Raw genomic sequence first — 135,399 nt, forward strand, 5'->3', positions numbered from 1 at the left:
ATTGCTAATAAAATAGGAATCCCCTTGATTAATTCTTGAGATGCTCAGAACAGGGTTAAGCTTCATGCCCCTTTTCTTATAAATCAATTTCTTCCTTTGATTTACTTCAGTGTCTGATGATCTCTGGATACAGAGGCTCAATGAATGGCCGAGTGGGTTGGTAGAGTCTCTCTTAGAGTCCGCACCAACTGGTTTCAACCTGGAAATGAAAACATCCAAAAAGCAAGCTAGTTTGCTTGGTAATAGAAGAAAAATTGGTGCTAGATTTTTTGGAGCAGAACAATGTCCTCATTTTCGGTATATATATCAATTAGCATAATCGATCCATTTCATAAAACACCCACGTCCTCACAGCACAAACGCTCAACTATTAGTAATTAGCGAAATGCAAGCATTTTCCAATAAAACTTGTTCTCTGTGCAAGCTTGACAGAATAGGGAGGTAGAATGGTAGAAACGACAGTTTCATGGTAACAAGCCAGAACCTTGACATAGCAGGTAGAAGAAGAAGAAGAAGAAGAAGAAGATGAAGAAGCAAAAACAAGAAAAAGCTCAAGTGAACAGAGGAGGAAGACTGACTATGGTCTCTCTGCCGCTAATCAAGCGCTTCCACATCTTCATGAATTGTCTCAGAACTTGCCTGTACAAGCTAGCTCTAGCCGTAGAAATGGTGAGCAACATAGTCTTCCTCAGCCTCTTGAACCTCTTCCCAATCTTTACCTTTAACCGGCATATTCTCACTCTTAGAGACGATTGTCTTCTCCGGGTATCAGCTTGTTCCAGTATTTTGTTGATCAAGAACTGTGCCCGTCGATGCTTTCTCTCTTCTGGGTCTTCAATCTCCAGCTTTGAGTAAGCATAAGGTTTCTTTGCAAGAGAACTCATTTCTTAATTTGGGGAGAGAAAGAGAGAGAGATAAAATGAGTGAAATCTCGATAGCAGAGAAGGATAGATGTGATGAACAATGTTGGCATATACATATATAAACTGATGCAGGACTGGTCTACTGATGGTGGGTCATATCGTGATGAAGCAATCTATTGTTTAGTGGAAAATAATAGAAGAAAGAAAAATAATTAACATAAGGCTATGCTTGGTTTGAAGGAAAAGGAAAGGAAAGGTAAGGGAAATCTATTCAGTTATACTAGGTTTTTAAAAGTTTTCCTATCTTTTCCTTCCTATTCTTATTTTTTTTCTTTCAAACCAAACACAACCTAAATTCTGTAGTGAGAGCATGTCTTTTTTGTGATGAAGGGAATAAATTACAGTTGCTCCCCAAGATGTGAATGCATGACTGGAGAAGGCCGTAGCTAGGGGTAGCTAAACCTGATCAGAATCCGACCCGACTCAGCAAAATTGAGATTTCGTCTTCATCAATCCAACCACTCAGCATTATTCCCATAATAAGTTAATATACTCCATTGTGAACCCTTACCCAACAAGAATCGGTTGTCATGAAACCCAAATGCCCTACGGTGAACGAGTTGCTTAAAGAATGGACCCATTTTGGGTTGGACCCCATTCAAATCAAAATCAAGTTGGGCAGATTGGATAGATTAATAAGACATATTGAATTGAACTAATCCAGACTTAATGGTCTAAAATATTTATTTGATTGGATTCGGCCTAGTCTGTTTGTAATGGATTTATAAAAGATAAGAATGCAGGTGTTAATGGACCAGGTTTGAATAACCAATCTAAATTAAAATCAATATGAATAGATTGGACAATCCACACATTGAATTATACTGGTCCAAAATGATTCGAAGTATGCATCAAATTGGATTGAACTGGCCTATCTGTAATGGATTCATATTGGACCAAATCCGATTCAGTTGACCACCATGTGCCATTTGACAGGAGTGGCCTTTTTTTATTTTATGGAAAAAGAAGTTTATATCAAGAGAAAGAAACAAAATGACTTGCCAAAAGATGATCAAACAATCAAAAGATTCCAGCTTGCCTTTCAAGTTTCAATTTATAATAATTGAGATTTGAGGAGAGAACATCCACCATCCACCATCCACCATACCAGCCACTAATAAAATTCAAAAGAAAAGGCCAAAAGCGTCAACATAATGATAATGGAAGCAAGGGAGCAGAAATGATCGAACTTTGTTAAAGTGGGTGGGACTCGGGGAAATGCACTCCTCAAGAGTCAACCATTTGATGGCCGCCTTTGTTAATATTTTCATCTCTCACTCTTTTTGAGTAGTATGCAGGTGTCTGTCTGCCTGTCTCTCCATAATCCTTATAGAGTAGTGTTTACAATCAAAAAGCATGCCAATTAATGCCCGAAGAACCTAACCCGGAACCATTGGCATCTGGGTTAATTGGGCTAAGTTTTGGAGTGATTATTTGAAAAATAAGTATTTATCCTAATAAGCATGATTTTTGATCCCTCATTGACCCAGATGGTTAGATTGTTCGGCTTAGAAATCGTTTAGACAACCCGGTTTTGTTTTACCCCTGATTCAGTCATTTACCAAAAATTGTTGATTTGATCAATAAATTCACTGACCCGGACGATTGATTCATTGATGGTTTTTGGCCATTTTTTTTGTTTAATTATTTTTTATTTTTTAAATTACAATAGGCCATTCGTTCAAAATAGATGATTAAAACGTTGACCCAAAAAACCAATGGCTAAAGGAATTTCAATTCCGGATCAATTTTTAAAACATTACTCTTCGAGCATTTGGTGAAAAAACACTTATCAGGAATGATATATGTATTTTCAAAATGACATTGGGCAGGTCAAGTCTAAAAAGAAATAAACACTTAAAAATAAGTAATTATCATTTTTGGGCTTATTTGCAAAAGGCAAATAAACACTTATTTTTAATCACTTCCAAATTTGCATCAAGAAATGGTGCCCTCGTGGCAACTGACTCAATTATATAAGCAGACAAGGGACGCCAGTGCTTAGCAGACCACACCGGCCGTATACATGGTCCACTGTCATCGACTCACGTTGTCCAATCACGAGTCAAAAGAATCAATCAGAAATCAGGCAAGCAAAGGCAAGACAGGACAGAGTAGGGCAGAGTCTAAGTCGGCCCCGCTCAACCAAGGCATTCACACCGAGGAGAAGTAGAGATTAGATACTTAGATCTGCTTCCTTCCTCACTCTGTCCCACCGAACAATGAACCAACGACGGTGGGCGGTGGCCAAACTTACTGGGTGGTTTGAAGTTTGAACCGATGCTTTGAGGTGACCGATCGACCATTAAATGTATCAGGCACAGTAGTTCATTTCCTCCGGCCTTTTCTTTTTTAAATTGTAGTTGAAGCGAATCAATGAACTGAACTCTACGTCTCTATACATGCCGGACCGGAAAATTAATTAGAAAAATGCATTATATCACATTATACAGAATTCTGAATTCCAATTCCACTGTAATCTTATATAATTCAAAATGATAAATACCTTCATCTTAAAACATCAATACTCATTCAAATATTAATATTAATTTTAAACTAGCATATATCTCAATTGTACGCTGAACAGTCATTTTCCTTTAATCTTTTTTATTTTTTTCGTTTGACAGTGGAAATTATTTACGGGAAAAAAAAATTGAAAGGGGCGATGATGTTTGTTGCTGAAAGCGAACACTGCACGTAATCGAAAGTTTCCATCAACTAAAGCAAATAGTACTATATAATAATTCAATAATTGATGCATATAATCACTGAATGTAGTGGTGTTCGATCACCAAGATAATACTCTTCCACCCAATAACAACTGCCCGAGCTCTCCATAGTCCATACATGATACATCCTTGGTTAATACAACGAACCCAAATTGAATCAAACTGAAACCGAAAGAGTGAAGACGCAAAAGGCTAAAATATATAATATTACATCAACTTGTTGAGCGTGGCAATTTGGCGAGTTTGGTGAGTTATCCTTTCATTGGAAGAAAGGATATCTAAACATAAGTTAATTAGAGCATATTAAATACGTAAGTAATTTAATCACACTTTGAAAACTATCGGCACAGATGGATGCATGTAATGAGTTCAAATCTCTGCCCCACAAGGGGCGACGGGAAGACAGCACATCTCCGCCGTGTATTAGTAACATCTTCCGATGATAATACCACTTCCGATGAAATTATTATTGAGGATGTTTTCAATGCACAGCAGGGATGTGCTGTGGAACGTTGTAGGATGGTCCCTTGTGGGGCCGAAATGTGAACTCGAATATAATGACATGCAATAAATGGACCCGCCAACTCCTTTTTAAAAAGTCATGCGTGATACTAGTAAATATGTATGTGTTTTGTATGCAGTAATTTTAGATAAATAATAATTTTAAAATTTTTATTAGAACTCATTAATTAATTAAAAAAGATAAATAATCAAAGTATAGTGTGATTGGATTTAAATTTTATATTTCATCTTCGTTGTTAATAAAAATACTTCTTATATGTCATATTTATTTTTTTAATATGATAAATATATTAAAAATGTGTACAAATTTTATAGACGCACATCGCTGCTTTCGATTTACAAATGGCCAAACCGAAATGTTAATTAAACTCATTTTTGGTCAATTTTAATTATCAGATTGTTGTTGACCTATTTCACATGAAAGAAAATTTGAACTCATTTTTGGTCAAACCGAAATGTAAATAGGTCAACAACGCACATTTAATTATCAGATTTAAAGAAAAATTGAACTCATTTAATTAAATAGGTCAACAACACACATTGTTGTTGACCTATTTCACATGAAAGAAAATTTGAACTCATTTTTGGTCAACTTTAAATTTTCTATTATAATTAATTTTAAAAAGATTTCTTATTTATCACACTTATTTTTGTTTAATACGATAAATTTATAATATCTTAGATATGTCAAAATTTTTTACAATTTTTATGTATTTTGTATTTTATTTTTTATCTATTTGTATTTTTTATTATTTAATTATGACATAGTTGGTTGGCTCATTTTACTTAAATGATTAGACCATCATGGTGCAAGTCAAGTAGGTCACTCAAAGTTTAAACTCAAGCCTGGCACAACCCTATACATTAGGCCTAAGGCTTAAAACCACAACTAGGTTCAACATTGGGTTTGTCATTAAGCCCAGAGACAAATTAATTTGACATAAAGATATGTGTAGAATTGTATGCATGTATGTAATGAGGCCTAACTTCGGCTACCTAAGGCCTAGGCCCAGCTTGAGAACCAAAATCCGAGCCAATCTGTCTAAAATTGCAAGCTAGGTCAGTATGGGTTTGAGTTAAGCCCGCCCAATTGGATTCCCTACCATTAACCACTAATGCAAAACAGTTTTCTTTTCAAGTTAGTTTACTTTTTTATTCTATTTCTATAATTAATAAAAATAACTCTTATTTTTTATTCTATTTTTTGTGTCTCTATCTTTTTTTTTTTAATTTTGTATTACTTAATTATGACATCATGGGTTGACCCATTTCACCTAGAAGGTTGAACCATTAGCCCACCACTTGAATAGGAAAATGGTTTTCTTTTATGGGCCAGTTTTAAATCTTGTATTTCATTTCCATCATTTATAAAAATACTTATTATTTATCATTTTTATTATTGTTTAATATGATAAATATATAATATTAGATATGTAATATTTATATTTTGATTTTTTTAAATATTATTATTTAACTATGAAACCATTGGTTGACCCATTTAACACATATGCCTAAACTACTTATACACCACCCTAAGGAAAGGGTGGTTTATTTTTCATGTTGGTTTATTAAAAATATTGGATATAGATTTAAGTAGTTAAATTTATTGTGTTTTAAATTACAGTTTCTGCCCGAGAGGAACCAAATTCATGAGAAGGGATCTTGTAGTAAAAAAAAATGTACACAAAGCTCATTTATTTAATGTACCTTAATACCTTAAATAGATGACTTAATGAGAGGAAATATAATTAATTTAATAAAATTAGTAGTTCAAGTTATGTTTTTGCCCCCTAATAAAGAAGTACCAAATTCAAAAGTAAAGGTCTTTGAGTAAAAAAATGTCTAGAATCTAGATTTTCTTCACACTTCTAATAGTATTATAGATATAGATATAGATATGAAACAGATGTAGAACTAGTAAGTGTTAGGGGTGCTCAGTGTTCGGTTAACCATAGGCAAATATTTGAAATTGATCTAGTCCCTTCGATTAACCAGTTGACCGGTTTGGTTTTATGTTTTTTATATTAATAATATATATTACAAATATATAAGTACAATATAAACCAAAATTCTAAACGTATATAATGCATAATTACGTTCTATAAGTGATATATGTATATTTCATGTCTAATTCAAATTTTATATTTTAGTTTGTAATTTTTTATTTATAAAAAATGCTAAAAATTGGAATTTAAGGCCAAAAAAGGGGGTTTTGGCAAAAACAAAAGGGCTACAGATCTCAAAAAGTTACTCAAAATCAACATAAAGATCATCCCAATCGTATAATTGAATACAAAGTTATGGACTTTAGAAGTTTGCATATACCTAATGCATGTAGGTGTATAACCCATGATTGGGTCTAATATATATTTACATATCTATATCTATACTACTTTAAAAAGCATGAATAGCCTCAAGAATACTTCTAGAATTTTCTAAGGACAAAAAATTATCCCTCTATATTTAAATTTATTGATAAAAAAAATGAGGGCAAATAGGGTAATCGGTTATTGATATTAAATGAGTTTAAAAGAGGTAATTTAAAGATATTCAATGCATTCAATTCTCTCTCATTAAATCCAACATTTAAGTTATTAACTTGCATTCATGTTTATTGAATCATATATTTAAGTCATTTTTGTTTCTTCTCATTATTAAGTTCTATTAATTAAATCCATACTTAATAAATTAATAATTCCAATAACATAAAAGCTTATACTTTAAAAATCTACCTATCAAAAATAGTGTTTTCATCTAGGTAGTGGTAAGAAATTAAATCATTTTGGGTCAAATGGGTTAATCCATGTTACCACGATTAAATAATAAAATTAAAAAATAGATAAAATGAAAATAATAGAAATAAAAAAATTGGAAACATTTTTAACACACATATTAAACAATAATAAGTAAGTACATATTAAACAATAATAAGTATGATAAATAAGAAATATTTTTATTAATGATGGAAATGGAATGTAAAATTTAAAATCAATTGGAAATAAAAATATTTCCCTATTCTCTCTCATTAAATCTTATATTTAAGATATATTTTTGTCATCATTAAATTCTTGTAATTAAATCCACAATATTAATTTTAATAGTATAAAAATAAATATTTTGAAAAGTAATTTGAAAACAAAACCATTTTCTTCCCTCCTAGTGGTACGTAAGCAACTCGACCATTTGGGAGGTCAAATGGATTAATAAATAATGCCATAATTAAATAATAAAAAATTAAAATAAATAACTATGAAATGTAAGAAGTATTTTTATTAATAATGAAAATGGAATGCCAAATTCAAAATCTACTTATAAATGAAATGATGTCATAGTCAAATAATAAAGTTTGTAATAATAGAAAATACAAAGAATCACAAAAAAAAAAGATAGAGAAAATTTTGGGCACATATCTAATATTATATATTTATAAAAATAAAATATTGGGTACATCTCTAATATTGTGCATTCATTATATTTAACAAAAATAAGTTTTATACATAAGAAATAATTTTATCAATGATGGAAATGTAATACAAAATTTAATGTCAACCTAGAAATCAAACAATTTTTATTTTTAGATGGTTGGTTAGTGGTTTGAGTCAAATGATACCATAGACAAACAAAAAATCAAGTGTAATAAGGAAAAAATATTTTATATAATGCAAATGAAATATATAATTTAAAGGGAAAATTATAGTCAAAGTCGGTTGTACAATTAAAATTATGATGCAGGTTGGTCCAGAAACCAACAAAACTTTGACAACCAGCTCTACATTTCAAATTATAAACCCTCCATATCATCGAAAGCTTATGTGGTTGTTGCCAACATGGGACTCTCAGTTCATGTTGGACACAGCAAAAATCCTATACTGGAAATAGGTTTTCAGTTTCTCTCACACTCCCTCTGTCTCTCGATCTCCCTCCCTCTCTCCCACTCTCATAGTCATCTCTTGATATTCCGCTCCCTCTGTCTTTCCCACTCTCTCAGCTTCAGTATGTAGCCAAATAAAAAACCTCTCTCTCTTTCTCTCTCTCTCTCTCTCTCTCTATTGTTCTCCCTCAATCTTTCTCATTCTTTTCCACACTCTCCATCTCAATCAATATCTCATTTTCCCTCAATCTCTATTGTTCTGTTGGTGTAAAGATCTCATTATTACTTGAAAAAAAGAGAAGAAAAAATGTATTATATACGTTTTTTATTATATAAAATATATTTTTTATTATATAACACATTATCAAGCCAGGCTCGGGATTAGGCCAGGCTTTTTTAAGAAAGCTCGAGTCTGGCTCGAAAAAAAGTCGGGCCTAATATTTTCAGCCCGAGCCTGTGAGCTTGAAATATTGTCCAAGCCCGATTTAAATCGGGTCGAGCCGGGCTAGCCCGTTAGGCTACCCGGCCCATGAACAAGTCTAATTAAGAGTCCCATGTTGGCAACAATCACATAGGCCTCCGATAACATGGCGAGGGTTTTTATAATTTGAAATGTAGAGCCAGTTATCAGAGTTTTGTTAGTTTATGGACCAACTTGTAGCCTAATTTTAAATATACAACCGACTTTGACTATAATTTTCCTTAATTTAAAACTAATCCAAAAGCAAAACTATTTTATTATCTAAATGGTGGGTCAATGATCCAACTTTTCAAAGAAATTAAATCCATGATGTCATTAATTGAATAATAAATATTTAAGTTTATTTTTAATCATATTGTTACTTTTGTTAATTTTCAATTTCTATCTTAAATATGATATATCAAAAATTCAAGTAATTAATATGAAGAAAAATTTCTCATGTGCAACGCATGTGCTTAATTACTATGAATATATATTAAATATATATACCAGTCAGTTTGGTTAACCACCAGTTTTTCTTCCCAAACCAGTTGATTCAATTAACTTCATTTTTTTGTTCAATTTCTCAAATTTGGTCGGTCTTGATTTTCTGATTTTTTTTAGCACCCCTGGAGGTGTGACCTATCATCTCATGAAACAGAATGGAAAATAAACAGGATTCATGAGGCCAACCCCATATAATTTGAACATGACGTCTGTCGAGCTAAAAATGTTGGTATATCTTATCGAAAATCCAGTATATAGATGAAGAGGTTAATGGGGTTAGTGACATGGTGCATAGGACTGTTCAAATAGGGAGAGCATGCTTGGATGCCTTAACAATCAATTGACTTAGTGATTTGGTAGCATGAAACAGGTTGAGATCCGAGTATATATCAGCCCTTAATCTAACAGATGAGATATGAATTGGATCTAGCATGGATCATCGATCTTTAGTGATATGCACCCATGGAGGAAGGCAGATCCTAGATCTAACATGCCCTAGACCTAGAGTAAAAACTAAGCAAATGCAGCAGCCATTGGGACTATCCTCCAATTCCGAGATGGTACTAAAAGCTATGTTTGGGAGTGCTTAAGTTAAAAATAAATATTTATTGAATAAGTGCTTAAAAACAAGTGCTTATTTGAATAAGTACTTATTTGCATTTGGCACCCAATTTTTTCAATTGGTAATTTTTTTTTCTCTAATAAGCATTTGTGACTATTTTGTCCTTCATTTTTTTTCAAATTTTCAAAATACACCCTTTGAAAGCACTTTTATAAAAAACGCTTTTATAAAAGTATTTTTATAAAAACACTTTTATAAAAGTACTTTTATAAAAATATTTTTATGAAAGTACTTTTGTGAAAGCACTTTTATAAAAATACTTTTACGAAAGCACTTTTAAGAAAGTACCCTTACAAAAATACTTTCGTAAAAGTGCTTTAATAAAAGTACTTTTATAAAATTCAACTAGAGATAATTTTATAAGTGGTATTTTAAAATTCAATAGGGATAATTTTGGAAGAAAAAAATTGAATAAGTGTTTATTGTATAAGCACTTTAAAAAAAACTGAAAATTTGGACTTACAAAATAAACTCTTATTTTTAAAATAAGCACCTATTTTAAGCTTATTTCCCAAATGCCAATAAATATTTAATAACCCAAATAAACACTTATTTTGAATAAATATTATTTTTAAACACTCCCAAACATAACCTAATTTGTATGCTGGCTGAATATCTGATATATCATTTGTTTGCCAATATGACACAATGTATACGAAAAAACAGGCGCGGCGCCTGCAAAGAACAAGAGACAAAATCAGTCACTGACACAGCCCTGCTTGCTACTGTGGGCTCATATCATATGTCGACCTAAGCAGACAGAATGGCTCACCAAACAAACCTAAGTGGGCTCATATCATATGTGCCATGTTATTATTAAGACTATTATCTTAATTTGCTCATCAATCCAACATTATATTGATTTCATAGGGTGTTACATAATCCTAATTGATTCCCCCAGTAACGTTTTCTTTATCTTTGGAAGAGTGCTATTATCAAAATCTCTTGTTGCAAAGCTCGTAATTAAGAACTATGATTTACCAGCTCAGCTGTGTAGCATCTACAGCTAATGTCTTAGGCCACGTTTGGGAGAGTTTTTTTTTAAATGTGCTGTTGAAAAAACCATTTTTTGAAATGGGCTAAGTCTCTGCTGCAACCCTCCTGGTGCAGGGGGATTTGGCCCCAAGTAACAACCAGCAAGAGATCTTACCAACCAATCAATTGATATCTTGGGGAAAATAACTTTTTGAAAGAATACCTTTTTAGTATTTAATAGTTCATCATCTTTTTTGTTCAAAATAGCTTCTCTTCCTAATGTAAAAAAAGTTAAATGGTAGACCTGCAAAATGTTGACCCAACCCGCGAACCCGACCCGACCCAACCCAACCTGAAAAAACAGGATTAAGGTCTCATATTTAGCTATCTGAATGTGAGAATGACCCGACACGATCCAACCCAGAAAAGACTGGGTTGGGTTGGGTTGGGTCATGGGTCAACCTGCTGACCCGATCGTCAAATCTAATTGGGACTATTTATGCATTGTTAAAAGTTTCCACTCTTTAATTTTTTTTCTATTTACTCTTTACTCTTAATTATTTACTCTTCAAATAGTTAAAAGTTCAATTTTTTTTATTTTATGTTTGGAATTTTTTTAATTTTGGCATTTTTTATGTAGTTTTTCTTTCTTTTTTTAATTTCAGTTTTTTTTTTTCAAAATGATCCGAATTGACCCATGAGTCAACCCCAACCTGAACATTTAGAGTTAGGGTCTAACATTTGATAACCCAACCCAATCCGAAGTGTCTTGACCCAACCCGAACCTGACCCACCCAACCCAATTGCCAGGTCTACCAAATAGAGTTATTTTTCTGCTTTATCAAATGAGATTTTTTAATGCAAAAGAAGAAACATTTTGAGCCTTTTGTCAAACAATTTTTTGACCGACTTTTGGTTTCTCCAACGTGAAAGGCACAGAAATCCCAGAAATACTCCCAAACACGGTCTTAACCGGTTTAGATCCGCAAGTATCCAAACACAATCTGATAATTCAAATTCAATTTGGATTATTATAAATGATCACTTCGTCAAAATACAATCCGATTATGATTATTTGAATATTCCAATCTGCCTTAAGAATTGCCGAAATGGATTCGAATTGAAACCGATTAAATTCCATCTACCCGTAGCCTAGATTTTTTAGGGTAAAATATAAAAATTTCTCCTAAGATTTCTGACAATTATAAAAACCTCTTCTAGAGTTTCATTTTAACAAAAACCTCTTCTGTAATTATGAAAAATCCTGCAATTACTTTCTGATGGAGGGTGATTTGGCTTGACCTTGTAGCTCAGGTATACGTGGGCGTGACCTTGCTCAAACAGTGACTCAGCATGACAGCACAATGGATGTGACCACAACTCGGTGGGGAAGTCCCACCGAGTTCAGCACGGCAACTCGATAGGTAAATTATTCGCCGAAAGCCGCCTCGCCCGCACCTCTTCCCCGGGGTTAAGGCACTTTGGGGGGTCCCGAGTTCGGGCCACCCTGACCCCTTTTGAGACCCGAGCTCCACCCAATAGACCTCGGGCCACTCCCAAGCAAGAACGCACCAATTCTTCTTTGGACGCCCCAAGGCACAAAGACCTTGGGTCGGCTAGCTCGGCATAACTGGTTGTAGGCAGCCCGTCACTCAGATGACAGCCCAGCTCAGGGCAATTCGCAGAAGAACAGCTCGGTATACCATAGGAGGGCTTCCTGCCCGACCGCCGTACCCGACAAACCTGCGAACAGCAGGCATGTCCCTTCGCCTGCCACCTTTAGAAAGGCGTCCCACACCTGACAGACACGTACCCTGCACGATGGCCCCGCGCGTGCCACCTCAGCCCTGCCTGTAACAGCTGTGGCAGACTGACAGTGACGGTTATACCTGCCCTGTCAGAAGTCAGAGGGCCTGGAGCAACGGAATTCAGTTATAAGGACCTTATCCTCAAGGAACAAGGTATCTTGAATGATTACCGTGACCTGCACTCTTAGTTTTCATTCTCTTTTAGCTTCTTGCACACAATACTAACTTAAGCATCGGAGCGTTCCTGCCGGGAAACCCCCCGAGAGTTCTTCCTCTTTCCTCTCGTTTCAGGTACCTCTCAGGAGCCACGCGAGCGCCAGATAGGAGTGACCGGATTGTGCTACATCATTTGGCGTTGTCAGTGGGAAACGCTTCAAAAAGCCTTTCTCTCTAAACTCTTTCAGTTCTTTCCCTCTTCGAAACAATCCAACGCTCATGGCTTCCTCTAGCAACGTCGGATGAAGCGTGAAAATGGATAACTCCAGGGAACAACCCCAGCTTCCTACTGTCTGTATCGGACAGTTCACCGTCCCCCTCTCAGTGGACGGAATCCCCAGCTTGAACGTGCCCCTCACAATGGCACCCGTCATCACCCCACTCCCTGCTACAGTCGAAACGACGTGTTAGACAATTTTGTATGCCCTTAGCTTCAATCAGAATGATGTACTTTATGAGTTTATTGTAAATGAATAAAAGTGCATATTTGATTCAAGTTCCCTTGGTATGTTTCAGTGAAATACCCTTAAACTGGAACTTAATGAGACTTGTGTTAGTTTAGAATGTTCACAGCCAGTGGGTCGGTCTGGGAGACCTATCCTGACAAGGCTGACACTGTGGTGCCACCAATTCGGTTGAGGTGGCCTGTCTCAGCTGCCAGGGTGAGACCCTAGGCACATATAGTGTAGGATTAATTGAATCTATGAACTGGACCAGATTTCCAGTATTGCCCTAGACCTTGGAGATTGATGGGCAAAACTGGAAAATTACACCCGACCCCTAGACTCGATTATGATACTGCGCTAGGTGTTGGATTGGGATGTCTTTGATGTACCAATCAGTGAGATCCTTAGCGGGGGTCAAAACCTGGGTATGTTGGGACAGTCCAAGAATTCATCTGAGTGGGTGATCATAGTGACAGGATCAGCCCCTTTGTCAGACAAAGGTAATGATCGGGGATGCACTCTCACTGATGGAAACCAAGACTGCCGGCAGCTGATTTCAACCGTTGAGATTTGTTTTGCAAAGTATATTTTATATGAGATATAAAAGTATATATATCATAGTTTCTCAAATGTTTGCAAAAAGGTTTTAATTCCCGGGATCCATATAAGTAGAGAGTGCAACACTGTTCCTTGCAACCGAGGGAGAGATCCTCTCTTGTCGGGCAGTGTATGATCATTATGGGCTGAGAGGTTAAATGTAATACCATTGAGGATAATACCTGATGGGCTAATCTTGCATCTGCGCACAGTCCCTGGGTGTTACAAAGTGGCTTGGCCCAGGGACCACTTAGGGTAAGTGTTGGGCCCATATAGCCCATTTGATGGGTTTCAGGGGGTGCACTGTCCATAACAGTGTATTCGGCCAGGTTTTGTAATAAAGGCTGAGCCGAACCCATGTGGCTGATGTGTAGATTAATGCTTGGGTCCCACGCCATACAAGGAAGCCCAACCGGGCAGTAGTTAGGAAGGTTAAGTGAGTACATAAGCTTAATGGGCCTAAAGCCCATTTCGAACTAGGCTATTTATTTAGTTAATAATGGGGCGAATTCTGAGATGGATTAGCAGATAGGATAGGGTCTTGACCCTATCCACTCAGAGAGTCCAGATCTGAATGTGATTCAGATCTAGAAACCTACTAATGAGATTAGGAGAAAGCTAATCTAATCTGCAGATAAGATAAGGGTTTATCCTTATCACCTGAAGAGAAGGCTGATCCAAATATGATTTGGATAAGCAGCTCCTAATGAGATTAGGAGCTAATATTTTTAGGTTAACCAAAAAAAAAGAAGGGGGCGGCAGCCTTTAGGAGACACACATCAGATTTTCTTCAGTGCTGAAATCAAGGAGAGAGAATTCTGCACCATGCGAATACTCTCTTGCCGCCTCCCTATTCTTGCCACCCTGTTTGCCAGTTCGATCTCCAGTTGTGGGAGAAGTCAAGATTGGATCTTGACATCAGTTCTTTGAGAAAGGATTGAAAGGAAGTTGTGCTCACGTACCATCCTGCTGATTCTTGCGAAGGACAGAGTTCTTAGAGAAGAACACTGTTGATTCTGCTCCATCCTGCACTGCGCCATCTTCAGTGGGAGCAGTCTTTGGATCCTTCCTTGGGCGTGAACACCTTTGTTGGGAGATACTATTTCTCTGGATCAGGTACAATCCTCTCCTACTCCTTTTGGTTCAGATCTGGTTCTGTTTATGGTTCAAGAATGATCCTTGAAAATATGATTTTCTAAATAGGGAATGCGATTCCCAGTTGAAGGGAGAGAAATTTTTTTTTGAAATTCGCCCCCTTATTCCGCAATCTTTGGGCGTCCATGGGATGGATCTCTCATCCCTTTAGTGGTATCAGAGCCATGGTTCAAATCTTGAACCAGTTTGTTTCAGATCTGAACCTGCGCAAATAGGCAGAAGGTGTTCTACCCGATTTGCGCAGATATGGGTTTTGGGAAATTTGTTCCCAAAATTAATGGGCGAATAATCTGAAATTAATTTTACATAAATCTGATTATTATTTAGAATTGTTCTTTATGATTTTCATGATTTATGGGATGTTCGTACAAGAGGAGATCGAATTCTTGGTTTGCACAGGGAACCTGCGATTTTGCAGTTCTTGAATTATTTTTGGTCTGTAAATAATTTTTTTTTTATTTTCTAGACTCAATGTATAGGTATTCAATCTGATGTAATTATTAATAGAAATAGGATTTCTATTTATTTTATTTTGGATCGAAGATGGCGGCGCAGAAAAGGAGATTTCGCAGATGGGAGAATCGCTATCTGCGATTTGCAGTTTGTGAAACTGCATTATGTGATCTAACCTCTGTTTTGCAGGATGGATTGTGCGAACAGCCCTGTTTGACTGATTCTTGTTTTTCTTTTATCAGTATTTAATTTCAGATTATTTTCTTGAATTAAAGATTTAATTAAAGATCAAACCCTAGACCCATTCGAACCAAGATTGGTTCAAATAGTTTGAACCAAACTAAGGTTTGATCAAGGCTGAAAGTCAGCCCTAATTTTCCCACTAATGGGCCTAAGGATTGGTGTTTAATTAAATGGTTAATTCGGCCCAACCTGTAAAGGCCCAGTTTTAAAAGGTTAAAACTGCTAAAAGCCCACTAGACATTTAAAGCTATATGGGTTGAACCATCGGCCCATATACCTAGATAATATTAATGGTTAATATTATGGATTTAAAATGGGCTTCAAATGGGCTTTACAGATGGTTAATTGATTTGATCAATTTATCCCTACATGTGATGTATGAATGTGTGATGTGCTACGTACATGGGCCACAAGTACTTGGCTCACGCTCAATCGACAGTGGCTCTTGCGCACACCATGGCTGAATGCACATCATTGCCATGGTGCCCCTTTTGGTCATTGGATGACCTCCCTCAGTGGTGGGCCCACACCTCATCAAGAGGTTACGTGCGGAACCCTAGCCGTTTTAGGCCCACCAAAAACTGGCTTTATGAAAGTCAGTGGGAGCCACTTTGGTTTGACCTAAAATAAGAACTAGGGCGTAATTAACTGTTCCCTCCAGCTAATATGAGTGCATGTGATAGGGAGATTCATATGATGAACTCTCTAAAGGCCTTCCATCATTAGCATGAGGATGGTCCTTCAGTAATGAGGAAACGCACCAGAAAATGGGCTATCCATTTACTGTTGGGCTTGTCTGAGTGTTTCATAAGATGATAGGGGCGTCATAGACCGATGTGGGAGAGGCTTCACCAGAAAATGGGAACTCTCTCACGGTACCTTGGTGTTCACGAATATGATGGGTAAGCACTCACTGGACAGAAAGGTTTACCTGAAAATGGCTCTGAACCTTGTCTAACAGAGGCCAAAGGGAAAACTCATATGATGAGTGGATATGATCCTTCATAGAAAGGTGGTGGGGTTATGCAGCTGAAACAGTTGGCTCCATGTACCCTATGTGATTTCCCACATTTCTAGAGACAACCCGTAGTCTCCGTCACTGAGAAAGGAGGGAAATCTCAGAGATGAATAAATGGAAATGGAACGTAGATTAAAATCCATATCTATGAATTGAACATGAATCAAATTAGGTTGTGGACTGATGTTTACTCTTTTATCAGAAAATGGCAAACGGATCATTTGCAAAATTGCTTAATGACAACAAGTTGAAGGGCTCAAACTATGCCGACTGGTACAGGAACCTTATGCTGGTCCTAGCTTCTGAAAAGCTAGACAAAGTGGCAAAGAATCCTGCCCCGGAGCGTCCAGGAGATAGGGCTTCTGAAGCCCGAATGAGAGACTTTCAGGAATGGGAGGAGAAAAACTCCCTTGCCCGGTGTTACATCATTGCCTCCTTGGACAACCCAATACAGAGGAAATTCGATCAGATCAAACTTGCCAAGGACATATTGGACAGTCTCAGGATGATGTATGAAGAGCAGAATCGTTCTACTCGACAAAAGGTCTTGAAACAGTTCATGACCGCACAAATGACCAAGGGCCAACAAGTTCACGATCATTGTCTTCGGATGATGGGATATATCAACGAACTGGAGGCTCTTGGGTCCGGGCTGGACCTTGCGACCCAAATAGATGCTATCCTTAATTCTTTGCCTCCTTCCTTCAATCCGTTCATCATGAACTATAACATGAACAAGCTGAATGTCAGCTTGCAAGAGCTCAGCAATATGTTGTTGCAAAGAGCTGAAGAACTGATTAGAAAGGATGAGCCCGTAGCTATGCTTGTTGAAGCTAGCAAGACAAGCAAGAGAAAGAGGAAGGCAAAGAAGCCTCAGAAAAAAGCCACTAATGGCAAGAAGCAGAAGAAAGACAAAGCATCGGATGCCTGTCACTTCTGCAAGAAGACTGGCCACTAGAAAAGGAACTGTCCTACCTACCTGGAATCCAAGAAAGGTAATTTCGAAACTTGTGTTATAGAAACCAATTTATTGGTAGCTTCTGCATCCTGGTGTATTGACTCTGGGGCTTCAACTCATGCATGTAACTCACTGCGGGGTTCAAGGTAAGCAGAAGGCTGAGTGAAGGAGAAGTCACCATCTACTTGGGGACTACTGCAACTGTTGCAGCCGCGACCATAGGAACCGTGGAGTTACTTTTTAGAGAATGAATAATTGTACTGAAAGATTGTCTTTATGTACAAAATTTAAGGAGAAATTTGATTTCTGTCTCAAAACTGTGTGCAGATGATTATTCTGTCTTTTTTAGTAATACGATTACTATTAAAAGAAACAACAGATTCATAGCATACGGGGAACTGGAGAATGGTCTCTATGTTCTACATCCTTCTCTAGAAACTAACATAACCGAAACTACGTTGGCTGAAATCCCCAAGAAGAGAGCCCGTGATACAGTTAATCCCACGTGTCTGTGGCATAACCGACTTGGCCACATCAGTGTTGACCGAATCACAAGGTTGGTAAAGGATGGTCCTTTGGATTTTCTAACTGTAGAAGATCTTCCCACTTGTGAGCTTAGCCTACAAGGCAAGATGACGAAACAACCATTTAACGGTAAGCCTGAAAGATGTATAGGCACACTTGACCTAATACATACTGATGTATGTGGTCCCCTGAGTGTTAGGACACGAAATCAACACGTGTATTTCATCACCTTCACAGATGATTTTTCACGATATGGTTACGTGTACCTAATGAGACACAAGTCTGAATCCTTTGAAAAGTTCAAGGAGTTTAGACAAGATGTCGAGAAACAGTTAGGGAGAGAAGTTAAAGCCCTTCGATCAGATCGAGGTGGCGAGTATCTCTCTGACGAATTTAGGGACTACTTAAAGGACAATGGGATAGTATCACAATTACCTCCTACTACACCACAACTTAACGGTGTTTCAGAGAGGAGGAATAGGACCTTATTGGATATGGTCCGGTCGCTTCTCATACACTCAGAGTTACCCACATCCTTTTGGGGTCACGCATTAGAGACTGCGATTTACGTGCTGAATCGGGTTCCAACTAAATCGGTTCTGAATACTCCATATGAACTTTGGACTGGAAAGAATCCAAGTGTCAGACACTTGAAGATTTGGGGTTGTCCAGCACACGTTAAAAGAACGAATGCAAACAAGTTGGAATCCAAGACCAGCCGTTGCATATTTGTAGGCTACCCAAAAGGCTCTGTAGGTTATCTATTCTATGACCCAAGTGAGCAGAAAGTGTTCTGCAGTCGAAATGCACAATTCTTGGAAACCGATTACATCCTAGACACCCATCGTCAGGAAATTGTTCTTGATGAGGAGAGCTCAGGAGCAGTGGGAGATGTCCCACAAGTTCCAAGTAGTGACCAACCTAGAAGATCCATTCGGGTATCCAGGTCACCAGTCCGTTATGGTTATGACTAGGATAGTTACCTGGTGGAAACCTTGACTAGTGAGGAGGATCCCGTGACTTACACGGAAGCTATGTTGAGCATAGATTCCCAGAAGTGGGTGGAGGCCATAAGGGCAGAGATGGACTCAATGGAGACCAATGGAGTCTGGACTCTAGTAGATACGCCCTCCGGGGTAAAAGCAATCGGTTTCAAATGGATTTACAAGAGGAAGAAGGGCCCCGATGGTAGGGTTGAGACCTTCAAAGCTCGTCCGGTGGCGAAAGGGTATACTTAGAAAGAGGGCATCGATTATGAGAAAACCTTTTCGCCTGTGGCCATGCTTAAATCCATTAGGATCCTGCTAACTGTAGCAGCATACCATGATTATGAGATTTGGCAGATGGATGTCAAAATTGTATTCCTGAATGGAGATCTTACTGAAGATATCTATATGCAGCAACCGCAAGGCTTCATTGCTGCAGGTCAGGAAAACAAGGTATGTAAACTTAATAGATCCATTTATGGACTGAAGCAAGTTTCTAGAAGTTGGAACATCCGTTTTGACTCTGCTGTCAAATCGTTTGACTTCGAGCAGAATCCAGATGAACCCTATGTCTACAGGAAGTACAGTGGGGATAAGGTTACCTTCTTGGTTCTGTATGTAGATGACATTCTACTCATTGGAAATGATGTAGGAATGTTAACTATGGTGAAAGTATGACTATCACAGCAATTCTCCATGAAAGATCTTGGAGAAGCCTCCTATATACTGGGTCTTCGACTCTATAGAGATAGATCGAAGCGGATAATAGGATTATCCCAATCTGCTTACATTGACAAAATAGTCAAAAGATACAGCATGGAAAACTCCAAGAAATGAAATGTTCCTTTCAGGCACGGAGTCACTCTCTCCAAGAAGATGTCTCCCAAGACCTCTGAGGAGATTGATGGCATGAAAGACGTTCCCTATGCCTCTGCCGTAGGGAGCATCATGTATGCCATGAGATGGATCTCTCATCCCTTCACGACGTTCACCGAACCTTCGGTCGTGCCCCAAGCGGCTAGCCCGAACCAGTTGGAGGACCTGATGCAGTGCATGAGGGCCATGCAGGCCCAAATGCAACAGTTCCAACAACTTCAGCTCCATCAACAACACGTACTGCTCCAGGTCTCTCAGTATTAGTATCAGCAGCGGTTCCCCCAGCTGCCCCAACCTTAGCTTCAGCAACCTCAGCTTCAGCAGCCTCAGCTCCCACCTCAGTGCCCAACCTCGCAGCAAGCCAAATCTCGCCGCCAGAGCGAGCACTCTGGCCGAGGAGAGGCCCCCCAAAATCTCCCAAAAGACTAGGCCTCCCCCCATTACAGACGGAAGAGACCGACTACCCCGATCTCGCCGCGGGCGGACAGGTTTGGAGGGCCCCAGCTCGGCAGGTCTACATCACCTCGACAATCAAAGTTTGGAACCCCGACCCTTGAAAACGGTTCGAGATCCTGGCAGCAGACTCCAAGCAGGACCCCTCTGTTCATAGCCATCACCAGCAGACCGGGCTATTCCCTGCGCAAACCATTCTGGACAGTGCAGAGGTGAGCAGCACGAACACCGAGCCCATCAAGAAGCAGAGACGCCGCCGCCAAGCTCGCCGATCTGTCACCCACGATTTGCCCGAGCTCATGGGCAAAGAAGAGGTAAGCTCTGCCGAAGCCAAAGCTCCCCTCCTCTCGGTTCCATCCCCCTATCTTCCGAACTCCTGGCAGTCCCGATGCCCAAGGATTTCAAGCTCCCCCCTCTTGACAAGTATGACGGGTCGTTCGACTCGAATGATCATGTAGATGCCTTTCAGTCACAGATGCACCTGGCGCGAGCCAACGAGTCGTGCATGTGTGTGGCCTTCTCCACTACTTTCAGGGGAGCAGCCCGCACGTGGTACCGGAACTTGGCACCCGGGTCGATAAGAAGTTGGGCGCAGTTCGCACAAGCCTTCACGTCCCACTTTGTCACTAGCAAACGGTGCCCGCGAACTGAAGAAAGCATCTTCAACATAGCACAAAGAGAGGGAGAGTCCATCCGGAGCTATATCAAGCGGTTCAACGACGCTTGTATGCAGATACCGCGCCTGGACCCTGCCGTACGCCTTGCAGCAGCCAAGAAGGGCATGACACACAAAGAGTTCAAGTGACACATGCTCGTCAACCAACCCGCGACCATAACCGAGTTTCTAAAGCTTGCAGATAAGTTCATAGCCACCGAAAAGGAGATCAACCAGAAGGGTGAGGGCGCACCCGAAAAAAGAAAGAAAGAAGGAGAGCCCTCTTGTCAAGGGGACACCCAAAGGAAAAAGGGAACAGTTCGGGGGGCAAAGCCGGGTCAATTATTCTGAGCTCCTGCACCGGACCGAGCTGATTACACCCTACTGAACGCGAAGCGGACCGAAATCCTGATTGCGATCAAGGACACCCCGTACGTGAAGTGGCCACCCCGTCTGAGGGGGAATCCCAATGAAAGAAATAAGAGTCTGTATTGCAGTTCCAAGAGTTGAGAAACTTTGTACAAAGACCACGGTCACAGTTCCGAGAGTTGTAAGAACCTCCGCGACGAGATAGAGGAGATCATCCGTCGCGGATATTTGAGAAACTTTGTACAAAATAATAATAATAACAATAGTAATAGAACAGGTCGGAAAGAGGAGCACGGTAAAGATGCCCCTGAGTCCAACAGCAAGTCGGCCGAACAACCACAGAGGCAGCCTCCAGAAGAGAGGCTAGTCCGGGGGACCATCCCCATGATAGTGGGAGGTTCGATCGTTGCAGGTTGCACTTTAGCAGCAGCTCGAACGTCAGTTAGTGAGGCCACCTGGGAAGAGCAGAACCCCCCAAAGCGGCCAAAGACGAGAGACCCAATTTTCTTCACAGAAGACGATGCACGAGGGGTCCACTACCCCCATGATGATGCACTCGTAATAAAGCTAAGAATCAACGACTTTGAGGTCATGCGCGTACTTGTGGACTCAGGCAACTCAGCCGACATCCTTTTCAAAGCTGCGTTCGACTAGCTTCAGTTGTAGAGAAGCGACCGGAAGCCTACGGACACCCCTTTAGTGGGCTTCAGCAGAGAGGATGTCCGCCCCCTTGGGAAAATAATAGTACCTGTAGAGATCGACACATGGCCATGTGTGGTCAGATTCGAACACAACTTCCTGGTGGTAGCGACCCCCTCCCCCTACAATGCCATAATAGGTCGACCGATCACCCATGTCCGACGGAAGGTGGTCTCCACTTACCACTTGGCTATGAAGTTCCCAACAGACTTCGATGTGGGAGTAGCGCGGGGCGACCAGCTTAAGTCCCGCAAGTGCTACATTGCCGCCCTGAAGGGGAAAACCAAGGTGGCCGATGACCTCGAACTGGAACGACCCACGGAGCAAGGTGAAGAGCGAGCCACGCCCATGGAAGAAACAGTTGCGGTCCCGACCTCAACAGCAGACCCAGCTTGAACACTTCAGATCGGCGCTTCCGTCCAGGAGCCCCTACGATCCGAACTGGTAAGCTTTTTACTTCAAAATTTAGATATCTTTGCATGGTCCGCGGCAGAGATGTTCGGTATAGACCCCGAACTCATAACTCACAAGCTGAACACTGATCCTGTAGTTAGGCCCGTTAGACAGAAGAAATGCAACCTAGCCCCGGAACGGTGCAAAGCGGTCAACGAGGAAGTCGAGAAGCTCCTCGCAACGAACTTCATAAGAGAAGTCCACTACCCGAGCTGGGTAGCCAACCCCATCCTGGTAAAGAAGGCCAACGGCAAGTGGCGCATGTGCGTCGACTACACCGACCTGAACTGGGCTTGCCCGAAAGACTACTTCCCGCTCCCCAGAATCGACCGTTTGGTGGACGCGACCTCAGGGCATGAGTTGCTAAGTTTCTTGGACGCCTATTTGGGCTATAACCAAATCAAGATGGACCCGGCGGATGAAGAAAAGACTGCCTTCATCACAGAATTCGGCATGTACTATTACAAGGTTATGCCCTTCGGTTTGAAAAACGCAGGGGCAACCTATCAAAGGCTCGTAAATAAATTGTTTGCGTCATTAATCGGCAGAAAAGTAGAATGCTATGTAGACGACATGGTCGTCAAAACTCAATTCTCACATGAATTAATACAAGACTTGCATTCTGTTTTTGAAATTTTGCGTAAGTTTAATATGAGATTGAACCCAAACAAGTGTGTGTTCGGTGTGACTTCGGGTAAGTTCCTAGGATACATCGTTAACCGGTGCGGCATTGAAGCCAACCCGGATAAGGTTAAGGCCATCTTAGACATGAGACCACCCCGTAAGTTGAAGGAGGTTCAGAGGTTGAATGGCGGACCGCTGTCTACCATTCTTTAAGGCGATCAAGAGCAAAGGGTTCAAGTGGACCCAAGACTGTCAGCTCGCGTTTGATGATCTCAAGAAATACCTCGCTAGTGTGCCGATATTAACTCGGCCCAAGGAGGGCGATGTTTTAGAACTGTACCTCTCGGCGAGCGACGAAGTGGTCAGTTCGGTACTAATAAAGGAAGTAGATGGGGTCCAACGACTCATCTATTATGTTAGTAAAGTATTGCAGGGAGCAGAGACGAGATACCCGGAGATAGAAAAGCTAGCGTACGCACTGGTAATTGCAGCTCGGAAGCTCCGCCCGTACTTCCAGGCTCACACTATTATCGTTCTCACTGACAAACCTCTGAGGAAAGTCTTACTTAAGCACGAAGTTTCTGGTCGGTTGACGAAGTGGGCCGTTGAGCTCAGCGAGTATGATCTCTAGTACAAACCGCGAACTGCCATTAAAACCCAAGCCTTAGTAGATTTCATCGCCGAGTGCACATTCAGCTCTGAAGCCCCCAGGCCGGTTGAGCACGAGTTTCCCAAGTCGGGTGAGCCCGAAGCTCCCAGGCCGCTCGAGTCCGAGCCCCATGAGGTAGCAACCAGTGCGGCATCCCTCCTAGTTCGGCCAAGCCCAAGCTGGGATGAGGAGCCCTGGATCTTTCACGTAGATGGCTCATCGAACCAGCAGGGCAGCGGAGCCGGAATAGTCCTGCACGGCCCAAGTGGCATGAAACTGGAGTACGCGCTACGCTTTGAGTTCGCGGCATCTAACAATGAAGCGGAGTACGAGGCGTTGATAGCTGGACTAGCTCTAGCCAGAGAAGTAAAAGCCAAGCACATCGTTATCTGCAACAACTCCCAGCTTGTGGTCAACCAGGTCACCGACGAGTATGAAGCTCGCGAGCCAACCATGATCGCCTACTTAGCCAAAGTCAGAGAGACCCTGCTCAAATTCCAGTCACACTTTATCAAACAAATCCCTAGGTCAGAGAACGCTGAGGCCGACGCCCTGTCCAGGTTAGCCAGCACCAACGACATCACCATGAGAACCATGTACATAGAGGACTTGTCTCGGCCTAGCATTCTCGGTCTTGGAATTTGATGTACTCGAACTGCTTGCCGTTGTCAGAAATCAGTACATGAGGTAAACCGAAGCGGCACACGATGTTCTTCCAAAAGAAGTTTTGGACGTTCCGGGCTGTGATCGTTACAAGGGGTTCAGCCTCTACTCACTTGGTGAAGTAATCCACTGCTACTACTAAGAACTTCCTCCCACCCGTTGCTGGCGGGAATGGCCCAAGTAGATCGATGCCCCATTGTGCGAAGGGCCACGAGCTGGTGAGATCCTTGATGTCGGTAGCAGGTTGGTGGTGAATATTGGCATGCTTCTGGCATTTGTCACATTTTCTAATGAGCTCAATGGCATCTGCCTTCATCGTTGGCCAATAATACCCCTGTCGAAGTGCCTTTTGGGTTAGGGCCCTGCCCCCCAAGTGTCCGCCGCACAGACCCTCATGAGTGTCGCGGAGTATGAGTTCAGCTTCGGTAGGTCGCAAGCAGCGTAGGTAGGGGAGTGTGTAAGATCTCCGGTATAGTCGTTCGTCTATCATGACGTATTTGGCTGCCTGGTGCTACACCCTTCTGGCTGTGTTGCGATCTGCAGGGAGGGTCCCGTGTAGCAAGAAGCTTGCGAGCGGTTCAATCCAGCTCGGCTCTGTTTGAACGATGGAAGCGACCTCCTCTGCCCCCCCGAGATTGCTAGGCCGAGGCAGGTCCTCTATGTACACGGTTCTCATGGTGATGTCGCTGGTGCTGGCTAACCTAGATAGGGTGTCGGTCTCAGCGTTCTTCGACCTAGGGATTTGTCTGATGAAGTGTGACTAGAAGTTGAGCAGGGCCTCTCTGACTTTGGCTAAGTAGGCGACCATGGTAGGCTCGCGAGCTTCGTACTCGCTAGTGACCTGGTTGACCACGAGCTGGGAGTCGCTGCAGATAACGATGTGCTTGGCTTTTACTTCTCTAACTAAGGCTAGTCCGGCTATCAACGTCTCGCACTTCTCTTCATTGTTAGATGCCGTGAACTCGAAGCGTACCGCATACTCCAGTTTCGTGCCACTTGGGCCGTGCAAGACTATTCCGACTCCGTTGCCCTATTGGTTCGAGGAGCCATCTACGTGAAGGATCCAGGGCTCCTCATCCCAGCTCGTGCTTGGCCGAACTAGGAGAGATGCCACACTGGCTGCTACCTCATGGGGCTCGGACTCAACCGGCCTGGGAGCTTCGGAACTGAATGTGCATTCAGCGATGAAATCTGCTAAGGCTTGAGCCTTAATGGCAGTTCACGGCTTGTACTGGAGGTCGTACTCGCTGAACTCAACGGCCCACTTCGTCAACCGACCAGAGACCTCGGGCTTAAGTAAGACTTGCCTCAGAGGTTTGTCGGTGAGGACGATAATAGTGTGAGTCTGAAAGTACGGGCGGAGCTTTCGAGCTACAATTACCAATGCATATGCTAGCTTCTCTATCTCTGGATATCTGGTCTCTGCTCCCTACAATACTTTACTAACATAATAGATGGGTCGCTGGACCCGATCTACTTCCTTTATTAGTACCGAACCGACCACTCCGTCGCTCGCCGAGAGATACAGTTCTAAAACATCGCCCTCCTCGGGCCAGGTTAAGATTGGCATACTAGCGAGGTATTTCTTGAGCTTGTCAAATGCGAGCTGGCAGTCTTGGGTCCACTCGAACCCTTTGCCCTTAATTGCCTTAAAGAATGGCAGACAGCGGTCCGCCGATTTGGACATGAAGCGGCTCAGGGCGGCTATGCAGCCATTCAACTTTTGAACCTCCTTCAACTTCCGGGGTGGTTTCATATCTAAGATAGCCTTAATCTTATCCGGGTTGGCTTCAATGTTGCGCTGGTTAACGATGTATCCTTCGAATTTACCCGAGGTCACACCGAATACACACTTGTTTGGGTTCAATCTCATATTAAACATACACAAAATTTCAAAAACAGAATGCAAGTCTTGTATTAATTCATGCAAAATTTGAGTTTTAACGACCATGTCGTCTACATCGCATTCTACTTTTCTACCAATTAGTGGCACAAACAACTTATTTACAAGCCTTTGAAAGGTTGCCCCTACGTTTTTCAACCCGAGGGGCATAACCTTGTAACAGTATAGACCGAACTCCATGATGAAGGTAGTCTTTTCTTCGTCCACCGGGTCCATCTTGATTTGGTTATAGCCCGAATAGGCGTCTAAGAAACTCAGCAACTCGTGCCCTGAGGTCGCATCCACCAAACGGTCAATTCTGGGGAGCGGGAAGCAGTCTTTCGGGCAGGCTCGGTTTAGGTCGGTGTAGTCGACGCACATGCGCCACTTGCCGTTAGCCTTCTTTACCAGAACGGGGTTGGCAACCCAGCTCGGGTAGTGGACTTCTCTTATGAAGTTAGCTGCAAGGAGCTTCTCGACCGCTTTCCACTGCTCCAGGGCTAGGTTGCGTTTCTTCTGTCTAACGGGCCTAACTACAGGATCAGTATTCAGTTTGTGAGTTATAAGGTTAGGGTCTATACCGGGCATCTCTGTCGCGGACCATGCAAAAACATCTAAATTTTGAAGTAAGAAACTTACCAGTTTGGATCGTAGAGGTTCTTGGACGGAAGCACCGATCTGAAGCGTCCGAGCTGGGTCTGCGACTAAGGTCGGAACACCGACTGTTTCTTCCGTGGGTGCAGATAATTCTTCGCCTTGCTCTGTAGGCCACCTTGGTCTTTCCCTTGAGGAAGGTGACATAGCATTTGCGGGACTTGAGTTGGTCGCCCCGCGCTACCCCCACATCAAAGTCTATAAGGAACTTCATTGCCAAATGATAAGTGGAGACCACCGCTCGTAGGACATGGGTGATCGGCCGACCTATTATGGCATTGTATGGGGAGGGGGTCGCGACCACCAGGAAGTCGTGGTTGAGTCTGACTACGCAGGGCCATGTGCCGACTTCCACAGGTACTGTCACTTTCCCAAGGGGCCTGACTTCTTCTCCGCTGAAGCCCACCAAAGGAGTGTTCGCGGGCTTCAAGTCACTTCCCTGCAACTGAAGTTGGTCGAATGCGGCTTTGAAGAGAATATCTGTCGAGCTGCCCGAGTCAACGAGTACGCGCCTGACCTCGAAGTCGTTGATCCTCAGCTTTATCACAAGCGCGTCGTCATGAGGGTAATGGACCCCTCGCGCATCATCTTCTGTGAAGAAAATTGGCTCTTATGTCTTTGGCCACTTCGGAGGATTCTGTTCTTACCGAGCAGCTTCACGAACTGACGTCCGAGCTGCCGCTGAAGTACAACCCGCGACGATCGAGCCTCCCACTATCACGTGGATGGTGCCCTGAACTGCCTCTCTTCCGGAGGCTGCTTCTGCGACTGTTCGGCCGGCCTGCTACTGGACTCGGGAGCGTCCTTACCGTGCTCCCCTCGCCGACCTGTTTTATTACTATCATTATTATTATTTTGTACAAAGTTCCTTAGATATCCGCGACGGATGAGCTCCTCTATCTCGTCGCGGAGGTTCTTACAATTTACGGTACTATGACCGTGATCTCTGTGAAAACTATAGTACAAGTTCTTATTTCTTTCATTGGGATTCCCCCTCAAACGGGGTGGCCACTTCACATACGGGGCATCCTTGATCGTCATCAATTTCGGCCCGCTTCGCGTTCAGTGGGGTGTAATCAGTTCGGTCCGCTACAGGAGCTCGGAACGACTGACCCGGCTTTGCCCCCCGAGCTGCATCTTTTTTCTTTCGGTTGTCCCCTTGACTGGAAGGGTCCCCTTCCCTTTTTCTCTTCTCAGGCGCGCCTTCGCCCTTTTGGTTGATCTCTTCCTCCGTGGCTATAAACCTGTCCACAAGCTTAAGGAATTCGGTTATGGTCGTCGGTTGGTTGACGACCATGTGCCATTTGAACTCTTTATGCGTCACGCCTTTCTTGGCTGTTGCGAGGCGCATGACGGGGTCCAGGCGTGGTATCTGCATGCACACATCGTTGAACCGCTTGATATAGCCTCGGATGGACTCTCCATCTCTCTACACTATGTTAAGGAGGCTTTCTTCAGTTTGCGGGCACCGCTTGCTGGTGACGAAGTGGGACGTGAAGGCTTGCGCGAACTGCGCCCAACTTCTTACTAATCCGGGTGCCAGGTTCTGGTACCATGTGCGGGCTACTCCTCTGAAAGTGGTGGAGAATGCCACACACATGCACGACTCACTGGCTCTCGCCAGGTGCATCTGCGACTGGAAGGCATCTACGTGGTCATTTGGGTCAAACGACCCGTCATACTTGTCAAGAGGGGGGAGCTTGAAGTCTTTAGGCATTGTGACTGCTAGGAGTTCGGAAGACAGGGGGATGGAACTGAAAGGAGGGGAGCCTTAGCTTCGCCTTAGCTTACTTCTTCTCTGCCTCCGAGCTCGGGCAGGTTGTGGGTGGTAGATCGGCGAGCTCGGCGGTGGTGTCTCTGCTTCTTGGTGGGCTCGGCATTCGTGCTGCTCACCTCTATGCTGTCAGGAATGGTGTATGCAAGAAGTAGCTCAGGCCGCTGGTGAAGGCTTGCGCGAACTGCGCCCAACTTCTTACTGATCCGGGTGCCAGGTTCTGGTACCATGTGCGGGCTACTCCTCTGAAAGTGGTGGAGAATGCCACACACATGCACGACTCACTGGCTCTCGCCAGGTACATCTGCGACTGGAAGGCATCTACGTGGTCATTTGGGTCAAACGACCCGTCATACTTGTCAAGAGGGGGGAGCTTGAAGTCTTTAGGCATTGTGACTGCTAGGAGTTCGGAAGACAGGGGGATGGAACTGAAAGGAGGGGAGCCTTAGCTTCGCCTTAGCTTACTTCTTCTCTGCCTCCGAGCTCGGGCAGGTTGTGGGTGGTAGATCGGCGAGCTCGGCGGTGGTGTCTCTGCTTCTTGGTGGGCTCGGCGTTCGTGCTGCTCACCTCTATGCTGTCAGGAATGGTGTATGCAAGAAGTAGCTCAGGCCGCTGGTGATGGCTGCGGACAGAGGGATCCTGCTTGGAGCCTGCGGCCAGGATCTCAAACCGGTTCTCTAGGAACGGGGTATCGGGCTTTGAGGGTTGAGGTGATGTGGACCTGGCGAGCTGAGGTCCTCTCGACCTGACTGCCCGTGGTGAAATCGGAGTTGCCGGTCTTTCTTGTCTGCCGCGGGAGGAGGCCTGGCTCTTAAGAGGGTTCTAGGGGGGCCTCCCCCTGGCGAGAAAGGTGCTCCTCCTGGCAGTGAGACCTAGCCCGCAGTGAGACTGGGTGCCGAGGAGGGAGTTGCGGCTGCTGAAGCTGAGGTTGAGGCAACTGAGGGAATTGCTACTGATACTGGTACTGGGAGACGTGGTGCAGCACTTGCTGCTGATAAAGATGGTGTTGCTGGAGCTGCTGCACTTGGGCTTGCATGGCCCACATGCACTGCATCAAATCGTCGAGCTGGCTCTGGCTGGTCGCCAAAGGGATGATAGTTGGTTCAGCAAAGGTCGTTTCGACTGAGGTAGGCAGGGGAACACCCACAGGCGTCGTTGCTCGTGGCATGCTCCGGCTGGGGACTCCGTCCACTGAGAGGGGAATGGTGAACTACCCAATGCAGACCGTGGGAACCTGGGGTTGTTCCCTAGAGTTACCCATCTCCATGCTTCGTCCAACGTTGCTTGAGGAAGCCATGAGTGCTGAGTTTTTCAGAGAAGGAAGAACTGTGAAGGTTTAGAGGATGGTTTTAGAAGCGTATTCCCACAGACGGCGCCAAATGATGGAGCGCAATCCGGTCACTCCTAGCAGGCACTTATGTGGCTCCTGGAAGGTACCTGAGATGGAGAAGAAGAATAATCCCCGAGGGCTTGCCCGGTGGGAACACTCCGATGCTTAAGTTAGTATTCTGTAGGAGAAGCAAGGAGAAGATGAAGGCTAAGACTTGCAGATAGCGCGAGAGTAGAAGATGATACCTCCGTCCCTTGATATTAGCTCCTTATAACAGAAATCCGTTGTATCAGGTCCACCGGCCTCTGACAGGGCAGGTATAACCGCCACTGTCAGTCTACCGCAGCCGTTATTGGCTGGGCTGAGGTGGCACGCGCGGGGCCGTAACCGCAGGGTACGTGCCTGTTAGGTGTAAGGCACCCTCTAAAGGTGGCAGGCACGACGCTGTCTGATGAGGGATATGGCTGATGCCCCCAGATTTGTTGGGTATGGTGGTCGGGCAGGAGATCCTCCTGCGATATGTCGAGCTACCCTTCTGCAAGTTACCCTATACCGTGCTATCTTGTAAGCGACGAACTGCCTGTGGCAAGCTAAGTCGAGCTGTCTAGCCCAAGGTGTCTTCACCTCGGAGTATCTTTAAGCGGATCGGTGTGTTCCTGTCTGGGAGTGGCCTGAGGTCCACTAGGAGGAACTCGGATATTAGGAGAGGTCAGGGGGCTCCGAGCTCGGAGGCAGCTTGGGGTACCTTAGCCCCGGGGAGGAGGTGCGGGCTAGGCGGCTCTCGGTGAGTAGTCTATCCCGCCAATTCGCCGGACTGAACTCGGTGTGACTTTCCCACCGAGTTGCGGCTGTGCCTGCTGTGCTGTCACTCTGAGTCATCGCTTGAGCAAGGTCACGCCCACGTGTACCCATTCTACGAGGTCGGGCCAAATCGTCCTCCATCAAAAATATTAATTGATAGTTTTAATAATATTATTAGATAACTTATGAGTTAAGACCTTTATTGTGCATAATGATCTCGTAAAAATTATAAAAATTAATGAAAATTTAAACTGTAAAACCCATTTTATTAACAATATTTTATTGCAAAAATTACTAAATAATAATGAAAAATACCAACAATTAATTAAAAATAAGAAGTTTAAATATAAAAATATTAATTGATAATTTTAAAAATATTATTAGATAACTTTGTATTAATGCATTTTTAATTAATTAATAATTTTTATGAGTTGAAACCTTTATTGTTCATAATGAACTCATTAAAAATGATAAAAATTAATGAAAAATTAAAATGTAGAACCTATTTTATTAATAGTATTTTATTGCAAAAATATTAAAAAACTACTAAATAATAATGAAAAAATACCAAAAATAAATTAAAAATATTGAAAATTAACAATAATTTATATTAATAAGGGTATTTACTGAAAATAATTAGTTGTATTTTTTATTAACTATGGTATTTATTTAGTTATTTAATTTATTTTTATTGAAAGAGAATGCAAATTAATTTTGTAGTGACTAATATGCAAAAATAAATGTTGAAAATACTGAAAATTATTAAGAAAAATACTTATAAGCAAAATTTACTGAATAATAATAAAATCACCAAAAATTAATTAAAATCCAAAAATTCTGAAAAACCTAAAGCTTAATTAAATACTATAAATAATTAAAAATTAAATTAATTGTATTTTATTGAAAAAATGTATTTTAATTATTAATAGTAATATAATTAGCAATAATTATTTTTAAATTGTAATTAATAGTAATTATAATTTAAACTATAAATAGTAGAAAATTACATTTAATTACCAAAAGTTATATTTAATTACCAGAAATTTACATTTAATTAGTTTGAGCCAAGAATTTTGCAATATTTTTGAAAATATGATAATTTCCAGAAATTACTATATTTTAAATAAATACAGTAATTTAATAATTACAATATTTTAATAATTAATAATAAAAGGGAGAAAATCATTTATAACTTAACCTAACCTGATTAGATCTATAAATTTGCAGGCTCAAGCAATTATTTTTTTTTTGAATTAGGTGTAGGTGAGATATGCAATATGCCTATACATTATCAGGGATAATCAAATTCAAAGTCTAATTGGGTGTCAAACTTTTGGAGTCCAATGATGGCTTTAGTGAATAGGGCCCAAGTTAAACAACCCCTAATAGACTCAACTTGGAAGTTATATGCATATATGGTAAATATTATTATATAATATTTAAATAACAATTTTTATATTAATATATATATATATAAATGTTATATATTTTTTATATTAGACTAGAATTAGTTTGTAAAAAGTCATAGTTCTATAGAAATGTGCGAGCCCGAGCCTGAGCCCGACCATCGGCACGGGCCCGTGTGGGCTCGGGTCGTGGTTTATGTCGAACCAACCCCCAAATTATCCTAGGGGAGGGAGGCATGGCCCCAGATGCCCCATGGGCCAACATGGCACAGCCCGCACTTTGTGCGGGCCATATGCGAGTTGTGTCGTGCCACCCCAACACAACCCGATTTACACCTCTACTTGAACCCACCCAATACTAGGGATGGAGTAGGGAAATTCGAGGATTCCCCATTAATGAGGAATGGGGTGCCTTGCCCCTGAACTCGCCCAACATTGAGGAGTGGTTGCCTTGCCCGGAACCCACCTGACATTGGAGATGGGGCAAGGATAGGGTAGAGTGTCTTGACTATGGAATAGGGGCAGGGATGGGGTGCCCCGCCCTGAACCCACCCCGTTGTCATTCCTATATAATTGCTAATTATTAGTAGAATTAATAAAAATATTAGCTTTTATAATTATTTTTATTTATTTAAAGTTATTCAAAATTTCATTTAAAAATAATAACAATTATTAAAATTACTACAAATTATTAATAAAATAAATTTATTAAAAAATATATATTCATATTAAATTAACAATAATTATTTTCTATAAATCCACATTAAATAAAAAATATAATTATTAAAATTTTAGATATTAATAATAATAACTTTAAATACTTTTAATTAACTAACAAAAAATTGATTATTAATTTAATATTAATTAATAATAAATAAAATTATTAAATCTTCAGATTTTTTCGTGCATCGTACGGATCCCCCTGATAATAATAATAAAAAAAGTTGAGCAAGTGAGAAATTGGTCTAACATCATGTCTGGCCTCCATTTTGTGTTTGGAATTTTTGGTAGCTTTTATACTTTTTCAAGTGTAATGTGTTAAATCATGATCCATGTTTTAATGGCTAACAGACACGTGTCTTACCAAAAAAATTAAAAAAGAAAAAAGAACAATCAAAAGAAACAAGTCAATAACTACGTCTCACTAAAATAATAAGATATCAGGTGGAGGTGGAACTAACTAACAGATGAGACCGGATCGCACACCTGGCGCTTCACACGCACATCCTATCTTGCATTTGGAACATCTTCCGTATTTATTTATTATTGTTCACGGGAGATATTCCCAATGCACGGTGGATGTGCATGTGAGCGGCCATTCGTGAGGAGCAGATCCCGTCACCTAACAGATGGGCTTCGTTCATCCACCAAATTCCTCCTACGTAATAAATGCACTTCCTCCTCTTTCTCTCAGCAGATTTCCCTTGTACAGTCGGATCTGCTTGACAAGGCCTTACTACATCCGGTCCACAATCCAGGAGCAAATGTCACGGACTAGAAATTTTTGTGACGATGATAAAATATTCCAGTTTCATGGTGCATCTGGACTCTAAAACTCCAGCCCCATATGAACACGGTGACGGTGGCTGTGCTGTCTCTTCTCATTGTCGTCGGTCTTCCTTCCACAAATGCTTTCTTGTTCGTTTCTGCATTCGTATCCAACACGCGACGACTCCACTGCCCCCCCCCCCCCCCCCCCCCCCCCCCACCACGGTCCACGGACCACCGTTTTTGTTCGACAATTAAACTCTTCAAAACTTAACAAAAAATCATCACTCAATATTCACCATGGCCAGGGTCTGTGGTAGTTTGGTGGTGCCGGCTACGCACCGTTCGATATTCGTGGGGACACCACGGTCCACACCGTGGACAAAACAAGCAGACAAAAGTGGCAACATCGATGTTCGTGCTATAAACGAAGGGTAAAACGGACAACTAACCTATTACTGGTAGAGATATGCTGGTCGTAGCGGTTGAATACGGAAATTAAACGTACATTATGTTCCAACTCCCAAATTGTCTGATTGTCTCTCTACTCCCTTCCCTGCTGCATCTACTTCCTCTGCAAACTTATTTATACTTTTCTCCTTTCGAGGAGATTGTTTTTGCTTTAACTATTTAATTTACCTTCTTCGCCAATACTACCTCTTTTCTTATCTTCTAATGGAGATTTCTCTTGGTTTCCACGATTTCTACCTTTAAAAGGAGGTTTCAGTCAATTCTAGTCTCTCACCTGTTCTACTAAGCATTTATTGCAAATGAATTTTGTCTTTCTTATTCATATCGTCGGTTACTGACACTCTCCTACGAGTTTCTTTGTTTGCTTTAATCTCTGAATTGAGCTGCACCGGTTCTGATAGCTTCGTTGAATCAAGAATCGGCAGAAAACCTTTGGATTTAACGATCCTTGAAGCTGAGGAGTTACCAAGTTCTTCCAATGGAGAATTCTGGAGTTACTCAATTTCTGCGGAATCGAAGGTTGGAGAGCTGCTTTAGTGCGGCCTCCCTTTCTTCTATTGGAGAATCCTCAAATATTGGGTTGAAACCAGCAGTGGAACAGAGGTCCTACCCCGATGCTTTTGCTGATGACAACAGCTGGGGTGCTGTATTGATATCGTGCCTAAGGATTGTAACCTGTTTCGTGACGATGATGTTCACTACTTTCTTGTGGGCTTTAATCATGCTTGTGCTGCTACCGTGGCCTTATGCCAGGATTAAGCAGGGAAACGTGTATGGTCATGTCACCGGAAGGTTACTGGTAAGCCACCTTCCTCGCCGCAATCTCACTCATTTATCGTGTGATTGAAGTTTCTTCAGGTTTTTTAAACATCAGTCATACTAACTTTGTCTGTCTTCCAACAAAAAGTTTCGCTTTCCTTCCAATACCATCGTTGACTTTCTCTGTCGACGAGGGAAATTACTGAATTCTATGGTTCTTCCTTTCCTTTGTAGGATTTGTTCTACACGCTCTTGTTTTCTTCCCACCCCCACCCCCCTTCCCGACCGAACTCATTAACACGAATCATATGATACTCTAATTAGTTGTTTTTTACCTATTAAAATTGTATGATTTCCTGACCTCTGAGTTATAACAATGTTTCTATTTCGTTTTTTTGATCATTTTTGTAATTTTGGAGAAGAAGCTATGAGGTGTGTCTAAAGACACTCTCTTTAGAACATTATTTGCCCCCACTTAGTTTCGCTGAGTTTGTCCCCCACATTATTTGCCTCCACTTAGTTTTGCTGAGTTTCGCTGAGCCTTGGGCGAGAATCTATAACCAGTAAAGTTGAAGAATCTCCGAAGAAACCTTCTGTGAGACTGTAGCAGATCGGATTGAGAGAGAGAGAGTGGATTTCGAAAATGTGTGTTTTTGAAGTCTGATTCATGCTCCTTATTTCGTTAAATAGTTTATGAAGAAGTATGAAGAAAAGGTAGGTGCTGGTTAAGAGAAGGCACCTTCAATTGTGTCTCTTGATCACACCCGATCGAATCATGCTCATCAACGGTGATCAACGGTTAGCATCGCACCAAAACCAAAGCCGCACTTTGCGAGCCATGCGGGTGCACACAAAGTGTGCCTCTAAAACACCTCATTGCGCCGCAAACCCCCGTACTCTCCTCTACTATTTCTAAGAAGTCTAAATCAGTTCCTATTAAAATACTGAAAACAAAACTTATAATTTTCCAATGTCAGACAAGTTCAAAACTGAGTTTTGTAAGAGAAGGTAATTTTTCAATCAAGTGTGCAAGTGCAATTTCTCATGTAATTGACCAATCAAATCCATTGGATCTAATCTCTTATGAGATTAAAATACAACACCTTTTAGAAGAGATGTATTGATAATATGACTTCATGAATGTAGATATCTTGAATATAGAACCTATTGTCTCCATTCGAAATTTACTCCTTTAAGGGAAATTTTGACATGAATAATTGTTAGCTATCACCGTTCTTCCTTGCATGATCTGCCGTGCAATACTTGCTTCTTCCTCCAACGGCTATAGAGTGGTGGGTGTGATTTGCATTAACAGTAACATTGATCAATTGATGGATTAGATTCTGAGCCCACAATGAGCATTGATTGGAGGGAAAGCTCCCAGACACAAATATAGTTAACGCTTGCCTTACATTCAAAGATCACTTATATTGGAAGACCTGGTCAACATCAGCCCCCTACATAACCAACCTGGATTATTCCTCTGTTCCGTAGATATCTTGTATTCTAAGGGATGTACTGTACACTTAGGTGCTGCAAGCAATATGCAGAACCTCCCCCATAGGAGGGTTACAGGTGGGCAAGCAGCCAATCACTCCCCCAGGGGTTGAACTAGAAGAGAAATGTGTCTATACAAGGGTATTGGGGTCGAATTAGTATTATATGACGAGTCATTGTATTCTTCAAGAACTAGCGGAAAAATAAGGGTTGTAATCCCAGTTGAGAATATAATGAAATTTCACATGGGTTCATCCATGTACATAGGCACACATCGTCAAACCACATAAAATCTTGTCTTCTGTTCTTCTGTGTATTTATTTGCCTATTTTGCTTTTGTAGTTCTGGCTTTTTTTTTTCTTTTTTTTCTTTCACATCCTCAACCAAATAAGATCCATTAAATTTTTATGGACCTTAATTTCTTAGTCCTCAACATTTTATCTACCACGAGGTTTACTTTTTTTCTGCAGTTTCTTTTGACTTAATTTTGGAGAGTGCAATGGATTTTGAATTGAGTTCAACCACTAAACTAAGGTAAGATGATGTTTAAAATGTCACAAGCTAAAAAGCAATCTCATTTCACTTCTTAGACAATTGAAATAAGTTTAACTAATGTGATTTAATGGAGCAAAGAATTACCTAGGGTCTGTAGAGATTCCTTCACTACTTTATTGAATAAAGGGAAATTTGAGCATCTATGTTGATTAAAATCCTGTGAATGTGCAAAAAATAAACTCAGTAGAAGATGTTTTAGTTAGACTTGGTGTAGGAAGTTCCTTTCTATCTAGTAGCATCATTATGCCTACTTACGCACTTTGGAGTGGTAAAACCACAGGATGACAAGCATGAGGAGCATGGGGTTCCATATCCAGTCTAGACCTCCCAAGACCCAGGATAGTAGGGACAATCATTGGATAATGGCCCTCTGTACACCTTAGAATCCAGTATTCTCCCTGTCCTACAAATAACAACAACAAAATAGAAAAACCAACCTGGAGATGCAAGTGAACAGCTAGGAAAGAAGTATGATTTTCTTGATATTTAAACACAATAAGGCATCAAATATTTGCCTAGCTCCAAATTTAAAAATTAGTCTTAACATAGGGAAAATATACAAGCCAATTTAGGCAATGAAGAGTAGCAAATCAATTATAAAAATAAGTATAATTGCTGCTTTTGATATATGAAAGTATTGTTTCTGCTCTAAATATGCTTTGAGTGTTCTTTAACTGTAGAACTATATATATTTAGAGATTAATAAAGATTCAGACCAGATGGCGGTAATTAAGTGAACCTTTGTATTAAACGAACTTAGGAATTCACAGATGATGTGCAACGAAGATTTTACAAGTTATTGGTTGTATAGAAAATATGCATAGAGGTGCTGGAGTAAGCAACAAGGCTTGAGATAATGAAGTAAGCAATGAAGATTTTACCCTGAATTTCTGCAGCTTACTCTTAATTAGACTAGCAAGATCAATCTCATATGATCCAAAAGGTATAAGCTCATCTAATTTGATATCATATAAATTCAATTCCTTCATTTGTTACTCATGTAATATTGTAATTTCTTCATCTCACTCTAAAACATATATAGTTTGTCTTAAATACAACCTACAGGAGCAGAATGTTGGAATTGCCAATTTACTACAGATAGCATGATAGCTTGTGCATTGCTTCTAGAATGACTAGATCTGGTGAGGAGGCTTGTTCAAGTTACAGAAGCAAAAACTGCAGATCTATAATAGGTGTGGCATCAAGAAGGAATTCAGTTATGACAGAAAGAAGAAGTATAGATGAGATTGAAGATCAATACAATGATACACTGATACAGTGAAGAGGAAAGGAGTTTCTAGAGATATGATCATGCTTATAGTGAACATGCAGGGGAGTTCCAGAAAGTTGGAGAAGTGGAAAAGAATTTTTGAAGGTTTATGACAAAAGAGGTGAACAGCCTTCATGCTTACAGACAGAGTGGCATTAAATGCCAAGAAATGTAAATAGGGTGAGCAAAATAGATGATAACAGGAGAAAATATTGTAATTTCACAGAACTACAAATATTGTAATTTCACAAGTTATCTTTAACTCATCTAAAATGACTTGTTCTGTGCATTTTCAGATGAACCTGCATGGTACAAAAAATGATGAAGCTGTATAATTTCATAATAGAGAGATTTTATATCTATAATTTAAACTATAGGAGGGACTATAAATGAGATCTGCACTATCAACCCCCCCCCCTCCCCCCCCTACACACACGCACACAATAATATGTCCTGGTACAGTATGCAGTTTATCTGGCCTTTTATAAAATTAAACATGGTATGCCTATCATCTGATAGCTTAAGTGCTGGCTTAATATACTGTTATTCTCCATTCCATTATCTCTGTTCCATATTATCATTGTCCTGTATTACACTAGAAACCTTCCTTTGTGCATTTATAGGTATGAAAATTTTACCAGAATGGTGGTGATTGCAGATGTGGATTTTGGGAAATCCTATAAAGATAGAAGGTGCTGAATTCTCCAAAACAAAGGCAATTTACATCAGTAATCACGCCTCTCCTATAGACATTTTTCTAATAATGTGGTTGACTCCCACTGGAACTGTTGGCATTGCAAAGAAGGAGGTAGGAGTGCACACCTTTAGTTAATCCATGCAAGGATTTTATATCATATCATATTATTTTTTTTGCTAAAGATATTATATTATTTGAGATGATTCTATGCATAATCAAGGTTGGTAAACTATCAAAAAAAGAATCCAGGTCGGTACTGCCTTTATCCTTGTATACAGCAATGCAGAATGTTCAATTGATGGGAACCTCAAGGGTGGTAGAAATTAGAAACTTTCACCCCGTCAGATATTTTACCAAGTTTTATTTCTTGGTGTTCTTGCACTATGATGTTTGATCTGTCATATAAAGTAGCCCACTGATTGAACGACTCCAGCCAATGCAAATGCAGGCTATACCTATAATTGTAAAGGCACTATCAATCTCTAAGTTCTTGTTACCAATAAGTATCCTCTCTTTGTGCACGAATCAATTTTGCTTCTAATTTAAATAGGCAACTGAAAGGTCTAAACCCTGGAACTGTCATCCATTTTTAAGACATAGGGGAATTTAGTAAATACTCAAATATATATACTGAAATGCTCAAGCTCTATTGAGACATATCTTCTTTTCCCAGATCATCTGGTACCCACTATTTGGGCAGCTTTATGTATTGGCAAACCATCTCCGCATTGACCGTTCAAACCCAACTTCAGCAATTGAATCAATAAAAGAGGTGATTTTTCTCTTTTCGTGAGAACATTTTGTGTGACTTTTGTTTTGGCTATATTTCTAAATCTTTGTGATATTTGACAAGCTTAGGCTGCCCGTGCAATTGTCAAGAACAAACTTTCATTAATCATTTTTCCCGAGGGAACCCGTTCCAGAACTGGAAGATTGCTCCCATTTAAGAAGGTAATTAAGTTATGGGGCATTTGCTTTTCCATATGTTTACTTAATAATGTTTATCAATCAGATAGAATAAATAAAATATGTGGATAATTCAGATACAATGAATTGCATATTGGGATTTGTGCAGGTGCCAAATAGTTGGGAATTGGAATCAATGTTTCAAAATAACCAAATTTTGGCATTCCAATAGTTACTTAAAATTTGCCCAAATGAATATATAACTAAGCACGTACATGCATGATATGCATATAATTAAAATATATGATGTCTTGAAATTTGAAACTTGTTGAAATCCCTGATATCTTCTTGAAGTTTCTCACTAGAACATAGCTGTTTCAATTTTACTCACTAAACTGAAATCTCTAAACTTGGCCAGGAATTCTTCAAACTGAAATGCAGATATTTTAGTTTCATTGACCACAAATGAATCCAAAATTTGGGTGAAACAAAAGCTTTGCTTGTAACCTAACCTGCAAGGAATACTTTTTCATTCAATTGGAAAGCCCAATCTAGGTGATCTCCCAGGCAGAAGCTGATTATCATAACCATCTAAGAAATTGACCTTTTCAACAGGGTTGTGTTATCAGATACTTCCAAATATGTCTACTTATTGGATGATTATGGTCAAGGATGGATTTAGTTCTGGGCCTCTGGTGCTTCCAGCAAAGTGTGCTGTTGAAGTGCTGTTAATGGGCCCAAGCAGCATCTGCATGAAATTTTGATCGTTGCATTTGTTATGATGCTTCAGCAGAAAAAATAGTGTTGAAGTGCTGTAATTAGTCCAGGCAGCATCTATGTGGGATTTTGGCCATTGCAGAAGTAAGCAAACATCTGTAAGGGGGCTCCAGCAGTATTTTATTGTGGCCATGCAATTATGACCAGATTATGGTCTACCCAAGAGAGGGAGCACCACTTCAATCATCTCAAAACCTGCACAGAGGACATAGGAGAAATAAAGAAGGGATTTCTGCATGCTACGAAATTACTGCGGGTTTCCCACTAATATCTGATCATCATGTATGTTGTGTACGGACCATAAATATCTTGATCATAGACTTGTTGGGAACATTTATGCATGGGATGTTCATAACCATTTAATCTGATTTATCCTGAAAGGCAGATGTATGTGTCACAACTTGATGGTTTCTATAGAGCTGATAATTGGAGTTGCAACATTCTTTTTTTTTTTTTTCAGAATATGGATCTCCTAGCATAGACCCATGGAGTAGTGGTTTCCAAATCACTAGCAGCCTACCACCATCTTTATTCCCTTGATATTGCTCATCTCCTTCCTCAACTTTAATCACAAGTTCATGTTTTGCAGGGTTTTGTTCACATAGCATTGCAATCACGGCTTCCAATAGTTCCAATTGTTATGACTGGTACACATTTAGCATGGAGGAAGGACAGTTTACATGTCCGACCAGCACCGATAAATGTGAAGTTTCTTCCTCCAATAAGGACCGAAAATTGGACACCTGACAAGATTGAAGACTATGTAAAAATGGTACATGACACATATGTCAAACACCTCCCAGATTCCCAAAGACCATTGGAGTCTTAACGGAAGTTCCAGAAGGAGTTTGGAACTCATAGTAGAGGTACCTTCTCTGTGTATACCATTTTTGGTTCAAGAAGCCATACTCCTGTATTCCCCCTCATCAACGGCTGAGAATAAACATCAGGGAAAGACGCTACTTGTTCATTACTCAACCAGAGCTCTTACTGCTTTCTAGTTTAAGTTATCGTACTACTAGTTTTCTCTTGCTGGCTCCATCACCATATTTTCTGTATCACTTGATTCTGAACATGCAAACCAAAAGGTTTCTGGCACTGGTATATAATTTATAACTAAAAATTGTACCTTTGGCCATCAAAGGGTTTCCAGCATTGGCATAAAAGGGGGGACAGGAAACAAAATTTTGGCTATAAAAAGAGGTGAAGGAATGGTGTTTCTCGGATTGACATTTTTTTCACCTATTTTATAAGAGTTTTATTGCAAAGAGCGTTGGTGCAAAAACTCTTCACTGAATCACTTTGGATTACGAAGTGGAAAGGGACGATCTCAAAGCCAAAGGAGACAATTATACTGCAACCAGCATCCATACGAACAATCCTGATTAACTCCACAACCCTCATTATTTTCAATTCCATTAACATCGGATCCACCTCGGGTGTTGTCAATTGAGCCCACCTAAAATCTAGCCCGAGTGGGTTAAGAGCTCTTGCACTAATGACGTTTTTGGACAGCTGCAATTATATTACAGAGCTATCTCTATGATTTTTTTCTTTTTATATTTTTCAAAAACGCACAGGAGTTTAAGCATCTATTTCGAGTCCGGATCTCCTGCTCACAAGAACTCTGCCCACGTTAATCGCAATCACATATGGAGAACATCTCATCCTCTGCATAGTATTATGCAGGGGGAGATGTTCCCAATTCACAGGGGGTAGTGTATTGTGGGTAGGCGTGGGCAGAGTTCTCACGGGCAGAAGATCCCGGAGTCATGTATTTCTTCTCTTTTTCTTCATATTTTTGTTTCTTTTTTTCCTTTTATTCTAGTACTGTAGCACATGACCAATTACTGCAATCCATCCCTCGCCTTGTTTCGCTCTCTTCCACCCAAACTATTTTTTCTTTAAGGCTGTGTTTGGTTTGAAAGAAAAGGTAGGGAAACCTCTACAAGCTGTTTGGTTTGTACAGGTTTCCCTACCTTTTCCTTCAAACCAAACATAGCCTAAAATTCACTCTCATCTTTCCTCCCACTTCCTCTCTTCTTGAAACCCCTCTCTTATATGGGTTTTTTTTTCTTTTTTATTTGTGTATTTCTGCTACTCTGCTCTGCATCTAAACAAGCATGGGCTTTCCTACTAGAGTTCTGTTATGGCACAGGAATTATATTGGTCTATCTTCATTGGGAAAATATGTGCTCCCTCTTGATTAACATCTTAGTAATCTTATATAGTCGAATCCTGTAAACTCTACATTTTACATTGTTTGAAATTTGAATGGCTTTGTCACAACTCACACCTCACAACAAACCAAATCAAGAAACCCACTTGAACTCACAATACAAGAAGGCTCTGCTACAACCAGCCATAGACTTTAAAAAAAAAAGCCAGCTGGCATCGGCCACACATACCATCATGACCTCCCTTTGACCAACATCGGCCACACAAAGCAGCTACCAACATGCGCCAGAGATTGTACCAGCTTTCATAGTCCATACCGTGGTCCAGTTACATGAATAAAGAACCGTTTCTATAAAAGAGTATCCGAGGCGTTTTTGTTATCATAAAAATACAGAAAAATCATAAGAACAGCAATTAAAAAAGAAAACAGCTTATTTTAGCCGCTCAATCAACAGAATGCTACATATAGAAACAACTCATATCCCATACTTACAGATGACCACAACAAGAGAGCTTTTTATCAGTAACTAGTACAATAAAGTATAATTTTCTGTGAAAGGTTAAGTGAGATCTGATTTGAGTATAATAAGTGTTAACTGTGAATGATACATAACTGGTGGCTCAACCAACAGATCCCTCAAGCTTCAAGCTCATAAGCTGATTCACTTCAGCACCAAACTCATCAGGGAGCTTGTCAAACACATCCTTGCAGAAACCAGAAATCATTGCTCTCATCGCTCTTTCATGATCAATGCCCCTCTGTTGAAAGTAGAATAGTTGATCTTCACCAATTTTAGAGGTGCTAGCCTCATGTTCAATGCGAGCAGTGGGATTCTTTGCCTGCTCAATATATTAAATTCAATCAGTAAGGAAAACTATAGATGATCATTTCCCACAAAACTTATTACTTAAGCATAAAATTAAGTTACCTAAGCGTAGACATAAGGACTATAAAGAAGACATGCATAAGATGTCTAGTCTCCACCAAAACCTATTTCCTGTGTTCTAAGTATTCCTTCCAATAGACAAATGGACTCACTTCGGAAGAACACTCTTCTGGGCAGTAAAATAAAAGATAAACAAGAAAGAAACATAAAACGTTGACTATTAAAATCAAATGACCAATAAAAAGATGATATGATCAATTTCATTTTTCTACCAAGTGCATCTCTTAGATGAGCCCCAACACAACACGAGAATCGTAAGTGCAACATAAATATCCCCACATGGTTGGAACGGGTTTTCTTTTTGAGGCAAAAAATGGTAACAGGTGCATCCCATGGATGTGCAACATAAATTTCTCCATAATTAGAAGACGTAATTTTTGTCCTACTTTATAGCATCAATGCCTGCAAGCAAACCTCCCTCTCTAGTCGAGGCCAAAAAGGTGTAAACCAATTTGCAACAGGTCAACATTGACTAATGGGCTTGTCAATGCAAAAGGCCAAGGCAATAATTAACAGGAGCTTGTCAGCCAAACCCAGTCCACTTGACTTATGAGAAAGTAGCTTTAAAGGTTTTTTTCTAGTGTATTTCTCTCATAGAATTCAAGTCAAATGAACGTCCACTCTTCAGAAAATTACAAGATCCTGATATTTTTCCAATGTGGTTGCTGGGTGCAGAATGGAACTCCCTTGATATAATAGCACGAGCAACAAAATAAGTTTAAGAAAAAAAGGCCATTACCCAAAGCTAGTTGAAGGTTTAAGAAAAAAGGCACCCCTATAATCATAGTTTTCAAGGCACTAAGGCGAGGCTAGGCGACAGGGGGGCACCTTGTCACCTAGTTGCCTAGGCGTCGCCTAGGTGGTGGATTTTTTTAAGTGAAAAAACATATATCCTAGGGTAGTTCCCTAGGTTCCATAACCATATTTCCTTAATAATTATCCATAATTTTCATAAGTATAAACTTCATATTAAAGTATAGAAAATCAACATACTAATGAGAAGAAAAAGAAGAAAGAAAAGAAAATTCAGAAAAATATAGGGGCTGAACTCATTTTTGTTATAGGAAAAGAAAAGAAAAGAAAAGAAAAGGTGGAAGAAGAAGAAGATGAAGAAGAAAATGTGTTAATTAGACAAAATTTTAAGTTCTTCCTTATTGGTTCAGGTTTTGAAGTTTTTGAGGGTTCAATACAACAGTTAGCAATGTCTGTGTTGATTAAACCCTAGCAAATAAGAAAACAATAAAAAGAAATTAGTATATAAATACACAAAATGAATATTTTAGTTTAATAATGTCTATTTTATGATTATAATCTCAAAAAATTAAGAATATAAAAGTATTTTATAACACCAAGGGCACCTTGTCACCTCGACAACTATGCCTATAATTTGCAACACCTTTTTTTTTGAGAAAAGGTAAAGTATTTCATTAAAAGGAATATAATTTGCAACATCTCCACCATGTAGTCAAAGACATATACAAGTAATTAATTGGTACAGAGAGCAAACAATCCCATAAAACTCTCTTCTTCTCTCTCTTCAGTAAATTCATTACTCATGCCTCAAAGAAGGGAAGATGCAAATATCCAGATCCTAGGCACAAACAAAATGAACACAAAAACAAGGTAGACAGGTCAAGAATGTCATACACTACAAACCACCTTCAATAGAAACTTTTCTTTTATTTATTTATTTATTTTTGTAAAAGGTTAAGTATAACTACTCATAAATCAAAAACTTTCACCACCCCATCTCAGGATTTACAAATTTCTTTTGACAAAATAAAAGTATAATGAGATTACATTTAAAACACCCTATGCAAACCCACCTAAAAATAATTCTGGTCTTCAATTTAGCTAATATTCCATTTTGAGACTCGTATTTGTTTTCAAAAATCCTTGAATTCCTCACGATCCAGATGGTCCAAAAATACTGCAAGCATAACAATACAGTCTTGCTTTCTTTGCTGAGACCCCAGAGTGTCCAGCACTTGATAAAGTCTTCCACTGGTTCTAGGTTACAACCAACACCCCAAAGATATCTTCCACTCCTCACCAGAGGGTTTCAGAAATCTTACAGTGGATGAATAGATGGTTTAGCACTTGATAAAGTCTTCCACTGGTTCTAGGTTACAACCAACACCCCAAAGATATCTTCCACTCCTCACCAGAGGGTTTCAGAAATCTTACAGTGGATGAATAGATGGTTTGTATTCTGAATATTGCTGTATTACATATAGGAAGAATCTCCCCACTCAACCTCATTCCCCTGCTACTCAAATTTTCTTTGGTTAAGCAGGAATTAAGGGCAGCTGTCCACACCAGAGAGGAAACTTCTGATGAAACAGGAGAGTGCCGAATCAAATCTGCTGGAAAGGATCCAGCTTCCCACCTTTCAATCTGAGAGTAGAAAGACTTGACTGTAGGGTAACGCGGCGCCCAGCGAGAAGCTTCCTATCTGACAGGACCGTACCCGCCGCACTGCTCCCGCGTCCTTTGTCTGGCGGCGCAGCACCTGCAGATTCAGAGAACTGCGCCCACGTCTCTCGACAGGCGGCGCAGCGCCTGCCGATTCAGAAGGCCGTACCCACGTCTCTTGACAGCTGGCATCGCGACCTGCGGGTCGTCTCCTGATTGGCGAGGCCGTACCAAGCAACAGTCACTGTAGCCCGCCTGCCTTCAGTCCTGACAATAATGGTCAGCCACCTCGAGACGCTGCCTGACAAGCATATCCCGCCACAGCAGGGATATGTGGCCGACTCAGCCAAACTCGTCAGAGCATCGGTATATAGACACTTCAACTCCCCAGGGACCAAGGTATCGCATATTCACCACTCTCTAGCTTTCTCATATTCTTGCAAACTTATTCTCTCTCAGCCCGCTACCGAGTTCTAACTTAAGCATCGGAGAGTCCCCGCCGGGTAATCAACCTTGGATCCCTTCGTCCTTCTTGCAGGTATCTCTTGCCCGTCGACAGCTAGAAGCCTCGTCACTTCCAGCTAGGAGTGGCCGGATTGTGCATCATCAATTGGTGCCGTCTATGGGAAACGTTTCAAAAGGCTTCTCTACCAAACTTTCACTAGTATCAATGGCGTCTTCTAGCAACGCTAGGCTTAACAACGGAACAAACACCTTTGGGGAGCACCTCCAAGCTCCCACTGTACGTATTGGACAGTTTATTGTACCCCTCAACACCTTCGGAGTTCCCACGCTGGACCTACCCCAGGTCACCGAAGCTGTGAACTCCCCACTCCCTTCTGCGGTGAACACCACCTTCGCTGAACCCGCCGTGATTCCCCCCGCGGTGGGGCAGAGCCAGCTTGGTGACTTAGTGCAGTGCGTACGAGTCATGCAAGCCCAAATGCAACAAGTCCAACAACTTTAGCATTACCAACAAGTCTTGTGTCACTTCTACCAGCAGCAGTTCCCAGCACTGCAACAGAACCAGCAGTCAGCCCAACCGCGGTGCCCCGTAACACCGCTGAACCAGCAATCGTTCGATCGCCACCGAAGTAGTCGACCTCCCCGCAGGGAGGAGACCTCCCAGGCCTCGTCCCACGGCAGGAGAGGACCAACAGCCCCCACCGCCTCGCAGCAACAAGGCAGGTCAGGGAGCGCTCGCCCCGCCAAGGACGGTCCGTCCCAGCACGTGCAGCTGGAAGCCTCGCTGGCGGGCAATCGGTTCAAAGTCCTGGCAACAAACTCTGGGCGAAGTCCTTCAGCTCGTGAAAGCCAATTCCAGTCAGACTCACCAGACCAAGGCCCGACCTGGCAGCACCGAAACAACCAGCACTAGCGCGAACTCAGCCAAGAGGCAGCGGAGGCGGCGTGAAGGCAAGACAGGAGCGGGCCCAGGAGTCACAAAGGCCACGCCCCTCCTTTCGGTGCCATCTCCCCTCTCTCCTGGACAAGTATGATAGGTCGTTCGATTCAAATGACCATGTGGAATCCTTTCAGTACCAGATGCACCTCACCGAAGCTAGCGAAGCCTGCATGTGCGTCGCCTTCTCCACGACCTTCAGAGGAGTGGCGCGCACATGGTATAGAAATCTCCCATTCGGGACGGTCCGGAACTGGGCGCAGTTCGTGCAAGAGTTCACCTCACTTCATCACTAGCAAGAAGTGTCCGAGGTCGCAAGAAAGCCTTCTCAACATCACCCAAAAAGAGGGAGAGTCCATCCGGAGCTACATCAAGCGCTTCAACAACACCTGCCTCTCGATCCCGAACTTGGACCCCGCAGTGAGACTCGTCACGGCCAAGAGAGGGATCAGTCACCGGAAGTTCAAGTGGCATGTGGTAGCGAACAAGCCTAAGGACATCACTGCTTTCCTCAAGCTCGCCGACCAGTTCATCGAGACTGAAGAGGAAATGAACCAAAAGGCCGAAGCCCCAGCGGAGAAGAGGAGAGACGATGACAAGGCACACCACGGAAACAGTAAGAGGAAGAAGAGCAAGTCCCCGGCCAGGGGAGACAAGTGAGGTTGGCACCCCCGAGCTCCTCCAGTTGAGAGGACGAGCTACACCCCTCTCAACGCGAGGCGAGGGGAAATCTTAATGACAATTAAAGATGCAACATTTGTAAGGTGACCACCCCGGATGAAGGGGGACCCCGCCACCAGGAGTAATGTATATTGCCATTTCCATAAAGACCACGGTCATAGTACCGAAAATTGCAAAAGTCTCCATGACTAGATTGAGGAACTCATCCGTCTCGAGTACTTAAAGAATTTTGTACAGAAAAATAATAAACCAGGTAGATCGGCAGGGGGAACAGAGGAGAGACGCCCCCGAGCCCAGTAACAGGCGAGCCGCGCAACAAGAACCACCCGAAGAAAGACCAGTCCGCGGGGTGATAAACACAATCACAAGTGGATCCATCATCGCGGGCTGCACCTCGGCAGCAGGAAGGACCTCGATCCGCGAACTGGAACATGAAGAGCGAAACCCGCAGAAGCGCCCGCAGCCTGTAGACCCCATATCTTTCACCGAGGACGATGCGCGAGGAGTCCAGTATCCCCATGATGACGCACTAATCATAAGGATGAAGATCAGTGACTTCGAGGTCAAACGTGTCTTGGTGAATTCAGGAAGCTCAGCCGACATCCTGTTCAAAAGCACCTTTGACAAGTTACAGCTCCAGGAGGATGACCTCCTGCCCGCGAGCACCCCTCTAGTGGGTTTCAGTGGACAAGAAGTTAGGCCCCTCGATCGAATTTCATTGCCTGTGGAGATCGGGATGTGGCCCTGCATCGCAAGATTCAAGCACACCTTCCTAGTGGTAGCCACGCCCTCCCCGTACAACGCCCTTATAGGAAGGCCCATCACCCACGCGCTTCGCACCGTGGTGTCCACCTACTACCTGACGATGAAGTTCCCCACGGACTTCGGCATAGGAGTAGCCAGAGGTGATCAGCTCGAGTCCTGAAGATGTTACGTAGCGGCCCTAAAGGGGAAAGCCAAGCTGACAGAAGGTGTTGAGCTCGAGCAGCCCGTGGAATACCATGAAGAACAAGCCACACCAATCGAGGAAACCGTCTCCATCCCGACTTCAAAGGAAGACCCGACCAGGATCCTCCAGATCGGAGCAATAGTAGAAGAACCCCTCCGAACTCAGCTGGTAAGTTTCCTACTCCAAAATTTAGACATATTTGCATGGTCCGCGGCAGAAATGCCCGGCATAGACTCGAAAATAATTACTCACAAGCTAAATACTGATCCCCTAGTCAGGCCCATTAGACAAAAGAAACGCAACCTCGCCCCAAAACGTTGGAGGATAGTCGACAAGGAGGTCGGGAAACTTCTTGCGGCCGACTTCATCAGGGAGGTCCATTACCCGAGCTGGGTGGCTAACCCCGTCCTGGTAAAGAAGGCCAACAGTAAATGGCGCATGTGCGTCGACTATACCGACCTGAATCGGGCCTGCCCGAAGGACTATTTTCCACTCCCCAAGATTGATCGTCTAGTGGACGTGACCTCGAGGCATGAGTTGTTTAGTTTCCTGGACGCATACGCGGGCTACAACCAAATCAAGATGGACCCCGCCGATGAAGAAAAAACGGCTTTCATTACCGAACTGGGCCTGTACTGCTATAAGGTCATGCCCTTCGGGCTAAAAAATGCCGGGGCGACCTACCAGAGACTTGTAAATCGAATTTTTGAGCCACTAATTGGCGACAAAGTTGAATGTTATGTAGACGAACATGGTCGTCAAGACCCGACTTTTGAACTATTTAATAAGTGACCTGCAGTGCGTATTCGAAATCTTGCACAAGTATAATATGAAACTAAACCCGAACAAATGTGTCTTTGGTGTCACTTCGAGAAAATTCCTGGGCTACATAGTTAGCCGACGTGGCATCGAAGCTAATCCCGAAAAGATAAAGGCTATCTTGGACATGAAGCCCCCTCGCAAGATAAAAGAAGTTCAGAGGTTGAATGGCCGAATGGCTGCCCTGAGCCGCTTCATGTCCAAGTCGGCAGATCGTTGCCTGCCTTTCCTCAAGGCCATTAAGAAAAGTAAAGACTTCGAGTGGACTAAGGAATGTCAGTCCGCCTTTGACGAACTAAAAAGTTACCTGACTAGCATCCCGGTTTTGACCCGGCCCGAGGAGGGCAACGTTTTAAAGTTTTACCTCTCTGCAAACGACAAGGTAATCAGCTCGGTACTGATAAAAGATGTAGACCAGGTCCAACGACCTATCTACTACGTGAGCAAAGTTTTGCAGGGTGCTGAAACTAGGTATCCAGAGTTCGAGAAACTGGCATATGCACTAATCACAGCAGCTCGGAAACTTCGACCGTACTTCCAAGCTCACACAATCGTCGTCCTTACCAATCAGCCTCTGAGGCAGGTACTACTCAAGCCCAAAGTGTCTGGGAGGCTGACGAAGTGGGCTATAGAGCTCAGCGAGTATGACATTCGGTACGAACCTCGAACGGCAATCAAGGCCCAAGCCCTAGCCGACTTCATGGAAGAATGTACTTTCAGCACCACCACGCCCGAACTGATGGAGATCAAGTACGCAGAAGAAGCCTCCACCAGTGCGGAACCAGCCCCAATTAGAACGAAGTCAACCTGGGACGAGGAGCCTTGGATCCTCCACGTAAACGGTTCGTCAAACCAGCAAGGAAGCGGAGCCGGAGTCATCTTATACGATCCAAGCGGAGCGAAGCTGGATTATGCACTCCGCTTCGAGTTCGTGGCATCCAACAACGAAGCGGAATACGAAGCACTGATAGCCGGACTCATGCTAGCAAACGAAGTACAAGCGAAGCACCTCATCATTTGCAGCGACTCGCAGCTCGTGGTTAACCAGGTAACCGACGATTACGAAGCTCGCGATCCCACGATGGCCGCCTACCTTGCCAAGGCCAAGGAAGTTCTACACGACTTCCAATCGTACTACATCAAGCAAATTCCAAGATCTAAAAGCGCCGAGGCCGATGCCTTATCCCAACTAGCCAACACAAGCAACAACTCCATGAGGACCGTGTTTATAGAGAATTTGCCTCGCCCCATCATTCTCGGGAGGCAGAGGAGGTAGCTCCTGTTACGCAAGCAGAGCCGAGCTGGATTGACCCACTCGCGAGCTACATGCTGCACGGGACCCTCCCTGTAGATCGTAATGCAGCCAGAAGGGTAGAGCGACAGGCAACCAAGTACGTCATTATAAACGGGTGGTTGTATAGATCTTACACGCTCCCCTACTTGCGCTGCTTACGACCCTCAGAGGCCGAGCTCGTTCTCCGCGACACTCATGAAGGGCTGTGTGGCGGACACTTGGGGGACAGGGCCCTCTCTCAGAAAGCATTGCGACAAGGATACTACTGGCCAACGATGAAAGCGGATGCACTCAAGCTCGTCAAGAAATGTGATAAATGCTAGACGGACGCCAATATCCATCATCAACCCGCTGCCGACCTGAAGTACCTCACCAGCCCATGGCCCTTCGCACAGTGGGGAATCGACATTCTTGGACTATTCCCACCAGCGACAGGACAGAGGAAATTCCTGGTGGTAGCAGTGGATTACTTCACAAAATGGGTAGAGGCGGAACCCCTAGCAACAATCACAGCTCGAACGATACAAAACTTTTTCTGGAAAAACGTGGTATGCCGCTTCGGTCTACCTCGAGTGCTCATCTCAGATAATGGCAAGCAGTTCGAGGATATCAAGTTTCAAGATTGGTGCGTCAAGATGGGGATACAGCAAAACTTTACCTCAATAGCGCACCCCCAACCGAACGGGCAAGCAAAAGTCACAAACAGGGCTATACTCCATGGACTGAAGGCCCGCCTAGCCCGAGCCAAAGAGTTATGGGTGGAAGAACTGCCCAGTGTACTATGGGCCTATCGAACCACCGTCAAGACCGCCACAGGCGAAACCCCCTTCAACCTTACCTACGGCACAGAAGCAGTAATCCCGGCTGAAATCGAGGTGCCTATGCTACGATTAGAAGCATACGACAAAGAGGCCAACGATGACGAGCTCCGCACCAACCTCGACCTGATAGAAGAGGTACGGGACCTCGCATATATTCGGACCGCAGCATACCAACAAAAGGTGGCTCGGTACTATAACAACCGGGTCAGGAAGCAGCACTTCCGTGTAATGGTACCTGAACCCGGAGCGGGTAAGCTGGGGCCGAACTGGGAAGGTCCCTACTGGGTAAAGCGAATACTCGGGGAAGGTACGTACGAGCTCAAAACGTTGGAAGGAAAGCAGGTACCCCGAGCCTAGAACATTAGCAACCTAAGGCTGTGACATGGGCGAGCTAATTCCAAGTCGCCTCTATGGCATGGGCGAGCTAAGTCCCAGTCGCCTCTATGGCATGGGTGAACTAAGTCCCAGTCGCTTCTATGGCATGGGCGAGCTAAGTCCCAAACGCCTTTATGGCATGGGCGAACTAAGTCCCAGTCGCCTCTATGGCATGGGCGAACTAAGTCCCAATCGCCTCTATGGCATGGGCGAGCTAAGTTTGAGTCGCCTCTATGGCATGGGCGAACTAATTCCTAGTCGCCTCCACGGCATGGGCAAAGCTTAGGAGTGGACTCCGAGTCGCTCCCCGAGCCTAAGGGCTACGAAACCGAACTAACAGTGGCTTCAAGCAAAGTGTAAGACCTCACTGCCTCGCCCGCTAAAGTCAAAAATGCAGACAGCTCGCGGCAAGAAACTTAGGAAAATCTTACTAAGGTTACTCTTACTACCAAGACCGGTAGAACTGATAGTTCGGGGTAACTCGCGTAATTCAGAATGACTCCCGCTTTGGTTACCCTTGTTTGTTGCCAACTCAGCAGCTCGACGGCTCGAGTAACCTATATACGTATGACTTGGATCAGAAAGGAACCATTCTAAGCAAAAAACAATATTTCGTCAAATACTGAGGTTCTTCATAAAAAAACAGGCCTAACGGCCTGGGAAAGTACATCAGAAAGAGAGGAAAAAAAAAGGAGAAAATCGGGTTCAACCACCTGGGAACATTCATCCAGAGATCAGAAAAGAAAGAGCGAAGAATCAAGAAACACCCAACATCAAGGATCCAGCACCTCCACGTCCTCATCGGTCTCCTCCAACGGATCGGGCTCTTCCTCCTCCGCCGCATCCGTCGTCTCAGGGGCCAGGCCCTTCATGGTAATGTCGTCAAGACTAAGGTCAAAAAACTTCTTCCGGACCAGATACCGGCAGAGCTTGAACCCCGAGCAGTAGAAGTTTGTGTCGTACTCGACCTGGAGATCGCGAAACTCCGGGGACTCTTTGAAGCGATCTACGGCCTTGACCCGTTCCTCCTCCATGGCAGCGTCAAAGGTTCAAGCTCGTTCATGGAGGGTGGCCTCTAGACTTCGAACCTCCTAACGAAGGTGCTCCCTGTCCTCAACCGTCCTTGAGCTCTCCTCCTTGTAACGGGCGTTCTCCTCCATCAGCCTGGAGATCTGCACTTCCTGGTCCTGAACGAGCTGCCCCTGGGCCTCGCACCCCTTCTTGACCTGGAGGACCTCACCCCAAGCCCGGTCCAGCTCGCGATTGAGCCTCCGCACTTCCGTCCTCTGAGCGGTGGCATCCCTGGAGTGAACAGCCGTCTGATAGGCCATGGCATGAAGGGCGGAGTTCAACTGCCAATAGAAAGCCGAGGTAAGCAAAAAAAAAAAAAGAAGGGGGGAGAAGGGAAGGTACTTACCACCATATAGTGAGTCGAGGCCAGCCCCAGAAGCCGCCTAGGGTGTATCCTCGACCATTCCGCTATCTCCTCGTGGAAGATCGAGTCTCGGCTCCTCCGCGTGGCTAGGACGGGGTTGCTGATGCTCTCATCACGCCCCTCGGTGGGGAACGCCGGCATGGCAGAGGAGCCGGTCGGTGCAGGGGCCTCTCCTTCACCGCCTTCCGCGGCTACCTCCTCGGGAAACGTGGGAGGGACCTCCGGTGGTGGAACGAAAGGCGGGTCCGCGGCCTCGAACTCAGTGGCCCTGGAAAAAGACGCTTCGTCCTAGCGAAACCTCTTCGCCCTACGATGGCCCCTCTGGGAGTTCGACATAAGGCGGCGGGTGTCCACGTCTGACATTGCAGTTGCAAAAGCAAAGAGGTGTTAGCCCAATTCGCAAAAAAAAAAAAAAAAAAAAACTAAAGGTAGCCTACCGGGGCTCAGACCAGCTTACACGAGCTTGTCCTCGGCCAAGTAGTCCATGCAGAGGAAGCCGATCTCGGCCCAGGACTGTAGTGTTTCCCGCATCCTTGGATCCAAGCTAGTGCCCGGATCCTAGATGGCAACCCTCCAATGGGTCGGGATGGGCCACCCCTCGGGATTGACTACAAAGTACCCCCACTTCCAGGCCGAGATCCTGTTGGGCAACCCATGGATGAGTTTGAAGCCAGGACGGGGGGAAAAATAGGAGTGCCTATTTGTAGGGGCTCCGGGGGAAGCGTTCTTGATCGACAAGATAGAGGCAAAAATATCGAGAGAGAGAGAGAGAGGAAGACAGTACTCGAAGAACAAAGAAATGGTTCCAACCAAGTTCCGAACAGAATTCGGGTGCAACTGGTCTATGGTGACATTGAAGTGAGTGAGAACTTCTACTATCAAAGGGTGCAAGGGAAGGCGAAGACCAGCCACGAGCTGTTCCTCGAAGATCACAATTTCGTCGTGACCGTGCTCCCAAGGATAATTATCGGTTGGAAGGCTTTAGATAAGCTCCCTAGGGAGGTCGTATTGAAAGACCAAGGCCTGAAGTCTCTCCATAGACATAGAAGGATCGAAACTGTCCGGCTCCCCATTTCGAGAAGTGGAAGCCAGGTTACCAGAAGCTTCCCGAGCCTCCGGAGACAGCCCCTCGGGAAGTTCCCGAGCTCGAGGGGCCTTTGCCCTGACTGCCAACATGAGAACGGACACCATCATACGAATACCCAAACATAATTGAGTAAGGCAGGAGGGACTCACCAAAGAAGACGAGCTGAAAAGAGCGACACAGACGGAAGGAACTCGAGCAAGCAAGGCAAAGGCACGACCTCAGAGCCGAAAGCAAGGATGGTTGGTACAAAAAAATGAGATCGGAGGCCCTCCTATTTCTAGCCATTGTGCCCAAAAAGCAACGGCCCCGATTAAAATGATCCAACGGCCCACAGCAAAACCGGCAGCACGTTCTCCAAGACCAAAAACAATTTAGCGCGCTTTTTGGCGCCCGCAGGATCTATAATCACGTGTCGTCTGCGCATACACCTCACGCGGTCCGACAAGACAGTTTTGAACTACGGGTCAAATCCGCCCGTCACTTCATCAACTCCCCACGCCAGGGCAAAACCCCTCGCTCAAGGAGTGGGGAGCAATTGATGCAGGGTCATTTGACCCGACCCACTAACTAGGTGACACGTGGACATTTCCTTAATGACTAGTAACAACTCACCAAGTATCAGCTCGCCACAAAGCGAGCTCGAGTGCGCCGACGTCCCGAGCTGCACTCCGAGCTAAGCTCCAGGCCCAAACTAGTTCACTCCAGGCCCAAGCAAGTGGGCCGTCTCAAAGACAACTCGCCTCAAGCAGAATCACTTCGGCACGTCACCGGTAGCTCGCTACGGAGTAACCCTCTACAGAGTAGCTCGCTACGGGGTAGCTCGCTGCAGGGTAACGCGGCGCCCAACAAGAAGCTTCCTATCTGACAAGACCGTACCCGCCGCACTGCTCCCATGTCCTTTGTCTGGCAACACAACACCTACAGATTCAGAAAACTGCACCCACATCTCTCGACAAGCGGCGCAGCGTCTACCGATTCAGAAGGTTGTACCCACGTCACTCGACAACTGGCGTCGCGACCTGCGGGTTGTCTCTTGATTGGCGGGACCATACCAAGCAACGATAACTGTAGCCCGCCTACCTTCAGTCTTGACAATAACGGTCAGCCACCTCGAGACGCTGCCTGACAAGCATATCCCGCCACAGCAGGGATACGTGGCCGACTCGGCCGAACTCGTCAGAGCATCGGTATATAGACACTTCAACTGTTAGACAGTTTTGTATACCCTTAGCTTCAATCCGATTTGATGTACTTTTGATATCTAGTGTAAATAAATAAAGTGCATGTTTGATTCATGTTGTTTGGTAAATAAATAAAATGCATGTTTGATTCATGTTGTTTGGTATAATTCTGTGTAAGACCCTAAAACCGGACACTTATAGAGACTCGTGTTAGTTTTAAATGTTCATAGCCATTGGATAACTCTGGGGAGATTTATCCTACCAAGGCTGATACTGGTGTGCCACCAAGTGTTGGGATGGCCTGTCTCGGCCACCAGGGTAAGACCCAAGGCACATGCAGTATGAGATTACTCGAACCCTTGAACCGGACCAGATTTCCAGTATTTCCCTGGACCTTGGAGACAAATGGGCAAAACTGGAAAGTTACACCTGACCCCTAGACTCGATTATGACACTTCACTAGGTGTCGGATCAGGCTGTCTTTGATATGCCAATCAGTGAGATCCTTAGCAGAGATCAAAACCTGGGTATTTTGGGACAGTCTGAGAATTCATCTGAATGGGTGATCATAGTGACAGGATCAGCCCCTTTGTCGGACAAAGGTAATGATCGGGAATGCACTCTCTTTGATGGAAACCAAACTGCCGGCAGTTGATTTCAATCGTTGGAATTTTGTTTTGCAAAATTAATATACATATATATATATTTGTACGGTTTCAAAATGTTTGCAAATGGTTTTAATTCCCGGGATCCATGTGAGTGGAGAGTGTGGCACTGTTCCTTGCAGTCGAGGGAGAGGTCCTCTCTTGTCGGGCAGTGCTTGATCATTAAGGGCTGAGAGGTTAAGAGTAAGACCATTTAGGATAGTACCTGATGGGCTAATCTTGCACCTACCCACAGTCCCTAGGTTTTTATAAGATGGCTTGGCCTAAGGACCAGTTAATGTAAGTGTTGAGCCCATAGGGTCCATGTGATGGGCTCAGGGGTTCACTAAGCTTTTCAGTGAATTTGGTTGGGCCTTGTAATAAAGGTTGGGCCGAACCCATGTGGCTGGTGTGTCCCACGCCATACAAAGAAGCCCAACTAGGCAGCAGATTGGAAACTAGTTAAGCATTGAACACTTAAATGGGCCAAAAGCCCATTTCGAGCTGGGCTGATATGATCACCCATCTATGAGGCGTATCTAGGATAGACCAAATTCAAATCAGATTTGAATCTGGTAACCTCCTAATAAGATCAGGAGTAAGCTAACTTAATCTGCAGATAAGATTAAGATCATCTCCTATCCAAATACTGATTTGGATTGGGATAACTCCTAATTAGGAGGTTTCTTAATCAAGAAGAAAAGAGGAGAAACCCTAAGAGAGATTAATATCAGATTTCGAACCTAGGGTTTTGTGCAAGCAAGAAAGCATCCTGCGAATTGAGATTGGATCTCATATAGACTCCAAAAAGAAGAGAAGTTATTCAGCCATCTTCGTCCCAGGAGTTCTCCTCCAGCCGCTGCCATTCTTTCTGACAAGATTCGATCTTTGAAGAAGAAAGTAATCAAGAAATCAGTTCTTGACATCAGTTTTGCAGAAGACTGAAAAAGATTTGATGCTCAGAGTTTCCCGAGGATTCTTGCGAAGGATCTAGTGTGTAAAACGCACTCTGTTGGTTCCGTTCCACATACAGCTGTGTCATCTTCAGCAGGAGCGGATCTTGGTGTCCTCTTTGGGCGTAAACACCAACTTTGGGAGATACTGCTTCTCCGGATCAGGTATAATTCCTCCCTTCCCTTTTGGTTCAGATCTGGTTCGATTATGGTTCAAGTAGGATCCTTGAATATTGTATTCTAAATTTAGGGAATACGATTCCCGGTTGAGAGAAGGTAGGAAAATTTTTGAAATTCACCCACCCATTCCGCTATGGCGTCCATCAGATGGATCCTACCATTCCTTTTCATCAACTCCCCAGGGACCAAGGTATCGCATATTCACCACTCTCTAGCTTTCTCATATTCTTGCAAACTTATTCTCTCTCAGCCCGCTACCAAGTTCTAACTTAAGAATCGGAGAGTCCCCGTCGGGTATTCAACCCCAGATCCCTTCGTCCTTCTTGCGGGTATCTCTTGCCCGTCGCCAGTTAGAAGCCTCGTCACTTCCAGCTAGGAGTGGCCAGATTGCGCATCATCACCTCCAAAGTGAACTTTTTTTATTATTCCATAATTATCTTTAATAAGCCCATTTACCTTCAAAAGAAGCATTCTTCATAAAACTCAGCTCTGCAAGGCATGGTCAGAACTCCAATGTAATAACGTAGAGGTTGACCAGTAGTCAAATTAAATAATTCTGAGGATCCCCTAGTTCTCAACAAATTCAACCTTAGCCAACCTATCAAAACAGAGGCATGGCTCAGTCGAAAGTTTAACAAATTTCTTCAACCACATTCTAACCATGGGGACATATGAAGAACAAAACTTTTAATATTCTAACTCCAATGACCATTCCAAGCTTCCCTTTGCAAATACCCTAGTCAAATTTAATTAATTTCCTACCAACAACAGAAGTATACCAGTTGGAAAGAGTATCAATAACAGTATTTCATTAATTTAGAAGGAAATTACAGAATAGAGGATAGGTATTTCTTACCTTTCCTAACCAAAAATAAAAGTACATTACAGATTACAACTGTGCCCAAAACATTTGATTTCTTCCCACCCCTTGCTTTTCTAGTACATCAGCAAAAGCTTAGCAGATCTTTTAACCCAATTGAATTTCACCTCCATATTTTGTGTCAACCACTAGAATTTCTTCCTCTCACTATTGAATATCCGGAAGCTACTTCCTCCCTTTTTCAGCCAATCCATACCAGCTTGGAATCACCTTCTACAATCAGTTTGCTCACATTCATATCTTTTGCCTCTTGCACACCTTCTATAACAGCCAGAACCTCAGCTCTTAATGAATCTCCCACACCAATTGGACCTGAGAATAGCCTAATAACCCTGCCATCCTTATTCCTAAATACACCACCAATACCAGTAAGACCTTGATTACCAGCACTGCTCCCATCAACATTTAGCTTGATATAATCAATATCTGGTGGGGTCCAAAAAGGTCTTACCTCAACCTGGTGAACATCAGAACTAGCCACATTTATTCATAATATCAACTAAAAGAGATATCAGCAAAAAGCTACAAAGTCTTCACCCAGTGAACCACTCTAATCAGGATGGTCTCAATAATTCCCTCTTTGCTTCTTTCCTTAATCCTTATCTAAGAAAATTCTGGTATTCCAAACTTTCCAAATGGTTCAGCTCACTGCAGCCCTTACACATCTCCACAACACTCTTCCTCTTTTCTTAGGCCACCTAAAAAGAGAATAGGTAAACATGCTCTACACATTAGGTGGGGTAGTCCACCTACACCCAAACAAAGAGAAAAACCATTCCAAACAAATTTAACATTGTGGCAGGAGATTAATAAGTGAAAGCAAGTTTCTCCATTAGCCTTACAGAGAACACACCAATGTGGGGATAAGCACCACTTAGGTCTCTTTGTTTGGATTAGATCACAATAATTTACTCCTTACAGGAAGGCATCCAAACAAAACCCTCCTTAACAAGAAAGGGACAGGCCGGACAGCCCAAGCTATTAAGGTTAAGTTAGAGCCTTAAAGAAGGAAGCACAAGAGAAAACACCAGCGGAGGACAGGGTCCAGACACGACTATTAGGGCTAAAGGGATTAAAAAAAAAAACTCTATAAGAACTTGGAGCAAATCCAAAACATCATTTAGCTATGAATCCCTTACACCCCTTCTCAAACCCAAATCCCAGTGAAAAACATTTCTTGAAATTGAGGGAACCAAGAAAGTAGAAATAGGCCCATCTTTATACCTCGAGAGGGAAAACAAAGACGGAAATCTATCTTTCAAAGAAAGGTTTCACACCCAAACATGTTTCCAGAATTTTAACTCAATTCCAAAGCAAAGGTCAAAAAGGCATGAACACTGGCCGAAAAGCATGGATAGCCTTCCAAGGAGAGGCACAAGTAGCCCTAATATGTAAACCAGCATCCCAACCATTAGTCGCAAGCCCTTTAATGCTTACCACCACTTTGCCCAAAGTTTATCTTTATCCACAAGTAACCTCCACAACCATTTACCCAAATAGAGCCATATTCCTTTGCAATAAGTTACCCATCCCTAGACCACCAAATTCCTTACTCCTACAAGCCACTTCCAGCTAACTCTATGATCTCCTTTCTCCTTCCTTGGTTCCCATAAAAAATCCCTCATCAGCTTTTCCAATTTTCTCCCAGCACTCACTGGCACCTTGAACATTAACATGTAGTAAACAAGCAAGTGATCCTTCCTCCCAAAGAAAAATAGCTCTTCTTCCAAGAAGCAAGGTTTTTCAAATCTTTCAACAATAGAGTCCCAAAAATTGCTCTTTCTTAGATTTTCCATCAGCAGCAAGCCCAAATACTTCAATGGCAATTGACATAGCTCACAACCCACTCTCTTTCACATTAATACCCACAATACAACTTTTCTCAAAATTCACTTTGAGATTTGAGATTTGTTCAGAAAGTTGTAAAGCCAGCTTGAGATTCCTAATCCACCTTGACTTTATATTCCCCACCTTCACAAAACAATATTGTATCATCAACAAATTGCAAATGAGTGATTGTACCTCATGCTAGCCTATTTTCCAATCCCTTACTAATCCTTGTGAATCCTCCTTAAAAAGTAGTTTCCCCAAGACCTCAACTATTAGAGTAAAGAAAAAGGAAGAGATAGAATCTCTTTGCCTAATTCCTCTTACAACTAGAAAAAAAAAATCCACCACTGTTCCGTTCACCAACAAAGAGTAATGACAGGATATAATACAACCCATTATCCACTTGCACCACCTTTCCTCAAACCCAAAATTTCTAAAAACTTCCAACAAGAAAGACCAATCCACCATATCATAAACATTTTCCAAGTTCAGCTTGCAAACTAATCCTTTCTTACCTACTCTCTTCATTTCCTCCACACTTACATTAACAATTAATATTTGATCAGTGATTTTCCTATTGAGGCTCCTTTTTTGGGTGAAATGATTGATGGGAGGACTATTCTAATCATTAGAGATAGAACCTTGGCAATTATTTTGTACAAGCTAGTAACCAAGTTGATTGGCCTGAAATCACGAGGATGGGCTGCATTACCCTTCTTGGGCACCAGAGCAATGAAAGTTGAATTCAAACTTGGGTTTATAATATCTCTCCCAAAAAAATCATGAAACACTTCCTGCAAGCCATCTTTCAAGATGTCCTAGCAATCCATTGTAAACCCATCCAGCCCCGGAGATCTAAACCTAAGCATGAATATCATCTCAACCACTCTTCTCATATGGTAATAAAATTAACCAAACTCCTTGCAGCAACTTTCTCATAATAAACTACATATTATATTATCCCACTACAATTTATTGCAACTTTGATATACCCAATTAAGTGGTTAATTCAAACACCAGGCATCACCAACTCTATTAAAAATCTCATCCTACCACATGAGCACCCTTCCCAACAAACTCTCTTGTATTTATCCAGCCTTCCCCCATTTGCTTCCCTTTTACAAGGAAATTTGTTATTACTAATCTATGTTTGCATCTTTTCAGGTATAAGCAGCTTCAATTATGACCTAGTCTTAATTATCCAATAAAAAATGCAACACAAGTAGAGAAATTGTTAGTGACAAAAACTAAGACCAAGAGTAATCAATTAGCATATATGAGGCAAAAGGAAGAAAACAAAATGTGCCACACAATCAAAGGGAAATACCTGGATGTAAGGATAAGTGTTAGCGGCGGCATTATCTCCAATAAGCATGGAATCGCACTGTGAAGAGTTTCGAGCATTCTCTGCCTTCGACATCACCTGAACAAGCCCCCTATAACAATTCTGTGAATTACCTGCTGATATACCCTTTGAGACGATCCTACTTCTTGTGTTCTTCCCCTTGTGTATCATCTTGGTCCCGGTGTCTGCTTGCTGGTAATTATTTGTCAACGCTACGGAGTAGAACTCCCCCACTGTATCATCTCCCTCCAAAATAACACTTGGGTACTTCCAAGTAATGGCAGACCCCGTCTCCACCTGGGTCCATGATATCTTCGAGCGAGCTCCAGCACAGAGGCCCCGTTTCGTAACAAAATTATAAATCCCACCAATCCCTTCCTCGTCACCTGCATACCAGTTTTGGACTGTGGAGTACTTTATCTCTGCATCGTTCATGCAGTATAGCTCGACAACAGCAGCATGAAGTTGATTTCTATCATAAGAAGGCGCAGTACAGCCCTCCAAATACTCTACGAAGCTCCCCTCATCGGCAACTATAAGCGTCCTCTCAAACTGCCCAGTCTCCAATGCGTTTATCCGGAAGTAGGTCGAGACCGGCATGGGGCACCTGGTGTTCTTGGGGATATAACAGAATGACCCATCGCTAAATACCGCAGAATTCAAGGCAGCGTAGTAGTTGTCATCAGAAGGGACAACTTTGCCTAAATACTTTCTAACCAAATCCGGGTACTCCCTAATTGCCTCCGATATAGAACAGAAGATCACACCAGCGGCCGCTAACGTCTCCCGGTGGGTCGTGGCAATGGAGACACTGTCGAGGACTGCATCAACGGCGACGTTAGCCAGTCGATTCCGTTCATTCAGTGGGATACCCAATTTATCGAAATACCTGAGAAGCTCCGGATCAGCCTCCTCGAGGCTGTTCAGCGATGGCTTCTTCTTCGGCTCCGAGTAGTAACAGATGTCCTGGAAATCGATAGGAGGGTATCGATTGTCCGACCACTTGGGCTCATCCATTTTAAGGAACTTCTCGAATGCACTCAACCTATATTCAAGCATCCACTCCGGTTCATTTTTCCTCGCAGAAATCAACCGAATTGTCTCTTCAGAGAGACCTTTTGGGATGGCAGACGATTCGATATTGGAAACGAAACCCCATTTGTAATCCCTTTTAAGGAATTTCTGTATTGGATCATCGGAAACGGGACGGGAGGGCTTACCCGGTGATGGATTTTGATCGGGGGCGATGGTTTTAGATTCGTAACCGACATCCGCCCTGACCTTCAAGAACTTGGAACCAGTGCTTCTCCTGGGCTTTAAGGTTTTCAAAGCATCGAATTTAGGAGAAAATCCTTTCAGGGCTTTCGTTGTTTCAGGAGGAGACTGAGGGGAGAAGTGTGAAACACCGTTGGCTAGAAGAGACGCCATGGATGTGGCTACCGTTCATCCGTAGAGTGAGAATCTGCGTTGTGTAGAAGTTGGAAATTGGAAATTTGGAATGAAATCAATAAATAGAAATCGAAAAACTTCAGGGATTATTTATATTTATTTTACTTTTATTTTTATCGATATTTATCTAGGGCTTTTGTTGTCCAGAGAAATGGTATGCGGTATGCCTTGTGTGTGTGTGGCACGATCCTCCCATGTTGTCTTCTAGCGACTTTCCAGACTACTCTCGCGCCACGTCTCGTTCAAGCATTCAAGCTCAATGAGATAAATACTTCGATTAATTAAATCAAATGGCAAAAAGTTATCCCAGACTGGCAGACTCCCAGTCGTTGATTAAAGATGGGATGATGATGGATGAGGGAAGAAACATTTGAGAATTGGGACTAAGATCAAAGACTATACAACTTAAAACTCCATAAGAGGACTGTGAGTTGAAGGTCATTCGAGTTTCAGGTATATGTATTTTCTCTCTTCTTTTTCCTTCATTCATTTTTTCGTGTTCTTTGTCCGTCCTTCGAGCTTCCATCGTTTGAAGGTATACCTTGGACATGACTGAGATGTTAATGAAAAACTAAAAATTCTGATAGTGGTATAACATGATTACAAGGTTCGTCTGGGGGAGCTCATGAGAGGTAGAATGCAAGGTTAATGGCAATTAGCTTCCAGTGGGTTACTGGTTGGGAGAAGCTTGCGGCGAATGTTAGTGATAGATTCGACAAAAAATAGTACAAATGGAGGAGGTCATTATTGAAGAGAGGGCTTTCCCTTTGAGAGGGGAAGGATATGTTTTGCTTCCTTGTTTCCAAAATCTGGCTTTTATACCTGTTCATGGGTCGGGTCGGGCCAGGCTCGGCTCGGATTGGGCTTTCAATCTGTATTAACAGATTTTTCCAAGGCTCGAGTCCGAGCCCGGCCCGACCATTGGGCCATTCCCTCAAATAGGGGAATACCATTTGATGAGGGCGGATTTGGCCCTCTAGTGAAATTGTGACACATGGCACCTCATGCAAATCAAGTGCAGCCCCTTGACAACTAAGCAGCTCGAGCAGCTCGGCATAGCTCGCCACAGGCAGCTCGGCATAGCTCGCCACAAGCAGCTCGGCATAGTTCAGGGAGCTCGACATAGCTCACCATAGGCAGCTTGCCACTTGTAGGGTAGCTCGGTATAGAAGAGCAGTTCGGCATATCACAAGAAGATCTCCTACCTGACAACCGTACCGGACAAATCTGGTGGCAGCGCCCACATCTCTTGCCAAGCGGCGTCGTGCCTATCATCTCTGAAAAGCATGGCATGCCTGACGAGTCCGTACCCTACAGCAGCAGCCTACACCTGCCACCTCAGTCCTTGCAGTAATGGCTAGGGAAGTGGCGGTTACGCCTGATGTGATTGAGCACCGCTATATAAGGATTCCGACCCCCAAATCCAAGGGGGAGAAGAAAAATGGAGGGAATCCCTGCTCCCAAGCTCTCTCATTTCTTTAATATCATCTTCAAGCTCTCTACAATCAGAGTGCTAACTCAAGCGTTGAAGAGTCTCTGTCGGGTAAATACCCATGGGTCCCTTGTTTCAGTTTTCACAGGTCCCTCAGCTCTTGCCGCCTACAAAGAGGAGGAAAAGATGGAGTTACCGCAAGTCCCTCAGCTCCCGTCGCCTACAAAGAGGAGAAAAAGATGGAGTTCTCGCAGGTCCCTCAGCTCCCGCCGCCTACAAAGGAGAGAAGACCACATCATGCAAAGGGCAGTTGAGTTGCGCTACACCAGGGAGCTCCACCATCTTCTGAGTTACAGGCCACCTAGGAGCAGGTCAAATGACGAGTCCACCAAGGTAGCTCACCACCAGGGAGCTCGGCATAGCTCTCCCCTAGGCAATTCACCACCAGGGAGCTCCACCATCCTCTCCTGGGAGCAGGTCAAATGACAAGGTAATTAGCCAAAAAAAATTGATACATCACAAAAAATTGGTATATGACCAGAAACGGTTACATCAATTGGCATCATCTGTGGGAACATGCTACGAAAAACTAAGTTCACATCCTACAAAAACTAAGTTCTTATCTTACAAAAGCTAAGTCATCTTCTCCCGGAAAGCTAAGTCCTCACATTTTAAAAATCGAAGCTCTCGCTCTATAGTTTACATTTTTTATGAACTCAAAGACTATGTATGGAGCTAACAGACTAAATAACTTTACTTTCAATTCGGATAAAGCCTCATCAGTTCTCTTCGCAAGGTCCCCCCTACAAAGATGAGCTCTTTATAGCTTTTGCGGGAGTTGGCGGCCAACAGACTACATAGGCGCCCTTACTGGTCGAGCCTTCCAAGGCTCCCATGTGAGCTGACGACCTAAAGTTAGTATTGCTGCCCCCGAAGGTCGAGCTCCTAGTAGCTTCTTGTAGGAGTGGGTGACCAGCATTACGAAGCCGATGCAACGCAATCATAACTCTAGGCACCCACTTGGTCAGCTCGGCACCTCACAGGTAGCTCGGCACCCGGTCAGCCGAACACCTCATTGGTAGCTCGACACCTGGTCAGCTCGGCACCTGGTCAGCTCAGTACCTCATAGGCAGCTCAGCACCTGGTCAGTCCGGCACCTCACAGGCAAAGCCTTAAAGACCAAGTCGCCACTTCAGCACGGGCAAAGTCAAAAAAGAGTGGACTACGAGTCACTCTTAAAGCCTACGGGCTACATTACTACTTAAAGACCCAGTCTCCTCTTCGACACGGGCAAAGTCAAAGAAGAATAAACTACAAATCGCTCTCAAAGCCTACGGGCCACATTACTGCTTAAGACCCAGTCGCCTCTCCGACATAAGCAAAGTCAATAAAAATGGACTATGAGTTGCTACGGGCAGAGAACTCCAACATCCTCTAAATTACAGGCCACCTAGGAGCCGGTCAATTGATGAATCCACCAAAGTAACTCACCACCAAGGAGCTTAGCAGAGCTTGGGCAGCTCAGCATAGCTCGGGCAACTAGGCATAATTCTCCCCCAGGCAGTTCGCCACCATGAAGTTCCACCATCCTCTCCTGAGAACAAGTCAAAAGACACGATACATAGACAAAAAAAATTGATACGTGACCAATAACGGTTACATGACCATTCCAGCAGAAATGAGAATGGGCTGGATTCCAATTCTACCCAATCAAACAACTGGAATTCCATTCCGAATTCCAAACCACAATTACAGTGAACCAACTCTACCGATGCATATATTATTTTATTAAAGGGCCATTAACAAGGTCTGTCCTAGCTATCAAGGGTTGAAATTGGACTGAATAACGACATGATAATTCTCAAACTAGAACCTTGCATTCTCAGATTCGCCAAACCAATTAATCATAGCCCAGCCCCTTTGAACCTTAACAATTAAACATATTTGGATTGCCTTGATCAAAATTCAAATACAACTGTATTACTACAGAATGCAAGCAAAAAGACGTTTAAAGTCAACTGGATTCAATTCATGACACCCACCCATATACTCTTCCAACAATTATCAACCATGAGAAAATGATGGTTTAAATTGGAGCATTTTTTTTGTTAGGAGATTCAGTCTCCTAAAGAACCATTGCTGGATGTTGAATCAAAATTTCAATCACTAAATATTCAAAATACAAGGCACTTGATTTCTAAATTAGCTCCACCGAGTAGAACGAATTTGTTCGTACAACCTTTCCTGACTCACGAATCACGGAGCATAAGCAGAGTCATGACCAACTTTCTAATTATCATGTAAACCCAAAAAAAAATAGCTAAGACGATTAAACAATACACGAAAATCACAAAAGAAGCGCAGTGTAATCGTTTCTAAGCATATAAGAACTAGTTAAAAATAAGTTAATTTTCAATCATCCATGCTCATATTTGGGTCTTAAGTAAGAGTGGGGGAAAGAAGAAAGAAAAAAAGAGAACACGCACGACATGTCTGCAGCTTTCTAATTGTCGAACAGCTTCCAACAATAACACAACATCAAGAGCCAGACAAGCAGAATAGCAAAGTAGAGTTACAAATAATTCTCTCCAGATACGCAAAATGATACGTCTCCGCATTCGGAATACTAGTTCACAATAACAAGCAAATCACTGCGCAAAAGAAAAGTTTTAAAAAACTCTGATAAGTGATAAATATGGATAATTGTCAGAAACAGAATCTCTACCAAGCAGATTATCTTGAGACTAGATCTTAACAATGTAAAACAAAACATTTCGGATCTGTTCTGTTCCAGTAAGATACAAGAACTTGGTTTTACTCGCGCTTCGCAACTTATGAGCTACAAAGGTTTGTCTTTAACCAGATTGCACCTGACCAGAAAAACCAATATTTCATGGGCAAACCCACTTTGGGGGTGATTGTGAATCAAAGCATGTCCACAATTTGACTTCCAAAATACAGGTCAGACTCAGCTAGTCAGCAAAAGTGCGGGTGTATAATTAACCAAAAGGTCTGCTGCTGCATCAGCTCAAATTATGAACCCTCGCTTTTAAACGCCTCTATGTAATAGAGGTCCAATTATTTAAACTGTCCAATAGGGGACCTCTAGAATTTATATTTCCCAATTTACATATCTCATAATCAGTTGTTTACTCAAATCTTTTAAAATGAACAATGAAACTAGGAAACAAATAAAAACTAGCATCCATGTGACAAATAAGCAAAGGCTGTGAGTTTCACCTGTCAGTTGTAAAGTGTAATTTACGTTGCAATATGGTTACATAAATTTTAAGAATAATATAAAAAATCATGATAATTAATATTTATTTAAATATTATTTATGTGATATTATAAAGAAATATTATTTATGTGAGGCATGTCAGATTCCAACTCAACCACCTCATCCAAACAAAGAAATGATGGGTGAATCTATGATGTAATACAAATTTGTACAATTATCAATTTGGACATGTTTTACATTCAATAAAGTGTATATTAAACTTATTCCTGTTGCGTGTTCCTCCTTTTTGTGATCACCTGTTCTTCTGTTTTAACTCTTGCAAAGAAAGACCTTAGGATGTAGTTTTTTACGCAGCATTTGTTTTCAGTTTAAATATTTGTCAATGTAAAAGTACATAGATGGAGTTCCAACACTGATCAGTTTAAATGAGTGAACCGTTACAAAATGAAAGGCATGGTTACGGATGTAAATACCTACAATGATTTTATCGATGCTGTCTTTACATCAATTATCGGTGTAAAACTCTACCATGAGTGGAGTTTACATCGATTTTCGATGTAAAACTACATTAAAAACCAGGAGTGTAGTTTTACACCCGTCCGTATTTACACCGAAAACAAACGCAGCCTTAATATCTTTATTGTTTATCAGAAGTCTAACAAAACTAGTAATTGAGAGAAACCCAATCTAGATTTTTGAAAAGGAAAAACACAGGCCATGTAATGGCATCATTATCGTCATAAAGTAGTTTATTCTAGAAAGAACACAAGATTCACCTGTTGTTGGTAATTCCCATATCCAGGATAAGCTCCATAGGCATACATATTTGGATCTTGAGGAGGTGGAGCATATCCATAGGCCTCATATCCTTGTCCATAGCCATAATATCCTCCATTCCACTGATTTGGATCTGGTTGTGGCTGTTCCCACCCAACAGAGTCCTGTAAATTTGTCAGATTCATGGGATTATGTAAATATGAATTCAACAACGCAAGTGATATTCAAACCTGTTTACTGGAAGGACTGCGTCCCCATGAAAGCCGAATATTTTGTCCCCCCAACTGGGTTCCATTCAACATCAGCAATGCCTCCTCTGCACAAGCTCTGGTGCACAATGAACAAACAATAAAGGAATTGGTCAGATGTACTGAAATTTTAACTCTGCCAGTATGAGCTTGCCTAACACTAATGGTCCAACTCCCAAGCACAGATAAAGAAGGGTTGTCTCGGGCTGGCAGACAGTATTTAAAACTCTTGCAAAACTCTTATGGTAATGGATGGCAATCAGATGTGCTGTTATTTCGACACAGTAATGAATATAATAATCAGGCTTACCAATCTGTTTGTTTTTATCATGTTATTCAGGACCAGTTGGTTACTCGATTGCGGCAATTCTCTAAAAGCTAATGTTTCAATACGTGCATGAGGTATGTGTGGTTAGAGAGGTGGGAAGAACATACAAGTGGAAGAAGACAGACAGGTTTATCATTAAATGGCTGGTTTCAACAAAAGAGGTGCTATCCTTGTTCGGATTTATGGTTAGAGAAACCAAGGCTCTAGCATCCAACCTGAACTGTTTATTAGGGTAAAGTGCTTTTCACATATACAAAATAAAAAGTCACTCGTTAAAAAAAAAAAAAAGTAGCAACCTGTTGACAAATTGAACAAAACCACAACGTTTGCCTACAGGTATCTTCACATGAACCAACTCCCCAAATTGGCTGAAGACTTGTCTCAAATGATCATCAGTAACATTAGAATCCAACCCACCAACGAATATCTGCAGTCACAATTTTGGTAAGCCAGACATGCAGCATAAAAGATCATGTCCACATCTAAAACAGAACAAAGTACCCACAGTTGTATTATTTGGATCATTCTCGTTCTGTGTTCCTTGAGTGTTCTGGTAAGGAGCTGCAAATAACAAATACACGTGAAAAGGGAAAGAGAGTAACAAAGCAGTATATGGTGCCTAATCAGGATAACTATAATTGGGGATAGAACACCAGACCACAATAACCTATTGCGACTGTAAGTTTTCCTGATAATGGCATTTATGAACAATTTTATAGAAAAGGAAAGGAAATGTCTATGAAGATGGTCTACAAGTAGTAGAATTTCCCTACTGCTGTGGAGTTTTGTAATGCCACTATACTATTGATTATGTGAATGAAAAAATAAGCACATAAACAAACCAAGCATAGCGATGTGCATGCTCAGAATCTTGAATTTTACCGTCACCTTGGTAGAAAACAAAATAATACAGAACAAATAAAGAATGGTACATCACCTAAATGCTTTAGTCTCCACCTTCTACTGCAAAACATTGTCACCTTCGCTATAATTTTTTTATTGCTGGTGTGCATATGTAGAATCCTTCTCACGGGTCATGCATGGTTAACTACATCTGGGGATGCCTCTCCAGAATTATGTATCAATTTCCAGGCTATGTAAATTACCATAACATTTTTAATCCGAGAAAGCATAAACTTGAGTGTAACATTCAATGTAGAAGTGCTCCATCCTCCCAGGTTCTGGTCATCAGAGAACAGGAAAAAGCTTGCATGAAGTGCCCTTCATGCCAATAGTAAAACATCATATCTTCACTTGGCTAACAAAGCCACTACATCTATTTTTTTCACAAAAACAGATCCATATGTTTTATAATCTTATCCACATATTTATAGTAAGTAATAAAACCATTCTATATAAAAGCTTCAGTACTCTTCACTTTTAACCACCCTGATTCTTAACAGTGAGAAGCAATTCCCAGTGACATAGCTAGAAGACTACTCTATCCTACTACTCTAAAGTGTTAAACAATTCCTAGAGATGCAGCTCTAAACTTAACCTACCCAGGTGCTCACAGACCTACAGATTATAGACTGAAAAATAAGGTTAAAAGACCTTACTTCAGAATCACAGGTTCATGGCATCATGGAGATGTAGTACTGTGTTGGCAGACACTTGCAAGTCATATTAATAATAGAAACCCAGCACCGGTAGCCTCTTCAAAGCCTTGTACATGAAGATAGAAGGTTAAGGGTAATGAAGCATTTCAGCTGGAAAATAATCAAAACTTAAAATATTAGTTCCGGTTCGCCTACCCTCCAATATATTAGTTACAGTCTGCCTACCCTAAGGTAACTCTACTCCAGTGTGTTGGCAGACACTTGTAAGTCATAATAATAATAATAGAAACCCAACACCTGTGACTTCAAAGGCTTGTAGATGAAGATAGAAGGTTAAGGGTAATGAAGCATTGCCAGCTGGAAAATAATCAAAACTAAAAATAGACAAACTAACTAGCATTACATAATACATATAACAAAACTTAATCTTTCCTTTTTCCCATATTATAAATGGTATCATTTCCATAAGAAGAAAATGGACCAAGGCTACCAGTTCCGACCCAACTGTCTATGACCTCCAAAATCTAAAGGGAAGAACAAACAACCAGAAAATGTAAAAAAGAGAATAAATGTAAGTGGTAAAATAACTGAGATAACAGGAACATATTCTCTGAGTATGGTTACAGATACTTGTACTAGATGGCATGGCTATAACAAATGCAGCTTAAGTTTTAGACGGCATATGGTTTCTGAGAAAATTGAAAAAAAAAGGGAAAAGAAAGATGTGGGGAAATATTTATTTTACAAAATCCCTTCTTAAGAAATTCCAAACAACATTCTTTTTCTAACCACAGCCTTAACGGATCACCATCCAGAATATGAACCAATGATGGTTATCATACCAACCTTGCAGCCCACCGGCTTCCAATGTCCTATGCACTCGAATGTTCCAGGCATTAAAAAAACTCCAACAACCAAGCATGTATAATTGGTGCATAAATTCCAATAGACATTTTTTATATCAGGAATAGCTGACCAACTTATATTAACATATACTGCCTCATTTTTACCCATTTAATTCCAAATTCAATAAAAATGGACATTCTGGCAAACAGGGTACTAGATTGCCAGCAGGGAAAGAGAGAGACTTAGAGATCATGTGTTTATAATTTGACGGCAGAAACTGCAGATTGGAGTAGGGATTAAAACAGATATGCAGCTACATTGACATCCACGTTCATATTGGATAGTTATTTACTTAAACTAACCTAATCCCCAAGTGCCCAAATGCAGTTGGATATCACCATAACACTTGACAGTCCAGCAAGATAAACAAGCTAGAACTAATAATCATATGTCACGTTTCCATCCTAACTGGAAATGTCTTTGTACAATTAACAATTGAAAAAGAAATGGGGAAGGCAACCTAATGTAGAAAGGATAACAATGAGTTGCAAATGACACAAGATGTCCTAGGCATGGGAGGAGCTAAAGAATACCATGGCAACATTAAAACAACTTAAAGAGTGGCAGACTGCTAAACACAGCTCTATACATCAGGAGTTGAAAGCACCAATAGTTGCTATTTCAAATTAAAGAAAAGTACAGTTTTGTCCTCCTATGGAATGAAAAATTGGAAATGTGAATCAGAACTGAGCATGGGGTAACAAAGAAAAGAAACCAACTTCAACAATTATACCATAAAGGTGTAAAAGGATCTGATTCACAAGGAACTAAAGTATTGATTCTACTGAGTGAATGTACCAAAAAAGCAAAAAAAAGGAACTACCAAAACAATAAAATTTTGGAACAGCGGACAAAATGTAAACTGGCTGACAGGCCTTTAAATATAAGGTAACTGGTAAAAGTAAATTGAGAATGTAGCAAAGTGCCACATAAATGTGAAATTAAGGACAAAATTGATGACATAAACAGAAAAAAACTGACCTAGACGAGGCCACGCACTAAAGGGGAATCATTTCGGCTGAAATCAGTTCCAGGCCCCTACATGAGAGAGCCTCTCGGCATCCTGCTTTGAGACAACATGAGTTCTATAAGTGTTTGCAAGTTTCAATTGCATTAAATGTGCCCAATTGTACAAAGGAAAGAACTGGAAGGAAATGACTTGTAAGCTTCTGTTTATCTTCAAGTTCATAACTGAAGGAGAAACAAACTTAAGAACAGCATGTCATAATAATGCCTCAAGAAAGGTTAAAGCATACATCCCATGCTTGAGAGAAATGCTAACACAAAACAAAAGGATACAAAATAAACAACATTTGTTTTTAGAACATTAGTTTTCATAAGAAATAAGCATCTACCCTACAATGATTTTACATTTTAGTACTAAAAAGCAGACATTGAAAAAAAATGATAACAAGAGTAACAATATAAAAGTCAAGTGCATACCTTTCGAATATTGCTGACCACCTACATTCTTCTTTGTAGTAGCAGGACCAATGCGCATGGGCCGTGTTGAACAGAAAATTCCATTCATTTCAGTCATAGCACGTATCTGTTCACTTTCATCCCCAAATCTAACAAACCCGTATCCCTTTGAACGTCCAGTAGTTCTATCAGTTACAACCTTCGCACCCTTCACAGAAGGGTAGTGACTCCTGAATGTCTCTTGTAACATGTAGTCCGTGACATCAGAAGCTAGATCACCAACAAAAATTGTAAAGTCAGCGCTGTCATCTGGACGCCTCTCACCCAAACCAAAAGAAGCCCAGTTCAGCCTAAAGTTTTGCTCAGCATTGGGCATTAGTGTGCCATTGTACGTTTGTAAGATCCTTTCAGCTGCAGGACGAGTTACAAACTCAATGAAACCATAACCCTCTGATTGACCGGTTTGTTTATTGCGGATCACTTTCACAGAAGCAACCTATAAACAGAAACAAATATAACCATCAAACTGAGAGTGTCAGAGAAACAAATAACAACTTAATCAATCAGAAAAGCAAACAATTATAATTTAATACACAAGGAATGCACATAAAAAATAATATTACAGACTAGCACAACTGCTCGATCCTTCCTGAGTTCTGTTAAAGGCAGCAGAGCACAAAAAAATACAAAGTGCATTAATACCTTATTGGAACCAAAGGCACTTTCAAGAATTATTCACAGTCACAATGCATTTATGACCATCAATAAAGAGTAAATCTATGACGCCAGAAAGATATGATTGGTTAGAACTTTTATCAGACTGATCAATTGGCTATAAGCATTTTAAATATCATGCCTTTCTGGCATTGTAGTTGGACACTTGGACCCATTGGTACAAAATAATGTGTTTATAACCCAGTTCCATTAAGAAAACATTCAGAATAGACATTAAATGAGAACCTCATTCCTCTTCAGTTATTCCAATAAAACAACAGTGCAGAGGAGAAGAATAAGTGTAACAAATATTAACAACAAAATAACAGTGCATAATGAAGGCCAGAAAAAATGTCAATGTCCCACAATATCGGCCAAATACCTCAAGTAGTTGACCATGGCCCGGATAATGTAGCCAATATTTCATTCATAAAACACTTTCCCCTTCCCAATGAACCCCTGAACCTTTATGGCCTTGCTGTCCACTCATCCTGAAGAAATAGAAGTTACTCTATGAGCAATGAAGTATACCTTGCCCTTGTGGTGTTTTGGTATTCCATACAAGTAAAGACATGATAACTCCACCACACAGACACACACAGGAGAGAGTGGGGGGATTGTGGTATTTTTTATTGTTGATGGGCGAATAACTGATAAGACAATTTATACAACTATATCATCGTTTTCTGCCACGAAATCATCAACTATACAAGACGAGGTTGCTCAAAATCCTGTTCGTAGCAAACCCAAGTGAATTTTTTATGTTGTTGTGCCTATGTATTAAAGGAAAGAAAACACTGCTTAAGATCAAACGAATAGCTCGTGACATATGAAGCACCTGAATGATCCCAATTCCCGAACTAAAAGCAACTTTTAGAACTTAATCGTGCAAGAAAATATATCAACAACTAAAGAAAACAACGTATAATGGGAAGAGCATTGAAAAACAGCTCGTTACCTCGCCCGTGTGAGCGAAACAGCTGTGGATATAGCTCTCCTCCATCCAGTACTGCAAGTCTCCGATCCAAAGCGTCCGGACCTCGTCTGCGCTTGTGGGTTGTGTAGGTGGATACTGATGCTGTGGCTGCGGCTGCGGCTGCTGCGCTTGGGGCTGAGGTTGCTGGGGTGGCACTTGCGGCTGTTGCACTTGAGGGGGCTGCTGGTTCCACACTGGAGGGGGTTGAGGCTGAAGAGGCTGCTGTGGTGGCATCATCATCCACTGCTGTTGCGGCGGTGGTTGTTGCTGCGGATGCTGCTGGTGCTGTTGATCCATTTGTGGAGGAACCATCGGTGGTGGAACAACGCCTGTTGCAGGTTGCATCATCTTCGGAAAAACCCTAAGCGATGATAGATATCGAAAAGAACCCTAACCCTAACCCACTGCCAGATAAAGAAATCCGAGCACTAGATAGAGCCCTACCAGTCCAAAAACCTCTACAGACTGTAGTGATAACTGGATTGAAATATGTAATCTTGATAAAAAGAAGTTGAAAGAAAAACGACGGAGTATAAGAACCAACCCTGTAAAGAAAAACAACGACGATAAACAATAGGTAAGGTTGTACCCCTTACCGTACAACAGGAGACTAATGAGAGACGATGGATTGGGATTAGAGAAACCCTAACCCTAGAAAGGTTTTCTGAGAGAAGGTCCTTTGAGAAGTGATACTGGTTTTAAATGTACAGGCAGGCCGACAGGGGGGAATGGAGATTACGATAGAGTTGGACTATGATGCCGAAAAAACTTGCAACCAATCACCGGTATCATACTAGTGGTAACCAATCATATGATCGTTTATCAAATTGATGAGGGTTTTGATTGGTGAAACTGTTAAAGCCTTTACACGGTATCATATCTTTCGGGCAGCATTCAAAAGAAATAGTTGTACTCATGACCCTGTGAGGCTGTGACCCGTGACTCGTTAGGAATACGATCGGAACCGGGTCGGTTTCGAATCGGGCCAATATTTCGGTTCGAATCGTCCTTTTTGGGTTGGGTTGGCAAAGCTTTGCTCTAACTTTTAACCCTATATTTCCTCTTTTTTTAAGAAACTTCTAACCCTAAATTTAGGTTAGGGTTGATTGACTGGTCAGATGCAAATGGTTCAATCGCTTAGATCAATGGCCTTTGACCAAAACAACATTTTTTAATCATTAAGACGGGTTTAATTGTCAGATTCAAATGGTTTGAATGGTTTAACCACCTACATCAACACCAATTTAAAAAAAAAAAAATCTGAAAAATGGGTGACCCCAACTTGACCCAACCCAATTTCTTTTCGGGTTCGATCAGGTTGTGTCATACCGCCTTAGACCCTTGTCCACTTTTTTCAAGTTGGGTCAACCTCCGCTAAAATTTCTAACAACTGCTTTAACGCCCCCCCATATTTCCAATAAAATTATACAAGTTGACCCCTTAACAAAAAAATTGCATTTGTAAATATAATAAAATTTTGATTTTGTTTAGGATAATATTGAAATATTCATTGAATGAGAAATAAAAACAATTAGAGAACATCTTTTCAAAATAAAACCTCTTTTTTCTCCTCTCCACCCTTCCTCTCGCCAATGCGTTGTTGTTGTATATGAAGATGTGATGTCTAAATAGAGATATAAGAATTAGGGGTGCTCAACAAAAATTGAGAAATCCAATCGAAAAAAAATATGATTAATTAAGGCGATGTTCCGAAGTGTGGTAAAACCTTGATATATTGGGTTTCAAATCACCCCACACCTTATTCAATCGTTCGGTTGTGGTGTGGCATTGTTTGAACTCCATCATATCGTGGTGTGGTGTTTATCGCGCCTAAAATATTGGCCACAGGTTTTTCTCATGGCCTCAGCCACGCCCCGGGTATTATAGCCCCAACGCCGGCTACGGTGTTTCACAAGCTCATTTTTAATATTTTAAATTATAGTTAATTAAATTTATTTTATTATTAGTTATTATTTTATTAGTTCTTTTATATATGTATTTTATATTTTTATATTACTTATAATTTTTTATCAATATTAGTTTTTCAATTTATTATTACTATTACTGGTTTTTTAATTACTATTTTATTATTAATGTTTTAAATTTTTAATCAAAACTAATTTGTAGTGTTTTTGATCCACCATTAGCCCGACCAGTTAAACCACTCGAGCCATCACCCAATCACAATTATGTATATGATTTTAGTAAAACTCAGTGGATGGTTACAACTATTGACTTGGTCAAAACTATCCAACCTAGACAGATGGACCGTTGACCCATTTGACCTAGTGACCAATTGGGTCATGGGTTGCATACTATCTATGTCTACAAACTTTGAGAGGCCATAACTTTGCATTCCGATGCATGATTGAGATGATTTTTTTTATTTTTGGAAACTTTTCGAGATCTATGTGTCCCAAGGGGCCATAGGCGCCTAGCCCCGTTATTTTTGCCAAAAAAAAATTTTGGGCCTCAATTTACAATTTTTAATATTTTTTACAAATAAAAAAATTAAAAACAAAAATCAAATATAAAATAATGCATATATTGCATATAGAACATAATTATACATTGTTTATTAATAAAATACATGTTTATACATATCCATACACACACATACATACATACATATATATATGGATTAATGTATTGTTGGTGTGGCATGGTTTAGCCCGTTTGACCCAAAACGGTTGAACCAATGACTTGTGACCCGAAGGCAAACACAGTTTGGCCTTTGGGTTGGTTTTTAAAACATTGATATTTTTTTATTTTTTATCACATGTTAAACTAATTCATACTATTCATTTGCATTTAACTTAAAAACACCAAAAAAAAGTAGGAAAATTTATAGTTTGAATGGCTCAACATTTAAAATTAGGTTATAGGTTGGTTCAGAAACCAACAAAACTCTAGCAGCCGGCTCTATATTTCAAATTATAAAAACTCCCCCCCCCCCCCCACCATGTCATCGGAGACTTATGTGGCTATTGCCAATATGGGATTCTTAACCTATGTTGGACACAACAAAAAGCCTATATTGAAATTGCCATGAATATTGTGTTGTTTAAAAATAAAAAGGGTTTTTAGTCTCTCTCCACTCCCTCTATCTTTCAATCTCTCTCCCACTCTCCCACTCTCATAGTCGTCTCTCTCTTCTCAACGATTGTATGATTTAAAAATAAACAAAAATGGTTGTTGGTTTCTGATGGCGAATTTGGCCCTCCAATGACATTGTGACACGTGGCATCTCGGAACAAATAGGTGACATCCAAAACCATTTAGGCAAAAACTTGCCTTAGCCAAGATGATGGTGTCCCAGCTGTCAACTTGGCACAGGCGCCAAACTGGCAGCCTGGCATAGGCGCCGACCTGTTGACCTAACAAAGGCGTCGGGTTAGACAGTGTATGCCCTTAGCTCCAATCAAAATGATGTACATTATGACATTTAATAAAGTACATATTTGATCCATGTTATTATGGTATGTTTCTGTGTAATACCCTTAAACTGGACACATATGAGACTCATGTTAGTTTAAAATCTTCACAGTCGTTGGATAGATCTAGGGAGATTTATTCTGCCAAGGCAGACACTGATGTGCCGCCAAGTTGGTTGGGGTGGCTTGTCTCAACTGCCAGGGTGAGACCTGAGGTACCTGCAAAGTGGGTTTTTCTTGAAACCCTGAACCGAACCAAAATTCCAGTATTGCCCTGGACCTTGGAGATTGATGGGCAAAACTGGAATGTTACACCTGACCCCTAGACTCGATTATGATACTGCACGAGGTGTCAGACTGGGCTATCTTTGATATGCCAATTAGTAAGATCCTTAGAGGGGGTCAAAACCTGGGTATGTTGAGACAGTCCAAGAATTCTCTGAGTGGGTGATCATAGTGACAGGATCAGTCCCTTTATTGGACAAAGGTAATGATCGGGGATGCACTCTCTCTGATGGAAATCAAAGCTGCTAGTAGCCGATTTCAATCGTTGAAATTTGTTTTTTGCAATATATATATATATATATATATATATATATATATATATATATATTGTAGTTTCAAAATGTTTGCAAAAGGTTTTAATTCCCGGGATCCATGTGAGTAAAGAGTGTAGCACTGTTCCTTGCAGCCGAGGGAGAGGTCCTCTCTTGTCAGGCAGTGTTTGATCATTACAGGCTGAGAGGTTAAGTGTAAAACCATTGAGGGTAATACGTGATGGGCTAATCTTGCATCTGCCCACAGTCCTTGGGTTTTTATAAGGTGTCTTGACCCAGGGACCACTCAGTGTAAGTGTTGGGCCCATTAAGAGCCCATGGTGATGGGCTCAGAGGTTTACTGTCCATAACAGTGAATTCGGCCAGGCCTTGTAACAGAGGCTAGGCTGAACCCATGTGCCTGATGTGTAGATCAATGTTTTTGTCCCACACCATACAAGGAAATCTAACTGGGCAGCAGTTTGGAAGGTTATTGAGCACATGGACTTAATGGGCCTAAAGCCCAATTCGAACTGGTTTAATTAGATTAATTAAAGAGGGGCGGATCTGGGATTTGGATCAGCAGATAGGATAAGGGATTATCCTGATCCACTCAGAGAGTCTTAATCCAAATACAAATTTGGATTTGGAAACTCCTAATAAGTTTAGGAGGGTTGATCTAATCTACAGATAAGATAAGGGCTTATCATTATCTCTTAAAGAATGTCCAGATTCAAATAAGGATTTGAATTAAGAAACTCCTAATGGGATTAGGAGTTGATCTCTTTAAGGCTATAAAAGGAGGAGGGGGGCGAATCGTTCAAAAACAACATTAAGATCTTAGATCCGAGAGAGAAGCCAACAACAGTAAGACCGCACCATCTTCTGTTCTTGCACCCTCCTCCTGTTGCCGCCATTGCCAGTTCGTTCTCCACTATAGGAGTAATCAAGAAGGGTTCTTGATATTAGTTTTTGGAGAAAAACTGATATGAAGTCGTGCTCACAAACCCTCCATCGAATTCTTGCTGAAGGATTTGGTTCTTGTGAAGAACCACCTACTGATTCTGCTCCACCCTACGCTGTGTCATCTTCAATGGGAGCAGTCTTTGGAGTTTTCCTTGGGTTTGAACACCTTCGTTGGGAGTTACTGTTACTCCGTATCAGGTATATCCCTTTCCTACCTTTTGGTTTCAGATCTGGTTCGATTTAGGTTCAAGATTGATCATTGATAATGCAGATTTTCTAAAACAGGGAATGTGATTCCCACATGGGAGAGAGAAATTTTTGAAATTTCGCCCTACCTTCCTGTAGGGTTCGGCTATCCATATGATGGATCTCTCATCCCTTCACGCCGAAATGGCAGCCTGGCACAAGCACCGACTTGGCGACCTGGCACAGGCGTCGACCTGGCGACCTGGCATAGGCGCCGACTTGGTGACCTACGTGACGTGCTCGCCGACAAATTCGGCATGCATATCCCAACACTTCCACGATTCTTGGAAGTTGGCCCATGTACCGAACGATCCAGAGGGTGGTCAACGTGCATGGCGGTTGCCTCCGGAAATCTCGGACCACTTAGGCGACCTCTCGGAAAGTTTGGATACGGTGCGTGAAGCCCACGCCAGACAATGCCGATATAATGGCACAAACCCCAATGGAATGGAGGGGGGCAAGTAAGCATATTCTAGCTCTCATACTTTATGATTTTTTGCTCGCAGTCTACTATAAGAGTACTGACTTAATCATCGGAGCGACTTCGCCGGGTTACCCACCCCGGTCCTCTGACATTGATTCTTTGCAGGTCTCTAAAGAACTACGAAGCTCAACAATCAATCCAGCTCGCCACCAGTTAGCTCGACACTCTGGTTAGTTTGGCACCTAATAGGCAGCTCGGCCCTCTGGTCAGCTCGACAATCTGGTCAGCTTGGCACCTAATAGGCAGCTCGACACTCTGGTCAGCTCGGCACTCTAGTCAGCTCAACACTTGATAGGTAGCTCGACACTCTGGTCAGTCCGGCACCTAACCTGCCCAACTCGGCCCAGTCAGTTCGACACCTAACCTGCCCAGCTCGGCCCAGTCATTTTGGCACCTAGCCTGCCCATCTCGGCCCAGTCAATTCGGCACCTAACCTGCCCAGTTCGGCCCAGACAATTCGGCACCTAAACCTGCCCAGCTTGGCCCAATCAGTTCGACACCTAACCTGCCCAGCTCGGCTCAGTTAGTTCGGCACATAACCTGTCCAGCTCAGCTCAGTCAGTTCGGCACCTAATCTGCCCCCAGCTCGGCCTGGTCAACCCGACATCCAGGTCCTCATCTAGCAAAAGTTCTCCACTTCGGCCTCTAAATCACTGACCACCTGGAAGCAAACCAAATGGCGAGGTACTTAGCCAAAAATTGATTCACAGTTTCTATACTTACGTATTCTTTGTCAATCTCTCTCTCTTTCTCTTTCCTTCTCCCTCAATCTTTATCGTTCTCTCTTAGTCTCTTTCCTTGCTCCTTCTCTCATTTTTAAAATTTTTCTTACACACTTATACAATATTAATCAAACCCTATAAAAAAACATAAGACCAATCACTTGTACAATCAAGTTATAAACTTCTATCAAGTAGGTGTGAATTTTATAGCCAAGAGTTTCTTGTGAGTTTTTATCAAGTTGAGCTAAGGAAGTTAGAACCATACCAAGTTGGTCTTATGTTTAATACATTATGGTTAATACCATATAAGTGTGTAAGAAAAATAAAAAAAAAAGAACGAGAAAGAGAACATGAGAGAAACTGAGGGAGAATGATTGAGATTGAGGGAGAATGAGAGATCAACCGAATGAGAAAACGAAGGAGAAGAAGAGATTAATTGAGAAACATAATGACATAGATCGAGGGAGAACAATAGATTGACAAAGAAGTAGAGATTGATAGAGAGATTGTAAAACCTTTTTTTCAAATCACATAGTCATTGAGTAGAGAGACGACTATGAGAGTGAGAGAGTGGGAGGGAGATTGAAAGACAGAGGAAGAAACTGAAAACCCTTTTTATTTTCAAATAACGCAGCATTAAGGGCAATTTAATATACGCATTTTGTTGTGTCCAACATGGATTAAGAGTTCCATGTTGGCAACAACCACATAAACTTTCAATGACATGGCAGAGGCTTTTATAATTTGAAACATATAGCCACATAAACCAGTTTGCAGCATCATTTTAAATGTTGATTTGGCTCAAACTATAATTTCCCAAAAAATATTACTCTTGATCGACGGTGTAGATCACCTCAGGTTGTGTATATGAGATACACATAATCAAAATACAAGGTGTGGCTTGAACCACTCAACACCTTGTAGAACACCTATATAAGTGTGGTGTGGTTCAAACTACCAAATTTTAACCATAGTATAGAATGCTTATTTTGCTATAGCATGGTATGGTTGAGAATACACCTCCTAATTTCTCGACCACACTACAAAACACCTTGTAAATCGAATGGTTCAGTATCAGTTCAGTATTTTTCAAAAAACTGATGGTATCAATTCAGCTTTAGTTATCCTAAAAGAAAAACCAATAGTTAACCAAACCAATTAGTATAATTTATATGTGTTATATATACTAACGGAGACCCGTGTGATGCACGGGATGTTTTTTAAAAATAAAATATATTATTAAGAGAAAAAATGAAGTAACATTGATTCACCAAAGTTTTTATATATTTATAGTTCTTTACATATAGAAAAATAATATTCTTTGCCTTTTTAGTTATTGAGCTTCAAACTTATTCCTTTTTACATAGCCAAAGAATGTGCTTAACATGAGATCAATAACCAATTTAAAAAACAATTTCAAGTTTCAACTGACGAAGATAACCAAAGGTTCATGTTAAGTGATTTTTATTGTTGAACAAGAAAAATCCATGAAACAAATATACATCAAATTAAAAAAAGAATAGCGAAAAACCTAATAACCCATGGAAAGGAAAATGGTTTATTTAGACTTTTATATAAGAAGAAAGTTGGTTCACCTCATGTATTGGTGGGCAAATTTGGGCCAAAAATAGGGTTCATATTTAGGTTGGCCCCTAACTTAACCTAATCCATCTAGTTAACACCCCTGCATTATTACATAGAGCCAAGAGGGATTAAAGAGATTTAGGAGGAAAAGAGGGATTTAATGGGAAGGATAAATGTTACAAACATTGACTATTAAAGCAAGAGAGAGAGAGGGGGGAGAGAGAGAGTAATGGTGTTATTGTAGAGTAAATATGGAATTTATGATAGATGATGAAGACTCATTAGGGTTTTAATTTTGTCTTATTATATTTTTAATGATTTCATTTAAAAATAAATATGTACATGTGCGAGAAAGGAGAGTAGGAGGAGGCACATATGAGCTCTAGCGGTGATTCATGCAATGTATAGGGTGCTGTATTTCTACTTCTTTATCTGTAGAATAGTAGAAAAAATTTCTTTTTTTTTTAGTTATTGAGCTTTAAACTTTCCTTTCTATATAGCTTATATATTATGAGGAGCGCATAAACCAACTAATGATGGCACAGTAACTACAAAAAATCCTGCCTTTAGCAACATGCACTTGTTACAGTTACAAATGATTGTTGCCAAAGCAAAATTTTATCAATACTTGATCAATGTTGTTGCCAAATTAAATGAATTGACAACAAGGGTTACTTAACTGTTGCTCATTGAATATCAAACTTTTACCAAAGCAATGAACTGGAAACAAAGGGTATCACTCGTTGCTACTTGTATCTCCAACTGTTACTAAATCAATGTATTGATAACAAAGGTTAATCAATTATTGGTAATTACATCTTTGATTGTTGTTAATTTCATTGAACCTTTGGCAACAATCATAGAAAATCATAGTTATAGACACATTTAACACATTAACAAATAGATTAAAGAACAAGAGTTTACTTTAATGGATAAGATTTAACACTCAAGTCCATGATAGCCCAAAAAAAGTGCCTCAAAAAAACATATTTTATATTATGGGTCAAGTTTGGTAAATTTTGGCTTAATCCAAACTTGACAAGGTCGACTATATCAAATTTGATTTGACTAGCTAACTCAGTTTTTGCTACTACCAGAACAGGAATTGAAACAAGTCCAGGAGTTATTTAACCAAGCAGCGGACAACTGTCTGAACTTGAAGAAACCTGATTGAAGATTAAGGAAGGCAGTTTGGATCCCATGAGTTTAATTCTGGCAATTTAATCGGTTCCCCAAATTCTGGATTTCACTGCAGAATAAAATGAGTAAATGACAGATTATAATTCAAGCATTTCGTAGATGTGATGTATGTCTCTTTTCTTGTTGATTTTGAGAGTAATTCAACTCAACCTAGGGGCTAGGTGATCCTTCTTGCAAAATTCATGCATAGAAGGCTAGAACTAGTGAAGATAGACGTGTATTTGGCCAAACACGGGAAGACCGGAACCAAAAGATTTGATTCCGCCAAACAACCCAACCTGGTCGGTTGGCTTCTTGTGGCCCCGGTGGCAATGACAATGTCTCAGAGAGAACGACAGAGATGGTCAAAGAAATTTTTTTGCCGACGCATACTTTTTTATTATAAAAATGGGTCCTGATCTGATTGAGCACAATCTGTGAATAGACAAAAAAGGACCATTGTGGTAGTCACAAGGGATGCATCATTGATATAATGCTGCAAATGAATGGGATTGAATTGGGCATAGTATGCGCTAGCAATCTGGAGTTGAAATTGAGCCCCCCTATCCATCTGAGCTAACAACGACCAGAATATTTTACGATTTTGTATTACCAAATATCAATGAAATAAATTAAAAATGAATATGTTATTATTTAATATGAACGAAAATTGAAAAGACTTCAAATCGCTTCCTTGTGTTTGTAGAGCTTGCTTGATTCATAGTTGAAATCCGAATTGGAATGCCTATTTCCATAATCTGTTTGGTTCAGATAGCAATAGAAATGAGAATGAGATTTCATTCTCAAGGGGGGGGTAGGGAATCGCCATTCCCTCAAATAGAGGAATACCATTCCAACAAAAATGGGAATGGGCTGGATTCCATTTCTACCCAATCAAACAGCTGGAATTCCATTCCGAATTCCAGACCACTATTCCTGTGAACCAACTCTACCGATGCATATATTATTTTATTAAAGGGCCATTAACAAGGTATGACATAGCTATCTGGGGTTGAAATTGGACTGAATAATACATGTTAATTCTCAAACAAGAACCTTGCATTCTCAGATTCGCCAAACCAATTAATCATAGCACAGCCCCTTTGAACCTTAACAATTAATAATATTTGGATTGCCTTGATCAAAATTCAAATACAAATGTATTACTACGAAATGCAAGCAAAATGGCGTTTAAAGTCAACTGGATTCAATTCATGACACCCACCCACATACTCTTCCAACAATTATCAACCATGAGAAAATGTTGATATAAATTGGAGCATTTTTTTTGTTGGGAGGAGATTCAGTCTCCAAAAGAACCATTGCTAGATGTTAAATCAAAATTTCAATCACTAAATATTCAAAATGCAAGGAACTTAATTTCTAAATTAGCTCCACCGTGTAGAACCAACTTGTTCGTACAACCTTAACTGACTCACGGAGCATAAGCAGAGTCATGACCAACATTTTAATTATCATGTAAACCCAAAAAAAATCGCTAAGACGATTAAACAATACACGAAAATCACAAAAGAAGCGCAGTGTAATCGTTTCTAAGCATATATAAGAACTAGTTAAAAAATAAGTTAATTTTCAATCATCCATGCTCATATTTGGGTCTTAAGTAAGAGTCGGGGAAAGAAGAAAGCAAACAAGAGAACACGCATGACATGTCTGCAGCTTTCTAATTGTCGAACAGCTTCCAACAATAACACAACATCAAGAGCCAGACAAGCAGAACAGCATATTAGAGTTACAAAGATTCTCTCCAGATACGCAAAATGATACGTCTCCGCATTCGGAATACTAGTTCACAATAACCAGCAAATCACTGCACAAAAGAAAAGTTTTCAAAAACTCTGACAAGTGATAAATACGGACAATTGTCAAACAGAATCTCCACCAAGCAGATTATCTTGAGACTAGATCTTAACAATGTAAAACAAAACATTTCGGATCTGTTGTGTTCTAGTAAGATACAGGAACTTGGTTTTACTTGCGCTTCGCAACTTATGAGTTACAAAGGTTTGTCTATAACCAGATAGCACCTGGCCAAAAAAACCAATATTTCATGAGCAAACCCACTTTGGGGGTGATTGTGAATCAAAGCATGTCCACAAATTGACTTCCAAAATACAGGTCAGACTCAGCTAGTCAGCAAAAGTGCGGGTGTATAATTTACCAAAAGGTCTGCTGCTGCATCAGCTCCAAAATTATGAACCCTCACTTTTAAACGCCTCTATGTAATAGAGGTCCAATTATTTAAACTGTCCAATAGGGGACCTCTAGAATTTATATTTCCCAATTTACATATCTCATAATCAGTTGTTTACTGAATCTTTTCCAATTAACAATGAAACTAGGAAACAATTAAAAACTAGCATCCATGTGACAAATAAGCAAAGGCTGTGAGTTTCACCTGTCAGTTGTAAAGTGTAATTTATGTTGCTATATGGTTACATGAATTTTAAGAATAATATAAAAAATCATGATAATTAATATCTATTTAAATATTATTTATGTGATATTTAAAAAGAAATATTATTTATGTGAGGCATGTCAGATTCCAACTCTACCACCTCATCCAAACAAAGAAATGATGGGTGAATCAATAATGTAAAACAATTTTGTACAATTATCAATTTGGACATGTTTTACATTCAATAAAGTGTATATTAAACTTATTCCTGTTGCGTGTTCCTCCTTTTTGTGATAGGTTACCTGTTCTTCTGTTTTAACTCTTGCAAAGAAAGACCTTAGGATGTAGTTTTTTAGGCAGCATTTGTTTTAAGTTTAAATATTTGTCAATGTAAAAGTACATAGATGGACTTCCAACACTGATCAGTTTAAATGAGTGAACGGTTATAAAATGAAAGGCATGGTTACCGATGTAAATACCTACAACGATTTTATCGATGCTGTCTTTACATCAATTATCGGTGTAAAACTCTACCATGAGTGGAGTTTACATCGATTTTCGATGTAAAACTACATTAAAAACAAATACGGACCGTAAGTGGAGTTTTACACCCGTCCGTATTTAAACCTAAAACAAACGCTGCCTTAATATCTTTATTGTTTATCAGAAGTCTAACAAAACTAGTAGTTGAGAGAAACCCATTCTAGATTTTTGAAAAGGAAAAACACAGGCCTTGTACTGGCATCATTATTGTCATAAAGTAGTTTATTCTAGAAAGAACACAAGATTCACCTGTTGTTGGTAATTCCCATATCCAGGATAAGCTCCATAGGCATACATATTTGGATCTTGAGGAGGTGGAGCATATCCATAGGCCTCGTATCCTTGTCCATAGCCATAATATCCTCCATTCCACTGATTTGGATCTGGTTGTGGCTGTTCCCATCCAACAGAGTCCTGTAAATTTGTCAGATTCATGGGATTATGTAAATATGAATTCAACAACGCAAGTGATATTCAAACCTGTTTACTGGAAGGACTGCGTCCCCATGAAAGCCGAATATTTTGCCCCCCCAACTGGGTTCCATTCAACATCAGCAATGCCTCCTCTGCACAAGCTCTGGTGCACAATGAACAAACAATAAAGGAATTGGTCAGATGTACTGAAATTTTAACTGTGCCAGTATGAGCTTGCCTAACACTAATGGTCCAACTCCCAAACCCAGATAAAGAAGGGTTGTCTCGGGCTGGCAGACAGTATTTAAAACTCTTGCAAAACTCTTATGGTCATGGATGGCAATCAGATGTGCTGTTATTTCGACACAGTAATAAATATAATAATCAGGCTTACCAATCTGTTTGTTTTTATCATGTTATTCAGGACCAGTTGGTTACTCGATTGCGGCAATTCTCTAAAAGCTAATGTTTCAATACGTGGCATGAGGTATGTGTGGTTAGAGAGGTGGGAAGAACATACAAGTGGAAGAAGACAGACAGGTTTATCATTAAATGGCTGGTTTCAACAAAAGAGGTGCTATCCTTGTTCGGATTTATGGTTAGAGAAACCAAGGCTCTAGCATCCAACCTGAACTGTTTATTAGGGTAAAGAGCTTTTCACATATACAAAATAAAAAGTTACTCATTAAAAAAAAAAAAAAGTAGCAACCTGTTGACAAATTGAACAAAACCACAACGTTTGCCTACAGGTATCTTCACATGAACCAACTCCCCAAATTGGCTGAAGACTTGTCTCAAATGATCATCAGTAACATTAGAATCCAACCCACCAACGAATATCTGCAGTCACAATTTTGGTAAGCCAGACATGCAGCATAAAAGATCATGTCTACATCTAAAACAGAACAAAGTACCCACAGTTGTATTATTTGGATCATTCTCGTTCTGTGTTCCTTGAGTGTTCTGGTAAGGAGCTGCAAATAACAAATACAGGTGAAAAGAAGGGAAAGAGAGTAACTAAGCAGCATATGGTGCCTAATCAGGATAAATATAATTGGGGATAGAATACCAGACCACAATAACCTATTGTGACTGTAAGTTTTCCTGATAATGGCATTTATGAACAATTCTATAGAAAAGGAAAGGAAATGTCCATGAAGATGGTCTACATGTAGTATAATTTCCCTACTGCTGTGGAGTTTTGTAATGCCACTATACTATTGATTATGTGAATGAAAAAATAAGCACATAAACAAACCAAGCATAGCGATGTGCAAGCTCAGAATCTTGAATTTTACCGTCACCTTAGTAGAAAACAAAATAATACAGAACCAATAAAGAATGGTACATCACCTAAATGCTTTAGTCTCCACCTTCTACTGCAAAACATTGTCACCTTCGCTATAAATTTTTCATTGCTGGTGTGCATATGTAGAATCCTTCTCACGGGTCATGCATGGTTAACTACATCTGGGGATGCCTCTCCAGAATTATGTATCAATTTCCAGGCTATGTAAATTACCATAACATTTTTAATCCGTGAAAGCATAAACTTGAGTGTAACATTCAATGTAGAAGTGCTCCATCCTCCCAGGTTGTGGTCATCAGAGAACAGGAAAAAGCTTGCATGAAGTGCCCTTCATGCCAATAGTAAAACATCAAATCTTCACTTGGCTAACAAAGCCACTACATCTATTTTTTTTCCCATAAATAGATCCATATGTTTTATAATCCTATCCACATATTTATAGTAAGTAATAAAACCATTCTATATAAAAGCTTCAGGACACTTCACTTTTAACCACCCTGATTCTTAACAGTGAGAAGCAATTCCCAGTGACATAGCTAGAAGACTACTCTATCCTACTACTCTAAAGTGTTAAACAATTCCTAGAGATGCAGCTCTAAACTTAACCTACCCAGGTGCTCACAGACCTACAGATTATAGACTGAAAAATAAGGTTAAAAGACCTTACTACAGAATCACAGGTTCATGGCATCATGGAGATGCAGTACTGTGTTGGCAGACACTTGCAAGTCATATTAATAATAGAAACCCAGCACCTGTAGCCTCTTCAAAGCCTTGTACATGAAGATAGAAGGTTAAGGGTAATGAAGCATTTCAGCTGGAAAATAATCAAAACTTAAAATATTAGTTCCGGTTCGCCTACCCTCCAATATATTAGTTACAGTCTGCCTACCCTAAGGTAACTCTACTCCAGTGTGTTGGCAGACACTTGTAAGTCATAATAATAATAATAGAAACCCAACACCTGTGACTTCAAAGGATTGTATATGAAGATAGAAGGTTAAGGGTAATGAAGCATTGCCAGCTGGAAAATAATCAAAACTAAAAATAGATCAAACTAACTAGCATTACATAATACATATAACAAAACTTAATCTTTCATTTTTCCCATAATATAAATGGTATCATTTCCATAGGAAGAAAATGGACCAAAGTGCTACCAGTTCCTACCCAACTGTCTATGACATCCAAAATCTAAAGGAAAGAACAAACAACCAGAAAATGTAAAAAGAGAATAAATGTAAAGTGGTAAAATAACTGAGATAACAGGAACATATTCTCAAAGTATGGTTACAGATACTTGTACTAGATGGCATGGCTATAACAAATGCAGCTTAAGATTTAGACTGCATATGGTTTCTGAGAAAATTGAAAAAAAAAAGGAAAAGAAAGCTGTGGGGAAATATTTATTTTACAAAATCCCTTCTTAAGAAATTCCAAACAACATTCTTTTTCTAACCACAGCCTTAATGGATCACCATCCAGAATATGAACCAATGATGGTTATCATACCAACCTTGCAGCCCACCGGCTTCCAATGTCCTATGCACTTGAATGTTCCAGGCATTAAAAAAACTCCAACAACCAAGCATGTATAATTGGTGCATAAACTCCAATAGACAATTTTTATATGAGGCATAGCTGACCAACTTATATTAGCATATACTACCTCATTTTTACCCATTTAATTCCAAATTCAAGAGAAAATGGACATTCTGGCAAACAGGGTACTAGATTGCAAGCAGGGAAAGAGAGACATAGAGATCATGTGTTTATAATTTGATGACAGAAACTGCAGATTGAAGTAGGGATTCAAACAGATCTGCAGCTACATCGACATCCCCGTTCATATTGGATAGTTATTTACTTAAACTAACCTAATCCCCAAGTGCCCAAATGCAGTTGGATATCACCATAACACTTGACAGTCCAGCAAGGTAAACAAGCTAGAACTAATAATCAGATGTCACATTTCCATCCTAACTGGAAATGTCTTTGTAAAATTAACAATTGAAAAAGAAATGGGGAAGGCAACCTAATGTAAAAAGGATAACAATGAGTTGCAAATGACACAAGATGTCCTAGGCATGGGAGGAGCTAAAGAATACCATGGCAACATTAAAACAACTTAAAGAGTGGCAGGCTGCTAAACACAGCTCTATACATCAGGAGTTGAAAGCACCAATAATTGCTATTTCAAATTAAAGAAAAGTGCAGTTTTGTCCTCCTATGGAATGAAAAATTGGAAATGTGAATCAGAACTGAGCATGGGGTAACAAAGAAAAGAAACCAACTTCAACAATTATACCATAATGGCGTAAAAGGATCTGATTCACAAGGAACTAAAGTATTGATTCTACTGAGTGAATGTACCAAAAAAGCAAAAAAAAGGAACTACCAAAACAATAAAATTTTGGAACAGCGGACGAAATGTAAACTGGCTGACAGGCCTTTAAATATAAGGTAACTGGTAAAAGTAAATTGAGAATGTAGCAAAGTGCCACATAAATGTGAAATAAAGGACAAAATTGATGACATAAACAGAAAAAAACTGACCTAGACGAGGCCACGCACTAAAGGGGAATCATTTCGGCTGAAATCAGTTCCAGGCCCCTACATGAGAGAGCCTCTCGGCATCCTGCTTTGAGACAACATGAGTTTTATAAGTGTTTGCAAGTTTCAATTGCATTAAATGTGCCCAATTGTACAAAGGAAAGAACTGGAAGGAAATGACTTGTAAGCTTCTGCTTATCTTCAAGTTCATAACTGAAGGAGAAACAAACTTAAGAACAGCATGTCATAATAATGCCTCAAGAAAGGTTAAAGCATACATCCCATGCTTGAGAGAAAAGCTAACACAAAACAAAAGGATACAAAATAAACAACATTTGTTTTTAGAACATTAGTTTTCATAAGAAATAAGCATCTACCCTATAATGATTTTACATTTTAGTACTAAATAGCAGACAATGAAAAAAAAGGATAACAAGAGTAACAGTATAAAAGTCAAGTGCATACCTTTCGAATATTGCTGACCACCTACATTCTTCTTTGTAGTAGCAGGACCAATGCGCATGGGCCGTGTTGAACAGAAAATTCCATTCATTTCAGTCATAGCACGTATCTGTTCACTTTCATCCCCAAATCTAACAAACCCGTATCCCTTTGAACGTCCAGTAGTTCTATCAGTTACAACCTTCGCACCCTTCACAGAAGGATAGTGACTCCTGAATGTCTCTTGTAACATGTAGTCTGTGACATCAGAAGCTAGATCACCAACAAAAATTGTAAAGTCAGCGCTGTCATCCGGACGCCTCTCACCCAAACCAAAAGAAGCCCAGTTCAGCCTAAAGTTCTGCTCAGCATTGGGCATTAGTGTGCCATTGTAAGTTTGTAAGATCCTTTCAGCTGCAGGACGAGTTACAAACTCAATGAAACCATAACCCTCTGATTGACCGGTTTGTTTATTGCGGATCACTTTCACAGAAGCAACCTATAAACAGAAACAAATATAACAATCAAACTGAGAGTGTCTGAGAAACAAATAACAACTTAATAAATCAGAAAAGCAAACAATTATAATTTAATACACAAGGAATGCACATAAAAAATAATATTACAGACTAGCATAACTGCTCGATCCTTCCTGAATTCTGATAAAGGCAGCAGAGCACCAAAAAATACAAAGTGCATAAATATCTTATAGAACCAAAGGCACTTTCAAGAATTATTCACAGTCACAATGCATTTATGACTATCAATAAAGGGTAAATCTATGACGCCCGAAAGATATGATTGGTTAGAACTTTTATCAGACTGATCAATTGGTTATAAGCATTTTAAATATCATGCCTTTCTGGCATTGTAGTTGGACACTTGGACCCATTGGTACAAAATAATGTGTTTATAACCCAGTTCCATTAAGAAAACATTCAGAATAGACATTAAATGAGAACCTCATTCCTCTTCAGCTATTCCAATAAAACAACAGTGCAGAGGAGAAGCAAATAAATGTAACAAATATTAACAACAAAATAATAGTGCACAATGATGGCCAGAAAAAAATGTCAATGTCCCACAATATCGGCCAAATAACTCAAGTAGTTGACCATGGCCGGGATAATGTAGCCAATATTTCATTCATAAAACACTTTCCCCTTCCCAATGAATCCCTGAACCTTTATGGCCTTGCTGTCCACTCATCCTGAAGAAATAGAAGTTACTCTATGAGCAATGAAGTATACCTTGCCCTTGTGGTGTTTTGGTATTCCATACAAGCAAAGACATGATAACTCCACCACACAGACACACACAGGAGAGAGTGGGGGGATTGTGGTATTTTTTATTGTTGATGGGCAAATAACTGATAAGACAATTAATACAACAATATCATCGTTTTCTGCCACGAAATCATCAACTATACAAGCCGAGGTTGCTCAAAATCCTGTTCGTAGCAAACCCAAGTGAATTTTTTATGTTTTTGTGCCTACGTATTAAAGGAAAGAAAACACTGCTTAAGATCAAACGAATAGCTCGTGACATATGAAGCACCTGAATGATCCCAATTCCCAAACTAAATGCAACTTTTAGAACTTAATCGTGCAAGAAAATATATCAACAAATAAAGAAAACAACGTATAACGGGAAGAGCATTGAAAAAAAGCTTGTTACCTCGCCCGTGTGAGCGAAACAGCTGTGGATATAGCTCTCCTCCATCCAGTACTGCAAGTCTCCGATCCAAAGCGTGCGGACCTCGTCTGCGCTTGTAGGTTGTGTAGGTGGATACTGATGCTGTGGCTGCGGCTGCGGCTGCTGTGCTTGGGGCTGAGGTTGCTGGGGTGGCACTTGCGGCTGTTGCACTTGAGGGGGCTGCTGGTTCCACACTGGAGGGGGTTGAGGCTGAAGAGGCTGCTGTGGTGGCATCATCATCCACTGCTGTTGCGGCGGTGGTTGTTGCTGCGGATGCTGCTGGTGCTGTTGATCCATTTGTGGAGGAACCATCGGTGGTGGAACAACGCCTGTTGCAGGTTGCATCATCTTCGGAAAAACCCTAAGCGATGATAGATATCGAAAAGAACCCTAACCCTAACCCACTGCCAGATATAGAAATCCGAGCACTAGATAGAGCCCTATCAGTCCAAAAACCTCTACAGACTGTAGGGATAACTGGATTGAAATATGTAATCTTGATAAAAAGAAGTTGAAAGAAAAACGACGGAGTAATAAGAACCAACCCTGTAAAGAAAAACAAGGATGATAAACAATAGGTAAGGTTGTACCCCTTACCCTACAACAAGAGACTAATGAGAGACGATGGATTGGGATCAGAGAAACCCTAACCCTAGAAAGGTTTTCTGAGAGAAGGTCCTTTGAGAAGTGATACTGGTTTTAAATGTACAGGCAGGCCGACAGGGGGGAATGGAGATTACGATAGAGTTGGACTATGATGCCGAAAAAACTTGTAACCAATCAGCCGGTATCGTACAAGTGGTAACCAATCATATGATCTTTTATCAAATTGATAAGGGTTTTGATTGGTCAAACTGTCAAAGCCTTTACACGGTATCATATCTTTCCGGCAGCATTCAAAAGAAATAGTTGTACTCGTGACCCTGTGAGGCTGTGACCCGTGACTCGTTAGGAATACGATCGGAACCGGGTCGGATTCGAATCGGGCCAATATTTCGGTTCGAATCGTCCTTTTTGGGTTGGGTTGGCAAAGCTTTGCTCTAACTTTTAACCCTATATTTCCTTTTTTTTTTTTAAGAAACTTCTAACCCCTAAATTTCGGTTAGGGTTGATTGACCTGTCAGATGCAAATGGTTCAATCGCTTAGGTCAATGGCCTTTGACCAAAACAACATTTTTTAATCAATAAGACGGGTTTAATTGTCATATTCAAATGGTTTGAATGGTTTAACCACCTACATCAACACCAATTTAAAAAAAAAAAATCTGAAAAATAGGTGACCCCAACTTGACCCAACCCAATTTCTTTTCGGGTTCGATCAGGTTGTGTCATACCGCCTTAGACCCTTGTCCACTTTTTTCAAGTAAAATTATACAAGTTGACCCCTTAACAAAAAAATTGTATTTGTAAATATAATAAAATTTTGATTTTGCTAAGGATAATATTGATATATTCATTGAATGAGAAATAAAAACAATTAGAGAACATCTCTTCAAAATAAAACCTCTTTTTTCTCCTCTCCTCCCTTCCTCTCGCCGATGCGTTGTTGTTATATATGAAGACGTGTCTAAATAGAGATATAAGAATTAGGGCTGTTCAACAAAAATTGAGAAATCGAATAAAAAAAATATATGATTAATTAAGGCGGTGTTTGAAAGTGTGGTAAAACCATGATATATTGGGTTTCAAATCACATGACCCCTTATTCAATCGTTTCGGTTGTGGTGTGGCATTGTTTGAACCTCATCATATCGTGGTAAAACCATGTTTGAACCGCATTAATTAAGGCGGTCTCTATCCTTGCTCCTCTCATTCTTTTTTTATTCTTCTTACACACTTATACAATATTAATCAGACCGTATAAAAGAACATAAGACCAATCAATTGTACAATCAAGTTATAAACTTCTATCAAGTTGGTGTGAATTTTATAGCCAAGAGTTTTTGTGAGTTTTTATCAAATTGAGCTAAGGATGTTAGAACCATACCAAGTTGGTCTTATGTTTAATACGATCTGGTTAATACCATATAAGTGCATAAGAAAAGAAAAAAAAAAGAACAAGAAAGGAAACAGGAGAGAAAAAGAGATTAATTGAAAAACATAATGAAGTAGATTGAGGGAGAATTGTAGATTGACAAAGAGGGAGAGATTGATAGAGAGATTGTAAAACCTTTTTTCAAATCACATAGTCATTGAGTAGAGAGACAACTATGAGAGTGAGAGAGTGGGAGGGAGATTGAAAGATAGAGGAAGAAACTGAAAAACCTTTTTTATTTTCAAATAACCCAGCATTAAGGGCAATTTCAATATAGGCATTTTGTTGTGCCTAACATGGATTAAGAGTTCCATGTTGGCAACAACCACATAAACCTCCAATGACATGGCGGAGGTTTTTATAATTTGAAACGTATAGCCACATAAATCAACTTGCAGCATCATTTTAAATGTTGATTTGGCTCAAACTATAATTTCCCAAAAAATATTACTCTTGATCGATGACGTAGATCACCTCACATTGTGTATATGAGATAAACATAATCAAAATACAGGGTGTGGCTTGAACCACACAACACCTTGTAGAACACCTATATAAGTGTGGTGTGGTCGAGACTACCAAATTTTAACCATGGTATTGAATGCTTATTTTGCTATAGCATGGTGTGGTTGAGAATACACCTCCTAATTTCTCGACCACACTACAAAACACCTTGTAAATCGAATGGCTCAGTATCAGTTCAGTATTTTTTCAAAAAACTGATGGTATCAATTCAACTTTAGTTATCCTAAAAGAAAAACCAATAGTTAACCAAACTAATTAGTATACGTACATACATACATACATACATATATGCATACATAAATTTATATGTGTTATATATACTAACGGAGACCCGTGTGATGCACGAGATGTTTTTTAAAAATAAAATATATTATTAAGAGAAAAAATGAAGTAACATTGATTCACCAAAGTTTTTATATATTTGTAGTTCTTTACATATAGAAAAATAATATTCTTTGCCTTTTTAGTTATTGAGCTTCAAACTTATTCCTTTTTACATAGCCAAAGAATGTGCTTAACATGAGATCAATAACCAATTTAAAAAACAATTTCAAGTTTCAACTGACGAAGATAACCAAAGGTTCATGTTAAGTGATTTTTATTGTTGAACAAGAAAAATCCATGAAACAAATATACATCAAATTAATAAAAGAATAGCGAAAAACCTAATAACCCATGGAAAGGAAAAATGGTTTTTTTAGACTTTTATATAAGAAGAATGTTGGTTCACCTCATGTATTGGTAGGCAAATTTGGGCCAAAAATAGGGTTCATATTTAGGTTGGCCCTCAACTTAACATAATCCATATAGTTAACACCCCTACATTATTAGATAGAGCCAAGAGGGATTAAAGAGATTTAGGAGTAAAAGAGGGATTTAATGGGAAGGGTAAATGTTACAAACATTGACTATTAAAGCGAGAGAGAGAGAGGGGGGGGGGGTGAGAGAGAGTAATGGTGTTATTTAGTTTTGCCTTTTTATATTTTTAATGATTTCATTTAAAAATAAATATATACATGTGCGAGAAAGGAGAATAAGAGGAGGCACATATGAGCTCTAGCAGTGATTCGTGCAATGTATAGGGTGTTGTATTTCTTCTTTTTTATCTGTAGAATAGTAGAAAAAAATCCTTTTATTTTTAGTTACTGAGCTTTAAAGTTTCCTTTTTATATACCTTATATATTATGAGGAGCACATAAACCAACTAACGATGGCATATAACTCCAAAAAATCCGGCCTTTAGCAACAGGAACTTGTTACAGTTAAAATGATTGTTGCCAAAGAAAAATTTTATCAAGACTTGATCAATATTGTTGCCAAATTAAATGAATTGACAATAAGGGTTACTCAACTGTTGCTCATTGAATATCCAACTGTTACTAAAGCAATGAATTGGAAATACGGGGTATCACTCGTTGCTACTTCTATCTCCAACTGTTACTAAATCAATGTATTAATAACAAAGGTTAATCAATTGTTGGTAATTACATTTCGGTTGTTGTTAATTTCGTTGAACCTTTGGCAACAATCATAGAAAATCATAATTATAGACACATTTAACACATTAATAAATAGATTAAAGAACAGAAGCTTACTTTAATGGATACGATTTAACACTCAAGTCCATGATAGCCCAAAAAAAATGCCTCAAAAAAACATATTTTATATTATGGATCAAGTTTGTTAAATTTTGGCTTAATTCAAACTTGACAAGGTCGACAATATCAAATTTGATTTGACTATGGAGTAATTAATCAAGATAGGGCCATCCTATAACATCATAATTAAGAACAGAATACGAAAACTAAAGAAAGCTATGTAAAAATTATTATTAAATATTTAAAGTGATAGAGATGTTTGAAAATATATAAAAATACTAATGAAAAGAATAAAACATGGTGTTTTCAGTTTTAGCTTTTTATGACATAAATGTAATTTCTTCTTTTTAGAGGTTGACTATGATACCAGAAAAAATTGCAACAATTAACCAGTATAAATTCTTTCCACATTACAAAAGAATTGACTTTTGGCAACAATAATGTTTTAAAATCATCTTGGAGCTGAACCATTTTTGCCTCCAAGTTACGGGTCACTAGTTTGATCATCCGAGTCGAACGGGTCAATTTGTTATACATCATCATATTTATATATGTATAAACATGTACTATGTCAATAAAATCATGTATAATCATCTTCTATGTATGTCTAATTTACATTTTTATTTCAGTTATTAATTTTTTTATTTTTAAAAAGGTTAAAAATTGGGATTTGATTGCCAAAAATAGGATTTTTTTTTTGTAAAAATAGTGGGGCAAGGTGCCTTTGGCCCTTTGAACACGTAGATCTCAAATGTTACCCAAAATTAATATAAAGATCACCTTAATTAGACAATTGAGTACAAAGTTATGGCCTCTAAAAATTTGTATATATATTTAAGAGAAATGGACTTAGATCATGGATGTGTGATGGTTTGAATGGTTCAACCATTCAAGTCAGTGGTTGGTTGAAAACATGGATAATTGTTGCTTGACCACAACTATAAGCAGTTATTGCCAAAAAAAAAATAATTGTCAAAAATTGAACATAACTATTACTAAACCAATGAATTGGGCTAAACCTAGCAAAATGTTGACCTAAATTGAAAAAAGCAAGTTAGGGTCTCCCTAAAAAATGTGGGTTAGGCTCCCTTATGCAATGACCCGAACAAGAAGTCAATGTGACTAGACCTAACCTTAAAAGAATTTGGGTTAGGTTGGGCCAAACCATGGGCCACCTATTTTTCGTACCAACATTTTCAAATTGATATTAACTTGGATGGTTGAACCATTCAAATCATTTGAATTAAATGATTAAACCTGTATTTTTTGTAAAAGCGATAATTTGGTCAAACATTAGCTGACCCGAGTGGTTGAACCATTGACCTATTTGACCCATGGGTCAACCCTAAACTAAATATTAGGGTGATGGTCCAACATTTATTGACTTAACCCCAACAACCAACCCGACCCGAAAATGCACTAACCTGATTCAAACCGGCCTGACCTGGTTTTAGGTCATAAGAAAAACCGATGCTATATCTTTAGTTTTTTTGTTGTCATATTAGGGCTGTACTCAAATCGGATGCAGCAAAATCCGCATTTGATTCGATTATTGATAGCATACATTCGAATCTTATCGGATTTAATGACTTAGATTCGAATTTGAATCCTAATGGACTTGGATCTGATTCGTATTTAATCTAACTCTTCTAAAAATTTTCTAAAATATTGGAAATGTTGAACTTTATTTATTTTTTAACCTTTATATATAATAAATTAATATAAATATAACACACTAAATTTATTATATACATAAATTCACATATGATATAATATATAGAATATATTTTTTATAATTTTAAATATAATTATATAAAACTTATATATTAAAATTAATAAATGTTATATTATAACCGGATTCAGATTTTAATCAAATAAGATGGGTCAAATCCGAATCCGGTCCAATTATATATACATAGTCCGATCCGAGATAATCGGATCGAATGTCAGATTGTGATGAAGGAAGATTTGGCCCGACCTCGCAAATCACGGCATGTGGCAAAAAAGGCAAGTAGCTCGGCACTTAAGACAGCGTACCGAGGGTACAAACGCCAAAGGGAAGGGACCAGCAGGCCCGAACTCCCTACAAGGAACCTGAACTCCCTGCAAGGTGCCCGAGCTCCCTACTTGGTCGAACTCCCTGCAAGGTGCCCGAACTCCCTACTTAGTGATCGAACTCCCTGTAGGGTGCCCAAACTCCCTACTTAGTGATCGAACTCCCTGCAGGGTGCCCGAACTCCCTACTTAGTGGTCGAACTCCCTGCGAAGAGCCCGAACTCTCCCTTTGACCCCGAGTCACACAAAACAGAGACCCGAACTGGCTCGTCTTATGACAGTTCGGGGCCCCCCTTATCCGAACTCAAGACTTCGCCTCACGCACCGCTCCAGGCACTTCGCTCCCGGAGCATTGAACTGGACGAACTGCGCCGTACCCGACACCGAAGGGGTCCGTATCCAGGGGCGGCGCACTTGATTGACTTGGGATCTGACGCTTGACGGCCGTATTTTAAACGGCCACCTGCCACCGTCACCTGTCACCACTGCCCCCAGTTACAAAGACGGCTCCAACAAAAGGAGCAGTGACAGTTCTGCCCCAGCAGAGGCGATGATGCCCGAACTGGCAGAAGCACGGAAGTACTCATTCCCGACCTGACAGGAGTCTAGGAGTGAGTGCGCGAGGTGGTTATAAAAGGCTCTCCACCCCCAAAGAGGAGGTATGCAAACTTTGCGCTATCTGGTTTATCTTGCCTTTGAAGGATTCTAACTTAAGCTTCGAAGCCTTTACACCGGGTTCTCCTCGGAGCATCCTCATCTCCTCTGTTTCAGGTTCTCTTCTACTCGGTTCAGAGGCAAGATCGTGGATAGCTAAGACCGGTCGGATTGCGCATCATCAATTGGCGCCGTCTGTGGGAACGCTTCAAAAAGCCTCCCTCCAAACTCTCATACCCCCTTTTCTTCTACAAAAAACCCAACACTCATGGCCTCTTCCAGCAACGCCGGACGCGGCACGGAGACAAACACCACTGGGGAATAGCTTCAAGTTCCCGTGGTGTGCGTTGGACAGTTCACCATCCCCCATTCGGTGGATGGAATCCCCAGTTTGAATGCGCCACAAGCAGTGGCGCCCGTAAACCTTCCTGCCACAAGCATCCCCTTTCCCCCCCCCTATTGAGACAACCTTTACTGAACCGACTGTCGTCCCCCTGGCAGCCAGCCAAAACCGGTTGGACGACCTGATGCAGTGCATGCGGGCAATGCAATCCCAAATGCAACAGTTCCAGCAACACCAGCTTCACCAGCACCAAGTGCTGCACAACATCTCCCAGTATCACTATCAACAGCAGTTCCCCCAACTGCCACTGAACCAACCACTACTTCCACCTCGCCACCCTACTCCGAGGCCGGCCAAGGCCTCCCCGCAGGATGGGCGCCCCCACCAAGGAAAGGCCTCCAGGCCCCAGAACCCCCCTAACAGCCAGGCCTCGTCCCTAGGCCGAAGAGAGAAAAAAGTCATCCCCGCCTCGCAGCTCGCAAGCGGGTCGGGAACCTCGCCTGCGAGATTGGCACTTCGGCGCTCCAAGCCCGAGTTCCCACTCACGGAAAACCGATTCAGCGCACTGGAAGCAGCAGACTACCAGCATTCCGGGCCCATCGAGCTCGGCAACAAGGAGGCCAGCAGCGCCAGTACAAGGCCCACTCAACAGCGAAGGCGTCGGTGAAGTCTTCGAACCGCCACCCGTGTCCTGTCAGAGCTCAGAGGCAAAGAAGAGACGAGCTCGAACACGGTAGGAGTTGCCCCAATTCTCTCAGTTCCTTCCCCCCTCGCATCAGAATTCCTGGCGATCCCCTTGCCCAGAGATTTCAAGCTCCCACCTCTGGACAAGTATGACGGATCCTTCGACCCCATCGACCACGTTGACGCCTTCCAGTCCCAAATGCACATCGCCAGGGCCAGCAAATCATGCATGTGTGTGGCCTTCACCACCACCCTCAGGGGGGTAGCCCGCACTTGGTACAGGAACCTGTCCCTCGGGGCGATAAAGTGCTGGGCTCAGTTTGTGCAGGTCTTCACCGCACACTTTGTCACCATCAAACGGTGCCCCAGAGTAGAGGAAAGCATCTTCGGAGTAGTCCAAAGGGAAGGAGAATCCATACGGGGCTACATCAAGCGATTCAATGAAGCATGCTTGCAGATACCACGGTTAGACCCAGCGGTGCAGCTCGCGGCGGCAAAAAGAGGGGTAACGCACAAAGAATTCAAATGGCACATGGTAGCTAACCAGCCCGCAACCGTGGCCGAATTCCTCAAGCTCGTGGACAAGTTCATGAGGACAGAGGAAGAAATCAACCAACGAACCGAGGGCGGAAACGAGAAAAGAAAGAGGGAAGGCGAGCCCTCTAACCCAGTCAACCGGAAAAACCCGGCCCGAGAGCCGAAGCCAAACCAGTCATTCTAAGCTCCCCTAGCAGTTTGGACGGATTACACACCACTGAACACAAGGCGGACCGAGATCTTAATGACGATCAAGGACGCCCCATACGTGAAGTGGCCACCTCGCCTAAAGGGAAATCCGAATGAAAGAAATAAGAATTTGTATTGTAGTTTCCATAGAGACCATGGTCATAGTACCGAGCAGTGTAATAATCTCCGGGACAAGATAGAGGGGCTCATCCGTCGCGGATACTTGAGAAACTTTGTACAGCACAACAATAATAACAATAAGGCAGATCAGCCAGGGGAGCACGAAAAGGATGCCCCCGAATCTAGCAGCAGACCTGCCGAACCATTGCAGCGAAAGCCTCCGATGGAGAGGCCAGTTCGGGGAACCATCCATGTAATTGTGGGAGGTTCGGTGGTAGCAGGGTGTACCTCGGTAGCAGCCCGGACTTCAGTTCGCAAAGCAGCCCTCGAGGAGCGGAACCCTCCAAAGAGACCAAAGACCGAAGAACCAATCTTCTTCACGGAGGACAACGTGCGAGGAGTCCGCTACCCCCACGATGACGCGCTTGTCATTAAACTAAGGATCATCGACTTCGAGGTTAGACGCGTACTCGTAGATTCGGGCAGCTCGGCGGACATCCTCTTTAAATAAGCATTTGACCAGCTACAGTTACAGAGGAGCGAACTGAAGCCCGCAAACACTCCCCTGGTGGGTTTAAGCGGAGAGGAAGTCAGGCCCCTCGGAAAAAATAACAGTACCTGTGGAAGTCGGCACATGGCCTTGTGCGGTCAGACTCAACCATGATTTCCTGGTGGTCGCGACCCCCTCCCCATACAATGCCATAATAGGGCGGCCGATCACGCATATCCTACGGGCGGTGGTCTCCACCTACTATTTGGCCATGAAGTTTCCTACGGACTTCGGTGTGGGGGTAGCGCGGGGCGACCAACTCGAGTCCCGCAAGTGTTATGTTGCCACCCTGAAGGGAAAAAACAAGGCAGCCGACGACCTCGAACTGGAGTGGCATGCAGAGCAAGGCGAGGAACGAGCTTTGCCCACAGAGGAAAAAGTCGCAATCCCGACTTCGGCTACGGACCAGCTCGCACACTCTAGATCGTTGCTTCCGTCGAGGAACCCCCACGAACCGAACTGGTGAGTTTTTTACTTCAAAATTTAGATGTTTTTGCATGGTCCGCAGCTGACATGCACGGTATTGACCCTGGCCTTATAACTCACAAACTTAACACTGACCCTGTAGTCAGGCCCATTAGACAGAAGAAATGCAACTTAGCCCCAGAACGCTGGAGGGCGGTCGACGAGGAGGTCGAGAAGCTCCTCGCAGTAGACTTCATAAGGGAAGTCCATTACCCGAGCTGGGTGGCCAACCCTGTGCTGGTAAAAAAGGCGAATGGCAAGTGGCGCATGTGCGTCGACTACACTGACCTGAACCGAGCTTGCCCGAAAGATTGCTTCCCCCTCCCTAGAATTGACTGCCTAGTGGACGCGACCTCGGGAAATGAGTTGCTAAGCTTCCTGGACGCCTACTCAGGCTACAACCAAATCCGGATGGACCAGTCTGATGAGGAAAAAACCAGCTTCATAACCGAGTTCGGCCTGTACTGTTACAAGGTCATGCCCTTTGGACTAAAAAATGCCAGGGCGACCTTCCAAAGACTTGTAAATAGGCTGTTTCGGCCCCTGATTGGCACAAAGATAGAGTGTTATGTAGACGACATGGTCGTCAAGACACAGTTTTCACAAGAATTAATACAAGACTTAGATTCTGTCTTCCAAATCCTGTGTCTGTTTAGCATGAAATTGAACCCCAACAAATGTGTCTTTGGCGTCACCTCGGGCAAATTCCTAGGCTACATTGTCAATCGGCGCGGTATTGAGGCCAACCCGGACAAGATAAAAGCCATCCTAGATATGAGACCACATCGGAAAGTAAAAGAAGTTCAGAGGCTAAACGGCCGCATAGCCGCTCTAAGCCGCTTCATGTCCAAGTCAGCAGACCGCTGCCTACCTTTCTTCAAAGCAATCAAAGGCAAAGGGTTCGAGTGGACCCAAGACTGCTAGCTCGCATTTGATGAGCTAAAAGGTTACCTCGCCAGTGTGCCAACCTTAGCCCGGCCCGAGGAGGGCGAGGTCTTAGAACTGTACCTCTCGGCAAGTGACGAGGTGGTCAGTTCGGTACTAATAAAGGAAACAGACCGGGTCCAGCGACCCATATATTATGTTAGTAAAATTTTGCAAGGAGCAGAGACAAGGTACCCGCAGATAGAAAAGCTAGCATATGCACTGGTGATAGCAGCTCGGAAACTCCGCCCGTACTTCCAGGCTCACACCGTCATCGTCCTGACCGACAAACCCCTGAGACAAGTTTTACTCAAACCCGAGGTTTCCGGTCAACTGACGAAATGGGCCATCGAACTCAGCGAGTACGACCTCCAGTACAAGCCAAGAACTGCTATTAAGGCCCAAGCCTTGGCTGATTTTATCGCAGAATGCACGTTTAGCCTCGAAGCCCCTGAGCCAGTCGAGCCCGAGATCCCCAGTTCGGGCGAGTTCGGGGCTCCCAAGCCAATCGAGTCCGAACCCGTGAAGTAGCAGTCAGTGTAGCATCTCTCCTAGTTAGACCAACCTGCAAGGTGCCCAAACTCCCTACTTAGTGATCGAACTCCCTGCAGAGTGCCCGAACTCCCTACTTAGTGGTCGAACTCCCTGTGAAGAACCCGAACTCTCCCTTTGACCCCGAGTCACACAAAACAGAGACCCGAACTGGCCCGTCTTATGATAGTTCGGGGCCCCCCTTATCCGAACTCAAGACTTCGCCTCACGCACCGCTCCAGGCACTTCGCTCCCAGAGCATTGATCTGGACGAACCGCGCCGTACCCAACACCGAAGGGGTCCGTATCCAGGGGCGGCGCACCAGATTGACTTGGGATCTGACGCTTGATGGCCGTATTTCAAACGGCCACCTGCCACCGTCACCTATCACCACTGCCCCCAGTTACAGAGACGGCTCCGACAAAAGGAGCAGTGACGGTTCTGCCCCAGCAGAGGCGATGACGCCCAAACTGGCAGAAGCACGGAAATACTCATTCCCGACCTGACAGGAGTCTAGGAGTGAGTGCGCGAGGTGGTTATAAAAGGCTCTCCACCCCCAAAGAGGAGGTATGCAAACTTTGCGCTATCTGATTTATCTTGCCTTTGAAGGATTCTAACTTAAGCTTTGGAGCCTTTACACCGGGTTCTCCCCGGAGCTTCCTCATCACCTCCGTTTCAAGTTCTCTGCTACTCGGTTCAAAGGCAAGATCACGAACAGCTAAGACCGGCCGGATTGCGCATCATCAGATTGGATATCGGGTTTTCGAATAGTTCCATTGATAGCCCGATGCTATATCTTAGTTTGATATTTTAGGTATTAGGTATTACTTTTAAAAAGAAAATTCAAAATTCTATTTAGATGGTTCAAATTAATTTAATTTAATCTGAACTTAAAAACAACATTGAGAGGGAAAGAACCCGCACGCGCAAAATGAGTTTCCGCCGTGGACCCTCCCCCAAATTCATTTTTCTTGGATTTCCCTTATTCAAATTAAACAATTTTGTTTTCTTCTCAATATTGATTGTCTACTTCGAGCAACCAGGTAGGGCTTTGAATCTTTTCTCAATTATTTCTATTTTCTCTACTCTTTTGATTTGGGTTTAACATATACAATTGTGGGATTCTTGTTCTTGTTCTTCTTCTCTCTCTCTCTTTTTTTTTCACTCAAGCAACACTTAGCTCAGATACTCTCCCAAACTCAATTGCCAATAGCACATCATTGTTTTTGCTCAACTTAATGGAAAAGGCTCCTCAATCTTGATTAGTACTCACTTTTGTTGATTTTGTCATACCATTCAATGTTGGTGCTTAGAGGAAGTAAGTAGACAAGCTTTTCAATATTTCATTATTTTTTTTCATCTCTTTAATTTTGATGCTGAGGGATCTGGTTGCTCCTAGCTGGAGATGACTCGACTTCCAGTAGACGACGGACTAGACGGATCTGCACAGAGAGAATCAGAGAACCCGGGGGTGCTTACCTGGTGAGGTCACTCCGATGCTTAAGTCAGTAACTTGCGAGCTGGAGGTAGATTAGAAAGCTAGAGAGCTAGTGAGCAGTGATTACGCATACCTTTGCCCCCAAAGGGTTGGGGTCTTTATATACTGGAGTCCTTGCGGGTTTTTCGGAGTAGTTTTGGGATTCTTGCCGTGATGAGGCCCGTTATCAAATTAATAGGAGATAACGTTGCCAGCCGATAAGGCATATCACTGCCGTCCGAATTGGTCGGAGGAGATAAGGCCAACTATTACGAGGCATGATCCCGTAAAACGTGGAATCCGGTTACGAGATCTTTGGGGTTATCATGTTGGAGGTCGGTCAATATTACCCGAATTAATGCCACCTGGTCCGACTTGCTACGGATGCCGAGGTGCCTGGTAACCGAAGTGATCTTAATGCAATCGTGCCCCGAAGTGAACTTGTCCCGAGGTGGATTCGCTTCCGAGGTGGGCCTGCCCCGAGGTGGTTCGGTTATTCGAGCTTGGTCCGTCGTAGACGGGTACGTTGGGATGAGTTGTCGTTCTTCCAGCTAGGTCGTGTCCACGTGTCCCTCTATTATTAGGTTGGGCCAAATCACCCTACATCAATTTCCCCCCACTCCCCGGGCCAGGGGTCCTGACCTGGTGCGGGGAGTTAATGACGAGCCAAGTGGATTTGGTCTGAGGACCGGGTAGCTAGTCAGATGACTCACGGGTCGGACTTGTTCGGCCACCCGACTCAACCAGGAAAATGCAAGTCGCGTCTAGTTTACACGCGGACGTCACACGAATTATAAACTCCGTGGACGTCAAAAAATGCGCTAAACCGAATTTACTCTCGGGGGTCGCACAACCGGTTTTTCTAGGATCCGTAGGATTGCTTCAATCTCGACCGTTAGTTCTCGGACATAGCGGCTATAAATAGGAGGGTCCACGACTCATTCCTCGCCACAAATTCTGCGATTGAGCTTTCCCGAGGTCGCGTCAGAGTCTTCCAGCTCGGTTTTCTTTCCACTTCCCACTTTGTTCTTTGTTTTCGGTGAGTCTTCCTTCTTTAGCTTTTTCCCTGTTTTCCAATTATGTCGAGCTCTAGCATAGACAGACTCGTAGATAGTGTTAGCGAGGAGGGCGTCATTGTTCTTGTCAAGGAAATCAACCCATGGCAGGGTGCCTCCCCTCATCGGTCTAGAGAGGGAACCTCTGACCCTGAAGTTGGGCCATCTCAGCTCGGGGAGACCGAAGCCCAGGAAGAGGGTTCGTCCTCCAGGTCAGGGGCCCCGACTTCTTCTCGAGGTCGGAAGCCTGATGACTTCGGGCCTTCCAAACTGTCTTCAGATAGGTTGCTGTACTTAGCGTCTCGCTATCGTTTTCCTGATAACCTGGTCTTCAGTCTTCCATTAGGTCAGTACCCTTGGGATCACGACCATAGCGAGCTCGCTGTTTTTGAGGAGGAGCTCGCGGCAGGGTTGCGCTTCCCTCTTCACCCTTTCCTGATAGAAGTAGTTAGTTTTTACAACATCACCATTGACCAGCTTCATCCGAACTCTATTCGGAACCTAGTTGGTACTATTTCTTTGTTCCACGCTTATAACCGACCTTTATCCCTTGATGTCTTTAGCTCAATCTACGCGATCAAGTGAAACTCAACTTGTTTGCGTGGGGACGTATGACAGAGCTATTACATCTCCCCCATGCCTGGATTCAAAATCCTGTCCAACTGCCCAAACAAGGTTCCGGCCTGGAAAAGGCGATACCTCATCGTCTGTAACCCGAAAGGGTGGTCTTTTCCAACCCACTGGAGGGTGGCTACTCAGGACCCTGGGGTGATCTTGGATGCAAAGACCAGGGCGGTGATTAACTCTTGGAGGGACCTCGACCTCGAGATGAAGAGCTTCTTGGCCGAGGAGGCGCTGGTGCGAGCTGGTTTGAGCCCTCCTGGTAGGTTTCCTTTCAGATACTTGCTCAAAGCACCCTTTATGCTTTTTGACTAACTGTTTGTTTTTTGCATCTACGATGCTAAAGGTTGATGTAGGAAGCCTTCTAATGAGCTCTCAGAAGGGGAAGAAGCGAAAGGCTGCGAAGATACTTCATCGGGAAGAAGAGCCTTCGACTTCAGGAGCAACCGGAGCCAAGGCCGTGATGCCGATCTCCACCAAACTCCCAAGGGAGGAGGCCCGACTTGTAGATCCTGAAGTTGTTGCGATGGAGGGCCGCAAGGAGGAAATTCATCCTCAGGAGGCGTCAGCTTCTGAGGAGCCTGCTGCCGAGCTAGAGCTCGCCCCTGCTAGCGAGGAAGAGACTATTACAAACCACGTGCTCGAAATGTGCAAGAGCCGGGATGCTATCTTTCCAAGCGAGGTAGCGCAATGGGCTGACATGCTCCCAAAACGGCTCCTGGGAATAGCTTCTAGTCACTGCATGGTGGTAAGCATTCTTACTTTGACTTCTCCCTCTCTTCCCCCTTTTTTTTACCTCGATTTTCTTTTGACAGGTCAACTCTACTCTTCATGCACTGGCTTGTCAGTCTGAAATCCATTCAAAGCAGGCTCGGGACGCCAAGGTGGAGACACAAAAGCTCCATCGCGAGCTGGACTTAGCCCGGGGTGAGGTACTTCGGGCAAAAAAGGGAGCTGAGTGCCAGAAGCAGTTGATTTTGGACCAGAAGGGGCGGATCTCCTAACTGACCGAGGAGAATGCCAAGCACAAGGAGCAGATTTCTGCGATGGCCTTAAAGGAAGAGGAGCTGATCACGAAAATGACCGAGGAGAGGACGCGACTTCAATGAGAGATCGAAAATCTCGAAGCAATGGTCCAAGAGCGAACTCAAATCTTCAAGATTGCTATCGAGGAGGCGCGGTCAGAAGAGAGGACTAAGGCCGCTGAACGCTTCAAGAAGTCCTTGGAATTCCACGCTCTTCAGGTTGAATACGGTTCAAGCTCCTACCGTTCCAGGTTCAAGCTATGCAGATATCTAGTCCGATAGAAGTTCCCTAATCTTGACCTCAGCGCCATCACAACGGCGGGCTTAGCTTCGGAAGTGGCTATGGCAGCGAACGAGGAACTTGATTAGTTAGAGGAGGAGAGTGGTGACGTGGTCAAAGTAGTGGACCCCTCAGACATAGCTGGCAGTCCTCCCGCTTGAGTGTTTTCTCTTCTTTTTGTTTCATTTTGAATGTACACCCCGAAGCCATTGAGCTCGGGTCACAATGAAGTCTTCTGTACTTACAATTACTTTGTCAATGAAATACATCTTTTTGACTAATTTCTGCGTAAAAATATTCTAAGTGTGAGTGACTTCCGATCTGGGCAGCAAATGTATAGGCTGCCCGAATTGCCGAGCTACCGAGCTGGACAATAAGTAAAGATAACCAACCATGAAAATTTTCTAAGTGGAGATTACTCCGAACTGTCTGCCCAGACTACTAGTAGGAGTAACTTCATGTAATGTACCCCAAGGTGAGCGGCGTTATAGGGTATATACCCGACCTGTCCGCGCATGGGCTACACATTTAAATGTCGGTTGTCCCTAATGGGTCCAACCTATTGTTATATGCTGAAGTGGGCTAGACATCGTAGGGCGTACACCCGAGCTGTCTTTGCCTTAGGCATTTAGAGGTATTTTTCCTATGCCGAAGAGGCTACTAGGACTTATATGCCCATGCCGAAGAGGTGACTGGGTCTTAGCTGCCCATGCCGAGGAGGCGACTGGAACTTATATTGTGACGAGTCCGTCTATTCGGTACCTTAGCCCTTAGGCCTTAGGGGCGACTTATTGTCCACCATTCTTGATTCTGCCCATGCCGAAGAGGCGACTGGGGCTTATACAATGTTGAGGTCTTTTACCAGCTTGACACTTTTAGTCCTTAGACTTTTGGGAGTGACTTACAGTCTGCTCTCCACTTAGACGATTACAAATAGTACCGCCTCAGGTTGCTGACATTCCATGCCCGAGGCCCCTGTTTCCCTTCTAAGGTTTTGTGCTCGTACGTACCTTCCCCGGGCACCCGCTTTACTCTGTAGGGTCCTTCCCAATTCGGTCCGAGCTTACCAACACCAAGCTCAGGTACCATGATTTTACGAAGCACCAGGTCTCTGACGCAGAAGTTTTGCTTCTTGACTCTGGTGTTATAGTACCGAGCCACTCTCTACTGGTAGGCCGCGGTCCGGATGTACGCGAGGTCTCGTACCTCTTCAACTAGGTTGAGGTTGGTACGCAGCTTGTCATCGTTTGCCTCTTAGTCGTATGCCTCCAGGCGTAGCGTAGGCACCTTGATGTCGGCTGGGATCACTGCCTTTGTGCCGTAGGTGAGGTTGAAGGGGGTTTCACCCGTGGTGGTCTTCACGGTGGTTCGATAAGCCCACAATACACTGGGCAGCTCGTCTACCCATAGTCCTTTAACTCGGGCTAAGCGTGCCTTCAGTCCACGGAGGATGGCCCTGTTCGTGACTTCAACTTGACCATTTTCCTGGGGGTGTGCCACCAAGGTGAAATTCTGTTGTATCTCCATTTGGCTACACTAGTTCTGAAACTTGATGTCTTCGAATTGTTTTCCGTTTTCGAAGATAAGCATTCGGGGTAGTCCGAAGCGGCACACTATGCTCCTCCAGAAGAAGTTTTGCACGCTTCGTGCTGTGATCGTCGCAAGAGGTTCGACCTCCACCCACTTTGTGAAATAATCCACTACTACCACTAAGAATCTCCTCAGTACTGTCGCTGGCGAGAATGGTCCAAGGATGTCGATTTCCCACTGTGCGAAGGGCCATGGTCTAGTGAGATACTTCAGGTCGGCAGTAGGCTGGTGGTGGACGTTGGCATGCCTCTAACACCTGTCGCATCTTTTGACGAGTTCAAGCACATCTGCCTTCATCATTGGCAAGTAGTAACCCTGCCGTAGTGCTTTCTGGGCGAGAGCCCTGCCCCCCAAGTGTCCGCCACACAGACCTTCATGAGTGTCACGGAGAACGAGCTCGGCTTCTGAGGGTCGCAAGCAGCGCAGGTAGGGGAGCGTGTAGGATCTTCTGTGCAACCGTCCGTCTATTATGACGTACTTGGCCGCCTGTCGCTCTACCCTTCTAGCTGTGTTACGATATGCAGGGAGGGTCCCGTGAAGCAGGTAGCTCGCGAGTGGATCGATCCAGCTCGGCTCTGCTTGTGCAACAGAAGCAACCTCTTCTGCCCCCCGAGAATGCTAGGCCAAGGCAGGTTCTCTATATACACAATCCTCATGGTGTTGTCGCTTGTGCTGGCTAACCGGGACAAGGCATCGACCTCAACATTCTTGAATCTCGGGATCTATCTGATGAAGTACAAGTGGAAATTATGCAGAGCCTCTCTGACTTTGGCTAAGTAGGCGACCATGGTTGGCTCGCGAGCTTCGTACTCGCCGGTGACCTGGTTGACCATGAGTTGGGAGTCGTTGTAGATAATGATATGCTTGGCTCTTACTTTGTTTGCTAGGGCAAGCCCGACTATCAATGCCTCGTACTCCGCTTCATTATTGGATGCGATGAACTCGAAGCGAAGCACATACTCCAGCTTCACCCCACTTGGCCCATACAGAATGATACCAGCTCCGCTACCTTGTTGATTTGATGAACCATCCACATGGAGGATCCAGAGCTCCTCCTCTCAGGTTGGCACTGCTCTGACCGAGGGAGGTGCTACACTAGTTGAAGCTTCTCCTCTGTGCTCGGGATCAATCGGTTCAGGAACTGCAGTGCTGAAGGTACATTCTGCGACGAAGTCAGACAAGGCTTGGGCATTGATTGTTGTCCGAGTCTTGTACTGGATGTCGTACTCGCTGAGTTCAATGGCCCACTTCGTCAACCTACTGGAGACCTCGGGCTTGAGTAAGACTTGCCTCAAGGGTCTGTTGGTGAGGACGATGATGGTATGAGCTTGGAAGTACGGTCGAAGATTCCGGGCTGCGGTGACTAGCGCGTATGCCAACTTTTTGATCTCTGGATATCTCGTCTCTGCATCCTGCAAAACTTTACTAACGTAGTAGATGGGTCATTGAACCCGATCTACTTCTTTTATCAGTATCGAACTGACCACCTCGCCACTCATGGAGGAGGTACAACTTCAAAATATCTCCCTCCTCGGGTCGAGTTAGAACCGGGATACTGGTTAAATATTTTTTGAGCTTGTCGAAGGTGAGCTGGCACTATTCGGTCCATTCAAAGTCTTTGCTCTTTTTAATCAACTTGAAGAAAGGCAGGCAACGATCTTCCGATTTAGACATGAAGCGGCTCAGAGCGGCTATGTGGCCATTTAACCTCTGAACCTCTTTCAATTTACGGGGCAGTCTCATATCTAAGATGGCCTTGATTTTGTCGGGATTGACTTTGATGCCACGTCGGTTAATGATGTAACATAGGAATTTACCCGAAGTGACACCGAAGACGCACTTGTTAGGGTTTAATTTCATGTTAAACTTGCGCAAAATTTCGAAAACACAATGTAAATCTTTTGAAAACTGAGTTTTGACGACCATGTCGTCTACATAACACTCTACTTTTTTGCCGATCAGCAGCTCAAACAGTCGGTTTACAAGTCTTTGGAATGTTGCCCTGGCGTTTTTTAGTCCAAAGGGCATGACCTTGTAGCAGTACAGGCCTGGCTCGGTTATGAAGGTTGTTTTTTCCTCATCGGCAGGGTCCATCCTGATCTGGTTGTAGCCCGAATAAGCATCCAGGAAGCTCTGCAACTCATGCCCTGAGGTCGCATCCACCAAACGGTCGATCTTGGGAAGTGGGAAGTAGTCCTTTGGGCAAGCTCGATTCAGGTCGGTATAGTCGACGCGCATGCACCACTTACTGTTGGCCTTTTTTACTAGAATGGGGTTAGCCACCTAGCTCGGGTAATGAACCTCCCTGATGAAATCGGCTGCGAGAAGCTTCCCTACTTCCTCGTCGACTGCTCTTCAATGCTCCGGGGCTAGGTTGCGTTTCTTTTGTCTAACGGACCTAACTACAAGATCAGTGTTCAATTTGTGAGTTATTATTTTAGAGTCTATGCCGGGCATCTCTGCCGCAGACCTTGTAAACACATTTAAATTTTGAAGTAGGAAGCTTACTAGCTGAGAACGTAGAGAATCCTCAATTGACGCGCCGATTTGGAGAGTCCTGGCTGGATCTTTTGCCGAAACGGGTATGGGGACTGTTTCCTCTATTGGTGAAGCTCGCTCCTCATGATACTTCGTAGGTCTCTCTAACTCGAGGTCGTCTGCTGCCTTGGCTTTCCCTTTGAGGGTGGTGACATAGCATTTGCGAGACTCGAGTTGGTCGCCTCGTGCTACCCTACTCCGAATTCCGTAGGGAACTTCATGGCCAGATAATAAGTAGACACCACTGCGCGAAGAGCGTGGGTGATAGGCCGACCTATTATGGCATTGTATAGGGAGGGAGTTGCGACCACTAGGAAAGTGTGGTTGAACCTCTTAATGCTAGGCCACGTACTGACCTCTACAGGTACTGTAACTCGTCCCAGGGGCCTGACTTCCTCTCCGCTGAAGCCTACTATGGGTGTGTTCACAGGTTTGATGTCACTTTCCTGGAGCTGCAGCTTGTCGAATGCATCCTTGAATAGTATGTTGGCCGAGCTGCCTGAGTCGACCAGGACGCGCTTCACCTCGAAATCATTGATCCTTATCTTTATGACGAGCGCGTCATCATGAGGGTATTGGACTCCGCGCGCGTCATCTTCGGTGAAGAAAATAGGCTCTTCTAACTTCGGCCGCTTCGTAGGATTCTGCTCTTCTCTTTCCATCTCATGAGCTGATGTCTTCGCCGCGACTGAGGTGTAGCCCGCGACAATCGATCCGCTGGTGATCATGTGAATTATTCCTTGAACCGGCCTCTCTTCGGGCAGCTGTCTCTGCGGCTGCTCGTTCTGCCTATTACTGGATTCGGGAGCATCTCTACCTTGCTCCCCCTACCGACATGTTTGATTTTTATTTTCATTTAATACAAAGTTTTTCAGATATCCGCGACGGATGAGATCTTCAATCTCGTTGCGGAGGTTCTTACAATTTTCGGTGCTATGGCCGTGGTCTCTATGGAAGTGGTAGTATACATTTTTGTTTCTTGTGTTCGGATCCCCTCTCATCCAAGGTGGCCACTTCATGTAAGTTGCATCCTTGATTGCCATAAGGATCTCTGCTTGCTTCGTGTTCAAGGGCGTGTAATTTGTTCTTTCAACAAGAGGAGCTCGGAATGGCTGATCCGGTTTACTTCTTCCTCGAGATGGTTCATCATTCTTTTGCTTGTTGTCCTCGTTAGTTGAGGTCTCACCTTCTCTCTTCCTCTTTTCTGGTGCAGTCTCGCTTTTCTGGTTCATCTCTTCTTCTGTTCCAATGAATTGGTCGACTAGCTTGAGGAACTTGGTAACATCTTTAGGTTTGTTGGCAACCACATGCCACTTGAATTCTTTATGGGTGATGCCTCTTTTGGTTGCTGTGAGTCTTACGGTGGGGTCTAGATCGGGGATCTACATGCATGCATCGTTGAACCTCTTGATGTAGCTCCGGATAGATTCTCCCTCCCTCTAGACTATGCCAAGCAGGCTTTCCTGGGACCTCGGACACCTCTTGCTTGTGATGAAGTGCGAGGTGAATATCTGCACGAATTGCACCCAACTCTTGATTGTCCTGGGCATGAGGTTTCTATACCATGTGCGAGCTACTCCTTTAAAGGTTGTGGAGAAAGCTACGCACATGCAGGGTTCATCGGCCCTGTCTAGGTGCATCTGTGATTGAAATGAATATACGTGGTCATTCAGGTCGAACGACCCGTCGTACTTTTCCAGGGGAGGTACTTTGAAGTCTTTGGGCATTGGAGTGGCCAGGAGCTCGGGGGATAGAGGAGATGGTACAAAGAGGAGTGGGGTAGTCTTTGCTGTTCCCGAGCTCGCCTCTTCCTTTCCTTTGGGCTAGTCGGGCTGACTTTGGACTGCAGCTCGGTGACCCTTGCGACGCCGCTTCTTCACCGGCTCCGCATTAGTGCTACTGGCTTCTGTATTGTCAGGCATAGTTCTTGCAGGGAGCTGCTCGGACTGCTAGCGGCGGCTGCTGTGGATTGAGGGGCCTTGTCTGGAATCCGCGGCCAGGACCCCGAATCGGTTCTCTGTGAGCGGAACTTCGAACTGTGATGGCCGAGGTGATACGGCTTTGGCAGGCTGAGTATCTCCTGACCTATTCACCTGTTGGGAGGTGGGAGGAGTAACCTGTCTCTCCCTCCTACCGCGGGACGAGACCTGGCTCCCGAGAGAGTTCTGGATTTGGGAGGTCTCTCCCCGACGAGGTGGGCGTTCGCCCTGACGACCAAGCTTGACTTGCTGTGTGGCCGGATGTCGAGGCGGAACCGGCTACTGATTCTGCTAATTCTGCGGCAGTGGGGGAAACTGCTGCTGATAAACGTGGTGTAGGACTTGCTGCTGGTACAACTGAAACTGCTGGACCTGTTGCATTTGAGCTTGCATAGCCCGCATGCAGTGTACCGGGTTGTTGAGTTGACTCCGTCTGACCACCGGGGGATAACAGAGGGTTCGGCGAAAGTTGTACCCACCGTCAGAGGGAGTGGAGCATTCACCGGTGCAAGAACTTGAGGCACATTCAGAGTAGGAATCCCGTCCGCAGGGAGAGGCACGGTGAACTGTCTGATACAGACAGTTGGGACCTGAAGCTGCCCCCTGGAGGTGTTCATGTTGGCGTTCTGTCCGGCGTTGCTGGAAGATGCCAATGAAGCTGAGTTTAAGATGTTTTGTGGAAAAAGGCTTTTCGAAGCGCTTCCCACAGACGACGCCAAATGATGCTGTGCGATCTGGCTGCTCCTAGCTGGAGATGACTCGGCTTCTAGTAGACAACGAACTTGACGGATCTGCACAGAGAGAATCAGAGAACCAGGGGGTGCTTACCCGGCGAGGTCGCTTCGATGCTTAAGTCAGTAACTTGCGAGCTGGAGGTAATTTAGAAAGCTAGAGAGCTAGTGAGCAGTGATTACGCGTACCTTTGCCCCCAAAGGGTTGGGGTATTTATATACTAGAGTCCTCGTGGGTTTTTCGGAGTGATTTCGGGATTTTTGCGATGATGAGGCCCGTTACCGAATTAATAGGAGATAACGTTGCCAGCCGATAAGGCATATTACTGTCGTTCGAATCGGTCGGAGGAGATAAGGCCAGCTGTTATGAGGCATGATCCCATAAAACGTGGAATCCAGTGACGAGATCTTCGGGGTTATCATGTTGGAGGTCGGTCAATATTACCCCAACTAATGCCACCTGGGTCCGACTTGCTACAGATGCTGAGGTGCCTGGTAACTGAAGTGATCTTAATGCAATCGTGCCCCGAAGTGAACTTTTCTTGAGGTGGATTCACTTCCGAGGTGGGCCTGCCTCGAGGTAGTTCGGTTATCTGAGCTTGGTCCGTCGCAAACTTGGGTACGTTGGGATGAGCTGTTGTTCTGCCAGGTAGGTCGTGTCCACGTGTCCCTCTATTATTAGGTCGGGCCAAATCACCCTACATCAAATTTGATTTGAATGGAGGGATTCTTCTTCTTTGTCTTTGTTATTTGAACCAAAATAGGGGTTATGCCTTTTTTGCCCTAGAAACCCTTTTCAGAAATTTAATTTAAAAACCAAAATAGGTTAAATTAGTGATTGCGCCCATAGGGTTTTTTAGATATCGCCCTTTGTGTCTAAGATGATTACTTTTGTTCACAGGAGCATGAGAAGTATAGTCTTATTAGTATTTTAGGAGCAAGTTAGCTTCAATTTTAACTCAAAAACTATAATCCTTTTTATGAAATACAAAATCAAGTCATATTATAAACTTAGGCCTTTTGGTTACCAAAACGAGACAAAGTACATAAGGTTTAACGTTCATCCCTGTTTCAAGAACTTAATGCAGCACTAAATGCAAATTACTAGCTATAAGGCCAATCTATGAGAGTTGAGTGAGTTTATTCTCTATTCCCTACAATTTTAGGGGGCCCTTTGATTCCATTTCCATCCTTATAAGATAATAATTTTATTTAGATTTTCAAAGTTTATATATATATATTTAAAGATTTTTCTTCTGTATTTTAAAATTGATATCTTTGATGCAAACGATGATCCTGAGAAAATGTGATGGTTTTTCTACTAAAATAATCACATTTTGCTTATAAAGTAATAATATTAATTATATATTATTTGATTAGTCGTATTAAATACGACTTTGTTGTCTACATCATCAGGGAGGACAGTTGTTGGATGACCTGGGAATCCATTTAAATGAGAAATTCAACTTAGCCATAGATAATCACTTGAGAGTCACCTTTAACCACAAGCTTCATCCATCCAATGCCCTGCGGTAATTCCAATCTTCATAGAATTAATGTCAACAATTTAGTTCTTGCTATGTCACCCATCCTAGTTAGGCAAGGATAACTCATAAAGATGCTGGTTTTGTATCTTCTAACAATCTCTTCCTAACCCGATTGGCCAGTGTTCCAAAGGAACTACCACCAAAATTTAATTTAAGTTGATTCTTGTGCAAATGTTGTCCATACTTTAGATATTATGTGTTTTTGGGAAGAAAAATTAGTAATTATATTACTTCTGTGGAGGAGCAAAATATTTATAGGATATACTTGGTTTGACTTTTGGCAAGGAAGAAACCAAGTTGAAATTCACTACTCAATGTCATTACTTGATTAGCAATTATGATGATCAAATTTCACTTCATCATTTTCATATATATGGTGTTGTTTCAAATATATATATTTTTTTTCTTCCTTGTAATTTAAATATGTAGTTTAGATTGGAGTAGATCAATAATTATAGAAGTGGAGATATAGAAGTTCTTGTTTCATGTACGCATCCATGCTACTTCTCATGCCATGTCATTGTTGTTTTGATGTTAGCTGGGTACCTCCTCTCCTTTTGAAGATGAAAAAGATTCCTTTAATTAATAAAGTCTCATAATTAACCCCTTTGAGGATGGGATTTTCACCAACCACCCAGACAGCTAGACTTCACAATCATTGACTTAAGATACATATGCCAAAATTTATCAACATTTTGAATGGGTATAAATTCTTTAACCAACCACCAACCACCAACCACCAACCACCTAGCCTGTCAATGCCCAAGATAGTTAAATGGGCGTGTGCAGTTCTTTTCTTTTTCTAATTTTCTTTTTGAAGAACTGTGCACATATTGGATTGGTTCGAAATGACAATTCACCGTTCACTTCTGGGGAGCCACAACAGCAGCAAGATTCTCCTGGTTTACCAAGCTTCTCATTAAGTCTGGCCTCAAGTTGAGTAGGGTGTTTGGTTTCTCTCAAGCCCCTGATTCCATTGGGATGGGCTGTCTTTTCGGGGGATTACCTTTTTTTGGCTTTTAAATATTTATTATATTGCAATATACATTATGATTTGTACTTTGCTTTCTTATCCTTGGTCTTCTTTTGTGAGGCATATGATCCCTAGACAGGCTATGATGTGACATTTTTCAGACCTCTAATGGATGAAAACATATAAGGACAGGGTTTGTCCTCCCCCAAGGAGGTATGTTTATGCATCAGAAATTCATGAATATTTTCATATATTTGTAAAATGCTCTTACAGTTTTATGAAAAAAAATTAACTAGCGATGCATGCAGATGTTTCCTATTTTAAGTTTCTCACATTTAACTTTATTCACATCATTAAATCCAAGACATTTAATGCATCTTATGTAGGCTTTGATCTCACACTTGTTAGCATTTAATAAAAAAAGGCAATAACTGAATTCAACAAAAATACATCAAAATTTACATTCAAATGATTAGCATTGCCATGCTTTTGCACCAATTCAAATGAAAACACCGTTAGGAGATTCATATCTTGCCTTTTGTTGAGGGCCCACACTGTGGCCTCATTATTCCCATTGAAATGCCCACCGCAAAGACCACAACCACTGGACTATAGTGGGATTTGAGTAAGTAACTCATGTTCTATCAATTTTCACTAACCAAATAACTGGACTTTTTTAGTTTTTAATGCTAACTAGGGTTGTCAATGGACAAGATATTGGTATAATCCGATCCGGTCCAATATGTGTCCATTGTAGATGGACTAGGTCCAATCCAATATGATGAATACTTTTGACCAGTTTGGATTGGTCCAATTTAATGTTTGGATCATCTAATCTGTTATAGATTGGTTTTAATTTACATTGGTTCCAACCCAAACCTGGTCCATCAAAACATGTATTCTTATCTTCTATCAATGGATTGGATATTGGTTCAATATTTGACCCAGTCCAATATAAATCCATTGTGGGTGGACTAGGTCCCATCCAATCCAATTAATACTTTGCACCATTTCATCAAATTCAATGTCATATTGGTTCGTCCAGTCCATTCAAATCGATTTTGATTTGAACGGGTTCAACCCAAAATTGGTCCATTCACACTCTCAATGCTAACTAATCACACTTAACATGATTGTGACAGTGCATCTCCCCTTTAATATGGGTTTTAATTTCTTTATGTTAATCTCCAGCTGATATGGAGATGAGATTTGGTGGTTTGATTAGTACATCCAACATCATCAGGGAGAAAAAGATCATAGTACTACCAAATTTAGATCTCATCTGGACAATATCCATTAAAAAGCTGGAGTGAATCCATCTGGGGTTGTTAATATGCCACTGTAGGACCATATTCACCCACTGTAATACCATAGATATTTTTAATGCAGCTGCAAAGGCCTCCTTTATTTGGAATTTTTGTTACAAGTAGGTTTATGTTTGGTGTTTATGCCCATCTTTGTCTTAACCAATTTCCTATGAACAAATAATCAGTGGATAATCTTTGTAATGTGATTATCCCATCTGATGACAGCTCAACCTAGGTATAGTTGTAAATAGGTCAGATTCAGATCCAACATACATAGATATGAATTCAATCTAATTACATATTTTCTATATGCAACATCTACCAATTTAACCTAAATCTAACTAGCTTAAATAGAGGACAACAAGAAAGGATCTGAAGAACCACAACTACTAGAAAATGACACACATAATCCCTCGACATCAGAAAGAGTTTTCACTTTGGAGATAGCTTCTTGTGGCTTCACTCCAAGCTTTATACCAAGGACAATAACTGCTAGACAACATTCTACAACCTAGTTGCTGTAATTTGTTGTAGCAGTTACTGCTTTCTAAGATTCTGCCAAGGAATGGGCTAATTTCATTATTGATATTGATTTCACAAAGAGCAATGAGTGGACAGGATTTCCCTTGTATATATGCTTTTTTGCTACTTACTTTAAGTATTATGAGACATGCTTAATCTGCTTTCAAAACTAGCAAGATCATTCAACAATCAAAACTTGCATCACGTTGGAGTCACCCATTATCCCTATGAGAAAGCAATATCAATAATTGGAAGAACCTTAAGTGCATTTGACAATGATAACTTGATTCCATGTTTTAGATTTGGAGATGGTAATTTCTTATGAAGATGTGTCTCACCAAATTGTTTAATAAGGTTTTATCTGGATTACTAAGAAAATGGTTTCCCTTTTATATGCATTGGCAATATTAATGCTTGATCAAGATGTATTCAACTTCTATCCAGATGAGAAACCATGCAATGGATTTGAGAAGGTTTTGAAACGGTACAGAGAAATTGTGTCGTATCTAAAACTAGTTGGTAGCCATTCAATTATGTCATTGCCTTAATAATACTTGTGAAGAGTTTAAGCATTTTGGTTATTATAAAATATGAAATTTTGTTTTCTTGAGGCAGGACCAACATCATTTACCCCTATCATTGAAATGGTTATGACCATTGTTGAGCAAAGAAGTGGCCAGTAACATGTTTTACTGATGATAATCACTGATTGATCGGTGATTCTTTTTAGGTTCAACCATGTAATCTTTTTAAAGTAAAATGGACATAAATCTTTTTTTTTTGAAGTACTTCAGTTATTATTTTTGCCTCTTTTACAGAAAAAAAACTATTTTTTATTTTAATAACAAGGAGAACAAGGTTTTAATCATAAATGCTGAAGAAATGTCTAAAATATTTTTCCGCTTGATAAAGGAGAATGGCAGCTAAGCCCATAATGTCCTTTGTTCACAGGTCACAAGAAGTGTTGATACAGAAGAAGGGCAGTTAAGACCACAGGAGCAGAAGACCCTAGAAGCAATTATAGAAGCAAGGTAATAGCTTGTTTGCTTTAGTCATTTTCTTTGGAAATTTACATTCCCTTGTGCTTTTTTTTTTCTTGCAACAAATACCCCTTGTCCATTATCCAAGTTGGAGTTGGAGATGGAATTTGATGATAACATCCCTGTTCGGGCCTTTGATAATTTCTAGGTATGTGGTACATATGGTTTATGGAATTTAAACTTTTATCCCTTGTTAATTTGTCATACTCCAGTTAATAATTTTCTAAGTTATTTGTCTGTGGATGATTACTTTTCCCTATTCAGTTTGTAAATTTTACAGAAATCATGTCGAGGAATATACCATCTTACAAAAAAGAGGCTCTAGTGGCTTTGATGGAAATGCCTTCATAGTATAAGACAATGATGAGGCTTGTTGCTTGAATCATGTAACTTTAATTTTTGTATACAAGTTGCAAAAAGAAGGGTCACTTGATGTTTGATTCATTTTGTTTTGTTTTTTGACTTATTATATTTTATTTTTTGAAGGAATGAGACATGTTCCAAGTATTCCATCACAAGACAGTTACATGTAAAGTTAGAGCTCTTCAAGATGTGGAATCAACCTCTCATGAGTTATTTTTCATTTTTCAACCAATTTGTTGTCATGGTTACTTAGCCCAAGAACTTTAGATATGTGGGTGGATACATTGGACCAAATTTCTATGTGTTAATTGTATTATTTATGATATCAATTTGGTAATTATAATATATTTTAACACATTTGTATATAAATACAATTGGGATATAATTAAACAGTACTTCACAAGATTTATTGCTTAAAATATTTATGAGAAACATTTATTCAATTGTGGCCACTTTACAATTAGCAACGTTTAACTTGATTGTTGTGTATGGAAGCTTAAGGTAACAAGTGCTAGATTGTTATTAATTCAACAATAATTCATAAAAATTATTTTCATAAATATTTATAAGAAACAATTGTTCAGTTGTTGGTAATTTACAATTGGCAACAATTAACTTGATCGTTGTATGAGGAACTTTGGGGCAACAATTGTTTGATTGTTGCCCATTCAACAACAGTTTATACAGGTTGCTGCCTTAGATGATTGTTAGATACAAATCTTCAACTGTTGCAAATTTACAATTAACAACAACTAACATGATTGTTGGGGATGGTACCATTAGGCAACAAGTAATTAGTTGTTGCTAAAAAAACTATATGGGTAACAGTTTTTTATGCATTGTTGTTAAAAGAATTTGTTTGGCAACGGTTGTTGCAAAACACTATTTTTGCCAGCAATGGGATCGATTGTTGTGAAAAAACATGTTTCGCAACACTTGATTGTTACAAAACACTTTTAACAACGACTTCACTAGCAACATCTCATTCAGTTGTAAGTAAAACATTTGACAACAGTTTTTCATATATTAGAAACAATTTTTGACTGTTGCCAAAGGTCATTTTTCTTGTAGTTGATATCTTATCTAGTTAGTTGTGACAGAGACTTGGGTTGGGGCAATGGGTTATCTCCCATTATGCAGCCCTATAAAGCAAAAAAAAAAAAAGTGCTTAGCATGAGATTATAACCAAGTTGAAAAAAAAAACAATTTCAAAAACTCGCATTAAGTTCTTTCTTACTACATTTATAATATATAATATATATTTATAAATATATTTACAACATATTATATAGTTATGTATTTATTTATAATCTATATTGTAAATATGAAAAACTAAAAATCGAGGAACCAAATTGATCAAAAACCAAATAGATGGATTGGTTTCAGTTTATGATTTTTCGAGAACCAGTGGTACTGATTTAATTAAAAAAAAACCCTACAATTCAGTTAACCGAACCATGAACACCTCTAATAAGAAAACCTTTGTAATTTAACACCTCCATGTATTGAATGTCTCAAACCAAAAGGAAGGGATCAAATTGTATAATTTATCCAAAATAGAAAGACGGATTTTAGGTTTGCAAGAGGTTAAAGTAGTTGCTAGTAACCATATGGAAGGTTAAAGTAAACTATCCATTTTCTTTACATGCTACCACCTTCCTCTCTTTATAGAAAGGTGGATGATGAATGTGAAATTAGTTGGTTTCTAAATAAATAATAATACTACTTGTATGCATATAACGAAAAATATCCATACCATATCACTTATATTTAATGGAGAAGTATGGACATGCCCAATGCAAATTTTTGATTTCCAGTATAGAGCAATAAATATTCAAAATGTTCAAAAACCACACTCTATGCACCCTTACTTGCCCATGAATTGGCATTAATTCGGATCTGGCACCTACCCCAAATGTACTTTGAGCCTACAAATTCTAACATTGGGTTGAACTGTCATTCTCCCTATATTTAATTGGTTAGGGAATGGTAAAGGAATAGTATATCTTTACAGCTTCCAATAAATGTGCATGCACATGGCAACTTTAAATGATGACAAGGACGATGACAATGGTGGAAATAATTTGTTTCCAATTTTTTCCTAATTTTTTATATTTTTATATGTATATAAAAATAATTATCATTTGCCACATCTATTCTATTTAATATAATGAACATATGATATTAGATATGTGCCAATTTTTTTTTATGTTTTTTGGTTTTCTTTGTATTTATATTTTTTATTTAATCATGGCATCAAAGATTGACAAATTTGGCATGAACGATTTAATTATTGATCTGTTAATCAAATTTAGAAACAATTTCATCTTGGGGTCAATTTTAAATTTTATACTTCATTTCCATCATCAATAAAAATATTTCTTATTTATCATACCTACTTATTTTTATAACATGATTATAAAATACTAGAAATGTGCCCAAATGTTTTTTTTATAAAATTTATGTTTTGTGTTCTTTATCTTTTTTTTTTTAATTTTTATTTAATTATAACATAATTGAATTGTTGACGTGCCACCAAAAACAATTGTTGTTTATATATATCTGTGTGTGTGTGCGTGTGTGTGTGTAACTAAGCCACCATCAAGGAGAGTTTTAAAGAAAAAAAGGAAAAAGAACTATGACAGGACAACCTTGTTTTAATATATAGATATAAATTTGGGATTTAATAGAGTGAGGGAATATGTTACAAACATTGCCTATTGGAGAGAGAGAGAGAGAGAGATAGATTAATAATGGATTTTAGTAGAAATAAGCCCAAGAGGGTCTTTATATAAGACAATTAAGATCGATAAGTTTTTTATTTTGACTTCTTATATTTTGTATGATTTAATTTGAAAATAACTAAGCACATGTATGAGAAATGAAAGGAGGAAGAAGTCTATATGAGGTTTGTAGTTAGGGGTGGATTTAAGCTGACCCGACCTGAATAGCTAGCTATTCAAGTTCGGCATGCCAAGGCAATACAAGGCTCGAGCTCGAGCTCAGTTCGAGCTAGAACCTTGAGCTCTAACTAGGCTTGAGTCAAAAGCTCGTAAGCTCGATCTCAGCTCGACTCAAGTTTGACTTGAGAAAAATGTTTTATAAAAATAAAAAATTATATATAAAAATATTTTTATTTGATATTTAAAAAATTAAGAATTATAATAATTACTATTATTATTATTATATGTATGTATGTAGCTATTCGAGCTCAACTCGATTAATAAATGAGCCTATAAATTGGGCTCATGCTTGGCTCGAAGCTCGGCTAAAACCAAACCGAGCCGAGCTCAAATAGCTCGTGGCCACCCTTATTTGTAGTGAGAGGACCCATCACCTCTCTAGGTAGTACTTGTTTGCTACCATGTTGGACATGCATCCTACCACCTCTTGGTCTTCAGATTTAAATATTGAAATCTAAACCCTAATCCCTAAAATCTAAATTTTAAACCCTTAAACCCTAAAAATCCTAACCCTAAACCTTAAACCCTATAATCTAAAGACTAAACCCTTGAATCCTAAAAATCCTAACCCTAAACCTTAAACCCTATAATCTAAATCTAACCCTTGAATTTGTTGTATAAAATGCCTTTGGTAGGACACATGTCCTCCAACGGTGTAGGAGCCACGTATTTTTCCACCTCCCCTCTTTCCTCTTTTCTATTACTAGTTAGGATATGTGCAATGCACGAGCTTTGTTATAGGAAGTTGAAACCAAATGGCTTCTATTAGAGGGGCCTAGATCTCTTAAAAGAAAATTTTGTGTGGACACCTCTAGAGCATGGCATCCAAATGCACATTGGAAATACCTCTCATACTTTATGTTTAATTCATGAGGAGATATTTTTATGTACACTTGGATGCCAAGCTCTTAGGATGTTTGCAAGAGTTTTTGGTTTAAGGAGATCTCTATTAGGGGTGATGATCATTTTCAGCCTAGCCTCATTGCTTGGACCTAGCCTAGCCTAGGCCTGACTCGGCCTATACATATTTACATATATGTTATTTATGTTATATTTTATATTTTATATATAAATGTTATAATATGGCACCAACAATACATATCACATACGGTATTTTATATATATATATAATGTATAAATAAATTTTATACACATATTATAAGACATATACATTATTTAAATTTTATATATTATATATTATAGGGCAAATTTCTTAAACTACCCCTATAGTTTTGGAAATTGACTAACTATACCCCTATTGTTTCAGTATTGTCTTAAAGTACTCCTACTGTTTTTGACAATTGACTAAATCTCGACATTGGTGGAAGGGGTTATCGTTGCCATTGGGTTTGCCACTGTTGAAAGGAAGAAGACAGTGAAAGAGGATGCTAACGATATTAGCGGATGTCATATGTATACAGTAAAATTGGGTTTTAAAAGAATTTATACATCACGTGGTGTCACGTGTATACGATTTTTGACGGAATATAGCGGATGCTAGCGATAAGGGTAGAGCTAATCAATTGTGAGAAATAGGAGGGGTACTTTTAAGACAATAATCAAATAGTAGGGGTAGAGTTAGTCAATTAGATAAACCTTAGGGATACTTTAAGAAATTTTCCCTATATTATACATAAAAGTCATAGGCCCGTAAGTAGGCTAAGCCCAACCTAAGAGTGGGCTATAACCCTTAAGATTTATGACATTCCTAAATAGGGGTACAACTTGAGTTGGCCCAAGTTAACATATTACACTATTTTGGGTTTAGACTTTGGTTGGGCCGATTGAATTTTTAATAAAATCCCAACCTTAATCCATCCAAATTGCACCTTGCACCCATATTCCTAAAGTTAATTCCATCTATTAGTTAATAATTTTTAAAATTTTATCAATTGATTTTAAAGTTTTATTTATATAACTTTTTCGTAGTCACTATCTAGCTTTTAAGACCCATGGGTTTCTTGGAACCTATTTATGTGAATAATCTCTTACATTGACCTAAAATGGGTTATCCAAAGTCGACACCCTCCACTCTTTGGGTTTTGATTATGTACGCTTGACCTTGACATCATCTATGAAAATCCACCTAAAAATGGCAAAAAAATACTTCAATCATTTGTTGAAAATCCACTTGTGATGATTGTGCTTTACGCTTTGGAAAATTCACTTGTAATGAAGCTACTTTTTTAATAGAGGCAATTGCATTAAGGGATTGTTTTAGGGGTTTAGCTTATTTTCAACTAAAACCTTAAAGGCCTTGTCATATTTAAGAAAAGAAAAACAATAAAAGAAATACCAATTTCTTCATCTTTTTATTGTCTCCTTTCATTTGAAAAGGTTCATAATAAGAAATCATTTGAGCAATCAAACAATTTACATGTTCTTGGGTTTCTACCAACTTGTTTTCTGCCATATTAGGAGTAATATTTATCACGGCAATGATGGGAAGAAAAACTCCAAGTTGTTAATGGTTACAATAACCATTTTCATATCTGCCAGCTCATGTCACACCTCGAACCTAAGTTAAGACATGACAATGCCGCATGTTCAAAGAACATGCAAGGCTATCCTACTTAAAATCACAGCTGAAGATTTGTATAATAAGCTTAATTACCTCAAAATAATGTTATCCAAATCTATTGGATTGTCATATCAAAATTCATACTCAACCAAAAATTAACTTCAATGAATGGTTCTATTAAAGCATGAAAGAAAATAAATAAATAGCTAATGAGATCTAATCCTGATTTCAAGACCAACACATTAGTGGAATAAGCTCTCCACTCTTTCCACATCCAAGCAAACTACAAAAGTAACTCGGTGTCTGAAAACATGGAAAGAAAATGGATGAATACACTACTTAGTAATTGACAGTCCATCCCATTGGTTGGATCAAGTTGGTATTAAAAATCATTATATAATAATTGATATTTAATAGAAAATCCTTTACCAAAAAACTCATATAAATCAATATACATTTATTAAAGGAAATAACACTCAAATAATTACAAAATAGAACTTACATACTAGGAGAGCAAATGGTTAGAAACACATACTTTATCAAAGGATTAAAGTATTGATATTGAGTATCGTATTAGACAACTTGGATACGGATACAGGTATGAATACGAATATGCTTTGGAAATACATGGATATGCACGAAAAATATGAATCACTAGGGTAACACATAAAATTTTCATAATACATTAATAATATTAAATTTAAGGTCAAATAATCATAAATAATGTATAAATACATAAACAATGTATATTTTAATGGTGTATATGAAAAAAATATATTACAATTAATATAATATGATGCATAGATATCATACAATTTTATTGATAATGTATCAATCAAGAGTCCAAATGCAAAACATATTTTTCTATTATATTTCAATTATTGTATCAATTATTTTTGATTTACTATTTTTACTTTTTTTACATTAATAAAGAGATCAATCAAATATTAAATTCTTTATGTAAATTAAAATATCCATTAATAATTTATAAAATGTATAATCTCAACTTAAAATATATCAAATCTATTAAAATTTCTAAGATACATATCATATGCAAATTCCTAATTTTTGACTTTTAAAATGATTATTCCATTATTATATTTTTATTCCTATAATTTTTTAATTAAAAATATTTTTTGGTATAAATGTAGGTTAGAAGATTTGATAGATTCAATTTAATATTATATTCTTGAATACTTTGTAAACAATTTTTTATTTTCTAAATAATAAATATGATTTTATGAAATGTAAATTAATATATATATATATATATATATATATATCATGTGCAAATTTATAAATTTTAAGTATTAAAATAATTGTTCTCTTTTTAATATTATATTTTTATAAAATTTTTGAGATTGAAATAATATTTTGATATAAATGTGGATTCGATATATTATTTATTTATATTATTTTATAAAATACTGATTTTAGTATTACTTTTTTAATTTTTAGTTGGAGTTAATTGTAATATGTATTATTTATTTGAATTGCATTTAAGTAATAAAGAAATAAAAGTTATATTCATTTACTTATAAATACAAAAGATGTAATGGTGTAGTAGCGTAGTAGCTTACAGGCGCAGGCGTTAAGCTCTCCTAGTTCGAATTGTTTAACCTTTCTTTTTCAAAAGAGTGCACATTTGCGAATTGCGGGTAGCGTATTGGCCCGATGTACATCTCCAGTCGTAGCATATCCCGTATCAGACACTAACAATACCGATATGATACACTTTGTATCGGCCATATCTATCGATATGGCAATCCTTGCATATATCACATAAGAGATATGTGGAATGTGTAATATAGCCACTTTAACCCTAGTGGTAAGGTCCAAAACCACATACATGCCCTGTAGTGAGGGCTATAATGCCATTGTATTCATCCCCAATGGCAGGGTTCAGAGAGTAGGCACTTGATCTTATAACACAAATAAATATAATAATTCATGCATGGGTCTCAATACTATATTTAACAATAATATTCAAAACATATTTGACTCGGATACCAAATATTCAGAAAAATCAATGGAATATTTTAGGAAAGGAGTATCAAATAAAACATTTGAAATAGTTAACAATGTAATCAACATAATTCCAAACTACAATTTCCTAAAAGTTTTGCTTATAATTTATAGTTTCATAAGGTCAAACATTTTCTTGTGCTTGATCATATTTTACATAAAAATAATTAATTATTATATACTTTTATTCAATTAACATTTTCAAATCTAACTAAAGAGATGGAAGGTCACTTACCTAGTACACTGAATTCCAATACCCAATATATATACCAAGTTAAGGTGTGTTGTGAAAGCCTATAAATAATAAATAGATAAAAAAATAAAAAATTATTACAACAAACCCATAATTGTAGATGCTATGTGCATGATGCATATGCCTCTAACGTATTGTTTAAATCCCGCTAAATCTAAAATGGTTCATCACTTGGGATTCTAAATTGCTCTCACTATTTTTAAAACTGGAGTAGACCAAACGATCGAACCATTTGACTTGGGAACCAGTCATGCTTTTGAATCCGGTTTTGGACTGGACTGCATATTTGAAAAAAATGTTGAATTGACCAAAGAACTATTGACCTAGACAGTCAAACCACTAAACCGTTAGACTCGAGTAGCGGTTTATAGTTTAATAAAAAATATTTTATTTTTTGACATTATTAATAAAGAAAAAAAGGAGATTGAGAGATGGGGGAGGAACTGAGACAAGATCTCAGATCTGAGATCATTAAGATTTAAGAGAGAGAGAGAGAGAAGCAACATATTAGAAGTTAGATCTGAGATCAGAGAAAGAAAGAGCCATCACCATCATCATCACCGTTTAACGTTGCCGCCTCCTCTTCCCCTCCTTTATTTCCTTTTCTCATAAAAGAAGATATATATACCCTAATATTCCAATCTAAGGGACAAATGTTTGAACTGTTCAACCCAGATGGTTGAATCACTGACCCAAACACCGGTGATCAAAGTAATTCCGTTTCTGGGTCAGTTTTTAAAACATTGTTTTCTCTAATTTATAATTTTCAGCTAATAATCTCTTGAAACCAATTTCTAACATTTATAACTCATTTTCTAAGGACAAAACTTGTGAATTTATCCTTCAAATATTGACTCCCCACGACTTGCTATGAATAAAAACAAAATTGACCAAAAAATATTACAAAATACCTGCTTTCTGGCCACCCGAATTTGATTGACGAACTAGATTCATCATGATCAAAGCCTGACTTTGCAACTTCCAGTTTGGTTATTCGTTTGAGATTAACAAAGATCTCGTGACATACTATCAATTAGGCACAAATTTTAATCATTTCTATCACCCTATGGGCCATTTTTGGTGATCCAAAATCGGCTAATCATCATTATTGTTTGGATTTCCCAGGTTTAATATGTTTGGATTGCAAACTTCCCAAGACCATAACCTTTCACCCAGAAGTCCAAATTAGGAGTTCTACCTACCGTTTTGAAGAGCTCATGAAAAACTATGGTTTGAAATCAAAATATAGCCAAAAACATCGTTAGAGGGCCAATTTCCGATGGCCTAAAGTTGGTTGACGTCGAGTATGTTATAATCTAAAATTTAATATTATTCATAATCTATAAATTTAAATTCTATAAGATTGGATTTGTTGGAATCCTAATGAAATGGGGTTTTAATTAGAATCATTTTCCTTGCCGGAAAGTGGTTGAAAAATGGACATCTCGCGAAAAACCTAATTCTTGATTTAAAACTATTTTTAAAATGCAAGAGGAAGAAAAAACTTGGTGATTTAAAGAAGAAAATAACTTACCTAGATTGATTGGATCTCAATTTGAATCAGCCTCTTTGAGTCTCCAATACTTGACTTCCTCCTTCTTAGGAAAAAGGTTTCCTATGTTCAAGACTTTACTAAAAAGTCCCTCCAAGGTGGGAAAATTGTAGGGTTGCCCCCCAGGCCCAGACCCTAATTAATTAATTAAATCTTTTGGCATTTTAATTATTACCTAAAATTTTGCCTCCTTCCGCTAATTGTGCCCTTTCTACAACTGATCACTGGTCAAACTTGTCTACCATTGGAGCATCGTTGGCATTCGTTCTAATAGTCAATGCCTGCTGGTTTGCAACCTGAGTGGTTGTAGTTCAAGATGAAAGGACTCTGTTACCTCTTGTAGGCCCATCACTTGTTGTCATCCATATACCGAAGGAGTAACATTTTTCTGAGTTTCATCTTAACATCTTCATCTTCTTTCTTTCTCTTTGATTGTTTCTTCTGTGCCCGCCTTGTCCTATTTGTGGTGTTGAGGTTGAATCTCTTGACAATTGTTCACAGAAATGACAATTAATGTAAGAACATATATATTTGAAGGAAAAGAGACCTTTCCATGGAATACCATTGCAATGTTTAAATTGAACTAATGGCACATATCTAAACAACAATCTCCCACTCCAATGCCTTTCCTATCCTCACCATTGCAATAAAATAATTACTCAATGGAGCCTTCATACTGGTGACATCCTAAAAGTAAATATTGATGATGCAACTTCTTTTAGTAAAGTAAATATTGCTAAGCTTGAACTTGGGAGTGACAGGAAATCTCTTAACAGAACCCATCATCACTTCGTCTTTTAGAAATTTTTATGACATAGTCTCTATGTATTGAGGGTGAAGACATGTGAAGCTCTACTCCTCCAATATATTGAAAAAGACATGGCATAGGGTGCAATGTGAAGGCTAAAAGCTAAGTATGCCATAAACTAAGAAATGCAATTCGATGGAACTGGTTGACATAATTGCTTAAATATTTTTTTCCCCTCAAAATCTATGGGACTTCTCTACTAGGCAAAGGATTGTATTTCTTTTCTTTGGCTTCTTCGAAGATATCAAACTTCTCTTTCTCTTTGATTTTCTAGAAGACTAAGGTGGCGTGAAAATTCAGATCTGAAAAGTTAAAAAGATATTAAAAGTGTCTGAAATCTGAAAAGAGAAATAAATGTTTTTTTTTTTTTATTTTTTAGAGGATCTAAATCCATAAGTTTGTTTGTGTTGGATCAACCCTTTACCATCTGAAATTTACTGATTTTACTATTTTACCATAAAACATACTATTTGGAAATATTGAGTTCAATTTACATTATCTCATAAAAAATAAATTTCAATCTCAAAATAATATTGAAACAATACAAATAAAAAATAATAAATTAATAACTACTCATTAATAAATGAAATGATTAAAATTAAAGAAATTAATGACTATAAAAATATTAAAATAATTAATAACTTATACAAATAAAAATTAAATAATTCTTAAAAATTAGTGAAATAATTAAAAATTACTAGTTAATAAAAATAATTAATAATTAATAAATAACATAAATAAATTTAATAAAAAATAATTAACATTTCATAAAAATATTAAAATAATTAATAATTAATAAAAATATTATTATTATTCATCGAACCACCACTATTGCATGTTGTAGCGATGGTGGCAGTGGTGGGAAGATAGGGGAGGGAGAGAGCGAGAGCGAGAGCGAGCGAGCAAGAGAGAGAGAGAGAGATGCTACAAGTTGCAATAGTGATGGCGAGAAGACATGGCAGAGAGAGAGAAAGCGAGAGTGAGAGAGAACTGGGAAGACAGGGTGAAGAGAGAGAGAGCAAGAGAGAGAACCAGGAAGAGAGAGATAAAGAGAGAGAGAGAGAGAGAGAGAGAGAGAGAGAGAGAGAAGCGATCTGAGTGTTTGAGAAGACAGGGGTAGCGTGCATCATTTTCAAAATATTTTAAGGGCAATTTCAACCTTGCACTGGCTTTGAAACGCGTTTGAGCGCGTTAAGAGCTGGCCCAAGTTCTATTATTTTTAGATGAAAATAAGATTCATATCAAGTTTAAGGGGTAAAACCAAACAAGTGTGAGGATCTGAAAAGCAACATTTTCAAATTCAGACCTCTAAAAAGTGTAATCAAACGACCCCTAAGAAGAAAATATTTGTGAAAAAAGATAAAATGAAGGATAAAACATTTTTGAGAACAAAAAGAAAAAGAAAAGAAAAGAGGAATATGATCACCAAAGGACAAAAGTTTTGAGAACTCAAAAATAGAAGCAACACACTTGAGACTGCCCCTATGGTTTCTAGTGATTTGAAACGAAAGAAGCATTATGTATGAGAAAGAAAGGTAAAATAAAACACAACCTACCTCACAATATAGGTTTTGCAAAAAAAAAAAAAAAAAAGGAAAGAAAAAAATACCTACTCATCCATCCTATTCATCACATAAAATCAAATTCTCTCTTGCTCTAATATGTGCTTTCCTTTGGTTGTGCACTTTTCTATATTGGACACTTAAACAGTGGTGACACATTTGGAGAGGTGTTAAAAAATATCACATAGCCAAGAAAAAAAGAAAAAAAGGAAAGCAAGGAAACAAAATTATAAGAGAATCTAACTATTTGATAGGAGAGAAACTTCTAGAAACAAAAATATAGGAGAAGCCAAGGGATGACTCTATATCCAATGGGAAGGGAGTGGAATGGAGAGAGAGATTGATGACTTGGCAGATTTGGAGTGGTGGAAAGGGGGAACGAGGAAGGAGAGAGCAAGAAGGGGGGTTTGGAGAAATGAGATGCCATGTGATGCGGACTGCTTTGCTTTATATATAGTAAGTAGACCTATTCATGGGCCGGGCCGAGCTTTGACTCTTTATTAATAGAAAAATGTTAGGCCCGAGCCCAAGCCCGGTCCGACCAACGGGCCTACAACTTGGGCCCGAGCCCGGCCCTAATAAAAAGCCCGAAGCCCGACCTAATAAAAGAAATTCGAATTTTTCCCTATTCAAATAGACATTATCTATTTTAATTCATATGTTTTTTTCCCCTATTTAAATGAACAATGGGCCTACAAGTGAATCAACAACATTCTCAAATAAAAAAAATTATTCAAATGGACATCACATAGGGTTTTTACTTAGGTTTAACTATAGGTCGGGCCGGGTTTACTTAGGTTTAACTATAGGTCGGGCTGGCCCGAGCCCGGCTCGAATTTTATGCGGGCCGGGATTTTTGGCCCGAGGTTAAGCCCGCGGGCCAAAAAGTCTGTTCAAGCCCGTTCGAGGGTCGGGCCGGGCCATCGGGCCACCCGACCCATGAACAGGTCTAATAGTAAGTATAAATATATACAAATGATAGGGAGTTTAATATGATAAAAAGTATAGTTCAAATGCTTTGAGAATTAAATGAGATTCAATTCAAAGATAGGGATATTTTAGTTTATGACGATTTTCACATTATTCATAATTTTAATAGTAGTAGTATGGTAATAGAAGATATGAGAATTAATAATGGATTTATATGTATAATTTCCCTAGAATGAAAGCAAGAAATTTGGATAAGTTAGTATGACAAAGGTTAAAGCATCTCTTGGAAAATAAATTAGTTGTTTAAGTAATTTACCCTAAGGGGGTGTTCTTTTTCTAGATTTTGAGAGGGGGGAAAATCCCATTGACCAAGAATCCCACACTCTTTTTTCAGATTTATGTAGGGACCAAGGAAAGTTTATTTTCCTAGGTATCACTTACTGACTCTTAAGTAGGTAAATAACTTTCCCACTTGGGGGGAAAGTTGCTAACACTTGAATGGGATAAAAATGCCCTTTTTAATAATAGATTTTTATGATTAAAATGGTCATTGCCTTATTTACATGAAAAATAGAAAAACATAAATAAATGCATTTACTCGGATAAGTCTTTCTTAGAAAACACTTACACGGGTAAATAGCTTACCGAAATGTGAACAGGGCCTATAAAAAAGCTACAAACTTGGGTCGTCAATTAATAAGTAGCAGGCATCACTAATCTAAGAAACCTAGTCATTATTGACTCCTCTTATATACATGATGATGCTTGATGAATGAAATCAGTTTTATTTTTTCTCAGAAAAAAACAGACA

General features: G+C 41.0%; 5 protein-coding genes and 1 pseudogene across 7 annotated transcripts; 2 read left to right on the forward strand and 4 right to left on the reverse strand.

The window, feature by feature from the left end:
* Positions 1-551: 551 nt before the first annotated feature.
* Positions 552-884, reverse strand: LOC104612816 (uncharacterized). The gene has a single exon (XM_010280403.3). It carries the CDS (start codon positions 882-884, stop codon positions 552-554), a length of 333 nt encoding a protein of 110 aa, XP_010278705.1.
* Positions 885-34,155: 33,271 nt separating this feature from the next.
* Positions 34,156-41,865, forward strand: LOC104612818 (1-acyl-sn-glycerol-3-phosphate acyltransferase-like). Its single transcript, XM_010280404.3, has 5 exons — positions 34,156-35,060; positions 39,001-39,150; positions 39,713-39,811; positions 39,898-39,990; positions 41,312-41,865. Exons 1-5 carry the CDS (start codon positions 34,740-34,742, stop codon positions 41,549-41,551), a joined length of 903 nt encoding a protein of 300 aa, XP_010278706.1. The 5' UTR covers positions 34,156-34,739; the 3' UTR covers positions 41,552-41,865.
* Positions 41,866-43,229: 1,364 nt separating this feature from the next.
* On the reverse strand, positions 43,230-63,727 carry ABCI8 (ATP binding cassette protein 1). The gene is made up of 2 exons (XM_010280405.3): positions 62,121-63,727; positions 43,230-43,740 (listed from the first exon to the last, which is right to left on the reverse strand). Exons 1-2 carry the CDS (start codon positions 63,564-63,566, stop codon positions 43,522-43,524), a joined length of 1,665 nt encoding a protein of 554 aa, XP_010278707.1. The 5' UTR covers positions 63,567-63,727; the 3' UTR covers positions 43,230-43,521.
* A 3,658-nt stretch (positions 63,728-67,385) lies between these two features.
* LOC104612821 (polyadenylate-binding protein RBP45-like) lies at positions 67,386-76,097 on the reverse strand. 2 transcript variants are annotated; one of them, XM_088903195.1, is made up of 7 exons: positions 75,173-76,097; positions 73,522-73,996; positions 70,119-70,174; positions 69,910-70,040; positions 69,268-69,364; positions 69,037-69,201; positions 67,386-67,670 (listed from the first exon to the last, which is right to left on the reverse strand). In XM_088903195.1, exons 1-7 carry the CDS (start codon positions 75,536-75,538, stop codon positions 67,668-67,670), a joined length of 1,293 nt encoding a protein of 430 aa, XP_088759321.1. In that variant the 5' UTR covers positions 75,539-76,097; the 3' UTR covers positions 67,386-67,667. The 2 variants fall into 2 exon arrangements, with proteins under 2 accessions (XP_088759321.1, XP_088759325.1); XM_088903199.1 differs by having other exon boundaries at positions 69,037-69,180; positions 75,173-75,972.
* A 9,782-nt stretch (positions 76,098-85,879) lies between these two features.
* LOC104612820 (polyadenylate-binding protein RBP45-like) lies at positions 85,880-94,419 on the reverse strand. 2 transcript variants are annotated; one of them, XM_010280409.3, is made up of 7 exons: positions 93,698-94,419; positions 92,045-92,519; positions 88,636-88,691; positions 88,427-88,557; positions 87,784-87,880; positions 87,553-87,696; positions 85,880-86,172 (listed from the first exon to the last, which is right to left on the reverse strand). In XM_010280409.3, the coding sequence occupies exons 1-7, from the start codon at positions 94,061-94,063 to the stop codon at positions 86,170-86,172; spliced, it is 1,272 nt and encodes a 423-aa protein (XP_010278711.1). In that variant the 5' UTR covers positions 94,064-94,419; the 3' UTR covers positions 85,880-86,169. The 2 variants fall into 2 exon arrangements, with proteins under 2 accessions (XP_010278711.1, XP_010278708.1); XM_010280406.3 differs by having other exon boundaries at positions 87,553-87,717.
* A 13,997-nt stretch (positions 94,420-108,416) lies between these two features.
* On the forward strand, positions 108,417-121,992 carry LOC148803413 (E3 ubiquitin-protein ligase RGLG3-like; annotated as a pseudogene).
* The last annotated feature ends 13,407 nt before the right edge of the window (positions 121,993-135,399 follow it).

This window comes from Nelumbo nucifera, chromosome 1 (genome assembly GCF_055504915.1).
Source record: "Nelumbo nucifera cultivar China Antique chromosome 1, China Antique-T2T, whole genome shotgun sequence".
NCBI classification, from domain to species: domain Eukaryota; kingdom Viridiplantae; phylum Streptophyta; class Magnoliopsida; order Proteales; family Nelumbonaceae; genus Nelumbo; species Nelumbo nucifera.

Excerpts from the sequence above, each read along its gene's own strand:
- LOC104612816 (XM_010280403.3), bottom strand. The coding sequence starts at position 884 with ATGAGTTCTCTTGCAAAGAAACCTTATGCTTACTCAAAGCTGGAGATT.
- LOC104612818 (XM_010280404.3), top strand. The coding sequence starts at position 34,740 with ATGGAGAATTCTGGAGTTACTCAATTTCTGCGGAATCGAAGGTTGGAG. Across the intron at positions 35,061-39,000 it reads ATGTCACCGGAAGGTTACTG|ATGTGGATTTTGGGAAATCC; the intron begins GTAAGCCACCTT and ends TGGTGATTGCAG. Across the intron at positions 39,151-39,712 it reads TTGGCATTGCAAAGAAGGAG|ATCATCTGGTACCCACTATT; the intron begins GTAGGAGTGCAC and ends TTCTTTTCCCAG.
- ABCI8 (XM_010280405.3), bottom strand. The coding sequence starts at position 63,566 with ATGGCGTCTCTTCTAGCCAACGGTGTTTCACACTTCTCCCCTCAGTCT. Across the intron at positions 43,741-62,120 it reads ACACTTATCCTTACATCCAG|GCAAAGAATCCCACTGCTCG; the intron begins GTATTTCCCTTT and ends TATATTGAGCAG.
- LOC104612821 (XM_088903195.1), bottom strand. The coding sequence starts at position 75,538 with ATGATGCAACCTGCAACAGGCGTTGTTCCACCACCGATGGTTCCTCCA. Across the intron at positions 73,997-75,172 it reads GTTTCGCTCACACGGGCGAG|GTTGCTTCTGTGAAAGTGAT; the intron begins GTAACGAGCTGT and ends TTCTGTTTATAG. Across the intron at positions 70,175-73,521 it reads TGGTCAGCAATATTCGAAAG|CTCCTTACCAGAACACTCAA; the intron begins GTATGCACTTGA and ends TGTTATTTGCAG.
- LOC104612820 (XM_010280406.3), bottom strand. The coding sequence starts at position 94,063 with ATGATGCAACCTGCAACAGGCGTTGTTCCACCACCGATGGTTCCTCCA. Across the intron at positions 92,520-93,697 it reads GTTTCGCTCACACGGGCGAG|GTTGCTTCTGTGAAAGTGAT; the intron begins GTAACAAGCTTT and ends TTCTGTTTATAG. Across the intron at positions 88,692-92,044 it reads TGGTCAGCAATATTCGAAAG|CTCCTTACCAGAACACTCAA; the intron begins GTATGCACTTGA and ends TGTTATTTGCAG.